Source organism: Prionailurus viverrinus, chromosome X (assembly GCF_022837055.1).
Source record: "Prionailurus viverrinus isolate Anna chromosome X, UM_Priviv_1.0, whole genome shotgun sequence".
Classification (NCBI taxonomy): Eukaryota; Metazoa; Chordata; class Mammalia; order Carnivora; family Felidae; genus Prionailurus; species Prionailurus viverrinus.
The window spans coordinates 23,037,946-23,182,124 of NC_062579.1; the positions used below are offsets into that span (position 1 = coordinate 23,037,946).

Genomic DNA, 144,179 nt, shown 5'->3' on the forward strand with positions numbered 1-144,179 from the left:
CAGTAGGCAATTGAGCTGGGATATGAACCCAGGCAGCCTGACTCCAGAGTCCTTTTTAGGACCCAATTAGTATACTCATTATCCCCTGTTAGGGTTTTACAGCTACTGTTCCTTCAATTCATATGCAATTCATATAATTCAGACCAGAGAGGCGATTCAGATCAATCCATTGCTCAAGGTCACCCAGGAAATAAGTTATGGCCTTCAAACTAAGTTTTCAGACTTCCTCACCTAATTATTTTCCCCACCCCCGCCCCGTTGGTTTTCTAGAACTACCTCTTGATTTCCAAAGAACATTTAATAACTTCATTAAATATTGTCCAACAAAGACAAAATACAACAAAAAAAAAATCTAGTCCTGTGTTAAGTTAGGGGTCTCTGCAAGTTAGAGCATGGACTGAATTCTGATGGTTTCTATAAAATAGGATAAGAACAAGACAGAATTTGCATGTCCTCATAGCTTTGGAGTATCATTACTAAATAAATGGCTTTCATTAAAAGAAGTGACTGAAAGTAATAATCTTTGACTTGGAACAAATATTTAACTTTTATGATAGGAATGTAAACGGAACATGGATTTGTGATTTCTCAGTATTCTTTCTTGCTGGAAGGACATTTAACTAGTTTTGACCTGTAATCAGGATAAACAGAGGGCAACAAAAAGGACACACAGACAGAAAAGATAAGCCGCAACATAAACCTCACTTGGGTGGTGCCCGGGTGGCTCAATAGGTTAAGCATGTGACTTCAGCTCAGGTCACGATCTCACAGTTTGTGGGTTCAAGCTCCACGTTGGGCTCTGTGCTGACCGCTCGGAGCCTGGAGCCTGCTTCGGATTCTGTGTCTCCCTCTCTCTCTCTCTCTCTCTCTCTCTCTCTCTGCCCCTCCCCCGCTCGCACTCGTCTTTCTCTTGAAAATAAATAAACATTAAAAAAGTAATAAATCTTATTTGGAAAAGAGAAAATAAAGCAGGGCACCATTAAATTTCTAATGCTAAAGCGGTTTTTCTGTTAATTCAGGAAATAAAGCTTTATAGAAGTCACTAGGGTTGACCTTCTTTTATTCTTTAACAGAATAAAACTCTTCTCTCGTTTAGTTGATGTGCCCCTTCTGGACTCCAAAGCTGATGAACTGGGCGAGTTGATATACAGTCGCTCTGGGTGCCGGGCAAACAATAGGTGTGCAATTTACACACAATTGCTAATTAAGATATAACCTTTCTTTGTTGTGCGTTTCACAAGCAGGTTACATAACCTTTCAGGGATAGGTCATCAGCAACAACGTTTGTTTTTTTATTTACGTTTTTATTTTGTTTTATTTTATTTTTTATTTTAAGTAGGCTCCACGCCCAACTCATGACCCTGAGATCGAGAGCCTGATGCTCTACCGACTGAGCCAGCCAGGCACCTCTTAAGTTTTTATTTTCATTCCGTTTAGTTAACATAGAAAAATCTGGAACGCTGCACAGACTTGCGTGTCATCTTGCTCCGGGGCCGAGCTAATCCCTCTGTATTGTACTTCAATCACACAGGCTAACCACATGGGGATACTTGGCTTTTCACTAGGTGTAGTTTGACGTGAGCTTTGCTGCTTGCCTTCTTTCCGCGTGGTGGATAGAGAGGGACGAAATGGAAGAGAGAGGCAAGGATGACAGGAACGTTCCAGTAGGCCTGTTTGGAGAAAGGCAGGCATGGGTTCCCTATTCGTGTCCCCAACCCAACACACACACCCAAATTACACAAAGCGCCCCATGCAGACGAAAGGAGCTCTCTATGTTGCCTTGAAAATGACATGGTAATTGTGTCTTTCTCTCTTGCCTTTCCCTGGATTTAAATGCCCAAAGCCACGCAAAATTTCCACTCCTTATCCCACCCCAGTCCGTCTCCAGCCTGTGCTCTCCCGACATCATTTCCTTGTGAACCAACCACCGTGGAGCTGTCACCTGGTTTCTGATTCTTTTCACCTTTAAACCCAATTAAAAAGAACATTACACCGGAGGAAAAAACCCACATCATCAGCAAGTGAATATTTGCTAAGAGACTGTGACGGGTCCACACCTTTACCTGATATCAAGTACATCAAACCGGGAAGTGCCCTCCCAACAGGAGTCTCTAACCTTGTTCTTTGCAGACCAGAGGAACTCTCCTGTTTGGGACAGCCACCCCGACCTTGAGGCTTGGCCCATCCCTCTGAAATGCCAACAGATCAGCATTTCGTCTCCACCTTGAAGGGTAAACCTTCTGGAACTAGGAGTCCAAAGACATGCACTTAAGTTCTGGCTTAGTTCCCTCAAAACCCTTACCACTTCTCTAAGTAGATCACTCTTGTTCGTGATTAATCTCTCCCATCTTGGTTCACATTAGCTCTATTTCAGATGGTGATTTTTTTTTTTCTGACCTCGTCAAATTCGGAGTTGGATACTACTAATGCCACAAAATTAGAAGGGATGATTACATTTAGGGGGAAAATTATATATTTGTTCACAAAAATGTACACCTAAGACCTTAGAAAAGAACTGATGTTCCTAAATGGTATGATTTTGTTTAATTATAGAGGTAATTTCTCTTATTATCCTCAAATTAACTTTTAATTACTTAATTTTGCATGGGATTTCTACTTCAAGTCAAATTGTGTTGTTCGTGTCTTTCCTTAAATCTTCAGAGTAGATCGTGTGTGTGTGTGTGTGTGTGTGACACATACATATACATCAAAAAAGTGTTGCTAACTCACACCATTTGTCGGTGAAGAGTGATGATAAATGTTTCCACAGATGTTCTGGTGAGTGATAGAACTTTCTCAGGAGGTATGCTGAGGATGGTGTATTCTGGGTATTTTCACCCTAGGGATGTGGTTGTGTTGGTGGATGAAGGGCTCCACAAAAGAGCAAAAGCCCCGATGCAGACATGGGGCCAGCAAATACATCTTACAGCTTAAAACGGGGGAGGGGAAGTAAAGGGATGAAGCAATTGGGAGTCCTCTTGGCTTCCAGGTTCAACGCAGGGATTAAACTAGCCTAACAGGTTTTCCATCAGGCTACGCTAGACTGAGATACTGTCAGCCTGACATTATAAAGTCACATTCATCCTCTCTAGATAAATGACTAGCAACCCAGCCCCTCTGGCTCACGTTGGGACCATCCTTGTGTCGTCCCAGAAGTCATCATTGTCCCGATATCCTATTACCTGGCAAAGGGGAATTGAGGTTGGGGGTTGAATTAAGATTGTTAGGGGCGCCTGGGTGGCTCAGTCAGTTGACCGTCTGACTTCGGCTCAGGTCATAATCTCGTGGTTCGTGGGTTTGAGCCCCGCGTCGGGCTCTGTGCTGACCGCTCGGAGCCTGGAGCCTGCTTCGGATTCTGTGTCTCCTTTTCTCTCTGCCCCTCCCCTGCTTGCATTCTGCCTCTCTCTCTCTCCCCCTCAAAATAAATGAACATTAAAAAAAAGATTGCTGGGGCACCTGGGTGGCGCAGTCGGTTGAGCGTCCGACTTCAGCCAGGTCACGATCTCGCGGTCCGTGAGTTCGAGCCCCGCGTCAGGCTCTGGGCTGATGGCTCAGAGCCTGGAGCCTGTTTCCGATTCTGTGTCTCCCTCTCTCTCTGCCCCTCCCCCGTTCATGCTCTGTCTCTCTCTGTCCCAAAAATAAATAAAAAACGTTGGAAAAAAAATTAAAAAAAAAAAAAAAAGATTGCTAATCCCTTGACATTTTGTTAAGGAACTTTTCCTGGATTATTCAGTAGGCCCAGTGTAATCGCAAGAGTCATTAAAAATGGAAAACAGGGGCGCCTGGGTGGCGCAGTCGGTTAAGCGTCCGACTTCAGCCAGGTCACGATCTCGCGGTCCGTGAGTTCGAGCCCCGCGTCAGGCTCTGGGCTGATGGCTCGGAGCCTGGAGCCTGTTTCTGATTCTGTGTCTCCCTCTCTCTCTGCCCCTCCCCCGTTCATGCTCTGTCTCTGTCCCAAAAATAAATAAAAACGTTGAAAAAAAAAATTAAAAAAAAAAAAAAAAAAAAAAAAAAAAAAAATGGAAAACAGAGGGGCGCTTCGGTGGCTCAGTCCGATCCGTGTCTGACTCTTGATTTTGGCTCAGGTCATGATCTCACAGTTTGTGAGGCTCTGCAATGATCGTGGAGACTGCTTGGGATTCGGTCTCTCCCTCTCTCTCTGCCCCTCCCCTGCTCACTCATGTGTTCTCTCTCTCTCTCTCTCTCTCTCTCTCTCTCTCTCTCTCTGTGTGTCTCAAAATAGATAAACTTTTTTTAAAAATGGAAAAAAGAGTATCAGATTGATGCAATATGAGAACGATTGGACTCACTTTGAAAATGGCCCGGGTCAAGGAACGCAGGCAGCCTCCAGACGCTAGACAGGGCAAGAGAACATTCTCCCCTGGAGCCCCCAGGAGTACAGCCTGGACAGTGCCTTGATTTAAACTCAGTGGGATCCACTTTGTACTTCTGGCCTCAAAACTCAACGGTAGCAAATGTGTGTTGCCTGAAGCCCCTCAGTTTGTGATCATTTGTTACGGCAGCAGTAGGAAACGAAAGCAGGCCCCGTATGGCTGGTTGATGGTATTTTTTCATTTAATGTTTTTACTTTATTGGATTTTTTATTTAAAAAAGAGATTTTCTGTCCTTCCTCACCAGTCCTGCCCATCTAAGGTTATAATGTACTATTTATTCTTCCCCGGCTTTTTTAAATGAAAAATTTCACTCTGCAACTTGTCTCTGTCACTTAAAATTCTCTGGACATTTTTTTAGGTAAGTTCAGCCGTAACTCAATATACAAGTTAAATATTTATTCTTTTTATCAGAGCAATATTAATAAGATATACGGAAAAGTATAAAGCTGAAACAAGAAACAAAGAAAAAAATATTAACCCATGACTCTACGACCTACGTAAAGTCGGCTGGTAATTTTAAAATATCAGTAGTAGATGTAAATGGGTAGAAAATCCATATTGTACAAATTAGTACAAGATATTAAGTAAAAGCTTTCTTCTTTTCCTTCCTCCATAGTCCTCTCTCCAAAGACAGCTACAATTCAGGGTTTCTCGTGTGTTCTTTTGGAACGTATTTGTACGTGCGCACATCCCAGAGACCATTCGTGATTATGTACCTTGCTTTTTTCCTCTTACTTAGTATTATAAATCTTTCCCACTTTGACATACACAACCTCATTTTTAACAGTCGTAGAGGATGCCATCTGAAGGCTATTCCCAGTTTCTTTGGCCGGGTTCCGATTCATGAATGCATTCGTGATTTCTTTTTTTCCTATACAATAATGTTGCAGCGAACATCCTTTTGAACACACTTCGGGGAACTTTGGCAAGTATACATCTAGGGTACATTCTTAGCAGTGGGATTTCTGGACGAAAAGTGCATTTAAATAGAGTCCTACGTAGCCTCTTATTATTTTGATTTTCTTTTTTTAAGTTGCATTTATTTTGAGGGAGAGAGGGAGAGAAAATGAGCAGGGGGAGGGGCAGAGCTAGAGGGAGAGAGAGAATCCCAAGCAGGCTTCACGCTGTTGGCACAGAGCCCGATGCAGGGCTGGAACCCACAAGCTGGGAGAGCATGACCTGGACTGAAACCGAGAGTCGGAGGCTTAACCAAAGGAGCCCCCCAGGTGCCTCTGTTTTGATTTTTGTTTCTTTAATTATGAGCAAGGTTGAGGTAATAATACTTGGAATCATGACAAATCTGTTTATGAGAAAACGAGTGACGTTTGTATATGATCTAAAAATTCGTCTGCAGCTGACGAGCTCTGTGACTTTGAACAGATCGCCCTGGGTCTCAGTGTCCTCACTCTCACAGTTAGGTTGGGCTAGAGAAGCTCTAAGAACATATCTAGTCCCAGATCTACCGATCGAGTGGATAAAAGAAAAAAGGATCAGGGGCCCCTGGCTGGCTCAGTCAGTACAGTGTGTGACTCTTGACCTCAGGGTTGTGAGTTTGAGCCCCATTTTGGGCATAGAGATTACTTTACAAATAGTAATAATGATTTTTTTTTATTTTAAAAAGGATCAAGGCCGCTCACAATTACAAAGAGTAAATGTGTTAGTCCATTTGGGCTGCGTGGGCTGCCTTAATGAGACACCATAGATGAGGTAGTTTATAGAAAACGGAAAGTTATTTCTCACAGTTCTGGAGGCTGAGCAGTCCAAGATCAAAGCACCAGGATTCAGTGTCTGATAAGAGCCCGCATCCGGGTTTATGTGTCCTTTCACTGAAACCTCACATGGTAAGAGGGACAAGGGAGCTCTCCGGGAACTTTTATAAGGGCCCCAGTCCCATTGATGAGGGCTCTGCTCTCATGAGCTAATCACTTCCCAAAGGCCCTATCTCCCAACGCCATCACATTGGGGATTAGGTTTCAGTATACGAATCTGGGGAGACAGAAACATTCAGTCTATAGCGGTAAATAAGCCACCAGGTATAGATGTAAAAAGAAAAAAAACTAAGGAGAATAACACTGCACCGCCCTGGGGGAGAATCTTATTGATGCCTGCTTTTTAAGAGAATTTTCACACTTTTAGTTATATAAAGTCAAACCAAAATATTCACATGAAGGAGTAAACCCTCGTTTCAAAATTCTTTCTTATTTTGGGGTGACTGGGTGGCTCAGTCAGTTAAGTGTCCGACTCTTCATCTTGGCTCAGGTCACGATCTCATGGTTCGTCTGCCCCTTTCCCACTTGCTCGCTCGCTCTCTCTCTCTCTCAAAATAAATAAATAAATAAACTTAAAAAATTATTTCTTATTTAGCAACAGGATTCTTTCCAATCCTGTGGCTTATACTGGTTTATAAAGAATTTTATAAGGCTGGCACCAACTTTGTCCAATTGTATCCATTGTTTATTTGTTTCACTTTATAGTGTTTTAGGTATTTACTTCCACATATTTATATGGTCCTAGCATTTGTCATTTCTAGTGGGAATATTAATTCATTGCCTAAACGTATCACAGTTTACCTAGCAACTGCTGCAGGGTGGTTTTTCACATACTTTCCAATTTTGACTGGAATTCCATTAGCCAAGTATAAAACATAGCTTTCTTTCCCCCAACTCTGTCAACAAAGACCTATTTAAATTGATTTATTTTTACTAATTAAGTATAGCTAAGATGACACCTCACAGTTGCTCTAATTCACAAAATTTGAAATTCTTCTGGAAGCTTAACTTTTGAATAACATTTGATAGATTTCTTCTTACATAACCATACATTCGTATTCTTTAACCACGCTTCCAGTAGAAAGTAGCTGTTGCCTTTATTAACCCATATCTCTCTTGCGTACATATTTTTGGGCTGAAATTTCTGTTCGTACACGTCAGTTACCAGTATCTTTCTCATCCAGTTGTTTCCATTTTAGCACTCACTGTTGTGGGAAAACATTGCCTTTCTTATTATATCTGTACATTGTAAATTATTAAATCTGTAAACGAGCTTGTGAAATACGTTCCTTATTATATCGCCTTCCCAAACAAGAGCATGTGTATTTCTTGTGGTCAGGATTCTCATTTCTGCTCTTAAAGGTATCCAATCCTATTTTATAGGTTACGGATGACCCTCGTCAGATGAGTACCTAAACAGTTAACGTTTTTATTATCCCCTACATTTCTGAAGCATGGATCATGCAGGCTTTGTTTTCACCACACCGTCACTTAACATTTTGTTGTTTACGCAGCACTTTCCTATCCGTTATCTCATTTGAGCCTCACACCAACCCCTGTCGGGCAGGTCAAGTTCCAGACTTGTGACTCCAGAGATGAACACATGGAAGAAGTTAGCCCAAGGTCACTGAGCCAATAACTGCTGAAAATAAGTCTCAAGCTTCAACCTAGACCCGTCTCAACTTCGGTTTTGGATCGCCTAAGAAAACAGTGAAATACCAAGTGTTTTCTTTGTTACTATTACTCCTTCCTGAAAGTTCCTTTAGATCAACAAAAACTCATGAATTCTCACATGGTACAGGAAAAAGCACAAAAATCCTGGCACTGTCATTTGTTACGGCTGTAACTGTACCGTTTGTGCTGATAAGCAAGGCTTCAGCTCTTGGAGCTTTGTTTTCTTATCTGTGAAACCAGAACCCCCCCCCCTCACGTCCACTCTGCAAGGTTTCAAAGGTAAAATGGCATCATATATATGAAAATCCCAGTGAAAGGTTACCAGGCAAAATCACGAATTTTCTCTGTATCACAATGTTTAATGCAGACAGTGAGTGATCTCCAAGATTTCTTCCAACACAAACATTCCGTCGTCCCAGGCTGTTCATTAGGGGAGCAATTTACATGTAATTTAAGTTACAGTATTCTTACTTGCCAATTGCACTTTCCATCTTTTACTGAGGGTGGCAGTGCTTGTCTCTGTAGACACCAGAATCTTTGGAGTTACAACGATCCTGTTAGATTTCACAAAACCCTTATTACGTCTGCTACGTGTTGTATTTGGCAAGTGTATATGTTTAAGTGGAAACACAGTGAATATGTTAGAATACAGTAATATCCTCTTTTCCTTTTTTTTTTTTTTAAGGTGCGTCATGGGGGTGTCACGTGCCCTGAGGTTAGGATTCCTGTCAGGTGATTTCTGCCACTCCAAGCCAATTCTTTACACTTGAATGTTACGACATCTTTGTTGGCTGTCATCGCTTCATCCATGTCAGTTCCCTTTTTTGTCGCCCATGTGAATGGCAGCGTGAACCTTTAAAAGTAAAACTATGGGAAGGGATTAAGGCACTGAGCTACCCAGTGGACACTGAATCTTGTATGCTTTTGTAAGTAGCGTTAGTCTTGGGCAAAAATTGTGAAGGTTTATGTCATTTACCCTCCGGCTCCTATCTTTTCTCCTAGATCCTCTCCTTGACCTTTTCCCCAGATCTCTCCTACCAGGAGGAGCCAGATCTGAGAGGCAAAATTTAGAGGAAAGAGCACAGCTTTGGCATAAAAAAAAAAAAAAAAAAACTCTGTCATCATCCTTACTCTGATACTTTGAGTTTGATTGACCCCAGATTACCTGGTTTCCTCACTTATAAACAGGGATGAATGATAACTTATTGAAGGTTGCCAGAAGATAAAACAAATAGGAAAGTATTTCTGTAATTATACATTTAGGTTGTTCCTAGACCAAGATCTCCACATGAGTATTTAATGTATTGCTCCGTACAGCAGTTTGTGAATCACCCCAGGACCTTTGCACATACTGCTGGCTGTGCCAGAATGACTTCTGCCTTTTACCTTGAGGATTCTGATCCTAGAAGGCTGGTTAAAATAACCCTCTTAGAGGCTCCAATAGCACTTATGCTTACTTCCCTTTAGTCTTTACCACACGTTGCAATTCCCATTTACCTGTCTGCGTTTCCCTAGACCAACTAGAGTCTTTTGGGAGCAGAGACTTTGAGGCCATGCATTTTTATAGGTGCAGATAAAATATAAGACATCCAATAGTTAACTAATACACAGGGAAGAGGAGGGAAAGAATGGATGAAACAAGTATAGGGGAAATGATAATACCAGACAGACTATGAGATGTACTGTGCGAGGTGAAGTAGGAACAGGTCGTATTTGCTTAAGGAATCCACTTCATGGAAGAAGAGAAACTGGAGAAGGACTTTGGGGGATGAGAATAATTTGATAGGCAAATACAGAAGAGCCAGCCTCCTAGAGGGTGGGAACAGCACAAAGGCACAGAATAGGGGAAAGAGCAGGGTGCGTTTGGGGAACAAAAAGCACGCTCATTGGGGAAAAAAAAAAGCACACTCATTGGCAAGGGGTAGGGTGCAGATGCGGAAGTTGCGGGGGTGCAGCTGGAAAGGTAAATAGGAGCTTACTCTGAAGTCAGAGATGAGGAAGTTTAACGAGTTCCCACTGCTGCTTGGCCCTCGTCCATTTCTTCCCCTAAGTGCTCAGAGCAAGCTCCTCCTCCATTTCTCCTACCACTTACAGTCAGGCCACAGCCCCCTCTCCGCCATCAGGAGCGAGCTTGCTTCCGGAGCCTCTTCTGGGGCTCTATCAGAGTAAAGCCCTGCCAGTGAGTTCCTTTCATTGCCTCTTCCTCCTACCTTCACCTTACACCTGCTGGCTCTTTTGACTCGGTCCCCCTGATTTAAACAATCAGAATCTACGCTGTGGACATCAGTCTGCCCTGAATTTTATTTTTCGAAATGGTTACGTGATATTTACATGAACCGTACATGAGAAATAAACACATAAAGTCAAGCGTGATGAATTGCCAACGGAGTTTAGACAAGCGGGATGGTTGTGTTGGCTGCAGAAAGCAGTGGGTTCATTAACAACATAAAAGACGTCGTCGGGTGTTGGCCGGGTTGCAGAGAAAGGGGGACCCTCTTGCCCTGTTGCTGGGAATGCAAACTGGTGCAGCCGCTCTGGAAAACAGTATGGAGTTTCCGCAAAAAACAAAACAAAAAAACAAAAAAACAAAAAAAGCCACCTAGACATAGAACTACCCTACGATTCTGCAGTTGCACTATTAGGTATTTACCCAAAGGATGCAAAAATACAGATTCAAGGGGGTACATGCATCCCAATGTTTATAGCAGCAGCATCAACAAACTATGAAGAGAGCCCAAATGTCCATGACTGGTGAATGGATGAAGAATTTTTATGGAATATGTTTACAATGGAATCTATATACAATGGAATACACACACACACACACACACACACACACACACACACATTCATCCATCAAAAAGAATAAAATCTTGCCATTTGCAACGACATGGATGGAACTAGAATGTATTATGCTAAGTGAATTCAGTCAGTCAGAGAAAGACAAATACCAAATGATTTCACCCATATGTGGAATTTAAGAAACACAACAGGCGAACATGGGAAAGAGGAGAGAAGGAAACAAACCACAAGAGACTCTTAAGGATAAAGAACAAACTGAGGGCTGGTGGAGGGAGGTGGGGTGGGGGGATGAGCTAGATGGCTGATGGGGACTGAAGAGGGCACCTGTTGTGATGAGCACCGAGTGCTGTATGTAAGTGATGAAGCACTGAATTCTACTTCTGAGACCAACATTACGCTGTATGTTGGCTAACTAAAATTAAAAAATAAAATAAAATAAAATAAAATAAAATAAATAAAAAGGAAGCAGTGGGTTTACAAGACAAAAAAGCAGTGTGAGCTAACACGATCGGGCCATGGTTTTTTTTTTTTTTTTTCTTGCCCTGCCCTGAGGACCTTAAGTAACCTTGCATCTCTGACCCCTGCCAAGCCTGACCCAAGCAGACCTTCTGGGGCCTAAAGTAGTCTTGTCCAATTAGCCTCAGGCCAGTGCTTACTGTCATGCTAACAAACCTTGCCTCTGACCCCTTCGACATTGGCCAGACATATGGCTGTGTATCTCTATTGCTTTCTTTGATGTGCACAGCAGCTTGTTCATTCCAGGGAGTCCAGCTCCTCCCTGAACAACCTGGCTGGCCCCCGCCACTATACGGCCATGTCATAGCCTAGAGATTGCACCTGTGGCAGCAGATTGGGTCTTCTGGAATAACAGTTTTGATCCAGAGCAAGCCAATACCCACCATCTCTCTTTAAACTGCCATTTTGACTGCTGACAGTCTTAGAGGCCATTCTTAGAGACAAGTTAGCTCCTCTCGCCCTTGGACGCCTCTCTTCCAGCTCTTCACCGTATACTAGGTTTCATTGCTGGTCCCCGTTTCCACCCCTATCGGCAAGCAGACACCTGTCATCGTCTCATCATGGGTGGAGTGGATTTCCCTGCCACTTGACTTTGGGCTCGGCCGTGTAACTTGTTTCGGTGAAATGATATCTGGATGGAAGCGCCACTGTGACCATTTTGAGCCTGGGCCTTAATGGGCCTTGCACGTTTCCATTTGTTCTCTTGCATGTATAACATCACCACAAGATGAACATGCCTAAGAATGAGCCACACGGACCGAGAAAAAGGAGGACACGCACGGAGCCGCACCACCCTATCCAACACAAAACCTGAAGTGAGAAAAAGGGCCACCCTAAGTGCCCCAGTCTGCAGCAGTGACATCCAGCTGAGCCCGGCCTCAATCAGTAGACCTTCAGCCAAACAGCAGACGCGCAAAGTCTTCTTGCCTCCCCTGTCACTTGTCACCACCGCTGATCAGATCTGGGTGACCGCTTGAGGGATTGCACGTGGAAACAAATTGTAATCGGTAAGGGTCGGAGTCAGGAAGACTTGGAAACTGAGGTGCCATTTGGAACCCCATATAACTTGACAAAGCGACAGAGAAAGCCAGTCTTGAGAGCGAAGTAGGAAAGCGGAGCCCATGTTCAAAGAGCTTCAGAGAAGAGTCCCAGGAAGAGAAAATAACGGAAGGGTGATTAGAGTGGGCTCAGTTCCCACAGGCTCTCAGCACCCCTGGACTTGAGGCCTGGTTGGGTTGCAGGTCTTGTGTCTGAGGCATTGTCAATTGCGTCATCAATTGCATCTTACTTCCCACTCAGCGTGTGCACGTGTGCACACGCCCGCACATGTATGCACACCGAGAGTTTTATTTTTAGCTAGCTTAAATGGATCTTGCTCCTCGCAAGTAAAGAACTGGATATGCCCTCCCATGATAGAAAACCAAACTGACTGCCTGTGGGACTTTGTATCGTGTAGCTTTTGCCGTATAAGAAAGCATCTTGCATGCGCTCTCTCTCTCTCTCTCTCTCTCTCTCTCTCTAAAAGAAAAAAAAAGTGTAGAACAGCAAAATATTGCCCTCAATTTTGTGGATTGTGATGGCTGGGATATCTGGGACATTTGTGATGGTACTTCTGGTCTTATCCGGCTGGGCTGAGGCTGGGTGTTCTCGGATGGTCTCACAGGTCTAGAAGAAGCAAAAGAGCAGTAACCCAAATGAGGAAGCTCATTTTAAGTCTCTGCTCATGTCATCGTTACTAGTGGCCCTTAGCCAAAACAAATCACTTGGTAGAGTGTAGACTCGGGGTGATGGAGACTGAGCAAGGGCTTAGATACAGGGAGGAGTGAACACTTCGGAAGTCTTTATCGCAACAACATAGCAAAAGTACAATGGACAGGGATGCAGAAAGTAATACTGCCAAGAACGGCCTGTGTGCGAGGGCCAAAGGCCAGGAGGGTGGTATTTTCAAGGGAATGAGTCTAAGAAAACCTCCAGTTTGCTATAGCTTGACCTGTGTACCTTTGGAAGAGTACAAGATTTTATTTATTTTTTTAACGTGTATTTTTTTTTAAATTTTTTTTAACGTTTATTTATTTTTTGAGACAGAGAGAGACAGAGCATGAACAGGGGAGGGGCAGAGAGAGAGGGAGACACAGAATGGGAAACAGGCTCCAGGCTCTGAGCCGTCAGCACAGAGCCCGACGCGGGGCTCGAACTCACGGACCGCGAGATCGTGACCTGGCTGAAGTCGGACGCTTAACCGACTGCGCCACCCAGGCGCCCCTTTAACGTGTATTTTTGAGAGGCAACAAGCGAGCATGAGCAGGGGAGGTGCGGTGAGAGAAGGGGACAGAAGAGCTGAAGCAGTCTCGGAGCTGACAGCAGCAAGCCCGACACAGAGGCTTGAACTCGTGACCGTGAGAGCATGACCTGAGCTGAAGTCAGATGCACAACTGACCGAGCCACCCAGGAGCCCCAAGAGTCCAAGATTTTAACTCAGTGATTTGTTATTCTACCGTCATGGAAACACTCGTCTAAATAGTTAAAATATACAATAAGCATCTGTAGTATTTCACTCTTGCTGGAATGCCTAACCTTCCTTCCCTCCTTGAGAAAAGAAGCATTTCGGTAGAATTAACAGGGGGCAAATATCAGAAGCTTGAAAATAAAGTGTTTGTCCTGAATATAATTTACATAACAAGCTCCCTTGTACTTGACGGCAGAGAAGGCTCCCGAATAATGAACATATTTATGAGGGGGGGGGGGGACTCTTCTGTTGCAAACACTTCCCTGGGGGTACCACCGAAAGCACCAAGCCATTACTTGAAATGGAGCGCGTCCCTTTGAGTATCATAACCACATAGCTGCGAATCATAAGTTAAAAGTGATCATTCTATTCCCTATTCCTGAACACATATGCCAGCCTGGGCATCCATATCTGTGAGGTTGGCAGACCGGGGACCTGCAAAGGTCAAAGCACTATGTGCTGTCGCCTGTGGAATATGCAGCCATCCCAAAGTGTCTAGACATAGGGACTAGATCACAGCAAGTTCTCTTGAATAGGCAGAGCTGATGGGGTTGATATACCCCATCAGGAAGAGGGAGCCATCAAAGGAGAGCCAGAGAAATTTACACTTTCCTCATTATGCAAATGCTAATTTACAAACATAAGATCATTCTCCTTTACCCTTGTTCCTCTTGCCGTGTTGCCTAACTGCAAACCAACAATTGTGACATCGCCATCATTTCCAGGCAGCAGACGCAAACTACAAAGAGAAAATTTCCATTTGTAGACTGCAGTGTTATTAACCAACGATCAGGGAAAAAGCTATGAAGGGACGTGGAGAAGTTAAGGCATCCTGTCTTTGAAAATCTAAGTACAGAGTATATGACAATTTCCTGAAGAGCGGGAATTCGGGGCCCAACTGTTTTCATTTTATCTTTTTAAAGATTTTATTTCTTTTTTTTTTTTAATTTTTTTTTCAACGTTTATTCATTTTTGGGACAGAGAGAGACAGAGCATGAACGGGGAGGGGCAGAGAGAGAGGGAGACACAGAATCGGAAACAGGCTCCAGGCTCCGAGCCATCAGCCCAGAGCCTGACGCGGGGCTCGAACTCACGGACCGCGAGATCGTGACCTGGCTGAAGTCGGACGCTTAACCGACTGCGCCACCCAGGCGCCCCTTTACTTTTTTTTTAATGTTTGTTTATTTTGAGGGAGGGAGGCACAGAATCCGAAGCAGGCTCCAGGCTCTGAGCTGTCAGCACAGAGCCCGATGCGGGGCTCGAACTCACAGACTGTGAGATCATGACCTGAGCCGAAGTCGGACGCTCACTGAGCCAGCCAGGCAGCCCCTTTTGAAGAAGGAAAAAACCTTCTGGTCTCCATAAGTTAGTCATTTCATGTGTGCCAATATTTCACACAATTTTAAAATAACCTTTTAAAAATCTGTAAGCTTATTTCAATACGAATACAAAGAACTGTAATGAGGTATATGTTATCAGAAGCAAGGAAATAGGCCAACACAAGCAATGTGGTCAAAAGTAAAGAAGGGCAAGATCGAAATGGCAATGGGAGGGAAACAGGTGATTTCTCAACCAAGGTAAAGAATGCCCAGTAATGTGGAGTCAGCCAAGGGAGAGGAATAGAGGACAGAACCATTCAAACACGCTGAAACTATCTCCCCAGGCTTTAAAAATAGACTTAATTCTTTAGAGCAGTTTTAGGTTCACAGGAAAGCTGAGCAGAAAGAACAGAGATTTCCTGTATCCCCGCCCCCCCCCCCCGTCAGCCCCCATATCCCCAGCCTCCCCCATTATTAACATCCCCACCGGAGTAGTACATTTGTTACAACAGATGAACCTACATTGACACATCATCACCCCGAGGCCATAGTTCACATTAGGGTTCACTCTTAGTGTTTACCTTCTATGGGTTGAGGCGAATGCATAATGACATGTATCCACCATTACAGTATCATACAGAGTAGTTTCATTGCACGAAAAGTCCTCTATTCACCTGTTCATCCCTAACACTCCCCCCGCCCCCTGCACACACCCCCAGCAACCCCTGGCAAGGGCTGATCTTCTTGCTGTCTCCAAAGTTTTGCCTTTGCCAAAATGTCCTTTAGTTGGAATCATGCTACATGTAGCCTTTTCAAATTAGCTTCTTTCACTCAGTACTATGCCCTTAAGTTTCCTCCAGGTCTTTCCGTGGTTTGATAGCTCATTTCCTTTTAGCACCGAATAATAGTCCATTGTCTGGATGTACTACAGTTTATTTACCCATTCACCTACTGAAAGACCTCTTGTTTGCTTCCAAGTTTGGCAATTATGAATAGAGCTGCTATAAGCATCTGCTGCAGGTTTTATGTGGACACAAGTTCTCAGCTCCTTCGGATAAATACCAAGGAGCACGACCGCTGGATCATAGGGTAAGAGTGTGTTTAGTTTTGTAGGAAACTTCCAAACTGTTGCACGAAGTGCCTGTTGCATTCTGCGTGCCCAGCAGCAGTGGATGAGAGCTCCCGTGACTCCGCATCCTTGCCAGCATTTGGCGTTTCTCTCTAGTTTTTAATTCCTCATTCTCTAACACACATGGATGATAGAGATAGAGACCTAGGTCTCCACGATTGACTTACCACCTCACATCTGTCACAGTGGGGAACAACACACGTTGGCAAGGGTGCAGCGAAAGGGGAACCCTCTTGCCTTGTTGGTGCGAATGCCAACTGGTGTAGCCACTCTGGAAAACAGTATGGAGGTTCCTCGAAGAGTTACAAATAGAATGATCCAGGGGCACCTGGGTGGCTCAGTCGGTTGAGCATCCGACTTCGGCTTGGGTCATGATCTCACAGCTTGTGAGTTCGAGCTCCGCGTCAGGCTCTGTGCTGACAGCCTGCTTCGGATTCGGTGTCTCCCCCTCTCTCTGCCCCTCCCCCCACTCGCACCCTGTCTCTCTGTCTCTCTCTCAAAAATAAGTCAACACTAAAAATTTTTTTTAAAAAATAGAACGGTCCAGCAGTTGCACTACTAGGTATTTACCCAAACCATATAAAAATACAGATTCGAAGGGATAGATGTCCCCCGCTGTTTATAGCCACATTATCAACAATAGGTAAACTATGGATAGAGCCCAAATGTCTGTCAACTGATGAATGGATAAAGAAGATGTCGTGTATACACAATGGAATATTACTCAGCCATCAAGAAAAATGAAATCTTGTCATTTGCAATGACGGTGAATGAAGCCAAAGTGTATTATGCTAAGTGAAATAAGTCAGTGAGAGAAAGACAACTACCGTATGATTTCACTCAGATGTGGAATTTAAGAAACAAAACAGATGAACATATGGGAAGGGGGGAAAAAAGAAAGAGGGAAGCAAACCCTCTCTTAACGATAGAGAACAAACTGAGGGTTGATGGAGGGAGGTAGGTGGGGAGGGAACGGGCTAAATGGGTGATGGGTACTAAGGAGGGCACTTGTTATGATGAGCCCTGGGTGTTATATGTAAGTGATGAATCACTAAATTCTACTCCTGAAACCAATATTACACTATATGTTAACTAGCTACAATTTAAAAATTGGGGGAGGGGGAATTGAAATTAAAACAAGATCTAGATTTTTTTAAAAATTTTTTTTTCAACGTTTATTTATTTTTGGGACAGAGAGAGACAGAGCATGAACAGGGGAGGGGCAGAGAGAGAGAGGGAGACACAGAATCGGAAACAGGCTCCAGGCTCTGAGCCATCAGCCCAGAGCCTGACGCGGGGCTCGAACTCACGGACCGCGAGATCGTGACCTGGCTGAAGTCGGACGCTTAACCGACTGCGCCACCCAGGCGCCCCGTGAGTTTATATTTTGAAGTGGTGTTTACAGCTGAGACTTTGTGTGCAGTGCCCTCCTTGTGACGGCTGTATGCCTTTTTGTATCTGGCGGCAAGGCCTGCAGTAAAACTTTAAAACAATAAAAGAAATGCCCGGTTGACATTATTACCAGAAGGTAGGATTCCGTTGATTGATTAATTCATTCCTTCACTTGCTCAGCAGTTGCTTATAGAACACCCAGCCCCTAGTGCTAAAATAATGATCAGGACGAAACCGAGGCATCAAGGAGCCTCGCTTGTTGCATTCCGAGGGGGTGGGGAGGGAGAAAGTAGCAGGAACCTGCATCTCGAACAAGTGCCCTAGGCGACAGACTGATAACTGAGAATGTCTGCCTAAAGCCTTTCTCCACCAGTATTCTTTTTTAATGTTTATTTATTTATTTATTTTAAGAGAGAGAGAGAGAGAGAGAGCGGAGGAGGGTCACAGAGAGAGGAAGAGAGAGAATCCCAAGCAGGTTCCACGTTGCCAGCGAGAGCCTGATATGGGGTTTGAAATCATGACCGGAGCCAAAATCAAGAGCCGGATGCTCAACCGGCTGAGCCACCCAGGCGCCCCTACCGGTATGCTAAGCGGATTATTCGTTAACAAAGAACTAACATTTGGGAGAAAAAGTCACTAACACAAGTCAAAAGATTCTCTTACCACAGTTTCGCCAAGTTCTAGAAAAATAGACATTCCAGCATATTCATGGTCCATTGGCCAGCATCACCTGGGAGGGTGTTAGAAATGCAAATTATCAGACCTCACCTACTAAACCAGAAACTCTGGGATTGGGGCCCAGCATCCTGGGTTTTAACAAGTCCTGTAGGTGGTTCTGATATAGGTAGAGTTTGAGAATCGTCGCCATATCCTAATTGTATTACACTTGCAACACTGCAGAGAGTGATGCATAATTTTGAGGTCGCTACACCTGGATTATTCACATGCACGTGAGTGGATTCTCCAGTTTGCATGGGGGGGGTGAGGAAGCGTCCTAATTTGGCTTTTTTAAATCAACTGTATTGAAGTTCTTAATCTGTCTTTAACTCCCTCTGCTATCTTGGGCAAATCACTTCTTACATCTGCCTAAATCATCCCAGTCCCATAAAATAAAGGAATGCCTGACCTATTTGCCGTAATCCTTTCCTTCGGTAACTTTCCATGTTATCCTTTCCATGTCCATGTCGGTCCCTACCCCAGTCATCGTTCGAATAGCAAGAAGAGATTAAGGAGCTAGCTTTCCGAGTACACTAGAAAAAATAAGGCGGGGCGCCTGGGTGGCGCAGTCAGTTAAGCGTCCGATTTCAGCCAGGTCACGATCTCGCGGTCCGTGAGTTTGAGCCCCGCGTCAGGCTCTGGGCTGATGGCTTGGAGCCTGTTTCCGATGCTGTGTCTCCCTCTTTCTCTGCCCCTCCCCCGTTCATGCTCTGTCTCTCTCTGTCCCAAAAAAAAAAAAAAAAAAGAAAAAATAAGGCAATTATGAGAAGGCCAAGAAACATGACAGGATCCTCCTCCCCCCCCCCCCCCCCCCCCGCAAAAGAATCTCTACGGCAATGTAGTCTTTCTGTGTAAATTAACAGGAAACACCAGAGGGGGAATAATTGAAACCCCAAGACTCTCTCCAAATGGGAGTTGACGTTGATTTCTTGCCCTACCAGCCCGAAATCATCATGATGAACTTGAGATAACTCAAGCTACTTAAATCATTCGCTTGTAGAGTGGTTTCACACATCATGCCATCCAGGTCAATGACATTGTCCCTGTTTGACCGATGAGCAAGAGGAAGCCAGGGGAGAAAATTAGTTATTCCAGGTCAGGAAGATCCAGTGTTGAATGGCGAGGCCAAGATCAAGGCCAAGAGCTCCTTAGCTGTCCAATCCAGTGTTTCTCCCACTGCTTTACCTTCAGGTCTGGAATGGGTCGCGGGGAGCTCGAGGTGGACCAGCATCCTACCTTCTTCGTTTTTATTTATTTTCCTGGCTGCCCTTCCCTCAGACGGCTACAAAAGGGCAGTGGGCTTGATGTCAGGAGACGGAAATTCTAGTTCCGGTTCTGCCACAGAAGGCGGGCGAGTCTCAGACGCGTCACTTCACGCTCTCCGGACCACACGTGCCCCGTTGTTATTTCCAACTCTGCCTCAGGGATAGTATGGAAAATGAAAGCAGAATATCTCTTGGTTAGTTTGTACCTTTGAATAAATTTGAGTTTTCAGACTGCAGCCAGGGCTTGAAGGGATGAGAAAGAGCAGAGAAATGGGGGTCATTCCAGTTGGATACGACGAAACAGGACTCGGAGGCTCAGAGTAAATATTTAGGGTGTGGAGATTAGATACACTGAGCTAGAGTCTTCTGTTTAAGACTCTTCCCTTTGACCTTCCCTGAACTCCAAGAGGGAGCTTAGAAGTGTGTGACCCTGTCCTGTGAGAATCTGAGGGTCAAAACTGTGAAAGTTAGAACGATGTCAGTCACTTTTTTTTTTAATGTTTATTTCTTTTTGAGAGGGAGAAAGAGAATGTGTGAGCGGGAGAGGGGCAGAGAGAAAAGGGGACAGATGACCTGAAATGGGTTTCGTACTGACAGCAGAGAGCCCGATGTGCGGCTCGGAACTCACCAACCATGGGACCGCGTGACCTGAGCCAGAGTTGGCCACTTAACCAACTGAGCCACCCAGGTGCCCCGGTCACTTTTTTGTTTTTTTTTTTTTTAATGCATTGATATGGTAGGTTTGGTGGCTTCCTTTTTACTGCCTTCCAGAATCAAGGAAATCCTTATCTATATCATTTAATTAATGCCTTTCATGGTATTCAGAGGCCAGTTAGCCTACTTCCTTTACATCTGCCTGAATGCCTCTCTGTGTCTTCTTCCAGGAAATTCAGAAATACTGATTCATCTGCCCTCCTCTCCTAAGCAGGCCAGTTTACCAGTAGTTATTAAGTCCAGCATTTCTATACGCAGGCATCACATAGAACACCAGAGTGATGTCTACACAGAGTACAGGACAATTTCCTTCCAGAGCAAACATGGTTAAACTATACACACAGAGATGGATAAGAGAGTATGTTGTAGAGTAAGGGCCAGAGGGGGGAAAAAAATAGAAATGATGTTCCGGAACACGGAGAGATTAGGGAAAAGGGTGGAAAGAAATGAGAGGGTGACAATAGAGTGCCTTTGAAATTGATAGCCTAGTGGTTTGCATAATTACTCTGGTGATTTTCAATCAGCATCTTTTAAAAAGTGTAGAATTGGGGGCGCCTGGGTGGCGCAGTCGGTTAAGCGTCCGACTTCAGCCAGGTCATGATCTCGCGGTCCGTGAGTTCGAGCCCCGCGTCAGGCTCTGGGCTGATGGCTCGGAGCCTGGAGCCTGCTTCCGATTCTGTGTCTCCCTCTCTCTCTGCCCCTCCCCCGTTCATGCTCTGTCTCTCTCTGTCCCAAAAATAAATAAAACGTTAAAAAAAAAATTAAAAAAAATAAATAAATAAAAAGTGTAGAATTGTATAAAGTTTCTGGACGGAAGGGACTCAGTTTTGAAGCTCCATTTTGCTTTCCAGCTAAGGAACTGTCCAACGGGACAAGAGGTGACAATTCTTTTACAAGCAATTGCTCATAAAATTTCAACAGAGTAAGTGGCATTCGGATTATATGAGGGCAGTAAAGTTAACTACTTTTTTGTAGTTTTGTTTCATCGCACTAATAATCAAAACAATAGTAATCAGAAGCGACTCCACGGGTCAGCACTCGAATGGCAGGGTTTTGTTTTTTTTTTTTTTTTGTCTTCTTTATCTAAATCATGTAATGACCGCTTGCTTCTTTCCTATAAGAGCCTCTTGCTTTCCCCACATGAGCAAGACCCTCTTCTCAGGCCTCTGGAATCTGTGTGCCCGAATTGCAATTCTGAGATCACAAACGAAGGCCTTTCTTCTTTTTCAGTTTTGCCTCCTTTTCTCAGTCAACATAAATGGTATCGGAACAGCAGGGGATCTGAAGCGATGTACCATTCTGATTCTGGGACTGCCGTTGGATTTGAACATGGTACCTGCCTAAGCAGGCGGTTCGGGGTTCTGCCGGTGAGTCCTCTCAGTTCTGAACCTCACGATTATCATGATTTTTTTTTTAAGTAATCTCTCCACCCAACATGGGGCTCTAACTTGACTGAGCGAGCCACGAATGCCCCAACCTCCCTCTTTTCAGTTGACGCTTAGGCCCAGGTTTTGGGTGTCTGTCTTTCCTATGTGGGCTTTTGTCTGTCTGTCTGTCTGAACTACAGAGTTACTCTCGTCTGTCCGGTGCATACTCAGCGGGGCCTTTGGTTTGGAAAATTGTTGCTGGAGAGCAGCCCCTGACTGGAACCCCAGCTGGGTTGTCTGTTATAGGTCCATTTTTTGTAAGTTTCTGTCTTGTGGGATCACTGTGACTTGTCATTACAGTGGCCACTCGGGGATCTTTGGAGATTCCAAAATTAGTTTATTTGCGGGCACAACTGGAAAAAGAAAAAAACCAAGCAGCTTGAGTAGAAGCATAGTTCCCTTCGTATTTGGAGGCCTCTGACCAATCAAATGATTCTAAACCTGCTTCCTCAGGAACGAAATTACCTAAACTTTCTAAAGCTGACTCTGACCTCTCTCAGCGAGGATCTAAGCTCAAGGAGCTTCTGAGAAACGCTACACCCATTGCTTGTCTTCCACCTTCTCCCTCCTGCTCTCCCCCTGGCGATCTTAGTTGCACAGAACTTCCATTCTCTAATATCAACCCGGAGGTTCCTCTAGACCCTCCAGCGACCTGAGCTCCTTCTAAACTTAAACCCAATGAAGGACGCTCTAAGACTTTATCAGTCATTTATACTCCGTGGACCAAGGCACGACCATGAACTACTTACTGCCAAGGACTTTCCCCATGCCCTTGAAGACCCTCTAGGATTTGCTAGGGGATTCGCTTTAGTGATTCAGACCCATAAACCTGGTAATTCTGACCTTTATCAACTTCTACGCATGCTTGTAAATGAAGGTCACGTAAGGGAATGAATGGGAAAAGTAGGCCGGACAGAGCCTGTTGATTTTTCTAAGTGAAAAGCTGTAGGTAAAACAGAAACTTTTAAGCTAGCTGAAGGCTTACATAAAACTGTCCCTCAGGGTTTCCAAAAGACTATAGATTGGAGAAACAAAGCAACGATGTAATCAGTGGCCAATCGAATCTGGTTTTTGATTATTATGATAGATTAGAGAAAAACTTGTAAACAATACTTTGGTATTGACAAAATTAATCGTGAAAACCCATTTTTTTTTACTTTTTTTTTTTTTTAATTTAACTCCAACTTTGTTACCTGTGAGACAGCATTGGCTCCAACAGCCTACGAGCAGAAAGGCACAAACAGCAGGGGAACTAATGCTCATATGACCAGGACAAAAGGGGATCTTCCCGTTAATTCTACCCAACACTTCAGGGGAAGTAGATGTTACTGGGAATGAGGTGTGATGAACGCTCTCTCTCTCTGTTTTTTTTTTTTTTAGTATTGCTGACACACAATGTTACATGAGTTTACATGAGTAAACCAGTGATTCAACAGGTTTATACGTTATGCTGTGCTCATCACAAGGGCAGCTACCCTGTGTCACAAGACAACACTCTTAACAACACCACGGACTGTATTCCCTGTGCTGTGCCTTTTATTCCCATGACTTATTCATTCCGTAACTGGAAGCCTGTGTCTCCCACTCCCTTTCCCCCTCTAGACGTGGGAACACTGTCAGTTTTAAACCCCACCCACCTGCCTCCCCGCCTTCCCCAGAGTACCGAACACTACAAGCTGTGGGAGTGTCTAATATCCCATGACAGTTTTAAAATTTTTACCCGTTTCTTTTCAGCTGGGGCCCTTACAGCACTCATCAATTCCTTCTGGTCCCTGCAGACCCCATTCACCTGTTAGACCTCAATTTTGGGGGGAGGTATCGGCACACATCTCTTTCCCTCAAAAGAGGGAAATATTTTTGGAAATAGTGGAACAGCACATAGAAGATGTAACTTAGCTTCTGGGTAGTCAAACTTCTTTAAGACTGAAGGAGCCTGAAAGGGTTCAGAGCAAGTCTCCCCGGAGTGTGCCACTTTGGCATTTGGAGCTGAAGGCCATTGAGACCCTGTCGCTCAGGAGAAATGGCCATTATCTTCCCGCCTGACTCGTTTTGTCTGCCTTGCTGTGGCATGCAGGTTGTCATTTCTTTCTTTCGGCTACCTTTGGGAGTGACTCTAGATCTTGGGAAGGTAGTATCTTTGCACCTTCTTTGGGGACTGTCTTACATCCAAAGCATAGTTATTCAGTACTGTCACAAATACTTGCTCTTTGTCCCAGCTCAAAACTGGCAAGAATTTATTTTACAGTGGCTCTGTAGGCCAAAGTTGGCCAGATTGGAAGCTGATATTCAGCACCTGATAAGAATTTGTTTTAAGGCCTCTCCCCTAAGTTAAAATTAGAACTATGTACCCAGAGGGAAAGAAGCAAACTGAGGATAATGTAGTCAGATGGGTGGATCAACCTAGAATGTCATTTAAATTGCAACCCAGTTCCTTGAAGGATTGAAAGCAACTGCCCTTATCTTAGAAATCTTTGCGAAACCAGAAATAAAGGCCCAGAAACCACTGAAAATCCTTCACCCTCCCCTTTTCACCAATCCCAAACATCCACTATTTATCTCAAAAGTCTCATAACCGGCTCTGGGAACTCATGTGTAGATCATCCTCTATTCCTAAAACTTGGGGTTGGGGAGAAGTTTTTTAAAGTTACAAATGGCTATAGAAGCACCCTTGCCCCAAATCTAGCCCACAGCTTCCATAAGGTTACTGGGCAAGGATAAATACCAAAATGGTAATTGTCTTCCCCACACATATCAGTGGCAAAAGTTTTAGCTATCTGAGCACATAACCTTAACTAATTCCATCTCCCAGAAAAACAGTTTGCATCCAAATGCTCTTTTCTAAACTAGTCAATTCTGAATTATCCTTTCAGCTTCACGGCTAAAAAAATTATTACTTTTTTTTTTAAAAAATTATATTTTCAAGCAATCTCTCCGCTCAGTGTGGGCTCAAACTCTTGACCCCAAGATAAGAGTCGTACGGTCTTCCTACTGGGCCAGCCAGGTGCCCCTCATGGCTAAAAACTTTACAACAATAACTATAAGGTTTCCGTTTGTGTCCGTCTTTATGTTCAAATGTGTTATAGATGTGTAGTATTTTCTACCTCTGAATGGTACTGCCGAAATTAATTTATAAAAGAGCTCTGTTTAATTGGCTTAAAGAAAATGAGTGCTCGTATAAATTAAATTCTCAGACAATAGAAATGAACCCAAATATATTTCAAGTTCATGTGATCTAAGATTAATCTTTAATATATAAAAGCTAATTGAAGTTGGTTGGTTTAATTAAAACAGGCATGTTTTTAGAGCTGTCAGCAGTAAATATAAAACTATTATTCTCCCTAGGTTTGCTAAAAGTCAAATTAGTTCATGTTATCTCTGTTACAGACTTGGTCAGCAAGAAACGTAACTTAAACGTGATGGTTAGCTGTTTAGTGTGTTGTGAAATTTTCCTGACTCATCTAAACATATTTATTAAGAACAAGTGAATTAAATTGATGTAAGTAAAATACAAGTTTGTAAATGAACTTTTCAGCAATATTTATGTCTACTTAAATAGTTTCCCCAAATCCTTTTTGGATTTGTCAAATTAAGTTACATAATGGGTAGTCTTGAAATATCCAGATCATTTCCACATAAGATGAAATCCTGAAACATTAACTACTAAACATAAGCTTATTTACTTTTGACTTCCTATTACAGAGAAACTAAAGATATTTGGGTCAATTGCTAAATATGTTTTGTACCATGCTGAGAAGTTTACTATAAGAAGGCATTTGTTTCTAAAAATTATGAAATGTGTTCATAAAGTTGCGAGTCTAAAGAATGCTGATATAGGGGCGCCTGGCTGGCTCAGTCAGTGGAGTTGCAACTCTGGATCTTGGGGTTGTGCATCTGAGAGCCCCATGTTGGGGTTAGAGATTGCTTAAAAATAAAATCTAAAAAAAAAAAAAAAGAATGCTAGTATAACAGTTCACAACTGCTTACTTCTTAGTTTTCATTAGAAATAGGTAAACTGGGCACCTGGCTGGATCATTTGGTGGAGTATATGACTCGTGATCTCAGGGTCGTGAGTTTGAGCCCCATGTCGGGTGTAGAGATTACTTAAAAAAAAAAAAAGGTCTCTAAAAGTTAAGAATTTTGCTAAATATAATTTAAGCTACTAGAAATAATAAGAAAACATCTCCACATGCCAGTAAAATAGGATGTCATGTGTTTTAGTAGGAAAGGATATTAGAAATGGAGATGTGGTTTTTTTGAGGGAAAAGGAAGAACTTTTGACCTAAGGCAAGGCCGGTTATTTAAAGAGGGAAATCAGGCAAAATCTGAATGTAGGAATGAACGTCATAGAAAGTTTGTGAAAAAAAGGAATCTTTGAAAAAAAGTCTATGCAGGGTCAGAACTATGATTGGAATGGGTGAGTTTTAATGTCAGAGGTACAAGATTAGAACTGGTTTTGTCTCAGGGCGCCTGGGTGGTGCAGTCGGTTAAGCGTCCAACTTCAGCCAGGTCACGATCTTGCGGTCCGGGAGTTCGAGCCCCGCGTCAGACTCTGGGCTGATGGCTCGGAGCCTGTTTCCGATTCTGTGTCCCCCTCTCTCTCTGCCCCTCCCCCGTTCATGCTCTGTCTCTCTCTGTCCCAAAAATAAATAAAAACGTTGGAAAAAAAAAAAGAACTGGTTTTGTCTCACTGTTAAAACACCCAAGTTTTCTTAAATTATTGGTCTACTCTTAATATAAAATTATAAACAAAGGTTTTTCTTTGTCTTTAATGTAATCCAGGTAAGAAAATCAAAGTTTCTGTTTTGTTTTTATCAGGTCTTTAATTACTTAAGGACACTGAACGTTCCCAGTATTAAAAGAGTTAACTTTCGCTAACGACTTTGTAATCCTCTATATTTGCCTTTAGGATCTTATCGTCGCCTGGGATGACAGGTAAGTATTAAATTTTATAATGATCTGGGATCCTCTTTAGTCATGTGCTTTAAATTTAAAACCTTCTGATATTTTTCACAAACTTCCCCAAACTCAAATTCTAAATGAAGTCTCTTTGACTAATTAGGCTTATTTATCTGGTATATTATATTACCAAAGGAATTGTCAAATTACCAAAGCATTGTCAGGTAAGTGAGGATAAACCATCTTACGTTACATTGTATGGGTGAATTGCTATTCATGTAACTGTTCTAGAAAGAATATGAAATTCCTCAAGTTTTAATATGTCCTGGTACAGTGTTATTGCTTGTAATTCTAATTATTAACGTGTTGTGTGTCACAGAAATAACCAAACTTCCTTTTCAATTGTATCATAATGAGCTCCCAACAGATCTTTAACTGTGGCCATTTTGAGTCTCCTTGTCATTTACAGTTATTGTTTTATTCTTGATGGTCTTGCACATGTGTTTCAGCTTCAAGGAGATTCATGGAAAGGACTTTTGACAAATACAGGTTTCTGATAACCTTAAGATCACAAAACTGAACTGGATAAGAATTTCTGCAGCTATTGGGAAATCTGGATTCAAAAAAAAAAAAACAAGAATTAATAACACGGGCCTGAATAAACTGAGAAGAATGTTTTCTCTTCCAGATTTAAAGAAATGTTCTGTCTTAGGCTATCTATGACTTACAGAAATTTGGTAAACTATTCCTTTGTAAACAGATCTGAAACATTTATCTTTTTCTCCCTACCTGATCCTTCCAGAATTTAGAAACTCTCAGTGAGTATTCCTATTTTCATGGCAATTACAGCTATTTGTATAAATTCAATAAGAATCCGTTCTCCTTGTAACAGGACAGCATTGGACACACTGGTTATATTACCAACGCTTTGACTGGAATGTCGTATTTCAGAGACATGCATAGACTCAGATATGACCAGACAGCCTGAAGGATGTAAGGCTGACTTTATGGAGCCAATGAAGCCCCTTGGAAAAATCATCCTGACACTTTGCTTACAGGGTTCCCAGCAGCCTTACCAGATAAGGATGGAAGGTCGCTTCCTGGCAGGCACAGGAACCTCAGGCTATTTGGGGGGACTTCAAAAAGGGAGGAATTCACCCAAATCCTTAGTGATTAATTACACAGAAGTCTGATGGTAAGTATTTGGCTTGGTTCCTTAGCTTGGAGAGACTGTTGAAAGTTCAATCTAAAATGTCTTACGAAAAGTTCCAGCAAAGCAGATTTAAATGAACCTATATAGGGGCCCCTGGGTGGCTCAGTCGGTTAAGCGTCCGGCTTCGGCTCAGGTCACGATCTCGTGGTCCGCGAGTTCGAGCCCCGCGTCAGGCTCTGGGCTGATGGCTCAGAGCCTGGAGCCTGCTTCCGACTGTGTGTCTCCCTCTCTCTCTCTATCCCTCCCCCGTTCATGCTGTGTCTCTCTCTGTCTCAAAAATAAATAAACGTTAAAAAAAATTTTTTAAAAATAAAATAAATGAACCTATATAATCAATCACTATTCTTGCTACACTTTTGAAAATAATCAGGCCAACGTGTTGAAATTGGACTTAGTTTACAAATTAGTATTCCTTTGGCTATCTTTGGTGGAAATGAGGGTGATTTTAGAGAGTGTTAAAAAATAAAATCCAACTGAAATAATCTGAAGGTTTAATGGACTTTATTAAATGCGTCCTGAGTCAGGCAGTATCCCATCTAGCAAGTAGAGGGAAACTTTGAGAAACTGTACAAAATGGAAAGTGTTTATAGGAAGGAGGGTGGGGCCAGAAAGTTATTAGTAAATGAAAAGGATTGTTCCCCAAAGGTCACTTTCCCTTAGTGGGGGAGAAGAAGAGGGGTCTTATATCATGTAGATTATTCATCTTCCTTTGGGGGATAGAGAGGCCCCATAGGACAGACTCAGTGGGCTGATCTGGAAAATTCCTGACTGACCAGTTAAGATTACATTTCTGGGAGAGGTTGAAACTGCAATTAAATTAGGTAGTAAGCCCCAGTTTGGGAACTCGGCCTAAGCAACACCATTGGGGGCCTGTGGTTTTCTTTTTAAAAAGAGAAAAAAAATTGTATTCCCATAACACACATGTGTGGATGTTAGATTCTAGTTCTCATTGTCTGACAGTTTGTTGTTTCCCTACAAAACTGGGCTGTATCCTGAATTCTGGTTTTCTCAAATATCTGGCTGTGACTCTCCAAACCAAGGTTTCCAATGTTCTTTCATTCTTTTGACTTGGAATGGCTGAGAACTAAAACTGCCATTTTTCCCGAAGCTGTGCAAACTGAAGCTAGACAACTTGAGATAAACTTCAGAGGAACTGCCACGACAGCCCATGTTCAGACGGTCTTCGTGCCTGTTGCTTTATATGGGCCTCTCAGGAAGATCACCAGAGGTACTCAGACTGCAAACCAGGAAAATCTGTCAGATCGCCACTGCCTGCTTTCACTCCCTCTGAGCATGTTTTGAGCCTGACATCTAGAAATCTTCTCACTGGCCACACTCAGGACGCAGACACTGGGTTTATAATATGCTCCAACCATTAACCTTTGTTTTTCTTTTGTTTCCGTAGAGATGCCTCTTATTAATTACCTGACTGCTTGCACAATATGGGCCTAATTTGGGGAACCCCCTCGAAGCCCACTTCCTGAAACGAGACACAAGTGTTTAACTGAAGTGACTTATTTTCTTTTCTTAATAGTTATTTATTTATTTATTTATTGAGAGGGAGCATGAGTGGGGGAGGGACAGAGACAGAGGGAGAGAGGGAGAGAATCCCAAGAAGGCTCCTCACTGTTAACGCTGAGCCATAGGTGGGGCTCAGACTCACAAACCGTGATATCATGACCTGAGCCGAGAATGAGAGTGGACGCTTAACCCACTGAGCCACCCAGGCGCCCCTGAACTGACAGTTTCAAGAGTAGGGCCGGTTCATGAGATTTGCACGTTTTTATTTATTTTTGGGACAGAGAGAGACAGAGCATGAACGGGGGAGGGGCAGAGAGAGAGGGAGACACAGAATCGGAAACAGGCTCCAGGCTCCGAGCCATCAGCCCAGAGCCTGACGCGGGGCTCGAACTCACGGACCGCGAGATCGTGACCTGGCCGATGTCGGACGCTTAACCGACTGCGCCACCCAGGCGCCCCGGTTCATGAGATTTGGACCGGACCTCTTACTTAAGGTCCAGAACAGAACATTTAAACTGGCTACCAGGGAATAGTATTGATCTGTGACATTTTTCCTAAAAAAAAAAAAAAAATCTTGGATCAAAAGGGAACTGTGGAATTGTGTAAAATTTCTGGCCATACGGTTCTCCATTTTGCAGCTGCATTTTTCTTCCCAATGAACTCTTGAAGTAGGCCAGAAGCAGCAACTGTTTTACAAGCAGTTGATCGTAAAGTTTAGAGAGAGCAACTGACAGATCACAGGAGGACAGCAAAGTGAATTCATACATACCAGGGACAGTTTTATTTGACAGCAACAATAAAATAATCAATAAGATAGTAATGAGAAGTGGCTCCACCAGTCAGCACCGAAGTAGGTTTTTTTTTCTTTTACTTAAGTCATGTAATCACCCCTTCTTTCCCGTAAAAACCCCTTGCTTTCCCCACATGAACAAGACCCTTTTCTGAGTCCTCCAGAACCTGCACCGAAACTGCAATTCTGAGACCCCCCCCCCCAAAAAAAGGCCTTTGTTCTTTCAGTTTTGCCTCCTTTACTCAATTGATAAAATGATCAGCAATAGAATAAAGCAATACAGAATGCGTAGCACGGAAGGATAAATTGTTTCGGAAACATTTTTCAATGATGTAAATATACAGAAAATATATTTATGTGTATCTATATGTATTACATAGAAAATAAATTTATGCACATGCGCACGCACACACCTGGAGTCGTAAACTATTTCTCACGGTGGGTCTTCATTCAAAGTTTGAAAAGCTCCAGAAACGCGCGGGACTCAAAAGGATCCTGGCAAGGTAAATTCAAGGTCAAATCAAAGAACCCCTTTGCTCTCCCTTTGCAATGTAGAGCAGTTAATGGAGGGAGAGGAAATGGCGTGAGAGGGAGGGGACACCAGAGTGAGGTCAAGCGAGGAGCAAGGGCGGTTCGGGACAGGGAGTTGCCGGATGCCAGATTGTCAATTGAGGGACCCGAGGTTGATTCTGCGCTCTTGCCTTACATGCTAAACCGAAAGAACTTCCGCGTTCCTTGTCCCCGAAAAGCGGACGAAGATGAGGGATCAGCCATGCTCCCGGGGGCCACACTACGTGGGGCCGGTTCCCTGCAGGGAATTCTTATCCAGGGCAAGGAGAGGGGAGGTGGGCGGGGCGTGGGAAGCGCGGGAAGGCCCGGCCGGGTCGGCCTGAACAGCGACTCACGCCGCGCTCTGCACAGCCCACCAGGGGAACAAGCAGTCCTGTCCTCTGGGACGTTTCGCGGGAGGGAGCCCCTGAGCGCGGCGTGGGGGTTGTGCCCTTTCCACGGGCCGGTGGCGCTCCCCGCCAAAGGGCAGCACCGGCCTCCGCCCCGGGCCCTGCGGCAGGCTGGCTCGGCCGCCGGGCCGCAGGAGCCCACGTGACCCGCGGCGCGGGCCACCGCCTCCGCCGCGCCCAGGCGCCGCCTCCCTGACGTCTCACCGCCCTCTGACTGTCGGAACGTTCCGCCTCTTTCCACGTTCGCTAATTGGCTGGCCCGGCGGGCCGCGCCCCCTCCCCGCCACGCCCCCGGAGTCATGGGGAACGCGGTTGGAGGCGGGGCCTGGGCCGAAGGGGCGGGGTGAGAAGGTTCCGCGCGGGTAAAGGGGCTGCCTGGAGCGCGATCCCAGCGTTCTGCTGTTGCACGCCGCCTCGCCTGCCCGGCTCACGACCTGCCCCTCCCCCGCCCGCCGCCGTCTCCCGGGAAACGGGCCGCGATAGCCCGCTGACCCGAAGCTGGTTTCATGGCAGCCGCGAAGAAAGCAGTTTTGGGGCCATTGGTGGGGGCAGTGGACCAGGGCACCAGCTCCACGCGCTTTTTGGTGAGCCCAGGGTGACATTTGAGGAGGCGCTGAGCCGGGGCGGGCGCCCGTGGACCTCGGGGCTGGCTGTCGCGTCCCCATCCCGCGCCTCCCCCGACCCCGGGCCCCAGTCGCTAGGCAGGGGGTGGAGGCCAAGGCCCCCGGAGCGGGACCCGCCACGCTGGAGCTGCCCTCCGTGGGCCCGGGAGACCTCGGCCTCTCGCGACCCCCGTGGCCGAGTTGAGCAGCCCCGGCCTCTGTGGTGGAGCCGAATCACCTACTCATAGGGGGACTCCACCCCCAAAGGGAGCTGGGACTCGCCGAGCATCCGTAAGAGCGGCCCGCCTGTAGCCAGGGACAGGTGGCCACATTGACCGCTACTGCGGTCTTCCCCAGGAGCATTTGGCCTGCGGGGCGCAGGACGTCCTTGGATGGGGCAAAAGCTGTGTCACGGCTTTGGTAGCCTAACACGGCGTCCTTTGGAGCCGTAGAACGAATATAGTATTAGCGTGATGATGCGCTGTCATCCTCTCCCACACAAATTGCAGAAGGTGGAAGGCCGGCATGGTGGGGTGGGGGGCGGTGCTGAACACGTTAGGAAAAAGTCACGCTACTGTGTTTTTACCGGCATCTTTATTCGATTCCGAAGACTCGCAAATTTCAGTTCGGATGCTTTGCCCGTCACAAACAGATGATTGTTTTCTCCGTGCTTCACAACTTAAAGTGACAGGAAAATGCTGTTCCTCTTTTTATTTACCGTGTCTGAGAGCAGTTTTATCACAACGGAGTGCTATTTAAGGGACTCTGCTTATTAATGTCGTGTGCAATTAAGAAACTTGCTCTTAAAGTGATCTAGCACCGAGTTTGGTAAGATGATTTAAAAGTAATTTAAATAAACGCTTGTTGGTCAAGAACTTATGCTTTCGGTGGACATTTGGCTCACTTAGCAGGTTGATGTAAATACTGAATGATTACTTAGCTCTTCACTGACTTCAAATCGTTTTTTCGTGCATTATTCTGTATGTATATGTATGTGGGCGTATACTACATGTATTCTTTGTCTATACAGTAAGTACATGTCTTCCAAGTTCTGCTTAACTGGCCACTTGACTAAAACCTGCATTGGTGCCTGCATTTTGATACTTGTCCCTCTTGTCTGAACTGAAAAGCTTTCTGTCCACTTGTAGTTTGAATCCTATTTCATGACTTAGCCAGGTTTGAGCTGCCAAGCTCAAACCACCGTCTCTTACATTGCTTATCTTTAGATCACCCCGGGCAGGTTTCACTTTGTCCTATTCTCATATAAATGTTTGTAAAGGAATCCTGAATCATAAGTAAGATAGTCTGCCTAACTGGATTTGATTAATCTATAAAACACACAATCATCATTGCCATCTTCCCAAATTAAGAAAGGCCATTGAAGACCTGTGTCCTGACTAACTGTGGGTTGATTTTGGAAATCCTGTTCAAGAATTGCCCACACAAGTGCCTGCAGGAGCCAGCCAGGTAGAAGGTGGAGAGCCGACTCAGGCCAAGGGGACAGCCTAGAGCCAAGCGGCACCACAAGCCCAGTGTTGCCAGATCTTCAAATTCTTTAAGAAATGCTGATCGTCTTGAGTTTGCAGTGAAATCTCGCTATTCTTTAACGTTGGCCAACTACTTCTTTAAGCATTTGTGGGGGCCACACTGAACGGGGCGACTGTTCTCAAGTTGATACAGCTTCTTCCCGCTGTGAACATGGGTAAAGTATTTGATGTTTCATTTCACTGTTATTACTCATGTCCTTACATTATTCAGTTCGGTATGCCTTCCCTTTTAGGAACCAGCCTCACTGTGCTTCTCTTTCTTTTGTCTCTTCACCGTTGCCGTCCCTGTAGCCCGGCAGGCTTCTTTACCTACTGCGGGCTGTTCCTGGTCCCTCGGAGTCTGTTGCCCAAGGGGCATCTTTCTGCATTGGTGGGGGAAGAATTAATCGACTTCATGTTATCGCAATCATTTGTGTGCGTGACATGAATCATTCAGCGTGTGACATGAGCGTCACAAGCCTGCTGACCCTGGGTTGTGTTTTCTGAGCTCTGGTGTAGTATGGTCTCATTGAGTAAGCTGAGGTGCAAATTCAGAAGATTCCCATCCTGCTCATAGAGTGATATGTAAAAGTTGATCGGCCAAGTTTGCCGCTTCTTGAGAAACAACTATGAAAGATGCTTCGCGGGTCGACAAAAGACTTCCAGATCGTGCGTGAAGTCGAACAAAACTTAGGAATGGTTTAACAGTCAACTTCTCCTTCAGATACAAGGAAAGAGGTTGCTAAACCACTCCCTGCAAAATGCAGATAATAGATTTGCTGAATAAGTGCTTCGATCACAAGGCAATTCCCAAGGGTTCTAGTCATTTTGTTCCACGTTGTAATTATGACTCACAAATAATTGCTTACCTTCTCAGGGAAGAATACAATAAGAGCTGTCATAAGGAACCTTATCAAGTTAAAGGTATTTGAGCAATTTCCTGATCAGTGTTCATTAGATTTGCATATCTCATTCAACTTTCACGAGACCAATAACCTCTCCAAGCTTTCTTCTTCCTTTTTCTGTACTAACCATTGTTAACTTTCTCCCCTAATGGACACAACATTTCCAGATGCATGTTCTTTCCTCTGAGGGAATTGTCTCCTCCCCCGTCCCTAGATCTGCTTCTTGAAATTCAACTCTGCCTCCAAATAGTGCCTCAGATGCCATCTCTTAGCAGGTCTTCCTCAAACCCTTAGAATTTCTACCTCTTCCTATAGTGCTTTTCTTATACATCTATTAATAGCTCTGATCACCTGATTTGTATTATAATTGTATACCTGCTGTACTTCAGAGCCGGGACCTCCTTTGAGGTCCTGTTGGTCTCTGTGTTCCTTAAAACATCTTGGTCCGGGGATACCTAGGTGTCTCAGTCGGTTAAGCGTCCAACTCTTGACTTTGGCTCAGGTCTCACGGTGAGATCAGCATGGAGTCTGCTTGGGATTCTGACTCCCTCTCTCTCTGCCCCTCCCCTGCTTGCTCTTTGTCTCTCTCTCTCTCTCTTTCTCTCTCAAAATAAATAAAAATAAACTTAAAAAAAATCTTGGTCCATGCAACAAATGAACATGTGTTTGTTTGTTTTTTGAACATGTGTTTTGTCTACAGGGAGCACTTTATACATATTGATTCCATAGATTTTTATTTCCCTTTAGTAGGTCAACTGAATTTTGATTATGGTTAGCTCTTTTGCCTTGTCCCAAAAATACCTTAAAACTTCCTGACTTGGGTGTGTTTCATTACTTAATTTCTTATATTTTATTTTATTTTATTTTATTTATTTATTTTAACGTTTATTTATTTTTGAGACAGAGGGAGACAGAGCATGAACAGGGGAGGGGCAGAGAGAGAGGGAGACACAGAATCGGAAACAGGCTCCAGGCTCTGAGCTGTCAGCACAGAGCCCGATGCGGGGCTCGAACTCATGGACCCTGAGATCATGACCTGAGCCGAAGTCAGACGCTTAACCGACTGAGCCACCCAGGCGCCCCAGTTTCTTATATTTTAGTAGACAGTTTGAGAACATGTTCATTTCTTCGTCTAGTTGCCAAAGAGTTCACCCTGGGACCCTAGGCATATGCTTTGTATTAAAGGGAAACGTTCATACTTGTCTGATAGGAAAGTGAACTGGGGTTGGCACATGATTACTCAGATTACAGAATAGGAACTTCTTGGAAAGAGAATCAGTGTAACAGGTTTTAAGGAGGGGCCATTTCTTTATAAGACCAAAGTTTCAGCTTAAACAGTCAACTTCCCTCTTTATTTGGTGACTTTGTTTTTCCCCATTAAGTTGAAAGTTACGAAAAGCAAAGGCTTGGAACGTGTTACGACTTGAAATGTGTCCGATGCTGCAGGGGAGGATTTTTCCAGCTTTATCTCATTTAACCCACACAGCAACCTCAGTGTAGGTGGCATTGGTAAGCTCCTTTCCACAGGTCGTGCTGAGGACCGTGCCCAAGGTCACAGTAACTGGTGGAACTAGGATTCAAGGCCGGGTCTGTCGCGTGCGCCCAGAAGCCTGCCCTAAATCGTGCCCTAGGCTCCCCGGCTGCCTGAAGCCCTGCGAAGGGAAGAGGAGAGGCTGGGGAAAGGCCGCTTACCCACTTCTCAGGTGTCAGTTCTGATTATAATCACAGATAAATCTTCACCAAGGAAAACATATGCACACACTGGTTTCGCAATATGGAAAAAAAACAAACAGAAAACGTTGCCTTTGAATAAGTCCTGGTTTTGATTGCCCTGTGACTCAGATCCAGCGGGTCCTGGGCTGGACCCAGGTGTAGTCACGGTGGATGACGGTTTCGCAACCGCCGTGTTCCAACAGCCAGCATCTCCAAAGAATGACTAGAATTGTAGTTCGGTGCTTGTTTTGGTAGGAAGCACTGCCTTGGCCCCAGCGGCCTCATCCTTAGAAATCTCATAAGGCTTAGGAACGGATTTCCGCTTTCTTCCCTTCATGTATTTATTCAACGCCTATTTATTAAGCGCCCATCAGGGGCCAGGGACTAATGCACCGTAAACGCAGTAAAACTGATGCGGCTCTTAGGCAGAATGAGGCCACCATTGTGATAACTACGGTTGTGTTATTTTTGTGCTTTCTTCTTTTCCACCAAGTTGGCTCATTTTCTCGCCCGTCACCTTGCACAGATGGCAAGAAGACGGTCCCCTCACGGAGCTGCCGCCCTGTCTTGTCTCTCACAAACATCATGTGTGAAGAGCTCTCCCTCCCCCCAAGCCCAACACAGCGTCTGGCATGTGTTAGGCGCTCACTGCATGACTGCGCACCCGAGCCCTTCAGAGGCGTTGACTAGAACTTTGCGATCGGAAGACTAGGGAGGTTAATTCGCGGAGTCTTGGAAAAAGTCCTCGGGGGGCACCTAGCGCCGTATCAGATATACGCATGTGCCATTTCATGTGGCCTCATTTTTTAAGGAAAATATAATGCCCTTTGCCATGTTTTCCTTCTCTGGCTTGTTGGAACATGCCACTGTGCCTTTTGTGGTCAGGTTCGCCATATATTTGGTAGCCGGAGCTTTTGTTTTAGGTCACCCAAACCTATATAGCATCACAGAGTTCTAGAGAGGGAGTTCTCATTCCTGAAAACTGTTTTATTCAAGCTGAGTGCGGTGTAGAAGCGCAGGCTAGCGGGGGGGGGGGGGGGGGGGGGAGGGGGGGGGGAAGTCACGTGGGAGGGAAGTGAATGCGCATGTTTCTCGTGGGCTGCCCGAATTACAGGGTGAGTGAGCAGAGGTAAGTGAATTCCGCTTAGGACGCTAAGGGACAGTTTCTTAGTGACGACGGCGTGTGGTCCGTCTCCCGTTCTCCTTCTTCTAAGACAGGGAAGGCAGGCACTGTTTTAGAAAGGCCTTACATATTAAAAAAACAAAGTCATTTCCCATGTTTCTTCAGTTTTTAAACTATCCCTCTCCTCCAGAGCGGGAATTGAGTTATGAATTAGGCTTCGTGAGGTCGCGACCTGAGCTGAAATTGGACGCTTAACCGACTGAGCCACCCAGGCACCCCTGTCTTTTTTATTTATTTATTTATTTATTTATTTATTTATTTATTTATTTATTTATTTTTTGAGAGATAGAAAGCCAGCAGGGAAGAGGGGCAGAAGGAAAGAGAGAAAGAATCTTAAGCAGGCTCCACAGTCAGCACAGAGCCCCACTGCGGGGCTCGATCCCACAACCCTGGGATCATGACCTGAGCTGAAATCAAGAGTCGGACGCTCAACCGACGGAGCCCCCCGGGCACCCCACTAATCTCGTACGTTCCCTCCCTTTTTCAGTTTGTAACTGGCCTCCCTGCAAAACAGAATCTGGAACAGATGCATGATTTGGGCTTAGAGATGAATATAGCGCTGGGAGCTCTGAATCCTAACTATCACTGGCCAGTTGTGCCGGTGGCTGCCGGTGGTAGTAATGGTAATAAAAATAGCAGTCATGGCAGGGACAGCAGTGGTCACATGTCTGGGACGCCTACGGTGCGCCTGCCCTGTGTGAAATACTTCCTATAAATTCTTTTATTTAATCCTTTTACAGATGGAAAAGTTGAGGTTCAGAAAAGTTCAAGTCCCGCAACTGACTTGGGCAGGACTGGAGCTTGACCCCCACCCCCAGCTCTGTGCTCCCCAGGCCTGTGCTGTTTGACTCCATGATACACGAAGTGTGACCTCCTCATCTGCCTTTCTGGCCAACACAGGATTCTGAGAACAGATCTCTTCCTCTTTTTTTTTTTTAAGAGTTTTTTTTTTTTTTTAAGTTTACTTATTTATTTTTTAGACAGAGAGACACAAGCAGGGGAGGGACAGACACAGAATCCGAAGCAGGCTCCAGGCTCCGAGCTGTCAGCACGGAGCCCGACGTGGGGCTCGAGCCCACGAACGGTGAGATCATGACCTGAGCTGAAGTTGGACGGTCAACTGACTGAGCCCCCCAGGCGCCCCTCTTTTTTTCTTTTTCATTAGAATATAACTGACATGTAACAGAGTGTAAGTTTAAGATGTACAGGGTGTTGCTTGATACATTTATGTATTATAATACGATTACCCCTGGTAGCATTAATACCTCGTTTACGTCACATAATTGTCATTTCTTTTTTGTGGTGGGAACAATTAAGATCTAGCCTCTTGGCTGTTTATAGTACAGTATTGTTGGCTAGAATCACTGCTGTGCAGTAGGTCCCCAGAACTTCTGTATTAGTTCCAAGTTTCTAACCTGAACAGATCTCTTTCTTTAAGTTTCCGACCTCAAATATAAGCAACGGCCCGCTGGGCATCTTTACGCATGTGCCCCAGTAACACCCCAACAACACATGATTGAAGATGAACTCTGCCATCTCCTTAACCCCCTTCTGTGCCACCATTGCTTCCCACCCTATCCTTTGTCTGGTAAACACTGTCTTGGCTGGCCTGTCACCTGTCATCTGTGAGCATTCCTCCTTTTTCTTTACTCCTCTCCATCCAAGCCCTTGTCGCATCTAATTGCTTATATCCTAATTAGATCTCTCTCAGCAGCGCCCTTCATTTCTTTCAGTCCCCCCTGCTGGTGGCTCTCTGACTGGAGCCCTCAGTTGTCTCCCCTGGAGACCACTGGATCCCCTTGGATTCCCCGGGTCCCCACAGACACCTGGCGGCTGCTCTCCTTCAGCCTGGCCTCCCCTCCACTCCCTGCCGCTCACACACTCCCTTCTAGGCAACCTGAAGTCCCAGTCGAGAAGTTCCCTCTTCTGATAGCCCCTCTCAGACCCCCAATAGTCCGAGTTTGATGGCCTTTCTCCTTTTATGTCCTAAAACTTTGTATTTCCTGCCACTTAATGAAGGATGAAAAAAAAATCCTAAGTGGTATTAGCATGATTTTGTATTGAAAAGCACTGAATCAGCATTTAGAAAACCTAGAGTTTAGCCCTGTTTGTCAGTATTATCCAACTTCTTGGAGCTCCCTTTGTGAATACTAGAGTATTATATTATATATTTCAGTTTGTGTTGTGTTGTCCTGCGTTTTTTGCCTTGGAGCTCCATTGGTAAGCTCTTTTCCGGATAGGTCCAAATCTGGAAGCTGGAGGCGATAAAATGTGAAATCTAAGGTCAGCGTGGCCCAGGGGCTCAGCTGGAACCCCTTCCCAGCTGCCTGAAGCTGCCTCCTTCCCAGCTTCTGAAGGGCCCCGGAGATGCAAGGAGGACATTCTGGAAAGGCTAGCCCATGGGATCTCGAGGATCTCTTCCAGGAACCAGGGACTCTTTGTGCCTTCAAATACTACTTTTAATTAATTTTCTTAAGGAGAGCCTTCGATTCTGTGCTGTTGTGCACCTGGAGGGTTTTTTTAAATGTTTATTTTTGAGAGAGAGAGGACACGAGCAGGGGAAGGGCAGAGAGAGAGAGAGAGAGAGAGAGAGAGAGAAGGAGGAGGAGACAGAGAATCCCAAGCAGGCTCCGAGCTGTCAGCGAAGAGCCCAACGTGGGGCTCGAACCTATGAACCGTGAGATCATGACTTGAGCTGAAGACGCTTAACTGACTGAGCCACCCAGGCACCCCTGTGCATCTGAAGTTTTAACTGACTTTTAAATTTGGTGAATTTCAAATTTGAAAGGGGAGAAAAAGAGGTGAGGAGCATCTGTAATTCTGGGGTCTTTCTTCTTTGCCATCTAATGAGTTTTAAACAAATGACCATGCTTGACCTTTTGTAAAACAAACTATATAGCCACTGCCATCTTCAGTTGACCATGGCTTTTGAAATCTACTGGAAAAGATCCGACGAGCATTCTGGCTACTGGGCCTTGTGTTCTCTTATAGTGTTAGTAACCCTCCGGGCAGAAAGTATTGTGGAAACATCATTAGCCTTCTTTGTACATTTGTCCATCTGCAGACAAACGGACAGTCTTAATTAAAACTGGGGGGCACCTGGGTGGCTCAGTCGGTTAAGTGTCAGATTTCAGCTCAGGTCATGATCTCACGGTCCGTGAGTTCGAGCCCCGCATCGGGCTCTGTGCTGACAGCTCAGAGCCTGGAGCCATCTTCAGATTCTGTGTCTCCCCCCTCTCTGCCCCTCCCTCGCTCATGCTCTGTCTCTTTCTCTCTCTCTCTCTCTCTCTCTCTCAAAAATGAATAAACGTTGAAAAAATTTTTTAAAAACTCTTCACATGAACCTAGATGTATGAGAAAAACAGTAGTCCAGAACTTCACTCCCCTGTCCAGTAGCCACTAGCAACACGTGGCAATTGACCACTTTCAGTGTGGTCACTTTCAGTCCAAATTGAGATGGACCATAAGCATAAGATATATACCAGATTTCAGAGACTTCTAAAAATAACAGATCTCCTTAATAGTTTCTGTATTGATCACATGTCAGAATGCTAATTTTTTAGACACAGTGGCTTAAATACAATGTTATTCAAACTAATCTCACTTGCCTCTTTTTACTGTTTTTTTTTTTTCAAAGAAATTAAATTTCATGGGGCGCCTGGGTGGCTCAGTCGGTTAAGCGTCCGACTTCGGCTCAGGTCATGATCTCACAGCCCGTGGGTTCGAGCCCCGTGTCGGGCTCCATGCTGACAGTTCAGTGCCTGGAGCCTGCTTCGGATTCCAGGTCTCCCTCTCTCTCTCTGCCCCTCCCCTGCTCATGCTCTGACATTCTCTCTCCCTCAAAAATAAATAAACATTAAAAAAAATTTTTTTTTGATTTAAATTTCCACAAGTGGTTTGTATCGTATTTCGGTTGGACAGTACAACCCTCAGAAAGTTGAAGATTCTACAAATACTAAACCTAGAAAGTGTCCCACAGATGTGGAAGTGTTGCCCAGGGTCAGATCGTAAACATCTAAAGGTGGTCTCCATATTCTGCACAGGTTCAGGGCTCGGAAGACGTAGGGAAGGCCGAGCTCCATCCTGTTAGGTCCAAATGCTGTGTGATCACCAGCATCACGGTCTAGTAAGTCAGATGGAATTTACCAACATTCTCCCCTTTTCTGTGCCTTTTCCAAAGGTCTACAAATCCGTTATTAGTGTGGGGGCCCCGAAGTCAGCCTAGTTAAAACTAGTAGGTGTTGGAACCTATTCTAGGCCCTAGAGATATTCCAACAAATAACACCCGACAAATGGATGGAACATCCTCAAAGTATACCCTAAGGCTAAGTTGTAAATCAGAGGGGGTATCCTTTAGGATTCTGTGACATGCCTTTTATTTATGACGTGCCGAGTTAACCTTTGACTAAAAAGATATTTTATCTCTTCACAGGACTTGAGAATATATAGCTTTTTGCTTTCATTATATTTATCATTTCCTCCCAAAAGGGGAGGTAGTGTGCTCGGGAGAGAGGGCAGCAGCAACTCGTCGTGTGTTTTCTCTTCCTTTCCCTTTCTTAGACTGCAGTGAGCAGGTAATTTTCTCCCACAGGAAACCCAGGCATGGAAACGCTTACCTAATTGGATGTAACTCTACTGCTGTAATTACAGTGATTCCGGAAGTTGAGTTTAATTAAAATAGGAATCCTTACTCTGAAAGACTAAGTGCTTTGGTACTCAAGTGGAGGTGCACGCAGGTGAAAATATAGAGGAGAAAGGATTGCCAGGTTTTTTTTTAAGTATTGTTTTAGTAGTATTAAAATTGTGGAGGATCGTATGGCACTCCTTTGGTAGCTTTGGTCCGTTGGTCTTCACGGTTTGCACCAAGGGTCACCAGTTCACGGCAGGTATGTCACAGAGAGCACTCAGCCGGATGGGTGTGGGGATGCACTTCTCCCCTGTTGATTGATACACAGCTCTGTTTACCTTGATAAGAGCTAGATTCATGGGGGCACCTCCCTTCAAAGGAACTGACGCAGTGCCCTTCCCTGCCTGGCTCTCTATGACTCTTTGTGTCTCCACATCCAAGATGGAAGCAGAACGGAAGCTTGTACCATCACCATCAGCATTTTGCCAGCTCTCTTTTCTTTTTGGTTTTCCCATTCTCTCTCTTTTTAATTTTATTGTTTATTTTTTAAAATTTATATCCAAGTTAGCATACAGTGCAACAATGATTTCAGGAGTAGATTCCTTCGTGCCCCTGACCCATTTAGCCCATCTCCCCACATATACGTATATGTACTGCATCTTCTTTATCCATTCATCCATCGATGGACGTTTGGGCTCTTTCCATACTTTGGCTACTGTTGATAGTGCTGCTATAAACACGGGGGTGCATGTGTCCCTTTGAAGCAGCACACCTGTATCCCTTGGATAAATACCTAGTAGTGCGATTGCTGGGTCGTAGGGTAGTTCTAATTTTAGTTTTTTGAGGAACCTCCATACTGTTTTCCAGAGTGGTTGCACCAGCTTGCATTCCCATCCCATTCTCTTTTGAGATCCATACTATTAACTGGTTGCTGTGTGAAATTTTTTTCAAGACGAAGGAGTTGCCTCTTTAGCTTCACCTTCACTAGATTTCTCTTTATCTTGATTCTATCTGAAGAGAAGGTAGCACATCTTCTGCGGCATTTCACGCGATTAGACTTTTCCTGTCAGCGACTAGGCACTTTGGCGGCTGAATAGCTTGAAACATCTTTGCTCTCTACCTGCCTTTTCACCCTAACATTGCGATATGTTTTTCAGGTCTTCAATTCAAAAACAGCTGAACTACTTAGTCATCATCAAGTGGAAATAAAACAAGAGTTTCCAAGAGAAGGGTATGTTTCCCGATTTAATATGTAAAGATACCTCCTGTTTATTAGTCTATCTCACCTTCCCTGCCCTGTGGCTTTGGAAAGTTAACTTGACCAAGTCCCTCCTGAGAAGACTGGAGGGATAGATTTCAGTCAAGGAAGGAGACAATACCTTGGTGGCTCGGCAAAAACGTGTGGGAGATTGATGGCTTAGGAATCCCGTGACGGAAAAGGAAGGGATAATCAGGTAGTGAGGCAAAGGAGTATTAAATATCAGAAAGTCCACATTGACCTTGAAGTCCTTTAGTTCTGTGTCTCCATTGCTGCCAAACCGCTGCTTGGCTGATTTGAGTGGAAGGGCTTTTTCCTTAAGTAAAGACACCTGTTGCTTAAAAAAGCATTCACATATCTTGTCATGAGAGTCATCCTTCTTGGGAAGAACTTGCATATGTGGTAGTGGTGATTAAATAGAATGTTAAGTATATTATTGGAAATTTAATGATGTTTACGATACAACCAGTGGGAAAAACTGCATGGCAGTTTCTTACAAAGTCAGCCCTGTATCTGTAGCATTGCACTCTTAGGAATCTGTCCAAGAGAATTGAAAGCATATGGCCATAGAAAGACATACGTGAGTGTTTATAGCAGCTTTATTCATAATAGCCTAAACTGGAAACAACCCAAATGTCTGTCATCAGTAGAATGAGTAACAGTGAAATACCATTCAGCAATTTTGAAAAAGTGAACTGATGCATGCAACAACATGGTTGAGTCTTACTAATCTCATGGAAAGCGCAAGAAGCTGGACACCAAGGAGCACACGTACAGGGCTGTGTCTGAAATTTAAGCAGAGGCTAAAGTAATCTAAGATGATAGAAATCAAAAACTGGTTGCCTGTGGAGTTTGTGATTGACTTGAAACAGGCATGAGAGACGTCTCAGGAGTGATAGAAATATTTTATATCTTGACTGGGGTGTCGGTTAGATGGGTACATATATTTGTTAAAACTCAACAAATTGTGCGCTTTTGATCTGTTTATTTTACTTTAAAGTTTACTTTCAATTTAAGAAAGACAACAACTGATGTCTTACGAAATGTTAGTGTTTTCTTTCCATGAAAAGATGTTCTCCTCCATTTTAGAGAATTTCTTTACCAATAAAAGATATTGATATAGGACCAGCATTAGAATGACTGTCCGCAGGCCTACTCCCAGTGCAATTTGGAGAGAGAGCGCCCGGGTCATGGAGGGACAGAAGTTAGAAATATGTGGAAGGAACTTAGGTTTTAGAAAAAATTTAGAAACAGAACTCAAAGCTCAGGAAAGCCAGGCAGGCTGCCGGAAGGCAAAGAAGGCTTCCAGATTGTGGGCTAGGATTTTGTAAGCTTGGGGCCTTTCTACTCGTGGTTTTCCTCAACTGCCATTTGTGTTTTCCACATTTCTCTCCCTTGTCATTTATTATGTCCCTTTCATCTTTCTGAGGTCCTCATACTTTACCATAATGGCACAGGGATTGGGTCTGAAAACTGGAATCAGTCACTTGCCTACATGAAATAATTACTGGAAGAAATTGAAATTTTTTCCCCTAAATTTTAACAAGGTATTTTGGGAGAAAATGGCAAAAGACATTAGTTTACTTATTTGGCTTTTCAGAATTCCTTTTGCTTCGTAAATAAATAAGTACATAGACAAATAAATAAGTAGATAAATCCATCCATCCATCCATCGCAAGAGTAATACATACATATATACATATATATATATATATGTGTGTGTGTGTGTGTATTTCTCAGTCTACTTAGAAATAGCTAGTGACGAGTGAAACATGCAGAGAGTTTGTCAAAACTCATCAAAGCCACAGGATATAACAAATTGGGAAACTAATTTCTTACTGGATTTGAAAAAAATATGTAAACGCAGGTAGAATATGTGCCATTTGTGGACTGTGATTACTTGCCTTCTTCCAAATGGTTAATTACTATACGAAGAATAATAAAAATGTAAGGGAACTAGGCTTTTGTTGAAATCATTTCTTTAGAATATTGGCCGTGCTTTGCTTTGCTCATCTAATTTTTTTTTTGATTCATGCACCAGCCACACCCTCATAAGTGCACATTTCTAGACAAATAAATTATACTCGTGTTGCTTTGTTGTGGACTAACCAAATACATTCTTTTGTTCAAAGATGGGTGGAACAAGACCCAAAGGAAATTCTGCAGTCTGTCTATGAGTGTATAGAGAAAACATGTGAGAAGCTTGGACAGCTCAATATTGACATTTCCAACATAAAAGGTATTTTTAATAGACTATTTTTCCTCCGTGCATGATTATCTCCATCAAGTTCATTCGTTCATTCAGTGCATGATCGAGTGCCTGTGCCGTAGCAAGTATTTCTGTGAGAACTGAGGATGGGACCGTAAATGGGAAGATTAGGTCCCCGTTCGCAGGAAGCTTTTATTTCGGCGGGTGTGAGACCAACAGTAAGAACACACCGATACAAGCTGATTTCAGATACTGATCAGTCGGATGCAGAAACTAAAACTGCGTGGTATGGTGGGGCGTGCCTAGACAAGCTTACCTTAGGTTGGATGGCTAGAGAAGGGCTCTCTGAGGAGGTGACAGTTTGGCTGAGGTCTCAAAAGCCAAAAGGGGGCAATCATGCAAATATCTGGGAGAAGAGAGTTTCAGGAAAAGGAAACCGCGTGTGCAAAGGTCCTGGGGTGGGAATAAGTTTGGCATATTCCTGGATCACGAAAACACCAGCATGTCTAAAGGGGAGGAAAAGAAGGATGAGGGCGGGGGTGGATAAGGGGTTTCAGTAGGAGCCGAAATCAGGGAAGTGGCTAGGGCCACCAGCTGCAGGAAGGTTTTAAGCAAGGCGACGGGATTATGACAGGGTCTGACTTGAAGTTTAAAGACAACTTCCTGACTGCGGTGTGGAGCTGTGTGTGGGGTGGACGGTAAAGGTATGAGTGTACACACGGGGAGACCAATGCTGCTGTGGAAGTCTTGAGACAGAGGATGGTGACCGGACAGTGGCAGCAGTGGAGGCGAAGTGAAGGGGCAGAACTTGCTGATAGATTGGTTGTCAGGGTAGAAGGGACAGTAGCGCTGTCCGGGGAAGTGATGGGCCAGAGACGATGCTTGGATTTTTTGCTGGAGCTCCTAGATCTGTCGGGGAACAGCTTGGGGGAGCAGTATTGGAAATCAAAACATTTCACTTCCAGAATCTCCCTGAAATCAGTGACAGAGGTAGATTATTATAGATCTCTATTAATTCCAGGCAGTGTTCATAGACCATCTATCTCCGTTTGTGTTTGCGTCATTCATTCCAGGAGAAAACAATCACCCGCTTATCAATGATTGACAATGCTAGCCTGAAGGGTGGAAACATCACGCGGTGATGGTCGTCTCTTTATAGTTTAAAAATTTCAGGTTCATCATTCAAGGGCCATGTTTTTCTGTTTTAGGTAATTTGACTCTAGATAAGGGTAACCATCAATTGGTAGTGGTGGTTTCTTGATTCACATCCTGTCGACTCTGAGATTTACCAACACCCAATCAGTCAATTTACTTATTGGTTTAGGTGGAGATACTGGGGAGAAAGTTGCATTTTTTTTCCAACCTTTCCTCCATGTGTATCCATAAAACTTACCCTAACAAGACTAAACCTAGGGGTGCCCGCGTGGCTCAGTTGGTTGAACGTCTGACTCTTGATTTCTGCTCAGGTCATGATCTCACGGTTGGTCATGAGATCGAGCCCCTAGTCAGGCTCTGCGCTGGGTATAGAGCCTGCTTCAGATTCTCTCTCTGTCCCTCTGCCCCTCACCTACTCATGCATCTGTGTTCTGTATCTTTAAAAAAAAAGGGGGGGGGGGACGAGAGACTAAACATAATCAAAACCATTCGATCAGCAGACTCACGTGCGAGGAATGCCAGGGCAACAGTGGAGTACAAATAGGGTCGTGCGGCTAACAGCCAAGTGAGGGAAACAGGTGTCAATGCCATCACACCTTACTGGAGTATCGTACCCTCATTTCGTCCCTGCGTCTCTGTGGACGTGCCTCAGACTTCTTTTTTTCTTTTTTAATGGTTATTTTTATTTTCGAGAGAGAGAATGAGTGACAGCACGAGCAGAGAGGGAGACAGTATCGCTGTCAGTGCAGAGCCCAAATGCAGGGCTCGAACCCATGAACCGTGAGATCATGACCTGAGCCCAAGTCGGATGCTTAACCGACTGAGCCACCCGGGCGCCCCTCAAACTTCTTTTAGAGCTGCATTCACCAGGTTTTAGATGAGTTGTGTATCAAAGTGACAGCCTCCTTGAACTGTCCTCGCAGCTTTTGCAGTGTGAACAACCTACACGTGTAAGAGGCATTCGGTAGTGCACCCATTACTAAGATATCCATTACCGAAGATGCGAAAGATCTAGGTGGCTTATAAAGCCATGTTCAGGATGTGGATTCCAGGGTGGTCAGCCTTGGTGTTGACCTCATTCTATCTCCCTTATCGGTCAGGTAGGCTGCAGTGTGTTGGCCTTCTGGACCGTGAGACTCAGGAGAGCGTTCCTTCCCCTCTGGCTTTTGTGATATCTGTGAAAGTGACACACAACTCCAGTCGAAGTGTCTTGTCTCCCCCTGGCCCTAATGCGGCTCTCTGTTCTACACTCCTCCGTGGCTCACCACTGGTAAACCCATACCTGAGCCAAAGTGACCCAGCACTTCCTTCTCAACAAACACCGGCGGGTGAGCTAGGTAGATGATGTTCCACAACCCCCTCCATACCAGGCCACTTGTGCTAATGTTTTTTCCCCAGGTAGTTTGTTGAACTATGTAGAACTCTAGATCTCAGAACGCTCGTGCTCCAAAGGATTTTCCGTCACCTAAAGCTAGCTACAAGTGAGGGGAAAGGACTTACTGGAAATCCCGTAGCTACATAGCAGCAGATCACATTAAAATAAAGCACAGCTCCCCTGTCTTCTGGGCCAGTGCTCTTTTTCGTGAGCCACGCTGAGAACCTCACACACCGCTTCACCGTTTGGTTCCGGTGTGGCCAATAAATCAGTTTTTGCAGCTGCAGGGCGATTTATTTGTAGTCTTCACCCGGTAGTCGTTAAGGCTGGTTGTATTTCTTTTGCAAACTCCAGTTTGATCGGTGTTATCTGTCATCTGCCAGAAAGTTCATTGATTTCAGGTCCGTATGAGCAATGTCTCCAAGATGAACCTTCACTCTGTAGCTGGACAGCACGCGTGGCCCAACGCAGGTACATAGGCTGCTTCGTTCCTTCTTAGGGAGTCTTAGCTCTGTTTGCCTGTTACTGGACTGAAGGAGCGACGAAGCATAAAAACTCAAAGTACTGGTTACGCTCATCCTCGTGTGATAGAAGCAAAGTATGACATACGCCACTTTCAAAGCCGAGAGCATAGGGCTGCCTGGCTAGGATCATGAGTTTGAGCCTCCTACTGAGTATAGAGATTACTTAATCTTTTTTTTTTTTAATTTTTTTTTCAACGTTTATTTATTTTTGGGACAGAGAGAGACAGAGCATGAACGGGCGAGGGGCAGAGAGAGAGGGAGACACAGAATCGGAAACAGGCTCCAGGCTCTGAGCCATCAGCCCAGAGCCCGACGCGGGGCTCGAACTCACAGACCGCGAGATCGTGACCTGGCTGAAGTCGGACGCTTAACCGACTGTGCCACCCAGGCGCCCCATTCTTTTAAAAAAAAATCTGAGAGCATAAAATTTTCAGCATTTAAATTCTCTTGTATCAAAAGTAATTGCCACACTGTCAGGGAAGGGGACCCCCCCCCCCATACCCACTGCCTCACCCTGCCAAACATATCCACACACATTTCTGTCTTCCGTCAGACTCCTACTCTCAGGGGTCTCTCGGGGGGCTCAGCAAGGCACCTCGTTGTCCCAAATAGATACCCAGCTGCTGCTGCCTCTCATTTCCCGTTGTTACGACATCCCTGAACCACACATCTTCCAGAGACTGTTTTTCTTTGAAGCTTTGTCCCTCCTCCCACCTGGCAAATTTAGTAGCCTTCCTCCGGGACTCTTATTTTTCGCTACGTATAGTGTCAGGGTTTGTTTGTTTTTTTCTTGAACATGTTCCAATTATAAATTATGATGTTATTTTTATTAATTTTTATAACCGGGCTCTAGGCCAGTGGGGCTTGAACTCACGACCCCAAGACTAAGAGTCGCAGACTCTACCGACCGAGCCAGTCATGCACCCCTGACTTTATTTTTAAATAAGGATGCATGCCATCCATAATTCCACCAACAACAATTACAACATCCGGTAGTATTTCCAAAGGCTTTTTCTAAGTATATTTTCCTAACAGCGATTATAACTTTCCACAGGCAGTGTTAAGCAAAATTGAACCAGAGATTTTGAAGTTAGCAGTTAACTCGTTCATTTTACTAGCAATACTCACTGTTGAGAAAAATCCCTCCTGAGAAGGAACATACAGGTGAAGCAGGAACCTGCTAGATACAATGTACTACATTGGGCTGCATATATGCTGCTGCTGCTGCTAATATCTGTAACTAAATGACTGAGGGGCCAGGAAATTACATATGCTTCATGCCTGTGACTTTCATCTGCTCCTAAATGGGTGATAAACCAGGGTGGACAATTACAGAACCTGAATGTGTTATTCTGAGGAAGAGGGAATTAAGATTAAGAGAGGCACAGGTGCTGGGATTAGCAGTCAGAAAAGTTTGCTTTAAAAACAACACAGGGGCACCTGGCTGGCTCAGTCAATAGATCATATGACTCTTTTAAAAAAATGTTTATTATTTTTGAGACAGAGAGAGAACGAGGAGCAGAGGAGGGTGGGGACAGAGGATCTGGAGCAGGCTCCTTGCCGACAGCCGAGAGCCCCATGTGGGGCTCGAACTCAGGAACCGTGAGACGATGACCTGAGCCGAAGTCGGACACTTAACTGACTTAGCCACCCATGTGCCCCGGATCATGTGACTCTTGATCTCAGGGTCATCAGTTTAAACCTGGCATTGGGGGTAGAGATTACATTAAAAAAAAAAAAAAAAACTTAAAAAGAAAAAGCCCAGGAATTTAGGGTAAACAGGACAAGAAGCTGGAACGCTGAGAAAGTTCAGAGGTGCTGCCCAAGACCTATGTGCCCTGGGGCCGTAATGGAGATGTTTTTATGGCTGCAAGAGAATCCTGAGAACCTATTTCACCAGACTTGGGTTGTCTGCAAGAAAAGCAATTTTACTTGGCACAAAGGAATCAAAGTAAGATAGAAGGGAAAGAGGGAGTGGGGAGGGAGGAACCTGTGACCCATGAATCAGAGAGAGATAGCTCTAGATTTCATCCTGAGCACAAGTTAGAATGAGCCAATAAAGAGAGATAGCCTCAAGGGCATAGGACAGTGACTCAGAGACTGCAGCTCAACGAGCAGCCAGTCTGTTGACGGAAAATTAATGTAGTGGGGGGAGAAGAAGGGATTTTCCTCAACCATGAATTCATCGTGATCCCACATTGGAAAGTTGCCGCTCAAAGTATCGTGTTGACAGTATTCCGCTTGAGCAATCCATTGCTGAGGTCCCGCTGAGTTCTCTGGCCTCTGCCGTATCCACAGTGCTGCTGGGCACTTCCTTTATGTGTCCTAATTAGCTCCGTCCCGCTCTGCAATTTTTCCACGACTCTCTCCTCAGGGATATTGATCACAATGAGTGGAAGCAGTAAGTAACAGGTATCGAGTGGTTCCCGTGTGCCAGGCACCGTTACAATGTGCACTAACTCTGGGATTCCTCACTGTAACCCTGGAAGGGGGGGCGAAACTATGATTGTTTCTATTTTACAGAAGATAAAAGTGAGACTGAGGTCGAGGGTCATGTTGCTAGGAAAACAGGAATTCGAATTTGAACCCCAGCGGTCTAGCTTCAGAGCCTGAGCTGTATTAAACGGTACCCAAAGCTCCTGCTTCTACTTGTGCTCGGCTCCCCTGGAGCAGATAACCTTGTGTGCTACCTCACAGGGAAAGCTGAGGCTCTGGGGCCTTAATTCCTCATTTCCTGTTTCCGTACTTAAAATCTAGAACTCTCATCCATTTCCCTCCATCACAAGGAAAGCGATACCCTTCTGTCTTACTTGAGGCTCCTCCCTCCACCAGTGCATTAATCTCCTCGCCTCCTGTCACTGTAAGAATCAGGACCATGTTGCGGCACCTGGGTGGCTCAGTCGGTTAAGCAGCCCACTTGGGCTCAGGTCATGATCTCACAGTTCGTGAGTTTGAGCCCCACGTCGGGCTCTGTGCAGACAGCTCAGAGCCTGGAGCCTGCTTCCGATTCTGTGTCTCCCTCTCTCACTGCTCCTCCCCTGTGCATGGTCTGTTTCTCTTTCTCTCTCTCTCCCTCTCTCTCTCTCTCTCTCTCTCTCAAAAATAAATAGACGTTAAAAAAAGTTAAAGAAAAAAAGAATCAGGACCACGTGTCATTGTTTCCCAGCACCCCTGTCTGCCACATTGTCCTTTGCCTTCCATCTTGATTCCTGCAAACACTAGTGTCTTCTATTAAAAACAAAACAAAACAAAACAAAAAAACAAAAAGCAAATCTCTTCCTTTTACCCTATGCCTCCAAGTTTCTTAGAAGTAGACTGTTAGTCATCTTTGTACCCTTAGAAAGGGTGTTTTAGTAAGTAAATTTGCATTGGATAAAGATTATTGCGATAAACATTTAGTAGGCTCTCCAAGGAAAAAAGAAAGGGCTCAAATAAATAAACGAAAGTGGACGTTAAAACGGATAGCAAAGAAATACAAAGGATCCTAAGAGTGCCACTAACAATGGTAGCTCAACAAATTGGACAACCGTAGAAAAAATTGATACATTCCTGGAAACAGTCTAGACAGAATCATCAAGAAATAGAAAATCTGAATAGACCGACCATTAGTAAGGAATTTGAATCAGTAGTAATAAAAGTAAAAATAAACAAGCGGGACTGCATCAAACTAAAAAGCTTCTGCCTGGCAAAGGAAACCATCAACAAAATAGGCAACCTATTAAATGGGAAAATGTATTTGCAAATCATGTAGCTGATATGGAGTTAATGTCCAAAATTACAAAGAACTCCTATAATTCAATAGCAAACAGTCTAAGTAAAAAAAAAAAATGAACAGAGGGCCTGAATGTTGTTTTCCAAAGAAGACCTCCAGATGGCCAACAGGCACATGAAAAGATGCTCAACATCATTCATCATCAGGGAAATGCCAATCAAAACCACAATGACATATCACATCACACCTGTCCGAATGGCTACTTCAAAACAGCTGTTGGTGAGGATGTAGAGGAAAGGGACCCCTTGTGCACTGTTGGTGGGAATGTAACTGGGTGGGACCACTGTGGAAAACCGTAGAGAGGTGGCTCAAAAATCCAAAAATAGAACTAACATATGACCTAGCAAGTCCGCTCTGGTCTTTATCCAAAGAAAGTGAAAACAAATTCAAAAAGATACATGCACCCCTATGTACATAGCAGTTCTTAACAATAGCCAAGACATGGAAACAACCCAAGTGTTGGTTGACGGATGAATGGAAAAAGTGTATATACAGACAATGGGATGTTATTCAGCGACAAAAAAGGAAACCTTGCCACTTGTGACAACGTGGATGGACCTTGAGGGTATGCCAAAGTCAGACAGAGGAAGACAGACGCTGTATGATTTTATTTGTATGTGGAATTCAAAAAGCAACACAAATGAAACAAAACTCGTAAATGCAGAGAATAGACTGGTGGTTCCTGGTTGGAGGGGGGACAAAACTGGAGTTGAGGTACAAACTCCAGTCATAAAATAGATAAGGCATAGGGCTATAATGTCCAGCCTGGTGACTACGGTCAACAATGTTGCGTTGCATATTATGTAACTTTGTATGGTGCCAGGATGATACTAGATTTACTATGGTGATCACTTTGTAGCCTATACGTGTATCCAATCATTAGGCGATATACCTGAAACTAGTATAATATTGTCAGTTACACCTCAGTGAAAAATATACATATTCATTTTCCATAGGCCAGTTTTCATTGCTCTCTATTACACATAAAATCTCCTTACAGTAAAATCTAAGTAATTGCTTTTTTAAATTTAGATTTTAGTGTATTGTTTTAAAAATAAACTGTTGTTTTGAGCTTAAAAAAAAAGATTACTTAGAACAAAGGAACTGTTGGGCCCCCTCCGCTCTGTGCCGGTCAGAGCATTCCTGTAGCGTTTTATTCTGGGCGTGCAGCTTGAACAGAAAGTTGCGTGTTGCTTGGAGAGTTGGTGAAGGCACTTTAAATCGTGCCATGTGGAAAGGTGCCTGGATGGCTCAGTCGGCAGAGCAGCTGACTCTTGATTTTGGGGGTTGTGAGTTCAAGCCCCGTGCTGGGCAAAGGGAGTACTTAAAGCTACAAGGAAAAGGATTTTTTTTGTTTTTAAAACACCGAAGTTGTGAATAGAGATTGATCTGTTTTGAGAGAGGTAGAGAGGATTTTGTCAATGGAAGTGCTAGCTGAATGGTCAGGTGACAAGTGGTTCTTGGGAAGATTTAAGCAAAACATGTGTTGTTGATTATATAGCCTTTAAAGTCGGTCCTCACCGTACATTCCGGAAGAGCTCGATCCTTTAGGTCAGTGCGTTCATCCTAGGCTGCATCGTAGAAATCGCTTGGCGGGGGAGAGTTTAAGGAAAAACACTAACGTTCAGCTCCTATCCCAGTCTGTGAAATTGGAATGTTTGGACCATGAAGTGGACATTGATATTTTTTCAGAAGCTCTCCAGTTGATGCTAATGTGCAGCCAAGTCTGAGAACCTCTGATTTGGCTGAATAAGCTGAATTGAATAAAATGGTATGCATTAGTATTTTACTTATAATAACTGTAACTTTAGCATTTGAGTTCTGTAGAGGTCAGTATAATGTAAATACCATCACGTATTGTATTTATGCCCAATTTAAATTTGCATGTCTTACATTATTAAAATACAGGACCGAAACAATTTGTCAAGAACCACAATATGAGGTTGCCTGGCATGAAGAATTTTATCTGTAGCTATTTTCTCAAAACACAGGCATGCGCACGTGCACACACACAGAGAAATGGCTCATGGCAGTTAGTAAACAAATGAGTGAGGTGATTGCGGGTCGCTATAGAATAATGAATTGGCTATTATAAATTTCGAATTATTGTATTCCCTTTTTATAAGGTTACCTGGGAGCCTTTCATTTGGATATTGATCTGAGTCTGGGTCCATGTTGTCATGTGCCAGTAGTGAAGTGGGAAGCAGTCTGTGGAAATAAAAAGAAGCACTTGTTGACCTTGGCTGTTCACTTTTCCTGGAGCCGCTCAAAGTGCATTCAACACCACTACAAAAGTGCCAAATGTTTTTTCAAACTGTTAAGTTTAGTTACGCATGTAAAAAAAAAAAAAAACCTTTTTTTTTTTTTTAAAGAACTGTTCTCCTGAAGTAGTTTTTTACTTGTTTAATTGTCTACTCCCTTCTGTGTAACTTTCTCTTTAAAGCTATTGGTGTCAGTAACCAGAGGGAAACCACTGTAGTCTGGGACAAGCTAACTGGAGAGCCTCTCTACAACGCTGTGGGTAAGCTGCTGTTCATTGATGTCATATGCAACGCCTTTCTCCACTGGCAAACATTGTCACACTGAACTGTCTGGCTAAAAGAGCATGCAGTCATGTTTCTTCTACTCTGATGGGATGGGCAGAAGAGTCCTCTAAGAGATTAGTTGTTATTTATTTACAGATATTTATTCGCATCTTGAATTATCTGTTTACCTTGCTTTCCTCTTTTCCCGATTATTTGTATTATACAAGTGGTTCAGTGTAGCCAGAACTGTTTCATAGTCCCTGCTGTTTCTGACACCTAAAAGAAATCTCACCTCCTCCCCTTCAAAACTCCAAATTATACATTATACGTGTTCGCAGTCATCTCGTTCTTCCCGTTTGTAATTTTAATGGACTCATCTGAGGTCAGGACAATAAAATCTCAAAACGTGAGCTCCTCCTGCTACGCATTTGGCTCGTTCAGCAGGGGTTCAAACCCTCAACATCTCAAATACACCAACGTTAGGTATCCCGTCTTATTCAAATGACACTGTCACTTGCCGAAAGTAAAATTTTGTTGTAAATATGGTCACTAAAAGGCATCGTTGTATTTACAAATAGCGAAACACAAGTTTTTGTCCATAAAATACCACGTTTGTGGGGTGGCGTTGGAGGCAGAAATTGTCAGAGATGGGATGATCGATAGAGTGAGCTTTTTTTCCTTTAGAGTTACTTTAGTGGTATAGTTCCTTTAGTATTGATTGGAAGAAAGTGATATTCAAGCAGAAAATATACTAAAAACGTGCCTTGTAAGAGTGGCATGAATCCTTTGCAAATAATCTTTATAAAACGTTAAGGTATTTCATGTTATCGTGTTATCAGGAAGCATGTAGGATGTCGTGTGTACTTGTGATAAAAAATTAAAGACTTCAAAAAATGTCAACGAATTGCAACCACAGGTCCTTTTTCACAAAAGTGCATGTTTTAAATCTTTATTTTGTTCTCATTCTCCTGAGCAAGTAATTTTGAGTATCAGTAAAGCAGGATATTACGGTGTTCGTGACTGATGCCTAGGGAGTATTCTTTCCTGCATCACTGTTAGCCAACTTCTTGAACTAGTTAGGGTTTTATTTTATTTTTCCCCTAGGGAAGTGGAGGGACCATCTAAAAGGAACCAGAAAGTTCCCATTAAACTCTAAACTTTGAATCATAAAAATGCAACTTTGGACTTTGAGTTGTCATTTTAAAATAATGCAACTAGGTTACTTGAAGTTATAGTTAAAGACTTAAGTAAATATTTTACCGGAAGTAGTTTCTTTTTCTGATGTGCTGATCTACTCATTTTCTTTTCTTCTACCTGTGTCCTTCTGTGCCCCATTCTTTGGGCTTTTCAATATTAATTTATACGGCACCTATGAGATATGAAGAACTTTTGTCAATCCCTGAAGCATGCACATGTTTGAGAACCTCCTGGTTTGGTGCTATCCCGGATGTGTTATAGAGGATAGGAATTACTGGCCGGTTTTGTAAGCACTTTGTAATCTGGTTTTAGGAAGACGCTAACACAGAATTAGGGAATAGTTGATGAACTATGCTGCCAAATTGAATGGGAATTAGAGCAAGTATACGTTAGTATGGATGTTGAATTCAGGGCATACCTTTTGAAGAGGTTGAACTCCATTTTAGGTCTTGAAGAAGGTACCGGATTACTTTAGGAAAAGGGGACATTGAAGGCTAGTGTGAACGAGCTCTGAATGTGAAAATGTGTACACGTATTTCACCAAGAGTAAAGACACTGATGAGTTTCGAGGATAGGAGGATTTATTTATGAGTTTTTTTTTTAATTTTTTTTAACATTTATTTATTTTTGAGACAGAGAGAGACACAGCATGAACGGGGGAGGGGCAGAGAGAGAGGGAAACACAGAATCGGAAGCAGGCTCCAGGCTCTGAGCCATCAGCCCAGAGCCCGACGTGGGGCTCGAACTCGTGGACCGCGAGATCGTGACCTGAGCTGAAGTCGGACGCTTAACCGACTGAGCCACCCAGGCGCCCCAATTTATGAGTTATTATTAATAAAACTAATAGTGATGATAATGCTCACTCAGTAAGTGCTAACCTTACTATGTACTAGGGATTGTGCTGAACTATTTACCTGTATTATTTAATCTCAGTGACCCCGAAGCAGGTTTTACTTGCCTTATTTTACAAGTGAATTCTGGAAAAGCTCGATATTTTGTCCAACGCTACCTAGCTAAAAGTAGAGGTAAAGCCACAGTTTGGACGTTTATAAACCCCTCCAACCCCAAAGCCTGTGTTCTCGTTTGGATAAAGAGGGCTTGGTGAGGATACAGAGGGCTCTGAAAGCCATTCACTGCGTGACCTGGGATGACAAAATGAATAATAAAGGAGAGTTTAGCTTCCCATATGGTGCAATGGGTTGTTTCACATGTCTACTGAGCACAGCTCAAGAAGTTGTACAAAACAAAGCAAAACTCTGTCTGAGGGACTGGAAGCCTATCAAGGCAGTGAGGAATTGTGAGGCCACGTTACAGGAGAGAAGGAAAGCCCAGAGAGTTAAGCCTGGCGTTTGGTGTTGCTTATTCTGTAGAGATACCTGTAGCTTCTAAAAGAAGTAGCTGAAGTTGAGCAGCATTTTCACAGGTCGATGGACATAGGGGGTCAAAGGTAGTCAGGCTGCCAGGGCTGGAGATGAATGTTGGTCAGATCCTCGACTTGTGATTGCAAGTGCAAAGGGCCGACCCTGGAAGTGAGGAAAACTGGAAATACACGAACCCTCACAGGAACTACAGCCTGGATTGAAGTCATTTAAAGCACTGGGTGGATTCTGGTGATCAAACATTGCTAATGCTTCTAGCCTAACTTCCTTTCAGAAACAAAAATGAACCCTTTCTGGGGAAAAATTCTCTCTAGAGGCTTTCATGTATGATTTCTAGTTTTCTATAAAAAGAATCAAGCATACAGAACAAGATATGACTAAAGACCAACAGAAACAAATGACCTTAGAAATAAACCCCTAGGAAATCGTGATATTAGAATTTTCAAACTTCATTTTTTTTCAAGTTTATTTACTTTGAGAAGGGGTGGGGGGAGAGAATCCGAAACAAGCTCCACAATGTCAGTGCAGAGCCCTACGCAGGGCTCGATCCCACGACCCTGAGATCATGACCTGAGCCATAATCCGGAGTCAGACGCTTAACCAACTGAGCCACCCAGGCAGCCCAAGAGTTATCAGACTTTCAAGTGATCATGATTAACATGTTCAAGGAATTCCTTGACAAGAATGATCACCTTAGTAAAGAGTTGGAAGTTTCAAAATAGAAATTCTAGAACCGTACTAAAAACTCAGTTGATGAGTTTTATATCAGATTAGACACAGCTGAAGATGAATTAGTGAACTGGAAGAGAGTGAAGCACAGAGAGACAAAGGTTTGGAAAATATAGAAAAGACTCCAGGAGAAAGATGGAGTAAGGTGAGGAGGTCTAACATATTTGTAACTGGAGTCCCAGGAGAAAAAAGAAATGATAAGGTTTTTCAGATTCAGGAAGCACTGTGATTCCCAGCCACGATAAATAACGCAGAAAGCCATATGTAAACATATGCGGAGACCTGAAGATAAAAAGTAAAAAAAATTTTTTTTTTTAATTTTTTTAGCGTTTTATTTATTTTTGAGACAGAGAGAGACAGAGCATGAACGGGGGAGGGTCAGAGAGAGAGGGAGACACAGAATCTGAAACAGGCCCCAGGCTCTGAGCTGTCAGCACAGAGCCCGACGCGGGGCTCGAACCCACAGACTGTGAGATCATGACCCGAGCTGAAGTCGGACGCTCAACCGACTGAGCCACCCAGGCGCCCCAAAAAGTAAAAATTTTTAAGTAGCCGAAAGCTTTGACCTTCAAGAGGGCCACCCTGACTTGCAGGGGCTCCTGGCTGGCTCGGTCAGTGGAGCATGCGACCCTTGATCTTGGGGTGGTGAGTTTGAGCCCCACGTAGGGCATAGAGATTACTTAAAATGAATCTTTAACAAAGAGAGAGCGTCACATTGACTTTCAGTTAATTTCTCGATGGAAACAAAGTAAGTCAGAATACAAAAGAATGAAGTCTCTAAAGTGCTCAAATAAAACCGGAACTTCCACCGACGATTCTTTTTTTTTTTTTTTTTTTAATTTTTTTTTTCAACGTTTATTTATTTTTGGGGGGACAGAGAGAGACAGAGCATGAATGGGGGAGGGGCAGAGAGAGAGGGAGACACAGAATCGGAAACAGGCTCCAGGCTCTGAGCCATCAGCCCAGAGCCCGACGCGGGGCTCGAACTCACGGACCGCGAGATCGTGACCTGGCTGAAGTCGGACGCTTAACCGACTGCGCCACCCAGGCGCCCCTCCACCGACGATTCTATACCCAGTGAAAATCGTCTTAAGTAATTAAAGTGAAACATAACAGCAAAGACAAGCAAACACTGATAGAAATCATTACAAGCAAACCCCCACTGAAAGAAAAAGTGAGCGCTGTTTTTCACACAGAAGGAAAATGTTCTCACGCAGAAAGTTGGCAATGCAAAGTCCTAGAAAGGGTAAATATGTAGGTCAGTCTGAATGAATTTTGACTGCATAAAACAATAACATTATGATGTTCAAAATGTATTAAGAATTAAAATACATGGCAACAGTTGTACATGAAAGGAATTGGGGGTAGATGAGTTTCAACTGTTTTGAGGTCCTTGTATTGTCAAGGATACATGTTTTAATAATCTCTAGGGTAAGCAATGAGAGTAAAATGATGTATAATTAACCAGTTTATAAAGGGGGAAAATGAAATGATTTTTTTTTGAAAAAGGCAAGAAAGGAAAGAAAAAGGAATGTGAAATGGGAAGGAAGGACAAATAGAAAGCATTTAAATCCAAATATGTAAGTAAGTATATTCCAAAGAACAAGATTCAGGGCACCTGGATGGCTCAGTCAGTTGAGTGTCTTTTTGACTTCTGCCCGGGTCATGATCTCACGGTTCGTGAGTTCAAGCCCCCCATCGGGGTCTGTGTTGACAGTGCGGAGCCTGCTTGAGATTCTCTCTCTCTCTCCCTCTCTCTCTGCCCCTCCTCCGCTCGTGTGGTCTCTGTCTCGAAATAAATAAACTTAAAAAAAATATATTAGAAAGGACAAGATTTCATTTCTCCACAGTAAAATCTAGCAAAGGGGTTGAGACTGCTCATCAGTTAATGGGAATAGTGGAGAGAAGGCAAACCCGAGAGACCTTTTCGAGGAAAGACACAACCTGTAGGTTTGTAAATCAGATAGAGCATAAAGATGAGGCGGGGTGGTGGGGGGTGCGGGACAGGGCTACAAGATTTTTAGCCTGAGAGAACAGAAGAAAACTAGTATTTAAGGGGTGCGAGCCTGGGAGAAAAATGGCTCGCTTCTTTGAGCAACGTGAGTCCCGGACTTGGAATCAAAGCTCATCCCTCGGCAAGTAGGTCTGTGGCTCTTTTATAAAGAGATTGTCCAGATGTTAGATGGAGATTGAAAGTTGGTACCAGAAAGGTGCTAGTCTCAGTTTATTATGGATGACTTCACTAGAGGAATGAATGTACATCCTTCAACAAGAGTTTAAGTGCCTTTCTGTGTGTAGGTTCTGTGGTGACCCCTACGCAGACAGTGACAAGCCAGGCAGGAGGCAGACACCACGCTTGCCTTTGTGAGTCAGGCGCCTAGGGATCGATACCCGGAAGTGAGAAGAAGGAAGGGGAATAGAGACAGAGGAGAGAGAAGGAGTCATGAGCTGGGAAGAGAAGCCACTCGGTCATAACAAGGATATAGGTTCTGCCTCCAGTTTTATGTCACCCAGGGAAACGCCAAGGTGTCCTGTCTCCATGCAAATCTGAGCTGAGAATATTTACATGGTATTAAGCCTTCGGCAGCTTTCTCTGAAAACAACACAAGGTGGGATTGGTGGAAACAGAATCAGATTTTCACAGATCTTTGTCCTTGAGCTTCGTCTTTGTGGATATCACAGTCTGTGGGTTTTAGTCTCTCTCACCCTCTCTTTGTCCCTTTCTTGTAACTCTGTCGCTCTAGGCCTGTCTTTCTCTTCATCTCTCGCTTTACTTACATAACTCGGTTATGTAACTGATGAGCAATATTTGTTATAGACTAGCAAATGGGAGAAGCAGTCTACACTTCTCTTTTTTAAAATTGCTTTTTATGTGGCCTCCTGTTTTACGGTTCGAGGTCTCCTGATACGCAGTCAGCTCAGTCGCCCCCGGAACGGCGACCGGTAGGAGGATTTCAGGGTCAATCAGTGGACCCGAAGCACATTCGATGAAGAAACTTAACACTGAGCGAGGCTTTTTTTAAACGTGTCTTTGTTTACTGACATATTTTATAACAGATACAAGCACGGAAAGAAAGTTTAAATCAGTCCATTGAGGCACAGGTGGCCTGTTTCAGAAGTTGCAAATAGTGTGAGAGTTGATGAGTTAATTGTGTGATGAGCGAGGTAAACGTTGCAGTTGATGTGTCCCTGACCCTGGGCGGTGCTTTTCTCTCCCCCCCCCACTTTAGCGTCCTCTTCATCGGTATTCTTCTCCGAAGACTTCCCTTCACCCCAAGCCTCGCCCTTTTTCTAAACCTTTCCCGTCCCAAACCCGCTTTTACTAGGGGTGCACACACCTTGGTGTCTCCCGAGTATTACTGACGAGAAAGGTTGGGGGTTACAAACACACCATAGATGAAGCCCAGCACAACTACAACTACGCACCCAAACCCCACAGCACCGAAGCGGTGTGCGTGTCACGTGGGGAAAGCCTTGAATCCGGGGTGTTTCATATCTTCGTGTGCACATTTCACGATCGCTGCCTGCTGCGATACCACCCGGGCTCCAGTAGCTTTCTGTGGTTCATGGTTTCATATCAAAATACCACTCATATTAAAGACGAATATCCAGGGAGGCAAGAGTCAGTGATTTAAGATCTTTATATGTTAGAGAAAACCACCGACAAACATTATTGGTCTCCGATCCATTTTTTCCTTATTTAAATGTTATTGCAAACATCTTTTTCTAAGTTGTTGCATTTAAAATTCCCTATGGGGCAAAAAAAAAAAAAAATTAAAAAAGGGGCCCCTGGGTGGCTCAGTCGGTTAAGCGTCCGACTTCAAGTCAGGTCATGATCTCTCTGTCCATGAGTTCGAGCCCCGCATCGGGCTCTGTGCTGACAGCTCAGAGCCTGGAGACTGTTTCAGATTCTGTGTCTCCCTCTCTCTGTGACCCTTCCCCATTCATGCTCTGTCTCTCTCTGTCTCAAAAATAAATAAACGTTAAAAAATATTTTAAAAAAAATTAAAATTCCCTATGGGGCACCTGGCTGGCTCAGTCGGTGGAGCATGTGACTCTGGATCTTGGGGTTGTGAGTTTGAGGGGTGCTTGAGGCCCATTTTGGCTATAGAGATTACTTCAAGTGAGATCTTTTAAAAAAAAAAGTTCCCTGTGACGTATAAACTCTTTTCTGCAGAGAGTTGCACTTTTAAACACTGGTCATCCTCTTTGCCTTTTTTAATGTTTATGTACTGGTTAACCCTGGGCCAATGATTAAACTTGTGTAATTATCTGTTGAGATCTGAAGGAACCTTGAGCTTGCTTTTTTTTTTTTTTTTTTTTTTAAACCTCGTCTGGACCTGGATTCGGTTTCAGAGTATCAGCATGAAAGAAAACCATAAATGGCCAACTATCTAAAACGTGGAAACATACTTTTTTCATTTCGTTTCATTTTTATTGTTTTGCTTTGGAAGGGAGAAGTTTTTTTTTTTTTACTTTTGTCAAATCTAGAATATTCGGCTTTATCAAGATCTACTTCCATTTCTCCTTATGTCCAGTCCTTTATTACAGGGTTTTTTGAATGCCTTCCATTTCCTCCATTTGGGGTAAAAAAAATATACGGCTGTTTTTGTAATTATTCAAGTCTTCAACTCCAGGCCAGTTTAAAAAGAAACTGAATTTGATTTCACCTTTGAGGTTTCTGATCTTTACTGTTTATATGCCACTGATGACTTTAAATTCATCCTGGCTTACCTGTGTCATAGGGGTTTCATGCTGCATTCAGACTCTGGGTTCTGATCCTGGCTTTTCCACTTCTCTCCATTCTGTGTCTTCCCTTGACAGTTAGACTGGAGAAATTCACAGTGTGGACTTCCTAGGCACGAGGCAAAGATCAACGAGCTAATACACGTAGAGTACTTACAATAGTGCCTTGGCAGAGTAGAAGTCTTCAGTGTTAGCCACGGCCACTGTTCGGAATTGACTGATAGTCTTTTTCACCCAGGAATGCCAGATGGAATGACTGATTTCTACATGACAGGTGTTCTTAGGGGACATGCAGAGCTACGTGGATCACACACGCTTGTGTCAGTCCTTGGCGTCCCGGCATTTATACACCTAAGACCCGAAGTAGGTTCAGCCCCCCACATTGTGGCATATACACGTTTTAAATCACCGCCCCCCCCCCCCCGCCCCCGCAACTCTGCATTTTTCTTTTGGCCCCAGTGACTTCTGAAAATGTGATCAGGGGAAGGACAGTCATCGATTACGGTCTCTTCTCCTTTGCAAGTGACCTCTTGCCCCACTTAATTGATAACTTTTGGCCAGCGGTAACGCATAGCAGTTCCATCTGGTTTACTGTTATTATATTTCTTGTTGGGGAGACAACCCCAGAACACTTTGCGGAACTGCCCGGAGCCCCGCCTTCACCTCCCTCCTCGGCCCGCCTGCAGCTCCTCGCATGCTCGTAGCAAACCCGCTCAGAGACGTGTTGTGTGCCTCGGCTTCTGGTCAACTGAAAATAATTAAGATTGTTTCTAGTTAATTTTGAAGTTTTTTCTTAGGTCCTTTTCCCGTCTATCATTATGACAAACCCAAACTGATGCACCTTTCTAAATATTCTAAATGTCGTCTCTTCCTCTGGACTGTTACTGCGTCGCCTAACTAACCCCGGTCCGTGGGCAGTGAGGCAACCGCATCTCTCTTCACTGTGCAAACTATGTTGTTCAGACCTGACTAAGTCTAACAGACAGCTAGTGGATGCGACTCTGTTTAGTACAAATGAAAGATTATCACGTCATCCAAACTGGATTTTTTTTACTTGTTTATTTGATGATGTGAACCATCTGAATCAGATTTCCTTGGTCTAAATAAGGGTCATACCTTATAGAAGCAGGCTATCTAGTGTTTGGGACTCCCGAGCGTCTGTTTTCCTTCTTATTTTTTTGCAAATCACTTTGGAACTTAGCCATTCCCTGTGCCCTCCAGACACGCTTCTCCCGTTTGTGGTGGTGGGCTTCCCCTCCTGCCAGCCTCCCGGGGAAGTGCTTTCTTGGGGCCATGACTTCCCAAAGCAGCCTTTTCATGTCTTCCCGTGGATCGCCCCAACAGTGACTGTGGCTCACTCCTTAGCCTTCCTTTGTAAGGGATGCTCACTCACTACATCGCACAGCCTTTCAATTTACTGGTTGGGCGAACAGTCAGTAACCAGCCTGGGCCACTTTTCTAACTAGGACGCAGATAGGTGGCCAGGTGGGGAAGAGTCACCCTGAACAAGAAGCACCTATTTACCTGGTCTTTGTCCACACGGACGGGGTCCACCGAGCCAGAGACTCTGACCAGACTGCCTTTGTTTCCCTTCTACTCCATGTCTCTTCCTTCTCCTTTTCTACGCTCAAATGTGTAGAAAGTGTTCGTTCTGATGAACTTGCCCAAGTGATCTACCGTTTCCTAAGCGGTCAGCAAGAGAACACAGACCTTGAAGCTGGCCACCTCTAGCATGAACTGCCATTATTTCTCCTAATGCTCCAGCCGCTCCAGTTTCTCCTGGCCCTTCCGATCCGGTTGCCGTTGTCCCCTCTGGCTCTTCAGTTCCAGCTGCTGGCGCTTCCTCAGGTATTGCTGTTCTGGCTCCTGCTCCCTTCCCAGCCTTCCGACTCAGACGTGACGGGGGAAATTGACCACTGAAATTGACCACCGCTGCCGGATATGGATCTGGCATCTTTGATCTCAGGAATTACCTCCACAAGGGGCTTAGTCCTCCAGCTTGGGGCCTTCTCTTTGGCTTTTGGTCTCTTATTCTGCCAATCTAATTCTGCCATCTTAGCTTCTTTAATGAGTTTTCTAATTTTTTTTTGTTCTTAATTCAATTAATTTTCAGCATTTGTGAATTGTTTGGTAGTGTATCAACCACTGACATTTTTCTCTTTGGCAGTTGTACTAATTCATCCCATGTATTCTAATTACCTTAAACTCTTGGGCTATGAAAACAAAGTGAACCTGCCAGCCTTCTGTGATCATGGAATAATGGCAGCAGAGAGACTGCAGACACCATCTAGTCTGACTGCCTCGTTTTATACTCAGGAAATCAAGGCCACAAAGGGTAAAATGACTTGCTTGAGTCACGTAGCTTATTGGTGGCAAAGTCAGAAGACAAACAACTTTGGTCTCCTGATTTGACATCCGGTGTTTTGACTCTTTTTGGTGAGAGTTTGATTCTGTGCATTCCATTCTGGATACTCGCAAGGTCTCAAGTGAGGAGTAAAGTGCCCCAGTTACTTAAGTGGTCGTTGTCAAGGAGCAATAGAGTCACAGAGCCACTGGGACTCAGAGAAGACACCGGGGCATGAGTTTACCCGTCGTTGTGTTTTTGGTTTTGTTTCTTTAATTTTTTTTTTTTACATTTATTTTTTAAGAGACAGAGACAGCACAAGTGGGGGAGGAGCAGAGAGAGAATGAGGCACAGAACCTGAAGCAGGATCCAGGCTCTGAGCTGTCAGCACAGAGCCCAATGCGGGGCTCGAACTCACAAACCACGAAACCATGACCTGAGCCGAAGTCGGACGCTTAACCGACTGAGCCACCCAGGCGCCCCTCTGTCGTTTTGTTTTTAAAGAAATAATTGGGACAAGTTCCATATCCTAAAGACCAGGCCCTAAACAAGAGGCTCTCAAGTTCTAGTATAATACTGAATAACTTGGGATGTTTATAACAAAAGTACAAAGAGTCAGGCCTTCCTTGCATACACCTGCAACCAGAATCCTGCAAGGTAGGGCTTGGAATGTGTAATTTCAGATTTTTCCAGGTGGTTCTCATGTGCTTTCTGGGTAAGAACCACTGCTGTGGAGTCTAGCAGTGTTTCTTAAAGGAGCGGGGGTTGGAAGGGGGCACCTATGTAAAAGGCACATTTCTGGGATCCCTCCCTGGATCTACTATCCTAGAATTTCTGGGAATGGGGTCCATCTTTAACTTCCTTAATGATTATTTGCATTAAAACACAGAAAAGCACTCATCTAGGAGGCTCTGAGTCATTCAACAACAGCCTAGAACAATGACTTTCATGTCCTTTGTTCATGTCCCTTGATAAGAAATACATTTTACACCGTGACTCATCAAACTCCCATAACTAAAACAGAAGTTTCACAATACTTACCTTACTGAGTTCCGTGAACTCTGTTAGTTTCCATTCTAATCCACCCTGTTTCATTTTTTAAAAGTAGGTAGTTGAAACACACTCAAGTGATTGAAAACCCCCGGCCTACTGGAGCTTGAAAACACTGAAAATCGAGATGTGTTTGTTAATTCACAGACTCAAAACCCCTCTCTTGCATTCCTCTCCTTTTCCCCGTTACTCCTGTTAATACCTTCTGGGGTTGCTTGCCTGTGAGGAAGGTCCGCTTTTGTCAGAGCCCTGCAACACTGCCCCTCGGAAAAGTGGACTGCCTCGGTTCCCCGGGCATGGCAGTTCTCGCCAAGTCCACGCGGCTGCTGCTAATGGCTTACATCAATCACAGTGCAAGTAACGGAAGACTCAACCTGAACTAAATCAAGTTTAAAAAAAAAACAACAACCAAGAATGTTTTTGTTCATGGAACCAGCAGCGCAAGAGTCGCTTAGTTCAGGTGCTGTTTGATTCTAGACTCGGACATTATGACCTGGATGCCCCACGAGTCTGTCTTTTCTTGGGATGGCTCCAGATGCGGCCGATGCGGCTCTCTCTTCTTGGGGGCCGCAGGCCCGGCCACACTGCCGAGGAGAGCTGCGGAGAAGCGAGTCCGGCAGACTGAGCACGGATCTCCGTTGGGCTGATGAGACCACACTCGCTCCGCTGAGCCAGTCCCTGGGATGCGGACGCGATGCTGGAGCTGGGAGGAGGGTCGCATCGCAGGCCGACCGCTCGGCTCAGGATGAGGGAGGGACGAGTTGCTTCACAGAGCTTGAGATCCTGCGCTCGGGAGCGAGAGGGATGCGTGGTGGGCAGAGGTGCAACACGTGCCCTCTAGGCCTCGGAACCCCCGGTCTTCCTCTCTGCCTCCTGTTTCCTCGGTAGTGACCAGCCTGTGCTTGCTGCTTTTCACACCCGTAGAAACCAGTCTGCTGTCCCGAGATAGCCACCGGTCAAAATCAAGCGCAGATGGCCCTCCACGAGGGAAGTGACCATTTAAGGGATCCGGAAGAACGGATTAAAATTCACTACAGAAAAGAACGGGTTTTTTTATTTTTTTAGTTTTATTTTTTATGAAAAAACAAAACAACAGCTGGTTTTTAAACAGAGACAGAGGAATCGGCTAGTTCAGGGTGCACCAGACTGTGCGTTGAGTGGCCAACATCCACGTGTGTGGTGGGCAAGCCTGTGTGCCCTTTAAATAAACCACAGGCCTGAGCCTTTTCAGGAGGCACCTGAGCATAGTCGGTGCCTAAAAATACCACGTGACCACTAACAGATTAAAAGTGCGAGAAGTTTAAGTACAAAACTTAAATCTGACAAACAAAACTCTGCGGTCCTGTTGGTTCCCCTTCATCGTGGCTTTATGCACTACCCGATACCTTCTCTTTCTCAGGCCTTCTGTCGTGAAGCAGAACAGAAATGTCTTCTCCTAGACGGTCAGAAAGGGGACGATAGTTGCTTACCATACATGATGTTGCGCTCTTAAAATAGATTTTTTTTACAGTCTAGCACGGAGCAAGAATGGTGACCTTTATTTTTTTTTCAACATTTATTTATTTTTGGGACAGAGAGAGACAGAGCATGAACGGGGGAGGGGCAGAGAGAGAGGGAGACACAGAATCTGAAACAGGCTCCAGGCTCTGAGCTGTCAGCCCAGAGCCCGACGCGGGGCTCGAACTCCCGGACCGCGAGATCGTGACCTGGCTGAAGTCGGACGCTTAACCGACTGCGCCACCCAGGCGCCCCAAGAATGGTGACCTTTAAACAGTTCTTGTAATGATTCTGGCCTGTAGCCTGCTTTTGAAATGGAAGAGTTTGATGTAAATAAGCAATTCATACGTGAGAGACTGAATCTTACTTCTTCCTCCAGTAAGTGGTACCGGGTGCTCTGCTCTGTCACAGATCGCTCCCAGGTTTTCTAAGATACCCGTTTTGTACACAGCACGGTGATCCTGAGCTGTGAATTCTGCCCTGGCAACTAGCCTGACGAGCATTTAGATTTTCTCCGTACTCCTGCATTCTTAGAAAATGCCTATCCAAAACATTTTTTCATTGTGGTTTTTTTTTTTTTTCCTATAAAAAGGATACAAAATAAGGGCCCTAAGGTTTGTATTTTTCTAACTTGGTCTGTAATTTTGCATAAAACCTTTCAGTTCTTCCTCATAAATTTATTCTTTTTTCTAACAGTATGCCCATTCATTTCTAATTTTCTAATTTCTTTTGAAAGCTCTAGCATTTTAATTGCTTATGGAAACTAATCGATCTCCTATCCTTGACAGTGATTTCATTAAGATCTGATTTTTTTAAATGAAGTTTTTCATATATATTATTATATTTTGGTCTATAGTGTGGCTTGATCTAAGAACCCAGTCTACCGTTGAGAATCTTAGTAAAAGAATTCCAGGAAATAATAACTTTGTCAAGGTAAGAGATGTCTTCAAAAGTATACTATAAGTAATGCTTGTTTAAAAAAAGGGTTTAGAGATTTCACCTGAAAGACTATTCGGGCCCTATATCCTATCGCACAGTAATTATTGGATACATTTTACAGGCTATCCGCAGATAATTGAGGGTAACTGAAGTATTTACCTTTCTGTCTTCTTGCCCTGTGGTGGATTTGAGGATTCATATTCCAAGGTCGATAGGCTGAAGGGGATGATAAAGTGTCCCAGTGGCTTAAGCCATGCTTCCCAGGGCATGCTTCCTGTAATTCAACCATGCTTTCAAAATCTGTCCTTCTTGGTTTCTACTATCTGTCAAAGAAAGTTCCGGATGCTTTGGAGTTTTTAGGCATCTGGATTCAGAGGGACAAAGTAAAAGTCACTCCAACTCCTCCCGAACTCCTCTTCCACTTTATTCATATGAAGGAAGCTTATAAAAATTGCCTATATTTCAGTCCATATGTAGAGCTCTCTTCAGATAAATGAAGGGAGAGAGAATTTTTTTGAAACTGGCAAGGTATTTTTCTTAGCAAGGTCAAGGCCAACTTCTCCTAGCATCCAAAGGAAGTTCTGGGGTGTTTGTTTGTTTATCCCCTTGATATTTATTTGTCAGCAGGACCCTTACGGCAGTGGTTCTTGGTTGTGAAACTAGCGTTCAGATCCCATTAACTGTAGCAATTGAACAGACCATTCCCTACCCTCACCCGCCCGAATAACTTCAGGCTAGTCCTGAATATACCCTCACCCACTTCCTATTCTGTTCCTCTTTGTCACCCTGCCCAACCCTCATCCCCACCTCCAGTTACTTTGCTTCAAGGGATGCATGTTTTTCTCTTCGGTGCCATCGTAGGCCGCTTTTACACTCTCTACCCAAGTCATAACAATGAAATATTACGGACTACCTCACTGTTGGCTCTGTGGGATGATCCTTGGTCCTTCAAAGAGAAACGATCCCATAAATTATTTCCTTTCATTATTTTTGAGCATTGATTTATTTTTTCTAGGAAAGCTAGAAAACCATGAGTTGAGAGTCTTAACTTACAGGGTGCATTAAAGTATTAAATGGCTTGGTTTGAATTTTCTGTAGTTAGGTAATCAATGAGGAGACCAAAGATTGGGGGAGGGGAAAGATAGTTGCATTATTTTGATGTATGTATCTTCTTTACCACTTTCATTTAGCCTTTATAAATAAATCTAGCATTTAATATACTAACAAAAATAGGAGTTGGACTGATCCATTCTAAGGGAATACTGGCCCTTTACCCTTTAGTCGGTCCACCGTCTCTTTGCTCCATGTCCTTGCTGAGTTGAGGCAACTCTTTTCTTCTATAGAACAACTCAATGTTGCTTTCCTCTGGCATGTCCTTGAGCTCGACTTTAATCTCCACTTACTTTATGTTATGGTATTTGAATATGTATGTGTGTAAATATATATACTTGTTTATGACATAGTTTTTACACACATAAGTCTATTGCTGTTAAGTCGTCCACGTTTTGAAACAAAATTCTCTGGTGTGGTCGTTAGTCTATGATTTGATGTACTCCCTGATTTTTAATAGTTTAAACTATCACTTTTAGGAAATACAAAATGAAAAGCAGAGTTTTGGACTAGGTTCTGCATGTACTAGTCATCACAAAAGCTAACATCTACGTGTTCACGCTCTAGATCCCAGGGTACTGTGTCATTTAATTTTCTCTTTACCTTGCAACGTGGATGCTCTTTGAACTGCAAACACATCACACTGATCTTTGTTCGTGAACACGCCTTCCTGTGCCACAAGATAGGAAAAGTATTTTTATCCATAATACCAGGGGGCTTGGCTTTAGCGCCATTGAATGTTTTGGGATTTGTTGCGTTTGGGGGGGTTGGTGCTTTATTTTAAACTGTTAGGAATTCACTTTGCTGGCTGAACTTCATAACTGTTTTTAGTCCAAGACAGGCCTTCCACTTAGCACTTACTTCAGTGCCGTGAAACTTCGTTGGCTCCTTGACAATGTGAGAAAAGTTCAAAAGGCTGTTGAAGAGGATAGAGCTCTTTTTGGGACCATTGATTCGTGGCTTATCTGGGTATGTTTAAATATAACGTATGCATGGAGAAAGCTTTTCAGAAATTTTTTATACCACCTGTTTTCTATTAAGAGTTCAAACATTTTAGTTGGCAAAATTAACATTTCAGCCTCCATTTAAGAGGCATTTTTCCTTACTTCCTCCTTAGTTTTTCTTGCTTTATTTCCGTAAAAATGGAGGATGATCGCCAAAACCATGTGTCATGTCTATTCTCTTACGAATAAGTAATTTAGGTAATTAGTAATTAGTAATTAAGGTAGTCTTTTTCTCTTGCCTATCATGTATTCTTTTCCACTGGTCATTTCTTTTTTTTATTTTAGAGAGAGAGAGAGGGTGTACACGTTTGCACTCACATGAGTGAGGGAGGGACAGAGGGAGAGAGAGGGAGAATCTCAAGCAGGCCTCATGCTCGGCACGGAGCCCGACACAGGGCTCGATGCCCCAACCGTGAGATCACGACCTGAGCAGAGTATCGAGAGTCAGATACTCAACCCGCTGAGCCACCCAGGTGCCCCTCCACCGGTCATTCTTAAATGCAACAACTATTTAACATGATAAACATCTATGTGACTTTTATCATTTGCTTTCAGTATTACACAGCTGTCTCTTATTTAAGCCAGAATATAAAAAATCATGGTGGAAATTTCACTGTCTAATCTTTTGGCCTAAGCCGAACACGGATGAGTAGAAACTAACATTTTAGACATTTCCCAGATTTATCTTAAAAGTACCTGTTCTCTCTCCCTTTCTCTCTTTCGTTCTCTGTCCTTTTTATCGTGGGCGTTTTCAAATATACCCCAAGGTTGAGGGAAATAGCGTGATGAACCTCTACATCAGTGGGCCAGCTACAGCAGTCAACGCTGGCCAATCTTGTTTCAACTATACTCACATACTCTAGCTCCCCACGGATCATTTTAAAGCAAATCCCCCCCACACACTTTCATCTGTAATTACTTCAGTAAGTGTATGGTTATCTTTTTCAACGTTCAAGAGAGCGTGACGAGAATATTGTCCCTGTTCTCATTTACCGCACCCACTGAGCAGATGTTCCAGACCCAGTACCAGGAAGCAGCGCCTTCTCTGCTTGGCCAGGGCCGGCCGTGGGTGGCGCTCTCATGGCCCACCGTTTTCACGCCTGTCACAGTTGACATAGTTCTGACGATCAGTTGCCTGGAACCAGAGTGAGGCAGGCTGCGGCAACTGTGAGCTGCAGGAGACAAGGGAGCGCGTCTTGCTGTGGGTCGAGGGGGACCTGCTCACGGGATGCCGAGATGCCTTTTCTCCGCTTCAGTTCCCGCCTCCCCTCTTAACCGCTCGCACACGAAAGAAAGCGGCAATCCTTTCAGCTCCGCTCTGAGGATATTAACACTAGAGAATTTAAACCTCTGCTTTTGGGATATATGCTTGGGTCGGCGCAGCCCAATGAGAATTGTTATTCTCAAAAAACAAAAACAAAGAAAGAGCAACACAGAGTTCTGGAAGATCCTGAAGAGGCAGACGTGTCAATACAGTTCACTTTGCCAAATCTGAGAAGACTGCATTTTGCAAAGATAACATGAAAACAAAACTGATTTTTCTGTGTAACCACCAATGGACTAGAAGCTGTACTAACGTGGTGGCCACTTAGCCATGTGTGGCCACTGACAGCTTCAGATGTGGCAGGTCTGAATCAACATGTGCTGTGACTGTAACATATATACTGCATTTAAGTAGGTAAAATGTTGGGGCACCTGGCTGGCTCAGTCACTAGAGTGTGTGACTCTTGATCTGGGGCTTGCAAGTGTAAGCCCCACATTGGGCATAGAGACTACTTAAAAATAAAAGAATTTATTAATCAATAGGTAAAATGTCTCCGAAAGAATTTTTTATATTAAAAGGATATTTTGGAGATATTGGGTTCAATAAAAGATATGCTCTCATTAAAATTAATTTCACTTGCTTCTCTATGCTTTTTTAAAAATTTTTTCAAATATAATTTATTGTCCAATTGGCACCGTGTACAATTGGATGACCGTACAGCACCCAGTGCTCGTTACTTCGCTCTAGTTTTTAAATGTAGCTAGTAGACAGTGTAAAATTACGTATGTAGCTCGCATTATATTTCTGTGAGACACTGCCAGAAACGTCAACATTCAACAATTGGCACGTTCCATTCTCCTGCTTTCTGCACTCTGCTCCTGATTACAGCCCTTGATGACATGTAATTTAAGTTGCAAATTAGTGCAAATTTAACATGTCCTGTCCTGTTTATTCTATCTAGAGTTTGACGGGAGGGGCCAACGGAGGTGTCCATTGCACGGATGTAACCAATGCAAGTAGGACGATGCTTTTCAACATTCATTCTCTGGAGTGGGATAAAGAGCTCTGCGAGTGAGTTGGGTTTTGCCCTACAAAGCAATTGCCAGATACGTTACCTATTTATAACCCAAATCTTACTCTTCTCCGATGTCGGCAGAGCACCAGACTTTAATTGTTGGTATTTTAACTACAGTGTATATACTGCGTATTCAAACAAGAGACTATTGTTGCGTATATAACAGACAGGCCAAATTAAGTGTCTCGATTAGGAAGGTTAGGTTTATTTAGAAACGTACTTTGTGTGTTGTGTGCTTTTTGTTTTTTATCGATTTGTGTCAAATGAGAATGTTAAGTATCCATACCCACAACCATGGTCTGCTGGCTTATTATTTAACTCTGCACTCCAATACATTCATTTTCTAATAGTTATTTACCTTTTCGCTTCTAAATACATATAAATGCGTCCAGATATTTATTTAAAATAGTGTTAAATACGCAGTTTTTAATTGTTTTTCAGATTTTTTGAAATTCCAATGAAAGTTCTTCCAAATGTTCGGAGTTCTTCTGAGATCTATGGCTTAATGGTAAAAAAAAAAAAAAGTGTTTTAAATTTCATTTTTAAAAAAGCTTTACTATTCAAAATTCCAAAGGCAGTTGTGTTAGCTTTCCTTGTTTGATAGTTGTGACTTTTCTGTAAGTGTTGGTAGTATGTAAGACGAGAATTTAGTGCTGTTTGTATAGTTTAATAACTTAAAAATTTTAGAATCCTCCTTACCAGTTGATTTTGCATTTTATAAACTTTAATTGGCTTTTCTTGGAATATTCTGCTTTTAAAGTATTACCTCAATAATCTAACTACAGAGGGTGGCCTGCGAATGTTTGAGCTGGTTTATTATTTTAATTGAAAAAACTTTAGTAGTTGTGGTGTCGGCTTCTATTTTATGGGAGGGTGTCTTCACATTTTAGTGTTCTTTTTCCTGTTGAATTTCTTTGAATAGCCAAACCATGTTTTTTATATTAGATTCTTTGTCAGCCCCAAAAAAAACTTTAGCAAAGAAACTGAAAGCAAACAGTCTCTTTCCGATTTGTGATTGCTAATTAAACAGGTTTCCATAATGCACATTTTTCTGTCGATTTCACTGAAACCGAGAGAAAAAGTCATTTTAGCAAAAAGCGTGCTTATTATCACTGAGTATCTCTGAGTACGCATCAGGGATGAAAAACCTCCAGGAGGATTTGAACTGGTATTTGAACACAAAAATCTAGAATTCACGATAAAAGTTAAAAATATGTCTAAGATAAATTGTAAAAAAAAAAAATATTGTTTAGACATTTCATGACAAATATTAGAAACTCTCCTTACAGAGTTAATAAAAATTGAGTTAAATACTGAGTGCTCTGGCTAAAGCTTGAGCAGGCTTCTTAAATATTTCACTTACAATAAAGCTTTCTCAGGTACCGTGAATTTTTTTTAAGGGGAAGCACTGCTCATCTATACTAAAAGTGCTTCGATGACTTCATAGCTGTCTATACACTGACTTGGGTCAGAAAAAAGAACTTATTCTTGAGAAACAGTTTTAGAGAACGGTTGAAAAAGCATTTACTGGCCTAGTTTTTTCTCTTGCATTTAAAATATTATGCTTCTGTCCCCCTTTTTCCCCCTTGCTGACTATAGAAAATCTCTCATAGTCTGGTGAGTAGGTTGCCCACCAATTATGCTACCCATTCATTTGGAAAAGATACAGTGCATTTCCATTTAGTTTTAGACAAACAGAAGTCCATTTACTAAACAGATTCTTCTAGAATCTCGTGACCTTCCAAATTACTGTAAGCTCTAGGCAAGCTTTAGGTTTTCTTTAAAGTCATTCGTATCTGTTTGTTTTTAAGTTTGCCCTAAGACTGAAAGTGGTGTTTGAAAACAGAAGACCAAGGTGATTTTCCAGAGTGAGAAATTCTGACGTTCCCCGTGACAAAGTACAGTTGTGATGTGCTTTGGACTTTAGCATAACAGGGAAATGAGATGTAGTTTTTAAATGTCCTAAATGCCTGTCTTAAAGGAAACTTGACCAGCCTTTCAGACTAGTTAGTTGGAAATGCACTGTCCCTTTTTCTGCATGCTTCACCAGAGGACATTCCCAGGAATCCTCCGGAGATCCCTCCCTAAGAAGAAAAAAAGAGCGCTTTATGTGCCTGAATGCACATTAGCAGATCCTGCTGGTAGTCTGATAATAACTTCCAATAGTATAAGCAATGGCTTCTTTTAGTTTCTTAGTATATTAAGATATATAGCCTCTAGGTTTCCTACAGATTCACTGTGTGTTCTTCGCGAAATTTAGCCTTCACTTATTATCCAGGTCCAGATTTTCTAAGAATGTATACAGTACATAAAAACGGCAGGTCTTGAATTAAGCAGAAAGCATGAAAGAAATAAAATAATATCCACCATCTAGAAGATGTTTTCTATTTTGTGAAGCCTAAAAATATACGCTGTTGTTTCCTTATCACTGTAGCCCTGTGAGGTGGCTTCCGTTCTTACCCTCATTCGAGCAGATAGGGAACCTCACGCTCCCGGAGGCTGGGGGACTGGCTCCCAAAGGGCAGACTAAGGGGTCAGTCAGTCCAAAGCTTTTGTTTGGCGCTCTTCCTAGTTGAATATGTTTTTGTTTTTTTTAAATAAGTTCTGTAACATACACAGCCACTTATATCTCATTTTTGTTCTAGAATGCTGGCCATATTTGATCAAAATAAAAACCGCTCTTCGTGACCTAAATTGAACTCTTGCTTAGCTAAACTTGAAGAATGATGTTGGCTCTACAAACAAATAATACCCAATACCCAGACGCGCTTGTGTTTCTTAGCTCGAGTAGTTTGGGTAGGAAGGATAGTCGGTAAAATCCAGCCTTCCAAAATGAGAATGTTCCATGCTGGTTTGATAGCTATGTGTATGTTCATTTTAAAGGATGCATTCGTTTTCCTTATTAACGGCAATAATAGAAAGAACTATCAGACCCAGGCTTTCTTGTTACCTAGATTCCATTTTGTAGATCAAGAAATTGAGGCAAGGAGAAGTTTCAGCGGCCTGCTCAGTGGCTTAACGCTGACTAACCAAGAGTAGACCCCACGTCTCCTGAGTCCGAGTCCAGTGTTTGACGTCCATTCTCCAATGCCGTGTCTCTTCTTGTCATTCTAGAAATGTCTAGTGTCTGTCTCTGAACCACATATGTAGTTGAATCACTTGCTTTGTCTTGTCTGCCCACATGCTCTGGCATGTTGCTATTCGTGTTCATTCCTGTTGCAGTTTTGTTAGAGACAATAGTTTGTGATTATTCATAATCCTTTTTTCCCAAATTTTATTAGAAAGCTGGGGCCTTGGAAGGTGTGCCAATATCGGGGGTAAGTTTCACCTTCCTGCTACCTCCCCAACCTTAGTCCCCTTCCATGTCATGGGTTTCTTCCTATATCTGAATCAGCCTCCCCCATCCTAAACTATGGAAAACAAATAAAAGCCGCACAATTGGCTGATTCTTGTTCTTATGTGGCACAGTATGGGCCACTGAGAATCTTTTGATTAAATTCTAGCTCTTCCTTCCCATACGTACTATCTTATAGGGGCTTTCAGAAATGGGAAAATGGGGGCTCCTGGGTGGCTCAGTCGGTTAAGCGTCCGACTTCGGCTCACGTCATGATCTCGCAGTTTGTGGGTTTGAGCCCCGCGTGGGGCTCTGTGCTGACAACGTGGAGCCTGGAGCCTGCTTCAAATTCTGTGTCTCCCTCTCTCTCTGCCCCTCCCCTGTTCATGCTGTGTCTCTCTCTGTCTCAAAAATAAATAAACGTTAAAAAAAAATTAAAAAAAAATTCCTTGATAAATAAAAAAAGGAAAAATAAATCCTATGGCTGTTCTAAAAGGAAAATTAATAATATTGTCTTAGTGTTCTTTATTGTCATTTATACTTTCAGTGTTTGGGGGACCAGTCTGCTGCATTGGTGGGACAAATGTGCTTCCAGGATGGACAAGCCAAAAATACGTGAGTTTAAGAAATAAATTAAAAAACCAATGGTGTTTTGTTTGTTTGTTTCTCCCTTTGGTGCTTTGAGGAAAATCTGTTGAAGTTCATCCAGGCTGAGAATCAATAACTTAAGAGTTCCATTAAGATTTTGCCATTTGGTTTTCTTTATCTCCTTCAAATAAAATACATTATGCTGTATGTATACACACTGCTAAGGCTTGTAAAGACCTTAATTTATAAAATTCGATACATATTCCATCCAGAAACTAAGTTTTGGTTTAAAGTATTCATGGTGGGGAGTGGAGGAGGGCAGAGCAGAGGGGAGGCAGAGCCATGATTTAAGCTACATTTCTCCGGGGCACCTGGCCGTCTCCGTTGGTGGAGCATGTGACTCTTGATCTCGGGGTCATGAATTCAAGCCCCACGTTGGGTATAGAGATTACTTTAAATGTTTTTTAATTAAAAGAATTAAATAAATTTAATTAAATAGACTATATTTTTCAACCTACCGTCCCTATCTTAGACTTTCTCACTATAACTATAAAGTTATATTTTTGTGGGATCTTCCGTGCTGTTTTCCTGCCATTGTGTTTCCCCCCACCCCCTTCACTCCTTGGGAGTTTCTCCTTCGACAAGAAGCAGAAGCAATGATGGAAGTAGAGATTGGGTGCATGTTTTTCCTTACTACTCATACGTGGGGAGTCTGTAACCAGCGCCATATCTCAGAGCGATAAGGTTTCTCACATTTTCAGATGAAAAAACAGATGCTCAGGAGTGGTTAAGCTACTAAGTGAAAGACATCACCTCTGACCCCAGGTGGATCGGATTCGACTTAGCCGGGGCTCTTAACCTCTCTGTGTTACTGTACCCCATGCAGAGAAGATTCCCGTAGACCCAGCAGGAGACTGTCTACAGTGAATTCTTCTTTTGTAGGGAATTTCCTAATTCTCTCATCAATGTTAACCGCAGTGGTTATGTTCTTCTTTTGTGAATAATGGAATGTCTCACATTTGTAATTAAATATTTTGTAGCCTAGCAGGGTCAGCCGTCCCCATGTGAGAGTGTGACATTATTTGTGTGAGTTTTTCTTGGAGGAGAGAGAAGAGATATGAGAAATCTTTGCAGGGCATGGTGTCCTGTGGGTATGATCAAGAGAGCCTGACTGAGCATGGGTCTGGAAACACGCTCTGCATTCGGGGTTCCAGGCAGCTGCATCAGGAACCAAGAGAAATGATAGACAACTAGGCTGTTTCTCCCCCACCTTCCCCGCTCTGCCAGGCACACTTAACGCTGGTCAATACTTGACTCTACTTGTCAAGTCCCTAACCGAGTGTAGAGCACGTGGGAGGTGCCCGATAAAATCGTCTGCTTTTCCTCCTCTCTACTCCCTTCCCGAGTAAGCCTTGACCAGCCAAGTCCTAAAATGATGACTTTAAGCGCGGGAGGGCTTAGCGAGTACCTCTCCAGCCACTGCCGGTTGGAGACGGGAAATAGCAAATGGTAAGATCTCTGGGCCCGTATTTCTCTTCCTGAGGGGGAAAGAACAGAAGTGCACAGTTCATCATGTTACAGATCAGAACTTCGGCGCCGTTAAGAAACTTTGAAAGCCTGTTGTTGGGTTCCAAAGGAAGGGGAGGAAAATCACAGAAGATTATGTTAATAATGAGATGTTTTGAAGAATGAGCTATATCGGCAAGTGCACAGAACACTGAACTAGTAGCAAAGAGGGAAATGGAAGACTGTGTTTAGAGGATGTAGTGAACATTCGGGTAGGGCAGTGGTAGAAAATAAGGCTAGGATCATGTCGTGACGCCCTTAGTTTCAGACTGAGGAGTTCTTTCCTGATTAGGCAGTGGGACACCTCTGAAGGTTTATGAACTGGTTTTCAGAGTGACTAGAGTCATTCGTTAACAGCACTGAAGTCCTTGCCCAAAGCGAGGAGAGACTAAACGCAAAGAGGCCACGTAGGCATCCCGATGACGAAGATAAGGACGAAAAAGAGTGGGGACGGAGCAGGAGGCTGTAGGTGGATATCCGGGGCACTGGAGAAGGACGAGAGACAGGAAATAGGTATTGAGTCTAGTCACCTGGGCCCAGTGGGTAGGCTGAGCCGAAGTAAGAAACAGGTCTGAATAGTATGCATTCTGTTTGGGACCTGTCTGTGGTCCTGGTAGGCTGTGCATTGCACACACCTGTGAATATGGAATGAGTTCAGTATCAAAATAGAGCTTTTAAACTTCCCTTATTTAGAGGTGATTTTTAAAGCAGTGGAAATAGATATACCAAGAAAAAGTATGCAGGTGCAGGAGATACTTAGGACAAGTAACAGACCCAGGGATGGGCCATTCACTCATTCACGTGGAAACCCAGGGTAGAGATATTTAAGAGGGAGGCTCGGTCAGCAGTACAAAATACTACAAAAAGGTCACGGAGGCCGAGGATGAGAAGCAACCATCCTACGTAGAAGGTAGGTCCTCAGTGGTGACTTCTAGGCATGAAGCTTCGGTAGAACGCTCAGGACGAAAGCCAGGTGGCACAGGGCCAAAAGAGACGTGGGCAGGTGGAAAACAGAGACAGCCAGACTGAATGTACTTTGCAAAAATGACCATCCAGAAGTGGTGGGCAAAGTAGGCGGTTTGTTACTTAACAAGATCATGGCAAGTTCGGGGCGTTTGTGTTTGTAAGTTCGAGCAAGACCAGAGAATGTTTCTTTGGAGTCTGAGTAGAGGGCAGTTGGGACTTGAAAATGACTGAGAGAGAAGTGATGGGCAGAATGAAGTCCTGAGAGGTTGGAGATAGTGGGATCAAGTGAGTCCGTCCCTTCAAACCTCAGCAGGGAGCAAATGACCGCCATCTCCGAATTCAGTGGAAAGCCCATCTCTGTTTTGATGTGGAGGAACTGATTATGGGTGGTAGTAATTTTTCTTTCAGCTTTTCCAAATTTTCTACTTTTTCTTGAATGAACAGGGATTATTTGAACTTTAAATTTTGCTCTTCAGGGCGAGAACCTAAGATAGATGCCCTCTCTCCCCGGAGGCATTAAGTAGTGTAAAGGAGGCCTTTCACCTCCTTTACAGCTTCCGCCAGGGCCCCTCTCCTCCTCCTGGGCGCCATCTTTGAGGGGGCGCCCTCCCCTGTGAGGGACGGCAGGCAGCCTTTACCATCACAGAGGTTAGAAAAGCCAGACATCTTTCTGGGATGCTCAAACGCAGCACAATCTTGAGAAAGGATAGGTATACCATATAAATGCTGAAAGCTCCATATATGTTTAATGACTGGGGAGAAGAAATAATAACATTTAAGAGAAAAATAATTGCCTGTGTCCTGTTTTGAAAGCTGTGGCCTCTATGTAGCAAGAGTCTCTCCATACACTGATAAGGTTCGTTAATTATCTACTAAGCATACTAACTGAAGAATTCACTTTTATTAAATGCCTCGAGCCTTTGCATCATTCTGGTACTTTAAGATTTGTACACTACTGTTTGGTATACAGAGTGCGTATATGGGGGCCAAATTGGTACAGATTTCTCCTTTAAAAAGCATGAAACCGGTCATTAACTTCCATTTTTAAGAGTAATTATTAAAGGAGATTCATTTAAAATATATAGCCTTTTCAGCATTGTGTTAGTAAAAGGGTGTGGTGATTTATGTGTTTTAATTCGTAAGTTTATTATTGCCTGTACCTGGTTATTTGACTGGTGTCTTTAAAAATGTAGATATTCGCGGGTGGCTCAGTCGGTTAAGCGGCCGACTTCAGCTCAGGTCATGATCTCGCGGTCCGTGAGTTCGAGCCCCGCGTCGGGCTCTGGGCTGACGGCTCAGAGCCTGGAGCCTGTTTCCGATTCTGTGTCTCCCTCTCTCTGACCCCCCCCCCCGCCCCCGTTCATGCTCTGTCTCTCCCTGTCTCAAAAATAAATAAAACGTTAAAAAAAAATTAAAAAAAAATGTAGATATTCGCTGGGGCGCCTGGCTGCCTCAGTTGGTAGAACATGTGACTCTTGATCTTGGGGTTGTGAGTTCGAGCTCCGTGTTGAATGTAGAGATTACTTAACAGTAAAATCTTTTTGAAAATTTTACTTTAAAGAATTGTTTTAATGTTTATTCATTTTTGAGAGAGAGACAGAGTGTGGGTGGGGGAGGAGCAGAGAGCGGGAGACACAGAATCCAAATCAGGCTCCAGGCTCTGAGCTGTCGGCACGGAGCCCGACGCGGGGCTCGTGAGATCATGACCTGAGCCAAAGTCAGATGCTTAACTGACTGAGCCACCCAGGAGCCCCTAAAATTTTTTTTTTATTTTAGAAAGAGAGAATGCACGGGTGGGGTAGAGGGACAGAGGGAAAGAGAGAGAGAATCATAAGCAGGCTCCACATTCAGTGTGGATCCCAATCCCGGGCTCGATTCCACAACCCTGGGATCCTGACCTGAGCTGAAATCAAGAGTCAGATGCTCAAATGCCTGAGCCACCCCAGGTGCTCCAATAAAATCTTTTGGAAAAATGTAGATAATTCACTTATCACATGCTCCTTGAATGTGTTAAACTGTTCACGTGCAGTCAGAGAATATATTCGAGTGAGAAGGGATAGAAGGTCTCGGGTTCATTCTTCTTCACGACAGCGGTGCGTGGAAAAATGTTTTTTGGAAAAAATTGCCCTCGGTTTCTATTTTCTCCGCACGACAAACGCAGCCGATAAGGTCTGCTGACTTAGTGCTAACTGGTAGTAGCTTCCGCTGGGATCCCTCTGGCCGCCCCGGGACCGCATGCTCCCCCTTCTCCCACCTGCTGGAATGTCAGAGAACACAGCAGCAGGGCCCTGCTGCCCGTGGGGAGGGAATCCCAAGCTTGGGCAGGCCTGTTCGTAGAGAGCCAGGGTTGATAGTCGCAGCCAACTGTTTCCCTGTGACCCCTGCTGGTATCAGTTTGGATAATTTCTCTCCCTGGCCCAAGTCATAACCACTCACTCACGTCCAATGCCACACTTGTCACCGAGTCCAAGGCTTATGCTAATAAGGCTGCCATAAAATAAATGCACTTTTTCACGTCAGCGGTGTCCCATTCTGGCTCCGTCTCTGCCACCTGTTTAGCATGCCCTATCCTGCAGAGAGGATATATGTGCCTCCATGCCACTCCTGTCACCGAGGTCCAGCTGCACTTCCCTGCACTCTGGACCTAGCCTCCCCTCCATGCCCCAAGATAGCCCTGGGTCTCATTTCCCGACTGTGCTAATGATGGACCTAAGCAGCCCGCTTAGGGAAATGCCTCATTCCATGTGGGTTAGTAGCAATGTAACTGTGACTGGACATAGAATTTGTTGGGATTGGCTGATATTTTAGAAACACAGTCCTGGGCTATGACTAAGTACTAAATACCATGCTTGCATTTTTCCATTAGGATCTCACTAAGTACATTTTCTTCTAGACTTATCTTTAAAACGTTATTCCAAAAGGAGTATGTAATGCTTCTTAACTTTGGGAACTTTTCTAAAACTTGAAGATGACGACTTTGATCGTGCTGAGTTAAACGTCGTTTTGAATGATTTGTATTATTCTTTCATGATGTATTTTTAATAAAATTGTCACGCTGTTCGTTCTTCTCCTAACTACAGGTATGGAACAGGCTGCTTCTTACTGTGTAATACAGGCCGTAAGGTTGGTGTTTTCCGATTAAAAGATTGCTGAAAGTCTTCTTTAACTTCCTATCAAGAGTGCTTGAGCATAATTTGCTATTAAGTTACTTAGGATTCTGCAGATTTTCTTTAATGTTTGCTTTTTAAAAAAACTTATGTATCGTTTAATTTACATCCAAGTTAGCATATGGTGCAACAATGACTTCAGGAGTAGATTCCTTCGTGCCCCTGACCCATTTAGCCCATTCCCCCCCCACACCCCCTCCACGAACCCTCTCTTTGTTCTCCATATTGAGGAGTCTCTTCTGTTTTGTCCCCCTCCCTGTTTTTATATTATTTTTGCTTCCCTGCCCTTATGTTCATCTGTTTTGTCTCTTAACTCCTCATATGAGTGAAGTCATATGATACTTGTCTCTCTCTGAATGACTGATTTCGCTTAGCGTCATACCCTCTAGTTCATCCACGTAGTTGCAAATGGCAAGATGGCATTCTTTTTGATTGCCGAGTAATACTCCATTGTGTGTGTGTGTGTGTGTGTGTGTGTGTGTGTGTGTACACATATACATTTATCCATTCATCCATCGATGGACGTTTGGGCTTTTTCCATACTTTGGCTATTGTCAATAGTGCTGCTATAAACATTGGGGTGCGTGTGCCCCTTCGAAACAGCATACCTGTATCCCTTGGATAAATGCCTAGTAGTGCAATTGCTGGGTTATTAACTCTTCATTGGGGTTTAATTTAGAGCTCAATAAAAATGATGACAATCACTAAATTTCAGTGGCTCTAGTAAGAATCATTTTAGGTTCTTTGAATGTTCTATGTGTATCTTTAATTGTGGTGGGATAGCTACGCTCGGACCTGACCCTGTCAGACTCTTAATGCAAATCTAATCTGGAGCAAGGGATAAGCTTTTTATACTGTTTTAAGTGTACTGTCCTTAATACTAGTAATTTTAGCTGTTTAGATTTATTTTTTTAATTGTTACATATTTATTGAATTGTTTTCTACCTTGTTCCTGTTAGCTTTTCCAAATAGTCTTCTGCCAACCTGTTAATTTCTTGGCAGCTGAAGTATTTTTCTGTGTCCCGCAGTGTGTGTTTTCTGAACACGGCCTTCTGACCACAGTGGCTTACAAGCTCGGCAGAGACAAGCCGGTGTATTATGCGTTGGAAGTAAGTACCTCTCAATCAATGTGGATAATATGACAAACAGTCACGGCCAGGGAGAGTCACAGTGCTTCCTAACACCTTTTCTGGTAGATTTTCATAGATGATAAGACTGGAAAAAAAAAAAAAACAAACAACCTCAATTTTTTTTTTTCTTGGCATTTGGTTAAGTGGAAGGAACCTGGCAGTGAGCTGGGGTCAGCACTCCCAGGGGATCTGGAGGACGTCGGCTCCTGGATCTTTTGCCGGTCACTTGAGGCACCTTGCAGCCGCTTGGCACGGTGTAAGATTTTCTGTCCGTGAAGTTTAGTGCAGGTGTTGACTTGCTCGCCAGTATTCCCCGTCAGCTGGAAAATGCTGTGTTTTTTGTAACTGCAGCGCCCCGGTGTTCCAAAGAGCACCACCGGGGGCAAACGCAGATGAATTCCCTCCATGTGTCTCCCCATAAAAATAAATTTTGTCTCACATTTTGACGTGGGAAAGAAAGTGAGGAGACTGATGCCAGTTTTCAGTGGAAGCGTTTCTTCCGAATACATTTGTCAATTCTAGTAGGAATATATCAGCCTAAGCCTGTAGGGCGTGGTGAATTTGTATTAGGAACATTAGTAACTTTTCTAGATAAGGTCGAAGAAGCAGTACTCTTTTTATAAAATCAGGTACGTTCCTTTTTTTCCTAAAGATTTTATTTATTTATTTATTTATTTATTTAGGGGAGAGTGTGAGCAAGGGAGAGGTAGAGAGAGGGGGACAGAGGATCTGAAGCGGGCTCTGCGCTGACAGGCTGACCGCAGTCAACCCGACATGGGGCTCGGACTCACGAACTGTGAGATCATGACCTGAAGCCGAATCCGGACACTTAACCGACTGAGCCACCCAGGCGCCCCTACAGTTCATTTTAAATGGCTCCCTTGTAATGTATAAATATACAATTGATCTGAAGATTTACTGAGGCTTCTTTCCTAAAGGATCTGATAATAATTTGGTCACAAGCGTTAGACTTCTGTTTAGAGTTCAAACATTGTATTAGTTGCTATGCCTAGAGCACAAAGAATTTTCGGGTTTTGTCTTGCCCCCTCCCTGCATAAGCACTGTGCTCTCTCCCCCAACCCCTTTTCTATGGATAATAGAAACGTTTAGGAATAATAACAGTATCCTATCATTTCTCAGAAGTTAAATTCCTACAAGCCCTGTTCTGCTCTGTTTCCTGCTGTGCAAAGTGCTTATTAGTACAGCGCTGGGCACATCAGATATGTACTATCTGATAAATGTCACCCTATAGCAATTAAGTAAGCCGAACAACTTAAAGAGTCTTTTCCCCTTATACTGGAGACAGTCGTTTAGAATTATAGATGCCTTAGACCTGGAAAGGGACGCTGCGATAGGGCTTACCTGGTTTCAACTTCCCTCCCAATATGAAGAATCTTATCTTCTTTCCCTCACCGATAGCCTTCCGACTTCTGTTTGAAGATGGCACCCAAAAAGCCTCCTTAGACGTAGATCAGCTGTCAAAAGCATTCAAATACTAACAGGCACCTGTCGGTTTTTCTGGGTCTTCTTGCTCTAGGATAAACTCCTCCAGTGTCCTGATGTCATACAGTTTCTGGATCCTTTCTAGTTCTGGACTCCCTTCATGAGACGCATTCCAATTTGTCGGCATCTTCCAGAATGGAATAGAATATTCCGCATGTAGTCAGACCTGTACTCACTAGTGTGATTTGTTCCTCTCTGACCATAAACACTGCTTTTGCCACTCTAACCTGAGAGTTCATTAATTTAGTCTAATAACCCCACCATATCATCGCCTCCGGGAGCAGATGTTAGAATATCTGGCGCTTTCTCAAATGACTCCTTATCAAGCCAAGTCCTCTCCCTCTCCATTCCGTATTTGGGCAGATCTTGTTTTTTTCCTTAAGTCATCTCTACACCCAACATGAGGCTTGAACTCAGACCCCAAGATCAAGAGTCACATGCTCTCATGACTGAGCCAGCCGGGCATCCCTGCAGATCTTTTGTTAATCTGAATTCAGGTCTTTGTTTCTTCCTGTTAAATTTCGTGATAGTGATTTCAGCCTATTGTGACATTGTGGGTTCCTTTTCACTCTTTGTTATTTTTCCAGTTTTGCCTCATCTGGAGACTTAACAGGCACATGCTTTATGATTTTGTTTCAATCCGTGTAATTTTTTAAAAGATTCAGAGAATTTGAAAGCTGACACGGCCAGTAGTAGATCAGATGACAACAGGCTTCCCTACCCCCTCACAAGGAATTTGAGAGTCGGAAGTGAAATTGGAGTCACTTGGCCAAAGTAACTTTTGAAAGCTAGTAAGTAGCAGGTCCAGGATGCAAATTCAGGTTATTAGACATCAAAATCTAGACCCCCTGGGCCACCCACTGTGCCATCGCCGTTCTCCTGAGTCCGGTGTTCTTTTCACTACATCTCAGGTCACTCCTTTCATCTCCTAACCTAGCAGCCTGAGCCACAACATGTACACTTACACACACACACACACACACACACACACACACACACGTTCACAGTAGTAGATAGGATTTTGTTTTCTGTGTCTTCTTTCTTTTCAGTTAACAGACATGTAAAAACATTGAAGCAGACCAAATGAGAGGGCAAAGGAGAAAGCTACCTTGGGAAAACTTTTTCTCGCTAATTCCACTGGGTCACACCACTTCCATGTTTCGTAAGTGCTTACAGAGTATATAGTTGATGATCATTGCTTTAATTTGACAGATTGTTGTTAGGCTTGGCGACCTGAGGTATTAAAATTTCACTTTGTGGGGCACCTGGATGGCTCAGTCGGTTAAGTGTCTGACTTCGGCTCAGGTCACGATCTCGCGGTTCGTGAGTTGGAGCCTCGCGCCGGGCTCTGGGCTGACGGCTCGGAGCCTGGAGCCTGCTTCGGATTCTGGGTCTCCCTCTTTCTCTGCCCCTCCCCTGCTAGACTCTGTCTCTCTCTCCTTCAAAATAAATAAACATTAAAAAAAATTATTTTAGGGGCGCCTGGGTGGCGCAGTCGGTTAAGCGTCCGACTTCAGCCAGGTCACGATCTCGCGGTCCGGGAGTTCGAGCCCCGCGTCGGGCTCTGGGCTGATGGCTCAGAGCCTGGAGCCTGTTTCCGATTCTGTGTCTCCCTCTCACTCTGCCCCTCCCCCGTTCATGTTCTGTCTCTCTCTGTCCCAAAAATAAATAAAAAACGTTGAAAAAAAATTTTTTTAAAAAATTATTTTAAAAAATCTATAAAAAAATTTCACTTTGCATTTTTTAAAAACTGAAGCAATAGCTGTGTACCTCACATCGTTTAGTCTTCCACTGTCCCTCTGCTGATTTGGAAGGAACATAATGCATTTCTCTGTGCTTTTGTTGTTTTGGGTTTCATTTCTTTTGTGGGCACCTTTAAACTTTTTTAAAAAAATTTTTTAGTGTTTATTTTTTTAGAGAGAGGCAGAGCACGAGCAGGGGAGGGACAGAGAGAGAGAGAGAGAGAGAGACAGAGGATCTGAAGTTCGAACTGGACCTGAGCCGAAGTCAGACACTCAACTGACTGAGCCATCCAGGCGTCCCAGCACCTTTTCATTTTTAAGATGTTACTTAACTATATATTTTCCTAACCGTGTTTATAGTTGTTTAGTATTTATTTTTAACGTCCCACCCATGATGATGACCTCGAATGCTTTTCCTCTGTCACCTCCAACAGCAATCATGTCATTGAGCTTAGTAAAGGTTTCATTTCCCCTTTTTCTTAAACATGCAGGAATAAGTTCTGTTTTCTTTCTAGTCCATTGTATATCATACTTATTGGCTTATTTTATCATTTTCTGTGTCCACTGTCATTTCTTTGGGGTGAAACTTTTCGTGGCCCTACCGCCATTTTTTCCTTGCAGAGGGCCATCCTTTTGTAGTTCTCTTACTCAGAATCTGAGGTCTGGTCCTTTTAGGTTTGTCTGTATTTTTTTTTTAACGTTTATCTATTTTGAGTGAGAGAGAAAAGGTGTGAGTGGGGGACGGGCGGAGAGAGAGAATCTGAAACAGGCTCCATGCTCCGCACTGGAGCCCGACCTGGGTCTCAATCTTCGGACTGTGAGATGGACCTGAGGTGAAATCAAGAGTTGGATGCTTGGGGCGCCTGGGTGGCTCAGTCAGTTAAGTGTCCCACTGCTCAGGTCATGATCTCGCGTTTCATGGGTTCGAGCCCCTCCTTGGGCTCTGTGCTGACAGCTCGGAGCTTGGAGCCTGCTTCAGATTCTGCATCTCCCTCTTTCTCTCCCCCTTCCCCATTCCCACTGTCACTCTCGCTCCCTCGAAAATAAATAAACGTTAAAAAATTTAAAAAAAAAAGAGTTGGATGACTTAACCGACTGAGCCCCCCAAGCACCCCAAGTTTATCTTTATTTTGCCCTCTCTCTGGGGTGTTGTTTCTCCAACATCTCTCTAACATCATTGAACACCGTTGAACGTGTAACATCATCGAAGTTATCTGGTTTTCCTATGATGTGCCTGGGTTTGGATTTGATTTCACTCATCCTGTTAGATAAACTGGATACAAGTCTGTCTCGAGGTCTGAGAAATCTTCAGCAGGTGTCTCTTTTAAATACTGCTACTCTACCATTGCCACTGCCCTCTTCTGTGACTGCTAGCGTATGGGTGTTGGAACCCTTCAAACCAGCCTTGATGTCCCTGAACCGCTCTTTTACGTATTTTTCATCCCTTGGCTTCTCTGCGCTGCATCTCCAGGGAGCTACTCACTACCTACCTTACATTCCAAACCCTCTCTTTAAAACAAAACAAAAACTGTTTTTATTGTGAAATATGAAACACGTACAGAAGAATGCATAACAGACCAAAGTACAGCTTGACAAATGATTATAAGGAGAAGGCCCAGGTCGGGAAACAGAACACCGCCCCCAGCCAGGAACCCCTGTGCGCCCCTCCCACCCCCAGCCTCTCCCTGTCCCCTAGGGAAACCAGTGTCCTGCCTTTTATTACAATCACTTCCTTACTTTTCTTTAGAGTTCCGACACATGCTATGCACAACCTTGAACCCCAAAGTTGAGTTTTGCGTGTTTTCAATACTTTATATATTAAAAAATATAAAAGAGAAAGTGAGAGAGATCAAGTCATACAGTATGTATCCTTTGATGTGGCTTCTTGCGCTCAGTATCACATCTGTGAGGGTCGTCCGCATTGTTACACAGAGCTGTGATAGCACCCCTTCTTGTTACCAAACGAAAATGCCACGGTTTAGTATTTATCCAACTGTCGACGACCTTTCAGTTGTTTTCTGTTTTCGTCCATGATGAAAAATGCTACCGTGAACAATTTTGTATACATCTCCTGTGTACGTATTTCTGTAGGAGTAGAATTTGTAGGCAGTAGATTATGAGTATCTTCCCTCTGAGTAGATAAACGCAAACCAGTTTTCACACCAAAGGCATCAAGTTACACTGTCATGGGCAGTGTATGGGAACACTGCCTCCTCTCTTCCGTCTATTCTAGAGTTGATCCCACCTATTACATTCTTTTTTTTTTAATACTTATTTTTGAGAGAGACAGAGACTGAGAGAGAGAGAGAGAGAGAGAGAGAGAGACTGGGGGAGGGGTAGAGAGAGCAGGAGGCATGGAATCCGGAGCAGACTCCAGCCTCTGAGCTGTCAGCACAGAGCCCTACTCCGGGCTCGAACCCACAAACTGTGAGATCACAACCTGAGCCAAAACCAAGAGCCAGATGCTTAACCACCCAAGCCACCCAGGTGCTCTGCCAGGTTTTTTTTTTTTTTTAATGTTTATTCTTGAGAGAGACAGAGCGTGAGTGGGTGAGGGGCAGAGAGAGAGAGAGAGAGAGAGAGAGAGAGAGAGATGGAGACACAGAATCCAAAGCAAGCTTCAGGCTCTGAGCTGTCAGCACAGAGCCTGTCGTGGGGCTCGAACCCACAAACCGTGAGATCATGGCCTGAGCCGAAGTCGGACGCTTAAACAACAGAGCCACCCAGGCACCCCAAGCCCCTCCAGGATTTTTAACTGGTTATTTGTTCATATCCACCTGATTTTATTTTGCTTGTCTTTTCTTTTGATTCATAATTTAATGGCTGTTTTTTAACATAGAAATCGTGCCTTAATTTATCTCTTTGAATACTTTCAGCACTTACTCTAAAGTCTTTGTCAGAGTGGAGTGAATTTTTTTAATTTTTTTTTAATTTTTTTAATGTTTATTTATTTTTGAGAGAGACAGAGACAGAATGCGAGTGGTTTAGGGGCAGAGAGAGAGGGAGACACAGAATCCGAAGCAGCCTCCGTGCTCCGAGCTGTCAGCACAGAGCCCGACGCGGGGCTCGAACTCCCGAGCTGTGAGATCATGGCCTGAGCTGAAGTCGGACACTCAACCGACTGAGCCACCCAGGCGCCCCAGAGTGGGGTGAATTCTTTTCCAGCTGTTAAGTTTAGTTTACTGGTTTCCTGATAATAGATTTCTTCGTGTGTCTTGAAATTTTTACTTCTAGTGTCATGTATTAAAGCCACAGCCTCTGTCGGCCCGTAGTTCTCCCCACACAAGCGGGAGAGCGCCACCTAGCCCTTGGCGTCAGGCACTGAAGCCGATGCTATTCCTTGTGTCACACAAGACATTTGGGACCCTTTTCCTCTGGAGGAGCCGGGTCCCGGCCACCACTCCTGCCTCCTGACACATACAGAAAACCTAAGCAGAACCTTGCGGTCTGAAGCCCTGTGTGTGCGGTTGGTGCATTTCTCTTTCTGTCCACATCCACCGCCGCTCTGCACCTGAGTCAGCACATGCTGTTTTGGTGTTCCCTTTTGACATTTTGCCCTGTTATCCTCTGTGTCGAGAACAGAGAGAGGGGATTTTTAAAGTGCAAACTCACCATTTCTGATGTGGACATCACCAAGAGAATTCTTTTTCTTTCTCCCTGCTCCCTGGCATGTGATGCCTCCAGGCCCGACGTGTTACCATCTCTAAGCTCCAATTTTCATTATTGGTGCAAAGGAATTGGGGCACGTGATCCTTGAGTTGTTCTAAAACTTTCAACTCCTACTAAACCGCTTTAATTTGTCCCACTCTTTCACTAGAAAATTTCCCTTTGCTTTAAAGATTTTTTATTTTCAAGCAGTCTCTACACCCGATGTGGGGCTCAAACTCTACAGCCCCGAGGTCAAGAGTCCCACGCTGCACCCACTGAGCCAGCCAGGCGCCCCCACTAGAACATTTTTCTTGGTGGCGGGAGAGGTTGAAGCAAACCGGAGCAGTTACGTGGTTCCGCCCTTTCTCTGCCACCTGCTCATAGGACCCACCTGCCTTAAGCCATGCTTCTCCCTTTCCTCGTTTATCTTCTTCCAAGTATTATTTCCCACACACACAAAAAAATCCCTTTGGGGGCCTTTAGTATTTCTGAGGTTGATCTCGCTTAGGATCTGAGACCTCCCTGTTCTGTACTCTGTCACCGGGATGCCAGTTCCCCGGGGCCGCGATGCCTGTCTGGTTCCCCATCTCTTGGAGTGGACTGCCACGTAGGAGATACTTAATCAATATTGTCGACATACCAAACCTTAGGCCATTTTTTCTCCGTTTAAATATGAGCTTCGGGGGCACCGGGGTGGCTTCGTCAGTTGTGTGTTCGGCTCTCGATTTGGGCTCGGGTCATGACGTCACGGTCGTGGGATCGAGCCCCATATCGGGCACCGTGCTGAACATGGAAACTTTAGACGTGGAGAGTCTCCAAAATAAATAATTAAATCTTAAAATAAGTATGAGCTTCGAAAAGGGCTTCCCTGTACGCCCCCTTGGTTTCTTTAAATGTCCCCTGTCCCATCTCTTTCGTATGACTTATGATGATAGTGTGGAGACTTCTGTTTTAGAGTCTTTCAGCCTTCTTAACGCCAGATAATCATTTGTGTTATAAGCCTGTGTTCTTCTCTATTGCTGTATAACAATTTAATCACAAATATAAGCGGCTTGCAACCATACCCGTTTGTCTCGCAAGGCTACAGTCAAGGTGTCGGCTGAGGCTATGGTCTCGTCCAACACTCTCTCTCCTTCCAGGCCCGCTCACTCGGATTATCAGCTGAATTCGGGTCCTCGTGGTTGTAGGGCTGAGGGCTTCCGTTTCTTGGTAGTTGGGAGCCAAAGGCTGCCCTCGGCTCTTAGAGGCCGCCTGCAGTTTCTTCTCATGTGAAGACCCACCAGAGGACCCCTGATAATCTTATTTGGCTTCCTTCCGTACACTTCCCTCATACGCATCCAATCGCCTCTGACGCGCACTACTGGTTGGAAGCATGTCCTAAGTCCCACCGTGCTCAGGGAGAGAGGATCGCACGCCAGCACGAGCACCGGGGGGGGACGGGACGGTGGAGGAGGCCGCCTTCATTAAGAATCTGCCTGCCACGGCCTGGAAACGTTGTTTCCGGACCTGAGTAACATACTTTCTTGGGAAGTATACTTTCTGAACCGTAAACGCTGTTTATCTTAACTCCCTAACTTGTTACTGAAGTATTTTTTTTTTTTTTATTTTTTAAATTTTTTTTTTCAACGTTTATTTATTTTGGGGACAGAGAGAGACAGAGCATGAACGGGGGAGGGGCAGAGAGAGAGGGAGACACAGAATCGGAAACAGGCTCCAGGCTCCGAGCCGTCAGCCCAGAGCCCGACGCGGGGCTCGAACTCCCGGACCGCGAGATCGTGACCTGGCTGAAGTCGGACGCTTAACCGACCGCGCCACCCAGGCGCCCCTAAAGGAGATTCTTTAAGAGAAAAACCCCAAGCACCCGTTACTGAAGTATTAATAGTATCGATTACATTTTAAAAATGATGTTGTTCCCCCCCTTTACCTCTAGGTTCCCGTTCTCTCTTCTACGCAATTAAAAATGCTGTGGACTTAGATTTTGCATTTGTGATCTTACACAAATTAGTACATTATAAATTATGTACGTAGCGATACGTGTTACTGTCGCATACAGAAAGCTTTGTTTCCTGTGCCTAACGCATGATTTTAAGCGATTTATGGATAATCTTAATTTCACGTAATTTTTCTTCATACCCCCTGATTTTAGCCATAACTGCCTCACATCCTGAAATGTGTCCTTTACACAGATACTATTCGTGGCTATGGCATGCATGGCGAGGAGCTCTTGAGAAGTATATTTGTCTGCTATGACACTATATTAGATCTGCCTCATTACTTTTTTTAAAGTTTAATTCTTCATTTTAGAGAGAGTAAGAGCACATGTGAGCTGGGGAGAGGGGCAAAGGGAGGGAGGGAGAGAGAGAGAGAGAATGAATCTAAAGCAGGCCCCACCCTCAGTACAGAGCCTGATGCGGGTCTTGATCCCATGACCCTGGGATCATGACCTGAGCCAAAAATCAGGAGTCAGACGCTCAACTGACTGAGCCACCCAGGCGCCCCTACATCATTGTTCTTAATTCACTCTTCCCGTAGCCTGTTTCTTAAGCTTCCACTTTCCAGGCTATGTATCTAGTTTTTAAGCGATTTATTCCTCTTGTCCTGTTCATCATTTCATTTATTTTTCTTTCTACCCTCTCATCTCTGTTAATGTCTTTCTTAGGGTACGACTGGCTTGCGTGCACCTTTCCCATAGGTCTTATCTTAGAGTGCATTCCTATCTGTGGATGATGCTCTGAAGTACTGAATCTTTATATTTAGGACATGACTGAGCGTAACTTAATTGATAGCAAGCAGACAGTCACCTTCTATCTGTCGTGTTAGCTTTCTGTTCCTGTGCTCCTCTTCCCGCCCATCTTGAAAGCATTACGGCACCTTCCGCTTTATCCCCTGCCTCTGAATGCGAAAGACTACATCTTTGCTCAGTGTGGAGGTTTCTCTCATTTTTAATTAATTCTTTAGAAGGCTAGCGAATACCATGTAGTCTATCCTGGCACCAAAACGATATTCTTCTTTCAGATAAGTGTTTTCAACCTACCTCTTATTTTCTTATATTACATTTATTTTTCACTTACAACTAAACAGCCCTGTACATTCCTGATGACCAGATTTAAAATAATGTTCTTCTGGAGCTTTGATAGTAACTTTGTATTTTTTTTTTCCTTTGGTTTCAATCTAAGCAATGCCCTCTGGTCCACAACCAGTTTTTTTTGTTAAAACCTTGACAGTCCTTTTCCTAAAACCGTATTGCTTCCTCTCAAAAAAAAAAAAACCAAAAAATATTCAAGCCTATAACATCCTGCCTTTTCCATGGAAATGAGGTACATCGGCATTTGGATTCCCAACGTATGAACCTCCGCTAGCTAACGGCCCCAAAACCCCTCCGCTAGACTTCTAAGCACAGTAGTTGTTTAAAGTTCATCGTTTACTCCCTGAAACTATTGAAAATGTATGCATTTCTTGGTCAGATATGATGTGCGGCCAGTGTCTTTTGAGAGTATCAGGAGGACACCTGTTTTTCCAATCAGATGTACAACAGTGTGGTCCACTGGGAACGGGTGGCTATTGAGCCCTTGAAACGTGGCTAGTCCACATTGAGATGTGGTGTAAGTGTAAAATACATACCTGATTTGCAAGACTTCGTGAACAAATATCAAATACCTCAGTAATGTTTACATTGAGTCCACGTTGCAGTCATAATATTTTAATATATTCGCTTAAATGTATTAGAATTAATTTAACCTGTTCATTTTACTTTTTCAATATGGTAACTGCAAACTTAAATTACATACGTGGCTCACATTGTATTTCTTCCGAACCTCGTTGGTCCGGAAAATCTTACGCATTTACTTGTCTTTAGCAACTACTATCTCTGAATTTTTTTGCTCCTGAAGGAAATTCGAGAGTAAATTCTGAAGTCTCTCTGAGCAAAAAAAAAAATCACTTAGTTTTCCTTGATGGTTCCACTGAGGACCTAAATATATAACATATCAAAGTTAGGAAGTGTATCGAAAACTTTGCCAGAGGGAGACGGTGGGTTAGAGCCTTACATACCTCACCTACCTTGGTATGTGTTGAATTTTTCCCCATCTTCAAAACCTGATTCAATTTGCACATCAATGTCAACTCTCCTCAGCAATTTTTTATAGCCAAAAAGCCAGTGTATAAAGAGGACAGTAGCAGTGTTCTGCAGTTTTGCAGTAACACGTAGTGACTTACTCTCATAGAAGCTCTGAATGACAGAATGAATCAACATACTCTACATCTCGTTTGTTTACAGCCTGGAAATTGACAGCAAGAGGGGGTGACCATTTGTAATTCACTTAACTAAACTGGAGGCAGGGACGTAGGCAACAGATAAAAACATTCTGCTTCCTGCACTTAATATCACCTGATACTTGGGTTTGGGGTAACTCTGTGGAAAAAATTTACATTAATAGTCTGTATGAAATGAAAAGTCAGAACCAAAGAACTTTTTTTGGAATTCCTAACGGTTTGTGCTGGTCATTTTTTCGCCCCTCAAGATCTTTTTACAAGAGCTTTATTGAGATATAATTCGCCTATCACACGATTCATCCTTTTAAAGTAGACGGTTTGTTGGTTTTCAGTATATTCGGTCACGCACCCATCGCCACAATCCAACATTAAAACATTTTCATCACCCCAAAGAATAACCCCACCACCCCAACCCTCAGCAACCCCTAATCTACTCTTCGTCTCTGTGGATTTGCTTATTCTGGACATTTCACATCAATGGAATCATACACTTTATGGTCTTTTGTGACCGTCTCCTTTCACTTAGCGTAGTAGTTTCAAGCTTAATGTTATAGTAGAACCTCATTCCTTCTTGTGTGAGCAAATAATATTCCATTGTATGGATATACTATATTTGTCCATTCATCAATCAGTGGAATTTGGATTATACTTTTTCAACACAGAAACAAATGATGAAGGTAATATTTACATTCGGTACTAACCTTCCCCTGCGTTCTCCTATCGAGGCTCATCGTAGTTTAAGCAGGTGTTAGTATAGTCACCATGATTTTCCAGGTGACGGAGCGGAGGCTCACTAAGCCTAATTTGCCTAAGATCGCACCGCAGTTAAGAGCTCGAACTTGGACCCAAAGCCTGTTCGTCCGGCTCCAAAGCACATGTTTTCTTCCTTGTTGCCACAGCCCCCTCTCCCTCCCCTGGCTGGCTCCGTCCCTTAGTGGTTTTGTTGAGTTATTACTTTGTAGTTTCTTGGCTAACTTTGCTATTGTTGCTTGATTTAATATACTGTTAGATACAGCAAATGGGCTTGAAAAATCCTGTTAATGTGGCCTCTCCTGATAACTCAGTGGATAAGGCGGGAATGTTTTCCGGGTGATAATATACCTCATAGTTTAGCAACGGTACATAGAACAACAGATTGTAGAGGCCCAAGGGTGTACTGGGGGGCTCACTTCTTTTCCCGAGCTCATGAAAAATGTCGGTAATGACCTGTATGAAACCATGTTTGCATTAATAGACCTAGTTTATGATATTTGTAAAAGCCCCAACGCCGAAACTTTTAAATTGTATCCATCTTGTCATACATAGAGAAATGCTTAATAAAATCTTTTTATAGTGAAAATATAAATTCTCTCTCGGATTCCTTTTCTTTCGTAGGGTTCTGTAGCCATAGCTGGTGCTGTTATTCGCTGGCTAAGGGATAATCTTGGAATTATAAAGAGCTCAGAGGAAATCGGTGAGTATGTTCCAACAAAGGATTAGGATCTAAATAATGGAAATTTTTACCTTTGCTTTGTGTGAATACTTGTGATTTGAGCCATATGTGACATTAAATGAAATGAATTCCTATTATGAGTTTGATTTATACACAAAAGACTATTTTGTGAAGATTTATAAAACAACAAATTGACATAAATAGTGATGGTTATTCATAAACTGGCAAGGTAGGGCATAAAAACTACCCAAGTGTAAAATCCAACAGCAAAGATTGCCAGAATCTGCAGGTAAAGTGGTCCATTTAAATTTATCTGATGAGAAGGAGCTTTACCTCTGCGATTAGACTGAGCGTTAAAACCCCAGTGCCTATCATTTAAGTAGTCATATGGCAATTTCCCATCTACGGATAATTATGTGATCTCATTACCCTCTCTTTCATCTACTTGTTTACTTCAGCCCGAAGGGGGGGACAATCAGAAACACATTGTGGACTGGGGAGGCCCTGGAGGCCGCTTTTTTATCTCCTAGTCAACAACCTTAAAAAGAGTGGAAATGAGTTACGATACCTTAATGAAAGCAATCCAGCTCCTTTACTTCTCGGTGCGGGCAAATTGGTTCTCGCCCCTCCTCGCTTAGTGCCAGAATTAGGAACATTGTGCCGCACTGGTGAATAAGAAATCAAAAGCCGTAGCCTAATTTTTTATACAGCTGTGTTCATTGACTAAAATAATAGAATATATGAGAGTAATTTTTGTTTTTCTCCCCCCTTTTTTTTTTAATGTTAGAAAAACTTGCTAAAGAAGTAGGTACTTCTTACGGCTGCTATTTCGTCCCTGCGTTTTCAGGGCTGTATGCGCCTTACTGGGAGCCCAGTGCCAGAGGGTAAGAACTGCACGCGAGGTATGCTTTTGTGGGTCTTGATTTATTTACTAACGTCACTAATGACTTAGTTCCTAGTTTCCTATCTATTTTCAAATGATTTTAAAGTGTCGAGGAAACCTCTTCTGTTTGGAGAGCGTAACTTCAGAACCTTTAAATTCCGAGAGGTTACAAATCATCTGACAATAAGGCCCTGCCTGCCACGTCCATGTTCATGTCAGTGTTGTGATCATTTATCTTCAAGGCATCTGCAAGCTACGCACAAGGGACATCGTCCAAATGAATTCTGATTTGGTGTTATGTTATTGTCATCTGTTCATCTGGATCCTGGACTTTTTCCTATGTGGATACAGGATTGCGGACTATATGACTTTTCCAAGCCGCTTCGTGTTTATGTCCGTTTTTTTTTTTTATGTGCTTTTTTTCCCCCCTGAACATCTGTATCTACCGAGGTCAACCTTTCCATACTCAGGACATTTCAGATTGGTGACTCGTTTACTCCACTCTAATCTTACAAGTCTTTTTTTTTAATCTTACAACTCTTTGTGTGTGTTTTTAGGATCATCTGTGGACTCACTCAGTTCACCAATAAATGCCATATTGCTTTTGCTGCATTAGAAGCTGTTTGTTTCCAAACCCGGGAGGTAATAATATGGGCTTTTTTCTTGTGCTTAATGTGCTTTTGTCACTCTTAAACAAATTATATATATTAATGCTGAACGTTTATTAAATAACGTAAATGTATTAAATTATCAGAGGTGCCTGGGTGGCTCATTCGGTTAAGCATCTGACTCTTGATTTCTGCCCAGGTCGTGATCTCACTGTTTGGTGAGTTTGAGCCCCACGTCGGTCTCTGCACTGACCCTGAAGAGTCTGCTTGAGATTCTCTCTCTCTCTCTGCTCCTCCCCTGCTCGCAAATTTTTTCCTCTTTTTCTTAGCTGTCATTACCTTTTTTAAAATGTTTATTATTTTTGAGAGAGAGAGAGTGCGTGTAAGCAGGGGAGGGGCAGAGAGAAAGAGAGATAGACCATCCAAAGCAGGCTCTCCAATGACAGCAGACACCCTGATGCAGTGCTTGAACGACTGAGCCACCTAGGTGCCCTGCTGCCATAACCTTTGGAATTCCTATTATCCGCCAGGTGCTGGGTGTTTGACCCTTGCGGGGGGTGGGGGGCGGATGCTGAGTGGTACATGTTAGGCAAAGGAAATGAATAGGTCAAACATAGGCATCGAGGCAGGAAACCAGGGTGCAAAATTGAGGTGTTTGGCATGGCTGGCTCTAAGGGTGAGGGCAGAGGTGTAGTGAGGGAAAAGATCGGTGTGTCTAGATCAAGGAAGGCTTGGAAGACCAAAATAAGAAATCTACATTTTCTTTATATATATGATTTATTGTCAAGTTGGCTAACATACAGCGTATATACCGTGTGCTCTTGGTTTGGGGGTAGATTCCCCTGGTTCATCGCTTACACACAACACCCGGTGCTCATGCCAGCAAGTACCCTCCTCAATGCCCATCACCCATTTCCCCCTCCCCCCCACCCCTCCATCGTCCCTCAGTTTGTTCTCTGTTTTTAAGAGTCTCTTACGGTTTGTCTCCCTCCGTCTCTGAAACTATTTTTTTCCCCTTCCCTTCCCCCATGGTCTTCTGTTTTGTTTCTCAAGTTCCGCATACGAGTGGAAACATACGATATCTGTCTTTCTCTGACAGGAAATCTAAATTTTATTCTGTAGACTTTGGGAAGCTCTTGATCAGAAGACTGCCATTTTCAGAGATGTTACTACGAAGTAGCAGTTTAATTATGCTCATTATGTTCCTTGCGTTGGTTTCTTTAAGATTTTGGATGCCATGAACCGCGACTGTGGAATACCACTCAGCCACCTGCAGGTAGACGGAGGGATGACCAACAACAAAATCCTTATGCAGCTACAAGCAGACATTCTGTACATCCCAGTAGGTCAGTAAGCGTTGGGTCCTTTACATGCCAAAAGTAGTATTTCTTTTGCAAGAACGGGTTTTTTAGGCGTAGGGAGCTGCGAAGATGCTGATGAAAGCTGTTGCTGTTGCCCTCTTCCCTCAGTGAAGCCCTCGATGCCCGAAACAACCGCCCTGGGAGCTGCCATGGCAGCGGGGGCTGCGGAAGGAGTTGGTGTTTGGAGCCTCGAGCCCGAGGATTTGTCAGCGGTTACGATGGAGCGGTTTGAACCCCAGATCAATGCTGAGGGTATGTGTAAAAGATGGAGATTTAGGGGTCTTGATCTTGCAGTCGTGAGTTCGAGCTCCCACGCTGGGTGTAGAGATTACTTAAAAATCAAGTGTTTTTAAAAATGAAAATGTAATGGTATCCTGTGGAGGGGACCTTAGTGAGAGAGAGTTTGCCTTTGTGTTTGTTGTGGGTTAAGACACTAAGTAAAATAGCAAATACCACTGTGTTAGATTGGCTACGCTGGGTATGGCTGAGAGAAAAGGCTCCTTATGGTTTTAAAATCTTGATTTATCTATTTTGACATGGGGGGGGGGACACAAGGGGGGAGAGAGAATCCCAAGCAGGTTCCATGCTCAGTGCAGGACCCGTCACAGGGATCAATCTCACAAACCGAGATCATGACCTGAGCCCAAATCAAGAGTCGGACGTTCAACCGACTGAGCCACCCCAGCACCCCAGAAGTTCCTTATATTAAAAAAACCTTCCAGAATCCCTTCTTTTGCCATTCACTTCTATTTGCAATATATTCATGCAGAAGGATAACACAGCCAAACTATCAGTTCTAACTTGTTAACAGCCTTTTTTAAAAGTAAGAAGGGAGATAACTGACCATCTTTTGGTGCCAGGGGCCTAGTTTTAGGACATGATTAGCTAGGCTAAGGGCCATTCTGGTAACTCTTAAGCACAGCAGGCCTAGCCCGACAAAAGTAGCAACAATGTAAATAAGTGAGCCTTAAATACCTAAATACCTGACTCACTCTTATAACAAACCAAGCTCTGACCGACAGCTTTATTAAAATATAGTGGTGCATCTCTCAGGTTGAAATAAACGTGAGTATAAAGGTAAGGTTTTATATATATTGTGGCAGGATCCCCTTCCCTAAGGAAAGAAAGAAAACAAAAAAGCCTCAAAGCAACCTGGTTATATGCGTACGTGACAACATCCCTCGCGACCTTGTAACACGAAACCATTTCATCCGACTGCATGTTTGTGTGTTACCATATATGGGAGACAAAGAAGTGAATATATAAAAAACTACGCCACGTGGCGTTCGGGGCTCAGTTCTTCGTGTACGAACCCAACTGAGCGGTGCCGGCACGAGTCAAGTTGCTTCCTGGGAAGAAAAGCCTCGGTGTCACGACTCTCTGCGCGAGAATCCTGCTGCACTATTGAATTTGGTTTTATAACTTTTTGTAAAAACTTAGTGTAATAGAGCGTCCAAGTGGCTTTTACACTACTGGGAAATAAGCTTCCAAATGTACCTGTGTTTAATTTTCTGGAAGCCTAAGCCAGCGCTGCTGAATTTTATTCCTTTCCACAGATGAGAAAATGGATTGTAACACTAGTAATTTTATAGTCAGACGGTATACCGTATAACTCCGTGTAGAAATGTGTTTCGAAATCTGATGTTCTATATGTAGGTAATTTTTAACTTTTCCCATTGCGTGAAATGTGGAGTTCAAAACATTTTTCTACTTCTGAACAAAATCATTTTTTGAGTAAACAATCGTCAGAGTGAGTATAAGGCCTCGAGATGCTAATCCCACTGTTTAGCAAGGAAGTTTTGACCAGAGAGTCTCTTGTTTTCTGAGGAGAGCCTTCTTTGCTATTTTTTTTGGCCTTGGCCCAGAGGGGGTCAGTTAGGTCAGCTGTCCTTCCCTTCGCCAGCCCTACTCCTCTCCCCACAGCAAACAACGCACGTGCGCACGCGCACACACACACGTGCGTGATGGGCATCTACGTATAAACAGTTCATTCTCCGGGAAACTTTTTTTTAGAGCTGAGTACAGGCCAGAAATTGCGCTGAACAAGAGCAAGTCTTCGCCCTTCAGGAGACTCCTGGATCTTGGGAGAGGCAGACAAAGCCATGACAGTTGACTGTGGTCAGCTGACGGCCTGAAGTGTGAACTGCTGTGGGAAGACAGAGGAGGGGCATAGTGGGGCCCTGGAAAGCTTTCTACAGCAAGTGATATTTGAGCAGCGTCGCCCAGGTGTCACAGGCTTCAGGTGCTACAGAAAGGCTGGGAGGCCTGACAGGGACGCACCGTTGGCCATTTTTGTTTAGTTCTCTTATCGTGGATTTCCTTCTTACAGAAATCCTGCCTCACAGGAATGTAATTTGAATCTTGTGAGAAATCCATACTTGTTCAGTCCTTCGGCTAGACCAAAAGTAATTCTCCTTCTAGTCTTAACATATTCCAGTATACCCTGTATCCCACATCCCCCCCCCCCACCGTACCCCCTGAAAAAAGATAAAAGACGTCAAATGGGATTTCCCTTTCTAATTCGTCACTACTTGTTTGTGAGTGGCCTGGTCCTCCCAGGTAGCCTGTGTCCCAGCCTCCCTCCACCTGCACACCATGCTGAATTTGAATTGCCCCTTCACCTTCCAAGCGTGCGTCTCTCCCAGTCCCTGGCGGTCGCCAGCACCCGTACTCTCCTGAGTCTGAGTTCTGGTAAAGCCCCCCATGCGAGGGGCTTTACTTTAATACGTGTCACAATTTGTTCAAAATGCTGAGTGAACGTGAGTATGGTGTGTAGAATATCTCAGGAAACTACTTTCAGACTTACGTGTTTCCCACCTTCTATTTCTAGAAAGTGAAATTCGGTACTCTACGTGGAAGAAAGCTGTGATGAAGTCAGTGGGTTGGGTCACAACTCAGTCTTCAGAAAGTGGTAAAAATGTTTTTATTATTCTTGCCGCTTTGTCTTAGTGCGTTAAATAACTTATTTAAGTGTCTAACCGTTTACACTTTGCAAGGCTGCTATGAAGAAAATCAGTGGCTTCTGTGCAGAGTTTCTAACATTTTCAGAACACTTTAGAGATGTAGCTTATCAGGTTGATATATACATACTTAATTGTGTCCTGCCTGTTTTTTCCTTATTAAGTTTATTCCTGGGACTTCAGTGGATAACTTAGTTTTCTAAAAGTAAAATGATTTCTTTCTCCTCAATGAAAAAGAAAATCAACTAGATTCTTCTTTTTATTTCCTTTTTTTAATTAGTGTCTTCTTTTATCTTTTTGGGGGGCTGTCTTCATGACCTGAACCAACCAAAACTTACGTTAATTGCTCAATCTATGTCACTATTTCCTAGGCTGATTCCAAGTTCTTAGCGAATGTACATTGGGCTAGAGAGGAGGAAATGTACCAAACTGTAAATTAGAAGTGTCATAACAGATTGGGAAATGCTTTTGGCAGAAAATACAGGACCATTTTTTTCATTCCCTTAAGCAGGCAGGTATTGGGCTTAAGTAAACCATTTAGTTGTAAACAGACTTAAGCTGCTGTTACTATGCGCTTGATCATTTAACAGGCTTGAACACATCTTTAACGTGCTATAATATTTTAATTCTTTGCTAAATGCAAGATTTAGAACTTCATGAATAGAATGATGTCCAGTAATATATTGAAGCACATACTTTAAGAGAGAAGAGTTTATAAATGAAATATTACCTGCCTTCTAACCCAAAAAGTGAGCGTAGATCCACTTTCAATGTATCTGGCTTTTAGGAAATGCTTCCTGAAACCATGTGTTGCCACAGACCACTGATCTGTATTTTCAGTCCTGGGTGTTCCTACCTGAAGCTTTTTTTTTTTCTCCTAAATAAGCTTAATATCCTTTTTCTTTAAGTCTTTTGTTCTTAGACACACTTCGTTTTATAAGGTGGTGGCAAAGCTTTTGCAATTTTGAGACCCTTTGTAATTAAACCTCTCAATCATAAGTATTTTCCTAGCACAGTGCTAGTTGCTGGGCAAGATATACATGCACCCTGATTTCTTTTATTTTCTAGTTGTCCTTAATCAATGGCTAATGAGAAGTTGAGTCATATGATTTCTCTGACTCGTATTTTATTTTATTTCATTTTTTAATGTTTATTTATTTTTGAGAGAGAGAGAGAGACAGAGACAGAGTGTGAGCAGGGGAGGGGCAGAGAGAGAGGAAGACACAGAATCCGAAGCAGGCTCCAGGCTCCGAGCTGTCAGCACAGAGTTCGACACGGGGCTCACACCCATAAACTGCGAGATCATGACCTGAGCTGAAGTCAGACACTTAATTGACTGAGCCACCCAGGTGCCCCTGGATTTTTTTTTTAAATAGCACAATCATCCCTGTGTCCCTCCCTGCACCACAGTGCGGCACACACACACACACACACACACACACACACATACACACACACACACACACACATACTCACTTCTTAGTAGCAGTTGAAGATAAAATTTTAATTGCAAAATTACCACAAGACCAGTTGATCCTTTCACTTTGTTTGCATACCTTACTGTCAATAAACTTCAAATGAAAGAAAAAGTTGATGAAAGAAAATTACATGATTTCTTTAGTTCTGCTGTCAGCATTGATGATAAAAGTAATTTGATTTTTTTGAGAGTTGTAGATTTTTTACATTGTTTTTTTTTGTTACAATTAGACCGCAGTGCGTTTAAGCCGGTTTGTAAATGTTGTGAAGTCGATTTATGAAAATCACTCTAATGTATATAATATGTTGAGTCTCTAAGCGGTACATTAAATCAGAATAATAATATTCAGCCAATGACATGCTAATTGTATTTCTTTAAGCAGTGTAAGCCATATAACCATATATCAATAAGCTGTTATTCTGGAAAAAATAGTATGTTCTCTTAATTTCTGATGCAGTTTGCCACTTTCGAAGAAGTCATATTTCTTATTTCTAACTATATTTGAATATACCGTAAACAATTTTTAAAAGACATTTGTGTGTCTTTAAAATGTAGAAGTGATTGGAGATTTGATACTTTTTGGAGAGAGCTTATCATAAATGATGAGCTTGGCTTTGCACTCCGCATTTGCACTCCAGACACGCCAAAACAACATTTTGGAAACAGTTCACATTGGTTTAAATGTGTTTAAATGCACACAGCTATTAAATAACCAGCGTGTGTGTGGAGATACCGGTCAGTCACCAAAAAGGATATATTTCCATTAAATCCATGCCACCTAAATTAGTACGGACTTGTGAATGCAGGCCCTGCTCACGATCTTCTTCGCAAACTAGAACTCACTGTAGCCATGTCAGGAAAGCAGTTCTCAGAACTTGGCGTAACTAAAAAAACAACAAACAAACAAACAAGAAAAACCACCTAGCATAACTGATGGCTTGCTCTAAAAGAACTAGAATATATGTTCCCTTTCCTAACATCAGGTTAAAATGTGGCCTCCACAAATGTGGAAACAAAAAGAAACCTTGTTTTTATCTGGAAAATAACATAAGCAATGGTCAAATGAAGAAAAATGGTTTATATCCCTCTTTAATCTGCCTTCTAAGGAGAGAGAAATACAAGGCAAGGGGAAAAAATCCTCTCCCAAAAAGGCAAGGAAATGACAATCCAGTGGTTGTATATCCTTAACATTTGGAGGTTAATTTTGAATAGGCTTCTTTTATAAAGAGCATTAAATATTACAGAAACATAAGTTTTAAATTCAAGAAAAGCATATGTGTATAAAGAATATTCTTTAGGGGCGCCTGGGTGGCGCAGTCGGTTAAGCGTCCGACTTCAGCCAGGTCACGATCTCGCGGTCCGGGAGTTCGAGCCCCGCGTCAGGCTCTGGGCTGATGGCTCAGAGCCTGGAGCCTGTTTCCGATTCTGTGTCTCCCTCTCTCTCTGCCCCTCCCCCGTTCATGCTCTGTCTCTCTCTGTCCCAAAAATAAATAAACGTTGAAAAAAAAATTAAAAAAAAAAAAGAATATTCTTTAACGGAAGGGATTTTGACAGAATTCAGGTTAGGAAATATCAAAACAACCATATTCTCAGGCAATTTTTTTTATTATTTTTTTAAGTTTCTTTATTTGAGAGAGCATGCATGAATGTAAGGGAAGGGCAGAGGGAGGGAGAGAGAGAGACAGAGACAGAGACAGAGACGGAGGGAGGGAGAATCCCAAGCAGTCTGTGTGCTGTCAGTGCAAAGCCAGACACAGCTGGATCCCATGAACCAGGAGACCATGACCTGATCCAAAATCAAGAGTCAGATCCTTAACCTACTGAGCCACCCAGGCATCCACAGGGAGTTTTTTTAATTTATTTATTTTTTATATATTTTTTTTAATTTTTTAATTTTATTCATTTATTTATTTTGGGAGACACAGAAACAGCGTGAGTAGGGGAGGGGCAGAAAGAGGGAGGGAGGGGCGCCTGGGTGGCTCAGCCGGGTTAAGCGTCCGACTTCGGCTCAGGTCACGATCTCACGGTTCCTGTGTTCGAGCCCCGCGTCGGGCTCTGTGCTGACAACTCAGAGCCTGGAGCCTGCTTCGGATTCTGTGTCTCATTCTCTCTCTGCCCCTTCCCCACTCGTGTTCTATCTCCGTCTCTCAAAAATAAATAAACGTCAAAAAAAATTTTTTTAATCAAAAAAAAAAAAAACAAAAGAGTGGGAGGGAGAGAGAGAATCCCAAGCAGGCTCCGCACCATCAGCACACAGCCCGGTGTGGGGCTCCAACTCACGAAACTGTAAGATCATGACTCGAACCAAAACCCAGAGCTGGACGCTTAACCGACTGAGCCCCCCAGGCGCCCCGGCAGTTTTTTTTTTTTAAATGTAAAATCACAGGGCACCCAGCTGGTTCAGCCGGTGGAGCTTGTGACTCTTGATCTTGGGATCATGAGTTTGTGCCCCATGTTGGGTGTAGAGTTTTTACTATGAATAAACAGAGAGATTGAGCCCCGTGTTGGGTGTAGAGTTTATTATAAAAAGCTAGATCGATACATTGATTGATTGGCTCATACAATTTAGTGTATAATTACAGTACTATTGTCGGGTATATGTCCTTACAGAGAGTTCCATGTATAAAAGAAAACAAAACCACTAAGTCCTACTCCTGAAATCATTACTACACCGTATGTTACCTAACTTGGATTTAAATGAAAAATACATTAAATTAAGAGAAAAAAGAAAACAAAACGAATATTTTAGCATAAAGTAGGGTTCGAAGTTCATTTTCAGCAGAGCACTGTGACTCTTTTCTGATAGCTAAAGGATCTGTAATTTGAACCTTGGGGGAATTGGATTGCGCATTTAGTATCTCCGGGGGGAAGAGTCCAGAAAGCCAAAATCAACAGCCTCCCAAAAAGCTCTCTCTCCATCACCTCTCTTTTGCTTTGCCAGTAGAAGGCTTATGCGGGTCTATATGTATTATGTTCTTGGTTATTGCGGCATGCTATCTGTATTGTTTGTTAACTATCATAAGCCTTCGATATTGATCATATTTTTGATTTAAAGTAATAACTCTTGGCTAGCTTTTACGAATATACTATTTTTACAACTTATTTTGTTTTGCTGTCATGTGATTCTTAACACAAATATTGTAATTATGTGTCTCTCTTTTGGTTTGCTTGACTGGAATCCCCTTCTACTTGGATGACCACAGGTGACCCTAGTATCTTCTGTAGTCTACCCTTGGGCTTTTTTATAGTGAGTAGCATGGTAATGTTAATCGGAGCAAGGTACATCTCAGGTCAGTTACTCTTTAAATTAGACAATTTTATGAGTTAGCGCTAATGTATTTGTGTGTAACTCAGCAGAAAATGTTCAGTGTTTTTCATTCTCCCTATGCTGAAATGGAAGGACTTTGCAGAGTGACAGATGACCGTTTAAGTATACTTCTGACGTTGCATGACATTGGCTTTCAAACGTCCAGAAGTTGGTCACGCTTCGAAAAGTTTGCTCTGCGAGTCTTAATATTTCAGTTCTGGTAAGAGTTTCATCCAGAGTATGTCTGAGCAGAGTCTCCGGAAAACTCTAGAACTGGGGAAACCTGATAGTGACTTTTATTTTAGTTGCAAGACTGTGTTTTGTGAACTGCAGTTTTAAAAATTATTGCTAAAAGAAATTGGAGTTGAAATTAAAGCCGAATTATTTTTTGCACATTAACTTCTGAATATTCTTAGAAATGTACAATTGCTCAGCATGTTGTAAAATACATTGCATAACCTGTGTTAAGTTGAATTTAATACTCCTTTTTGGAAGGGCTTAGATGGCAATGACTTCTTCCATATGTTACCAAGAAAGTGAAATGTTTCTTGAAGTTTCATAATTAGGGAAAGACTTGAATGATTTCTCCGAATTAGATGGTGGCCCGGGTTTCACGTACAAAATGTAAAGTTAACTGATATGGAGGGAATGTCCAGATTGTAGAAATCTGACAAGCCTTAACTCCACTGGGCATCCTCAGTTTAGAGCTGTATATAAATATGGGATGAAAATTAACTGACATCAGCAGAACATGAGGTTACCTGTTAGTGATAAAAATACGGGTTACTTGCATGAGAACTTAAAACTAGATTACCTTTTTTCCATATTTTTCCTACTCAGGATAAATGTGTTCAAAGCTTTTGCTTTCATAAAAACAATGCCTCGTACTGGTATTAATTAGTGCTTCTTGTGAATGTTTGGTGGAAAACTCTACCTATTCCCTGGAACTATAATTTAGATTTATAAAGAAACTGAGGTGCTATTTTAGGAAAGGCTCTATTATTGTTTCATTATCCTCAGTTTTTCTGGATGGTTTGGAAAAGGGAGAAAAATATTGCAACCGAATGTTCTCACTGATTTTTTGTTTGTTTATTTGTTTCTCCTGTTTGCCTCTTGGTACCGTGACAGGACAAAAATGCCTGCTCTCGCTGAAAATGGAGACATATAGCCCATCTCTAAGTTAGGGAGTACGTTACTTGCGGAATTCTTAGGCTTCCAAAGAGATAAGGTTACCACCTTTAGGTTCTTTCTTGGTAACATATGCTGAGATTTGAGAACACTGGGGATTGTTTGCCTTGGTAAACAGTTAGCAATAGTGTTAATATTTGCTGATTTTGGAATTGGCCTAGTTTATATTTGTTACCTTTTAACTCTGAGGCAGTAGTTAGAAATCATGTGGAATTGGCAGCTCCAGAAATGATTAAATAGTCTTCATTGCCTTAATTCTTGAACTGCATGTATGTTGTTATTGATATATGTGGTTTTTGTCCCCCGTTTTAGGTATCCCATAAATAATACCAACTCATGGATTCCAAAGATGCGAGCTCTTTGCCTAATGAGAGAATCCAACAATTGTCTCTTAATGTGATGACACTATTCATAGACTCTGATTTTATTTATAAGCCACTTGCTGCATGACCCTCCAAGTAGACCTGTGGCTTGAAATAAAGAAAATGCAGCAGAAAGAATGCTATAGAAACATTTGGTGTGTTTTTTAACTTCAAGAGTTAAGATTGGACCAGCCACCTTTGGGGTGGATTGGGGATGGCCATCACGTCCTGCCCCATTCCCTCTGAGATCTGGGAAGAATTCAGACCCTTCATTGGAATCTTTCATCAAACATATTCAGACGCTGATGGTCTGGGAGTTGATTCTCTGCACTACACACACTTGATTCAGAGGTGATAACTAACCAGCTACAAATGAGTGGCTTTTTGTTTGTTTCTGTTTGACAGACCCTCAAAGGCCTCTTTTCTGCACATTAAGGAGACCACAGCATCTTCACTGAATGTTTAACTGGAAACCTCTGCTAAATTCTTGAAATGGAAACTTAGTGCTCTCATAGCTTAGATATTTTTCGGAAAGGTATTGGCCAAAACTGAAACTCTTCAGACATTTTACGTGGTCTTGCTAATTCACTGAATTGCTGTCTGGATCTTACAGGGAAGGACCCTTTTTTCTTTCTTTTTTCATCTCTCCTTTTTATATTTCTTACTTTATATGTATAACATACATGCCTGTCTATTTTATATACTGAGAGTAGCCCATTTATAAATTAAGAGTACATTTTACACGATCTCACTAATTACACTGAATTTCTGTCTGGATCTTATAGGGAAGAACACTTTTTTTTCTTTCCATCTCCTTTTTATATTTCTTACTTTGTATGTATAACATACATGCCTTTATATTTTATATACAGAGGGTAGCCCATTTATAAATTAAGAGCACATTGTATCCAGTACGGTATAATGGGACTGGTCTTAAGTGGACCACTATATGTATAAATATTTTGGGGAAAACACTGTGTACATTTTTGGGCGACAGTTACGCATATTTACCAGGAGAAACTTTTTCTTAAAGAGCCAGCATTTAAAGTTTAAGTATATGTTCTATGTCAATAAAAGAAAATGTACTTTATTATGACTTCACCCATATTTCTTCTACCTTACCTTTTTTATTTCATTGTTTTGGCTGGATATGTTCCTTAAAAAGGAAAAAAGAGAAAAGCTCTAGTCCATATAAAGTTACTTTCCTTTGACATAGTTTTAGACATATTTGGGATTCTTTTGAGGGGATATGAAAAAAGGCTAAACACGTAAGTAGAAAAAAACTTTAGGAATAAAGCCAAGGATCTCTTTCTATCCAAATATGTTATTCATTGCTGGTAAGCAATCATAATTTCTATTTGAGATCCCGGGGAGATATCTCCACTTCCTGTCCCATCACAACTGAAGTAAGGTTTGCAATTAGAAACGGCTGCCAACGAAACCAAGAACTTCTTAAAATATGTAGTGTCACATGCTATAAAAACCAACATAATCTAGCCTCTTGATGTCAATTTTTTAAATCGTGAAAGTAATTTCTGCTTACCACCAGTAAGAAAATGGCTGCCTCCCAATTATTTCCCTCACCCAGTGCCGAAAGTGGGCAAATATGTATATGTTAGCATAGCAGGTGTTGTTTGGAATGAATGGTCGCTTGCATTTGCGGTCCTGATTGTGCCGTTGCTACATTAGGGAGTCCACTTGGATTCCATTAATGCAGCCGCCGCTCTCGTGACAAAGTGTTCTGGAAAGGTACTGTGAAATCATTCCTGGGTGGTGAGGGCACTTTTACACATAATTCTGTTTCTACAAAAGTAGGTTAATTGTACATAATTGTTAAATCGCTGTTCAAATAATTTTAAGATGACGTTAATTTTCTAGAAATGGCAATATTTATAAATGTTTGAAGGTGTGCACATTGATATTGAATGATAAATTGACTTAAAATAAATTGACCCCTCATTCTTACTTGCATCTCTCATTTATAGACTAGAACTTAGCTCAGAGTTAAATCGAGAAAGATGTCTCAGGAAACCCGCAACTCCACTCTTAGCCCTTGAAAAGGCACACTCTGAAGAATGAACCAAGGGCCTACAAAGTAGTTTCTGGAATGAAGGGCACCTTAATCACCGTATGGGAAAAGACCTCCCTGTTCCACGTCAGCATCCAGAAAATACCCGGTGAGGTCAGCAGTCATCAGTAGGGTCTCACGCGGCTCACCATGCCTTTCTGCCAGCTTCATTCATTCTCTTCTCTCTACCTGGGTTGGCCGTTAGCGTCCAGTATGTCATTGTTCTCTCAGCCTGACAGCCAGTGCCCCAGTCTTCTGTTCTCTGGTGAATCAGGAGGACAAGTAATACACCTGTGCTTCTATAACGACATCTTAGAAGTCTTAGTGTCTCTTTTGCGGTGCCCAAGCTCGGTTCTTGGGTTTCTGAGTGTTTTCTCTCGTGTGGGAATGAGGAGTGATAGCTACCTGTGAGAAACCGACAAGCCAGAGGTGTCACAGCACCGAAACCAGCAGCATTGACAGTGGGGTAGGTAGTATTTAACTCACGGTGTCTACCCAATAGTAAATGGAAGTACAGAAAATTTGTTGCCGGCTCTAAAGAGGTGTAATTGACACACAGAAAACCGCACATCTCTAATGTATACAGTTGGACGGGTTTGGATGCGTGCAAACACCCCCGATACCATCACCACAATCGTGGGAATAAACATATCCACCTCCTCCAGAAGTTTCCTTGTTTCCCTCTGCTTTGTGTGTGTGTGGTAAGAATGCTTAACAGGAGATCTACCCTCTTAACAACGTATTAAGTGCACGGTACTGTGTTGTTAACTGTATAGACGTCATACAGCAGATCCCTTGAACTTACTCTTCCTGCAAAAAAAAAAAAAAAAAATTTTTTAAGTTTATCCATTTATTTATTTATTTATTTTGAGAGAGAGCACGAGCGGGGGAGGGAGAGAGAGGGACTCCCACGCAGGCTCCACACTATCAGCGTGGAGCCGGATGCGGGGCTTGAACTCACGAACCACAAGATAGTGACCTGAGCAGAAGCCAAGAATCGGACGCTTAACCAACAGAGCCACCCAGGCGCCCCCGAGCTTATTCTTCTTGTGTAACTGTAACTTCTTACCTACTGAACAGCAGCTCCCCCTTTCCTCATCCCCTGGTAACCACCAGCTCCTTCTCTGTTACTACGAGTTCGATGTTTTTCTTTCCTTTTTAGATTCCACATGTAAGTGAGATCACATAGTCTGTGTCGCTCTGCTTCTGGCGTTATTTCACTTCGCACAGTGTCTTCCAGGTCCAATGATGTTGCAGATGGTAGGATTTCCTTCTTTTTTGAGGCTACATAATATTTCATTGTATGTATGTACCACATTTTTCTCTGTCCCGACGCGGGGCTCGAACTCACGGACCGTGAGATCATGACCTGAGCCGAAGTCAGTCGCTCAACCGACTGAGCCACCCGGGCGCCCCTCCCTACTGTTTTTTGTTTTTTTTTTTTTAGCGGAGGCACCATTTTACATTGCTACCACCCATGTGCAAGGGTTCCAAAAATTATTTTTAGCTGAAGTTTTATAGCTTATTTTATATAAAAATATTTAAATAACGAAGTCTACTTGATCCATTGTTTTTTGCAACCGAACGACTTTCATAAGGTCATATAATAGAAACCTGAGTGACTTTTGGGGCACCTGGCTGCGTCTGTCAGTGGACCACGTGACTCTTGATCTTAGGGTTGTGAGTTCGAGCCCCATGTTAGGTATAGCCGACAGCATGAAGATATTTTTATTCTTTCTCTCTCTAAATTGTTTAAGGAACCTCTACGTGCCACATGGGTTTCAAACTCACAACCCCAACATCAAGAGTCTCACACTGTACCGACTGAGCCAGCCAGGCACCCCCCAAATACTTCGTATTTAAAAAGTAGCCTCAGGCCTTTTTCCTTTCTTGTTCAGTATGACCCTTAAGTAGCTAGTTTAAACGTCTATCTGTTGATGAGTGGTATATCCACTCAAAAGTGGTATATCCACTCAACAAAAGGTGGTATATCCAGCAAGTGGAATATTAGTCAGCCATAAACATGAATAAAGCACTGATACATTCATGTTGTAACACGGAAGAACCTTGAAAACTATGCAAAGGGAAAGAAACTTTAAAAGCCACGTGTGGGGGCACCTCGGTGGCTCAGTTGGTTGAGCGTCCGACCGGCTCAGATCACGATCGTGCAGTTTGCGATGTTGAGCCCCACGTCCGGGCTCAGTGCTGTCAGCACAGGGCCTGCTTTAGATTCTCTGTCCCTCCCCAGCTTGCGTGCGCTCTCTGTGTCAAAAGTAAACATTAAATGGGGCGCCTGGGTGGCTCGGTCAGCTAAGCGTCCGACTTCGGCTCAGGTCATGATCTCACGGTCTGTGGGTTCGAGCCCCGCGTCGGGCTCTGTGCTGACAGCTCGGAACCTGGAGCCTGTTTCAGGTTCTGTGTCTCCCTCTCTCTCTGCCCCTCCCCTGTTTCATGCTCTGTGTCTCTCGGTCTGAAAAATAAATAAACGTTAAAAAAAGTAAACTTTAAAAAAAGCCACATATTGTATGATTCCATTTATATGAAATGTCCAGAATAGACCATTCCGTAGAGAGAAAGTGGGTTAGTAGTTGCCAGAGTCTGGAAGGAGGGAAAATGTGAATCAACTGCTAATGGGAACGGGTTTTTTTGGGGCGGGTGATGAAAATGTTCTGGAATTAGACCGTGGTGATGATTGCACAATTTTGTGAATATACTAAAAATCACTGAAGTTACACTTTAAAGGGGGTGTATTTATGGCATAAGTTAGTGACCCACAGGCCAAATTCAGCCCGCAGGCTTGTTTAAAACAGCAGAATTGTTTTTCATTTGCATTTATGTTAAATCAGCGTACGACCAGTCCCTGATGGCACGTGAGTTTATAATCTCTAAAAGGAGCCCTCGGAAGGAAGGCTCCTTGAAAAAATGGAGGTTAATAAATTTAATTCCTTTTCGTTCCACTTTCATTTACTTTCTCAGGCATCTAATACTGGAAATAAGGAAAATTCTTTAGTTACTAATACATGAAAGATTACAATGAAACAAAAGATCTGGCCTTCCATTCACCTTCCCAGGGGTCCCATGGTTTTACCACCACATTTTTCTTTACTCGAGACATTATAGGAAGAAATAGTAGGTCTGTTTGTAATCTACCTATTCAATTAAATATAAATCTAATTCAAAGGACAGTGAATATTTGCCAGGTTACAGTCTAAATGGTTTCTCTGCCTAGAGAGCTCTTTTTTTTTTTTTTTAAATAAACTCTACGACCCCGAGATCAAAAGTCGTGTGCTGCACTAAGCCAGCCAGGCACCCCCCCAGGGAGCTCCTTGTAAAACCATTCCTTGGGGCACCCGGCTGATTCAGTCAGTAGAGTGCGTGACTTGATTCCGGGGTCCCAAGTTCAAGCTCCAAGTTGAGCCTACTGCTTGCTTTAAAAAAAAAAAAAGAGAGAGAGAGAGAGAGAGAAGAAACAGATGCCTGGGTGGCTCAGTTGGTCAAGCATGTGACTCTGGCTTAGGCTGAGATCCTAGGGCTGTGGGATCGAGCCCCAGGTTGTGCTCAGTGCTGAGTGTGGAGTCTGCTTGGGATTCTCTCCCGCTGGTCCTCTCCCTGTGCTTGCTCACTCTCTCTCTTTGTCTCTCTCTCTCTAGAAAAAAAAAACAAAACAAAACAAAACAAAAAAAACACTTAAAACCAAAACCAAACAAAAAAACTCTGAGCATTCCTGTGCTTTTTTTTTTTTTTTTTGGATCAACTAGGTTTTTGGAAATAATACTGCTCTTAGAAAAATTGGAAAATACATTAGAAAGAAGAGTAGAAAATAATCCGCAATCCTGAAATGATGCCTCTGGTTATTTTTATTTTTTTTCCCAAACTTTCAGGGAATGTGTTCATAGATCTTGAATGTTCATAAACTTTACGTAAAAATGTTGACACACGGAACAACAGGTGTCGTGTGTATGGACACATACAGGTGAACCAGAGAAATCTAAAACTTGCATAGGGATGGTAAATACTTCTGGAAGGGAGACCGTGGAATCGGGGAACCTGCAATGTTGTGTTTCCTTGAAAACCTAAGAGAGCTAAAGCTGATATAGCAAAATCTTAAGCTCTGCCACTTCGGACACACGTATTTACTCTCGACTCTTCTGTGTGCTTGAAATATTTTAAGGCGTATTGCCCTCCTAATTGTATGTGTCTAAGCCCATCCCTCCGTGTCCATTAGTGCAAGCTGGCTAATTGAACTGCCCTCCCTGGCAACTGCACGGGGGGGCCCAGGAAGAAGGTTGCCTTTCTTTTTTTTTTTATTTTTTTTATTTTTGGGACAGAGAGAGACAGAGCATGAACGGCGGAGGGGCAGAGAGAGAGGGAGACACAGAATCGGAAACAGGCTCCAGGCTCTGAGCCATCAGCCCAGAGCCCGACGCGGGGCTCGAACCCACGGACCGCGAGATCGCGACCTGGCTGAAGTCGGACGCTCAACCGACTGCGCCACCCAGGCGCCCCGAAAGGTCCATTTTTTCAATCAGGTGTTTACTTCAGGAGCAAAGATACTGGATATTCAAATTAGGGTTACTTTTCAATATCAAGTTAATAACTTGCAGAAATAAATCAAACTTTAGCAAAACGACAATCTAGCATTCAACAAAATCTGTTCACACATCCCAAGCCATAGTTTATGTCCTCATCATCATCAGTCCTAAGGAATTCACAACAAAATTATCAAATCAGGTGGACAAACTAGAAAACACACTCTTAAATACAGAGGACATAGTGAGGGCTGCCAGAGGCAGGGGAGTAGAGGCATCAGTGAAGAAGATGAAGGGGATTAGAAGGTACAAACTTCTGCTTATAATATAAACAGATCACAAAAGTGAAAAGTGCGGCATAGGCAATATAGTCAATAATCTTGTAATCACATTGTATGGTGATAGATGGTGGCTACACTTAAACGTGGTGAGCAACAAAGTAGTATGTAGAATTGGCAAATTACTATGTTGTATTCCTGAAATGAATATAATATTGTGTGTAAACTGCTCATCAATTTAAAAATGTTGATTACTCATCAGGGTATTTTACTCTCCTTGAGAGAAATTAGGGGTGCAGAAGCGTTCGACTTCGGCTCAGGTCATGATCTCATGATTTGGGAGTTCGAGCCCCGGCCTTGGGCTCTGTGCTGTCAGCGCGCAGCCCGCTTCAGACCCTCTGTCCCTTCTCTCTGCTCCTCCCCCCACTCTCTCTCTCTCAAAAATAACGAAACATTTAGAAAAAAGAAAAAAAAAATAAAAATAATTTACATAAAGCAGCCCTTTTGGCTAAGATTTTTCTAGCTCAGTGTTTGCCATAAATTATTGATCTTTACTTTCAAATTAGAAGATGAATTAAGGGCGCCTGGGTGGCTCCGTGGGTTAAGCATCTGACTCTTGGTTTCAGCTCAGGTCACGATCTCACGGTCTGTGGGTTCAAGCCCGGCTTCGGGCTCTGTGCTAACAGCACGGAGCCTCCTTGGGATTCTCTCTCTCTCTCTCTCTCTCTCTCCCTCTGCCCCTCCCCCACTCAAGCTGTCTCTCTCAAAATAAATAAATAAACTCAAGAAAAAGTTGAAAAACATAAAATGCCTCGATCAAAACCACTTTGCATTCCTGAGAACAGGGTTAAAAATTACTTCCCTTCTCCCATCCAAATACATTTGGAATGATAATAGCTGCCATTCTCTGCTGACATGCCAAGCACTGTTAATTGTATATATGTGTGTGTGTGTATACACACACACACACACACATATGAATAGACTTTTTTTTTTTAATTTTTTTTTCAACGTTTATTTATTTTTGGGACAGAGAGAGACAGAGCATGAACGGGGGAGGGGCAGAGAGAGAGGGAGACACAGAATCGGAAACAGGCTCCAGGCTCCGAGCCACCAGCCCAGAGCCCGACGCAGGGCTCGAACTCACGGACCGCGAGATCGTGACCTGGCTGAAGTCGGACGCTCAACCGACTGCGCCACCCAGGCGCCCCGAAGGTTGCCTTTCAAAACCAAGGAAAGAAAATCCTCTCTTCACATGCAGGTTCTTTGGTTGAGCCAAACGAAAGATTTGTTTCCCACAACTGGAAGAAGAACTGGTGAAGCTACAAGTGTCCACATAGATTTCTTTCACCTGATCACAGAAGACAGGATGTCAAACATAATGGTTTTTTTACTGAGTTCTATTTTAGACACCCTAATGCCAACATGAAAGGATTATAACATGGACATCTCTCCTGAAACGTCTCATACATCCGGTCACTGTTTATGAAGCCACGTGTAGCATACAAGCTTTCCCTGTCTTTTCCAAGTGCATGACTTGTAGTCTCACCCTCTAATCAGGTTGCTAAAAGCCATGCGGAACCGGATCCGGTGGCCTGGTCATCTATGGGAAAGCTGGGGCTGTTTCTTGTTAGGAACAAATTTAACCCCTAGGCGGCGCTGCTCTCCACAGTCAGGCTTTTGTCTTCTCCGGCCTCTTTCCCATCAGCTGTAATGTGTACTGCACAAGTTGGCTGGGGTACTACTGACGGCTCAGAATCCTAGTTAAATGACAGCACTGGGACCACGGGAGATGTCCGTGATGCTTTCGTGCGGGCATCACAGAAACCAAAGGCTTAAACGAGGTCAATTCATGTATACTTCCTGCAGCTTTGATTTTCCTTAGTCTTTTCAGGTCACCGTAAAGTTGGATTTATAATTCCCTTCGCAATCTATGGTTTAACATGCATCAATTATTTAAAAACTGGAGTATCTCTGGTAATTACACGTTACATGCTTTTGCTAAATTTATTCAAAAAGATCTTACAACCCGTTATCTTTTTTTTTTTTTTAATTTTTTTTTTCAACGTTTATTTATTTTTGGGACAGAGAGAGACAGAGCATGAACGGGGGAGGGGCAGAGAGAGAGGGAGACACAGAATCGGAAACAGGCTCCAGGCTCTGAGCCATCAGCCCAGAGCCCGACGCTCACGGACCGCGAGATCGTGACCTGGCTGAAGTCGGACGCTTAACCGACTGCGCCACCCAGGCGCCCCTACAACCCGTTATCTTAAAAGCCGTTTTTTTCATCGTGCCCCCATTTTCCCAACACCAAGCCAACTGCTTTTCATTTTTCTTCTACTCTGTTTGTTTTATACCTATTTGGTTCCAGAAAATTATAACGAAACAATCTCATAACAGTCCACAAACATGATCAAATCAAGACCAAAGGTTGCTAATTGTACCGTATGTTGATATGATTATTGCCTCAATGCCAAACAAATCTCTTTTAACTCTTGTGGATGTCGTTAGCTTTTAACATAGTAAGCTTTACAACGTTATTAAGAAAATATTCTTTATCACTGCAACCCATCCGCATTTAGATCATTTGTTCTAAGCACCGTAAGCACTTTAGCATCCAACTAAAATAAAACTTGACTAATTTAGAAAATGGTGAAAAATCTATTTTGTAGCAAAAAAAAACCCCAAAAAACAAAAAAACCTTTCCACAGTTGCATGAGACTGAAGGGTTTACTTTGAAAAACCAATCACGCTCTAGATTCGTATCAATGTTAATCAGCTGCAAATAGGATTAAAGTCCTTTAATCACAAAACAGTTATTGAGCCAACAATTTTAACATCCTAATTCTTTGGCATCTTTTGAATGAAGTGTATTTGTTTTTGTTTTAAATTTTATTTATTTATTTAAGTCCTGTCTGCGCTCAATGTGAGGCTCAAACTCACAACCCTGAGATCAAGAGTCACGTGTTCCACCAACTGAGCTAGCCAGGCGCACCGAAGAAAGTATATATTTTAAATTGAATTCTTTTTATATAAAATAAGATATTTTTGAAAGAAATTTCTTCGAATATACTACTCTCGGAAGGATCCTACACAACTTTGCAATTGCGCGTTTCAAATTATTTTTTAGCCGAGGGAAGTAATGTATTTTGCTTTGCGTTGTACTATTAACAATCCAGTTGTGGGTATATAGACGCTAAAAATATATAAGCAGGAAAACCTAGTGAAAGACCATCTTGCTCCCAGCACTCTTTTTGGAGCTGTGCCGTAGAAAGACATTGAAAAGGTTTTTATCCAAAACAGGTGAGAAGCATGTTAACTTGAAATAAAGTGAATGGCCTTAGAGCTACACTATTCCTTTCTCTGCCCTCAGGTTTCTAGGTTAGGGAATAATGAGTGTTGTTTCTAAAATTGCTTTTGGCGGAGCTCGTCTTAGTCCACTCAGGGAAAAGGTTTGGAGGAAGGCAGGTTTGGCTCTTCCTGCCATGCTTTAGTGATCTATTGACTTTAGAATATCCAAATGAACTTGGCCATTCTAACCATGTATGCTTAAAGATTTTTCTGAAATGGAAGGGAAAAAAAATTTAAATCCAATTCTGCCATTAAATGTTTGATTACTAAAGTGAAATATACTTTGATTATTACCGAACTGTACATGAATATCTTCTCAAAATAATGAATGTCAAAAAAATGAAGTTAGTGACGGTTTCACTTATGTCCACAACATGGACGTTTCAGTTACGGTAGTTACGGTTTTTGGGAGTGAGCTGGGTGTATCAGTTATCGATTGCTGCATGAGAGACTGTCAAAGAGGAAATCCAAAAGGCTGTACTCTTTTTTTAGAGAAGCGTATATAGGTGGTAAAACTTAAAAATGCAAGGGAGCGATTAACATAGAAGTCGGAACAGTGGTTACTTTGGGACGTGTGTGGAGGGGCTTGTGGTTGGGCAGTGTCTTAGTTGATTCAGGCTACTGTAACAAAAAATACCCTAGACTGGTGACTTCAAGAACAAACATTCACTTCTCACAGTTCTGGAGGCCGGAGAGTTCGAGATCAAGGCACCCACCAGTAGAATGAGGTTCTGGAGAGGGCCTGCTTCTTGGTTCGTAGACACTTCTGTGTCCTCACAGGGCAGAGGGGGGCAAGGAAGCCCAGGGATCTCTTTTATGAGGGCGCTGATCCTACTCACCAAGCCTTCACCCTCATGACCCAAAGCCCCACCTCCAAACACCATCGCACTGGGGATTAGGCTCTCACATACGAATTTAGGAGGGACACAAACCTTCAGTGGGCAGCAGTCAGTGGCTTCCACGATGATGGCCATGCCTCCTCGTGGCTGGAGTGCTCGGTACATGGGTATTCACTTCATGGTGATACTTAATCAGTTCAGCTACGTATTATGTTTTATGTACTGTTCTGTATGTACGTTATTTCTCACGATAAAAAAGGCTAAAAATATAAAATATCTAACCGACCGCGGAAGAAAACATCTTCAGTGAAAAGCAAAGCACAAGGGGAAAATCACACCCTTTCCTGTCTCCCCTGGTATTTTTCCTTCATAGCACTTATCACCATCCGACATGTGATGTATTTGGTAGATGACGTCATCACCCATTTCCCTTACCTTCATCTGGAATGCATTTTTCCCGAACGCTGGGATTTTTTTTTTGGATTTATTTTTTAATCCCTCCATGCTAGGTGCTGAATATATATGTGTTGAATCAGTGAATAAATGAGCGGCGTTCTAAGAATTAACCTTTAGCTACAGGAGAGACTATTGTTCTGCTGGGTTGGGAATGGCCATTTTCAAATGCCACTTTATGAATGATGGGCCTCCCGGTGGCTTAGATAATGATTTTTCATCACGTACCTGGTGATCAGTCACTGGAGTGTTGGGCTTCCCACGGAGTTTGGTGTGAAGGAAGGCCCATGGGCCATTCTGTCTCCTAGGAGTAGCGTCTGTTGTCATTTTTCTGCTTATGCATTTTCCTTAAGGGTTGAGGTAAATAAAGTGAGAAAGGTTAACAGAAATGATCAGAACTCAGAGCAGGTCCGAACACAGTTCCTGCATATTACACGCATCCTATTATAAACTCTGTGAGACTGATTTTCTCTTGCTTTGGCCACGTGATGTCAGAGAATACCACTGGACTTCATAAGAAAGGCCTACAGTAAACTCTTAACAGGGCTTTCCTAGGGGACCGTGGGGAAGGGGACTTTTCACTTCTACTGTATATACCTGTGTAGTATTTGAGTTTTTAAAAGGTTTAGTAAAGAATTACAACCACAGGGGCGCCTGGGTGGCTCAGTCAGTTAAGCATCCGACTTCAGCTCAGGTCACGATCTCGCGGCCCGTGAGTTCGAGCCCCGCGTCGGGCTCTGGGCTGATGGCTCAGAGCCTGGAGCCTGCTTCCGATTCTGTGTCTCCCTCTCTCTCTGCCCCTCCCCCGTTCATGCTCTCTCTCTGTCTCAAAAATAAATAAACTTAAAAAAAAAAAAAAGAATTACAACCACAGAGGAGATATTGAAAGCAAATCGCAACTTGCAAGAATCTTTAAGGAAAAGAATGCATTCTGAAAACATCAGAGGAAGGCAATGGGGGAAGGGGCATGCTGGTTAAGTACTTGGGCTCTCTGCCTGGGTTTGACCCACAGTCAGTAGTCGGGTGGCCTTCGACTAATTGTTCAACTTGTTTGCATCAGTCCCTCATGTAGAAAAGAAAGATAGCAGTCCTCGCTTCTTGGAGTTAGGAGGCTTCAATTAAATAATACACATTGCTTAGAACAAGGGGGTCACGGAAGAAATGCTCACTAAATGGTAACTCTTATTATCATTTAAGAGGTAGGGAAAATAGTAAAGGTAGGGTATGATAAAAAGGAAGAGAGCCTACAAAGGAAGCCGGTCCCTTCGTGCCCTGTGCCCATGGCAAAATGGCAAATGCCCGGAGACGCCAGACAAAAACCGTAGAGAAGGAAGAAGGAAAGCAAGCAGGGAGAGACCGGGCTCTGTAGAAACAGAGACCACAGGGGCGCCTGGGTGGCGCAGTCGGTTGAGCGTCCGACTTCAGCCAGGTCACGATCTCGCAGCCCGTGAGTTCGAGCCCCGCGTCGGGCTCTGGGCTGACGGCTCAGAGCCTGGAGCCTGCTTCCGATTCTGTGTCTCCCTCTCTCTCTGCCCCTCCCCCGTTCATGCTCTGTCTCTCTCTGTCCCAAAAATAAATAAATGTTGAAAAAAAAATTTTTTTTTTAAATAAAAAAAAAGAAACAGAGACCACATATGCTGCCTGTGTGGGGATTGTTGCCATGGGGGTGGGGGGTTGTTGGCCCCTGTTGCAAAATCTTAATTAGCACCACCCTACTCATATAAAGTAGACACTTGGGACCTAAGAATAGACTACATTAAATTCAGAAGCTCTTGGGACGTAGGTGACTAAAGCCTGAAAAATATTGAATGCCTAAGAGGTTTCACATAAAGCATTGACGCTCTGGTTAATAAAATGTTCACGTGAGATGATGATGATAGGTAAGCAATGATAATCATAATAATTATTACGGAATTGTTCCCATATAGCTAAGTGCTTCACGTACTTTGTCACATGTAATTCTCATAAATACCCTTTAAATTAGTTAATACTAGTTCCGTTCTATGAGATAGTTTATTCAGCTATTAGAGTGTGCTTGCTCCTTGCTCTATGCTTCTTTCCTTTAAAAAAAATTTTTTTTAAGTTTATTTTGAGAGAGAGAGAGAGAGTGCAAGCAGGGGAGGGACAGAGAGAGAGGGAGAGAGAGAATCCCCAGCAGGCTCCGCACTGTCAGTGCAGAGCCTGACACGGGACTCGATCTCATGAACCGTGAGAACATGACCTGAGCCAAAATCAAGAGTCGGACGCTCAACCGACTTAGCCACCCGGGCGCCCCTCTAATGCTTTTTTCCTTTTAATGATTGGAGGACTTTGTGCTTGAGAGAAGGAAAAAAATATAAATGCTTCTAAGGCCAGGGAGGCAAGAAAGGAAATCAAAGGGGCCGAGCCCCGAGTCTCCACAAGAGGGAAGACTCAGGTTTTTCTCCCTACCAAGACCTGGGGTAGGTGAGGAGCGGGTAGCGGGGTGGTGCTCAGGGAGGCTGATGGTGGAATCTTCCGTAGGAAGAGACAAGCACCTGGAATCCTTAGAGGCAGCCAGAGAAGGTGAATGATTTGCTCAAGGTCAAAGAGCAAACAAGTAACAGAACTAAGATTCAAGCTCAAGTGTGGCAGAGTCTAAAGGTAAACCTCTTCACCACTCTACTGAACTTTTTAGCCTCATTGACTCTTCTGATCATGATTAACTGTTGTCCTGCCACATGCACTTCTGGGCCCCAAATGTATATATTGAGAAATGTTACCAAGAAATGGTAGCGGGACAGGTGATGGGTATGTGCGATTCAGCTGTCTGCTCTGAAATCCTACTGGGTTCACTTTGATGCCGTATTCCTGTCTATGACACAGGCTTGCTTCCTGGAAATGCAGCCCGCTTTCACTCCATAAAGTTGCCATGATGAATATTTGCAAGTATATTTACTTGCAAGCCTTTATTTTCTACTTCAGTAACCTCTGCCATTAATATTTATTATTAATCCATAAAGCATACATAATTGTACCTAAGTAGGTGATCCTAAATTAGCAAATTCCTATTCCATCAACTGAAGAAGACTTATGGGTTCCAGGAGTTAATTCACTTTTTTATCACTGATTCTCTGGGGGGATTTCAGAGCTTCTTTTCATGGCCATTGCTTCTCAGATCACTGGCAAAATAGCCTGAGCAGCCTTTGAAAGTGCTGGATATTTGATAAATGTCTAGAACTTTCATTTAAAGTTAAGGACAGAAGGTGATCATTCTTCTGTGAATAATAATGCCCGAAAAGGAGAGAATGTCTCGATATACTTGGGATAAAAAGGGCACAGCGAGTGATACACTTGATAACTTAGTTTAGTGAACAGATTTCTTACCCACCGGTTATTACATACCAATAGCTGACTGTTGTGATCATGGTGTCTGTTAGAAAGGACATTTTTATTTCATTATATTTTTCTGTTTCTAGCACTCCTGATTTTTCTAGAATTTCAAACCTTCGGAAAAGCCTATTAATTGTTTATATTTGCCTCATTTGCCTTATCGTTTCTCTCCAAATACGGTATGGATATAAAATGTTAGTTTTCTGAACTGTTTGGAAGTGAGTTGGAAATACTAGGCCCTTTTGCTCCTAAGAAAGGACATTTTTAAATGCAAAGCTTACATAAGCAAATGGATAGTGATCCGTGAAACAGCTTCAGTCAAATACAAGATAATGGAGACCCAAAAAACCATTCCAAGCGTCCACATTAGAAGCGTAATGCCTGCAAGAAGCGATCGTGCAGAGGCTGGAGAGCTTGCTAAGGAATCGATGCATCAAAGCCATGGTGATCCAGGAGAAGAGCTCTCCATAATAATGTATTGACTCTATACAAATGTCAATAAATCCCTGAGATCATAGTAAATCCTCCCACAAGTTCTGAAGTCACTCCGAGTTAAAACAATAAAATTGTAGAGCCAAGGGCATGCCATCATCCCAAGGTGGGCCACTTCGGCATATTGATGATCCGAAATAAATATTTACTTAAGGTGGGGTCCCCGGGTGGCTCAGGGGGTTGAGCACCTGACGCACGATTTCGTCTGAGACCATGATCCTCAGGGTTGTGGGATCGAGTTCCACGCCAGGCTCTGTGCTGAGTGTGGAGCCTGCGTAAATTCTCTCTCTCTCTCTCTCTCTCTCTCTCTCTCTCTCTCGGAGCCTGAGTGACTCAGGCAGTGGAGCATCTGACTTTGGTTCAGGTCATGATTTCACAGTTCATGAGTTCAAGCCCCGCCTCAGGCTCTATGCTGGCAGCTTAGAGCCTGAAGCAGGAGCTGGTTAGCATTCTGTGTCTCCTTCGTTCTGGGCTCCTCCCCCACTCGCTCTCGCTCTGTCTCTCTCAAAAATAAATAAACATTTAAAAATTAAAAAAAAAATAGATATTGTATACAGGATTGTATTGTATACAATCCTGATCCCTGTTTGGAATTCCTTGGTAACTGAAAATTCCCAAAGCTAAGTTTTCTCTGTCCTGTCAATCCTTGACAAATTTATCGTGTCTTTCTCTAAAAAAGGATAAACACTGCCCGCCTTGGTCATTTCTTTAGGTCTCAATTTCAGCATTGGGCCTCTGTGCGCAGAGTAAAGCTTTGGGTTTTTTCTCCTGGTAATGCGTGTCACATACATTTAATTCTCAGTCCGGCCGGAAGACTTGGAGGGTAGAGAACGAATTTCTCATTCCCTTCAAAATCATGTGCGGTTGGCTGTTTCTGTAATTGTTGCCAACTCGGTCACAGCTCCCTCTCCCTCTGTCCAAGGCCCTGAGTGGTGATCCTCTTGGACGGTGACGCTGGGCTTGACGATGTGACTGCTCTTGTCCGTGGGACAACAGTAAAAGGGGTGTGAGCAAAAGCTGGGCAAAGCGATGGCGCTTCGGGATATCTTCTCTCGTTATTGCTCGGAACCTCGAGATTCGCATGTCAGCCAGCCAGGCTCGCCTGCCCCAGAGGAGATCACGTGGTACAGTCAGTAAGTCTCCTCGGCCAAGGGCACTTAGCTAAGGGAACTGCCAGCCGACTGCATTCACAAGCGACAGCCCAGAGGCCAGCGGTAGCGGACCGCCTATTTGCGGTGTAGCCCAGAAGGGTCAGTGCAGAAGTGATGGTGGTTTCAAGCCACTACATTTGAGGGGAGCGGTTGCTGACACAGTAAAAGCTAACCGACGCACCAAGGGAGGAACCTCATGGATGGCCCGTGCGAGTCTTATCCAAGAGGAAATGTGTCTTGTTTCCATGGCCAACAAGTCTGTAGTGCGGTATTAGGATTTGTAATAAGACAAATATATGCGGTTCCTGGCACACAGCTCCTAAAAGCCTTGGAATTTCCTGCGAGGAGACTGGGAAAGGTGTCTTTTATTATGTTAACGAGGTGATGTTGGGGGGGGAACACTTAAAGACGGGGTTGCCGGTGGAACCGATCATGCGCTTACAGGGGGGGAACCTCCAGGCCCACCCCCGGACCTCCGGGGAGGGGAGAGGGACTGGAGATGGAGCTCAGTCATCGATGGTTAGTGATTGAATCAATCACACCTGGATCTCGAAGCCTCCATAAAAACCCGAAAGGAAGGCGTTCCGAGAACTTCCGAAGTGGCGAGGGCCCAGAGGTGCAGCGTGAGAGGCGCGCTCCAGGAGCTCAGGCGCTCTCTGCCTTTTCCCACGTGGCTTGTCCTGCACGTTTCTTCCATGTGGCTGTTCCTCAGTCACATCCTCTTGTAATTCACCAGCGATCCGGTGAGTAAGTTGTTTCTGGGTGTCTTGTGGGCCCGCTCTCGCAAATTAATTGAACCTGAGGAGGGGATTCCAGAAATTTCTCATCCGTAGCTGGTCGCTGAGAAGCTCGGTGACCACTTGGATTTGTGATTGGCGTCTGAAGGCGGGGTAGGGGGTGGCGGTCTGGTGGGATTGACCCTTCACCTGGGAGATGTTATGACCTCTGTCGGTAGATACTCGTCAGAACCGAGTTGAACTGTAGGACGCCCAGCCGGTATCGCGGAACCGCTTGGTAGCGTGAGGGAGGGGGGCGAACCCACACGCGGGAATTGGGTGCAGAGTCATAGATAGAATCCTTATTAGAGGTATTATGGAACCACTTGGGGATCTGTGCGTCTGCTGCGGTGACTTCCTGTCCCTCAGCCTGCCCATATCCATGGCCAAAGTCTCTTGTTTTTACTTGCTAGAAATCTGAAATGCATCCCCTGTTCTGGTTCTGCTTTGCAAAGGCCGCCCCCTCGTCCAGGCTCGCCCTGAGCAGACACAGGGATTCCTCCTCTTCCTCTCCCTGCCCCTGGCCGCACTCAGATCTGCTGTCCCGTGTGACAGAACAATCATTTTCAAGCAAATGGGACAATGCTCCGCCCCCCCCCCCCACTCTTAAACTCCTTCAGTCGCGCTCATTTACATTAACATAAAAGGCCATGTTTTTTCCTTGACCTACAGCCTTTCTCAGCATGAGCGGGCCACACACACACACACACACACACACACACATCCCGCCTCTGGCGTCCCCTCCACAGAGCCTTTGGTTGTATGCTGTCTTTTTAGCGTGTGTACCACTCTTTTTGCCCCCACTGACTTTTCCCATCCTGCTCCTCTCCCCTCCCCTCGAGCATCGCTTGCTTAGGGAAGGCTCTTCGGGTGCCCTAAAGCAGGTGATCCTCTTTCTCTTTGATGGGGCTGACCTCCTCTCTCAGTTGGTGGTTGAGCGGACTCAGGTTTGTGCCGTGTCTAAAGTGACTGTCTCTCTTCCCAGCTGCACTAGAAACTCCAGAAAGTCAGGAAGGCTGAACTGTGCTCCCCCTTGGCGCCTTAATGTCTTAGCCCAGTCCCTGCCATGTAGCAGACGCTTCGAATGTATTTGTTGATTGGGTGAGTTTGATAGGCAGAGTTAGCACTGCACTTGGCGGATGACCTCTACTCAGTAGTACTTGGATGAAGGGCTGCTGAGTGAGTAAGCCTGGATAGGGAGGGGATAGCAAATGGGAAAATGCTATCTTTGATGCCTTGCAGGGTTTTGCACGTAATAAGCTGAACAACTCTTCTTAGAATGAATGAGTAACCTAATTAGAGGATTGGGAAGGGATAAATACGAATACGGACAGAAAGAACAAGAATGGTTCCTTTATCCTTGAAATAATCAATTACGTGGTTTCCTTTGTGTAGCTGGGGAACTAATTCGTAAACAACAAATTCAAATGCGTATTTCTGTGGATGTGGATCTGTAAACAGTGGTGAAGTTCTCTGGGCTAATACCTGGTGATGATAATTCCTGAATGTCTCTCTGAATTCTCTTGGTATGTATAACACTAAACTCTGACCAGTAGAAAGAGGAGCATAAATTGAAGTCCCCTTTTCTTAAATACAAGTCGAAATCAAAACCGAAGGTAAATACTGTTTTGTCCCTGATCGTCCTCCTTATTGACCTTGTCGAAAGTGTCCTCTCTCAAATGTATAGGAGCGTTTAAAAAAAAAACGGGGGGGGGGGGGGTCGCGGGAGGGGGCGTCTGGGTGGCTCAGTCAGGTACACATCTGACTTCTCAGGTCATGATCTCAGGGTTTGTGACTTTCAGCTCTGCATCGGGCTCTCCGGTGTCCGCACAGAGCCTGCTTCGGATCCCCTGTCTCTCTCTCCCTCTGTCCCTCCCCTGCTCGCGGTCTCTCTCTCTCTCTCTCTCTCTCTCTCTCTCTCTCAAATAAAATGAAACGTTTTTAAAAAGGGGGGGATAACAAGTGTTAGGAAAAAATCACAGGGGTCACAGAAGGTCCACAAGGTGTGAAGTCCTTCACAGAGGAAAGCAACCTTCTGCCGTATGGAGCTGCAGGAATGGCCCCTGATGGTCCCCAGTGTCCTCAGACCTTCCCGTATCCATACCTTTGGTCCCCATGTGCACTGAGTGCATGGCCATGTGACGTGTCTTGTGTACAGAATCATGAGCATAAAACAATGGCTGATTCAAATCTGTGTTGGGGGGTTGTGTACACAGTCAAAGCTAATGGGCCCAATCTTGCTGCCCTTACCGTTCTCTAAACATGATCCTGTTAGGTGAGTCTGTTACTTACAGGCCTTCAAGTTTCAGTAGTGGCCTTGACAAAGGAGTTCTCAACTCTGAGGGGTCAGGCACTGGATGAGGAGGCTTCTCAGAAGAAAACTCAAGATTCATCCATGAAATCGGGTGTGAGTGTGTGTGTGTCTCTGTCTTTGAGCGGGTCCGCGAAAGGCCGGGTGTCCATGAAATGACATATACTTGGGAATAGTCTAATACAGGAACAACTTTTCAGCGTGTTTTTTAAATGTCAAAAACTCTCAAATGAGGAATCCGGGATGGGGGATTTCTTTTTTCTTTTCTTTTCTTTCTTTTTTTTTTTTTTTTTCCACACACGGCACTCCCAGGGAGGGAGAAGTCCTAGGGAAGCAGACCTTTCGAGTTGAATTTCCTCCCACCGCGCACTCGGCGTCTCGGTGCAGCACTGGGGGACGCAGCCCGGTTCCCATTGTTAAACAGTGATGAATAGGTCCAGATGCTTTACTTTAAAAGGACGTTTTAGTTAATGTTCCTTGAGCAGAGGCAGTAGTAACCAATGTTGCCATTTGTCTGGTCATTCTGGGCTCCAGACGGCCTCATCAGTGCTTGAGGAAATAGGAATGTTTTATTGAGCCGGAAGATGAAATAATACGCGCTGAGCCACTTGGACCGCTTTGGGAAGGGTTTTACATCGAGGCCGCAGGCATTTCTGGGGAAAGGCACACCAAGTGTAACAAAGTAATCAAAACGTCTCTCTCTTGCCACAGGGTGAGGGAGCTGTTAGTATCTTTGCCACGAACAGCAATCGATGGAACTGTCCCTCCTTGCCTGCTAGCCGCAAAGCGCTTGGGAGTATTACTGCCTAAACCGACATCGTCCTCAAACTGTTTTTGTATCCCCAGGTCGCCAAGATGATTAAATGTCTTAACTAAAGATTTTGGAAATGGGATTGCCCGGATAAAATGCCAGCCGGGGGTGGCTTTGAAGTCACTGTGGGCTTCTCTCTTTGAAACGCGCTTGGAAAGTTTGCCGGATTAGTGAGGTGGTAGTTACGTTAAGGAGGTAAGAGTGTAAACGTTATCCCACAGTAACACTTGGTAAAAATTAGCGTTTAGGGGGTAGTTGATCACAAGCGATGGATAGGAACCCGATTAGGATGCTGGAAACAGTCTGAAGTGCTAGGATAGATGGCCAACACCTTTTCCTTCCTTCACGATGTGTAATGTATCCATCCCTTGGAGCGGGGTTGGCCATATGACTTGCTTTGGACAATGGGACACGATCAGTGTGATGCAGCCACCGGTTGGCACAATTTAGGCTTGCACTCTCTTGGACTTCACCTGTCAATGCCATGTGAGGAAGCCCAGGCTGGCGGTGGGGGGAGGACCAGGAACCACGTGGCCCGGTCACTAACCTAGCACCCCAGCCAACAGCCATCCACCTGCCGGACCTAAGCGGGGATCCTCTTCTAGATCATTCAGCTGACCGCATGAGTGAAAGCAAGTGAAACCAACAAAGGGAGCCTAGCCCAGAATCATCCAGCTACCCCACAGTCCCAGGAGCTAAATAAATGCTGGCTTGCAGCTGCTGACTTGTGCCGTAGTTAAGCAGTAAAAACTAACTGCTGCGTAGCTTCAGCCAAAAAAGATGCATTGGATGACTCCTGTGTGTTTTGAGGCTGAAGGAAGTGGAGGGAACAACAAGATAAACGTGAGCCTTAGGAACAACCAGTACCAAGGGCTTGAATGTCAACATGAAATAAAATTGTCATTTAGCATGAAGATCACTTTGAAAGGTGCAGGTAGCCAGTAAGCAATAATAATATAAAGCCCTCCAGTGTTCACCCAAATAGTCCAAATCCGCTTTTAAAAATAGTCCCTGCCTGGTGCATCTGGGTGGCTCAGTCGGTTAAAAGTCCTACTCCGAACTTGGGCACCAGTCATGCTCCCAGCGTTGTGGGATCGAGCCCCACTTCCTCGGGCTCCATGCTGAGTGTGGAGCCTAACCTAAGTTTCTCACTCCTTGCTTCCTTCTGCCCCCTTTCCCCACCATGCACATCCTCAAGCACGCACTTGCAACCTTGACCACCTTGGGGTCCTGAGGCTGGTTTGAGTTTTCAGCAAAGGCAAATAGATGATAGCTGCAGAAGCTGTTGGGCCTATCCGACTGTTTCCTTTGGATTTTCTTTAATACATACGAGTCACTACGTGGGCCACATGGGCTTAAAAAAAAAAAAAAAAAGGACAATGCTTTCAGGCACTGCCTCAGAAGGTGAAAAGAAAACTTGTATTGGTAATGCGCACTAATGAGTAAAAGTGACTGTTTTGATGAGCGGGGGCTTCGGTAATTTCTTTAATCTATTTTTACTGAGATAGGAGTGACCTATAACGAGGTCAGTTTAAGGTCTACAACGTGTTGATTTCATACATCTATATATCGCAATCTGATGAATGTATATCGCGATCTGATGAACGTAAAGGGACACAACTTGTTGATTTCATATATGTGTATGTTGCACTATGACTAACAACAGGTATAACATCGTGATCCTATCGCCTAATTCTTTTTTGTGATGGGAACACGGAAGAGCTAGTGTCGTAGCAGTTGAGAGGTTTATAATAGGATACGACTGGCTATAATCACTATGCTGTGCACGGGACTGACCTATCAGTGGCATCTGTCCCCTGAAACCCCATCTCCCCCATTTCTCTCCCCCTCCACCCCTGGTGAACACCATTCTACTCTGATTTTACAAGTTTGGCTCTTTTAGAGTTCTTTCATCCTTTGTCTTTACCTGACTTCCCTCTGTATAATGTCCTCAAGATCCATCCGTGTTGTCTTAAATGGTCGGATTTCTTGATTTGTCATGGCTGAGTAATCTGTGTATATATACGTCCCATGACCATTATCCGTTCATCCCTTTCTAGAAAGGTAAGGCGTTTTCATATGTTATTTTGAATAGTGGTGCAATGAACATGGGACTGCAGATAGCTTTTACTCTCTCTGCTTTCTTTGGTTTTTTTTTTTTTTTTTTTTTTTTAAGGGGCGCCTGGGTGGCGCAGTCGGTTAAGCATCCGACTTCATCCAGGTCACGATCTTGCGGTCCGTGAGTTCGAGCCCCGCGTCGGGCTCTGGGCTGATGGCTCAGAGCCTGGAGCCTGTTTCCGATTCTGTGTCTCCCTCTCTCTCTGCCCCTCCCCCGTTCATGCTCTGTCTCTCTATGTCCCCAAAATAAATAAACGTTGAAAAAAAAATTTTTTTTAAAAAAAGAAAAAGTGCGTTTACTTCCGTTGTGAATGCTTTTTGTTGTTGCTGTTGTTTAGTAAGCTCTGTGCCCAAGATGGACCTTTGAACTCAAGACTCTGAGATCAAGAGTTGCATTCCTTACTGGCCGAGGCAGCCAAGCACTGCTCCAATGAGTTTCCTTTTTTTTTAAATTTTGGGGTTTTTTAAATTTAAATTTTAGTTAACTTACAGTGCAATATTGGTTTCAGGAGTAGAGTGCTGTGATTCATCACTTCCATCCAACACCCAGTGCTTGTCACAACAAGTGCTCTCCTTAGTACCCATTACCCATCTAGCCCATTCCCCCCCCCCCCGCCCCGTCCAACAACTCTCTTTGCTCTCTAAGAGCCTCTTGTGGTTTCTTTCCCTCTCTCTTCTTTTCCTTTGCCTTCCCATATGTTCATGAGTTTTGTTGGTTAAATTTCACATAGGAATGAAATCCTATGGTGTTTGTCTTTTTCTGATTGACTTATTTCCCTTGGCAAATACATTCTAGCTCCATCCATGTCTTTGCAAATGGCAAGATTTCCTTCTTATGGATGGCTGAGTAGTACTGCATTGTGTGTGTGTATGACATCTTTTTTTAACGTTTTTTTTTAATTTACATCCAAATTAGTTAGCATATAGTGCAACAGTGATTTCAGGTGCCCCTTACCCATTTAGCCCATCCGCCCTCCCACAACCTCTCCCGTAGCCCTCTGTTTGTTCTCCATATTTAGGAGTCTCTTAAACTTTGTCCCCCTCCCTGTTTTTATATTATTTTTGTTTCCCTTCCCTTATGTTCATCTGTTTTGTCTCTTAAAGTCCTCATATGAGTGAAGTCATATGATAATTGTCTTTAATTTCGCTTAGCATAATATCCTCCATTTCCATCCATGTGGTTACAAATGGCAAGATTTCATTCTTGTTGATTGCTGAGTAATACTCCGTTGTGTATATATACCACATCGTCTTCATCCATTCATCCATCGATGGACATTTGGGCTCTTTCCATACTTTTGCTCTTGTGGATAGTGCTGCTATAAACATGGGGGTGCATGTGCCCCTTTGAAACAGCACCCCTGTATCCCGTGGATAAACGCCTAGTAGTGACATTGCTGGGTCGTAGGGTAGTTCTATTTTTAGTTTTTTGAGGAACCTCCATATGGTTTTCTGCAGTGGTTACACCAATTTACATTTCTAGGAACTGGGTGGAAGGTTTCCCTTCTCTCCAAATGTTTGCCAGCATTTATTTCTTCGTGATGATCCCTGTTCTATCAGATGTGAGGTGATAGCTCATTATGGTTCTGATTTGCATTTCCTTGATGATGAATGATAGCATCTTCTCATGTATCTGTTAGCTGTCTGTATATCTTTGGAAAATGTCTATTTAGGTCCTCTACCCATTTTTAAATAAAATTATTATTATTATTATTATTATTATTATTATTATGGTGAGTTGTAGGAGTATATACTTTAGATATGAAATCCTAATTTAATAGTTAGCAAATATTTTCTCCCATTCAAGAGGTTGCCTTGTTTTGTTAATCAAATAAAATTAAAGGGTTGTATTGGCTTCAGGTGTACAATATCAGAATTCAACAATTCTATACATTTCTCGGGGCTCATCAAGAGAGGTACTTTTTTTTTTTTATTTTTTTTTCAATGTTTATTTATTTTTGGGACAGAGAGAGACAGAGCATGAACGGGGGAGGGGCAGAGAGAGAGGGAGACACAGAATCGGAAACAGGCTCCAGGCTCTGAGCCATCAGCCCAGAGCCTGACGCGGGGCTCGAACTCACGGACCGCGAGATCGTGACCTGGCTGAAGCCGGACGCTTAACCGACTGCGCCACCCAGGCGCCCCAAGAGAGGTACTCTTAATCTCCTTTATTTACCTCACCCATCACTCCATTCACCTCCCCTCTGGCAACCACCAGTTTTCTGTATTTAAGAGTCTCTTATTGGGTTTGTCTCTTTTTTCTCTGTTTCTTCAATTCAAATAAGACTGAAATCACATGATGTTATTCTTTCTCTGACTTAGTTACAACAGCCAAAGTATGGAAGCAACCCAAGTGTCCATCAGTAGATGAATGGATAAAGATACAATGTATGTGGGTAGAGACAGACATATGCACCATGAAATATTACTTACCCATAGAGAAATTAAATTTTGACATCTGCTGGAACGTGGGTGAACCTAGAGGCTATGATGCTAAGTATAGGTTGCCTTTTAATTTTTGTTGGTTTCTTTTTTGCTGTCATGAAGTGGGTTTTTTTTTTTTAATGCTTATTTATTTTTGAGAGAGAGACAGAGACAGAGGGAGACGCAGAATTCGAAGCAGGTTCCAGACTCTGAAGCATCGGCACGGAGTCCCATGCGGGCCTTGAGCTCATGAACCGTGAGACTGTGACTTGAGCCGAAGTTGGACACTCAACCTACTGAGCCCGCCAGGTGCCCCTGTACTGAAGTTTTTTAACTTGATAAAGTACCACTTTGTAGTTGGAATGCTTGTGCTTACGTTGTCTTACCCTAAAAAAGATCGATGCCAAAACCACTGTCAGGGAGTTCTTCCTTATGTTTTCTTCTAGTTTTACAGTATCTGGTCCTAGTTATAACTGGTGTAATACAGGGAGGGGTACAACTTAAATTTTCAACACGGAGTTACCTAGTTTTCCTAACACCATTTGTTGAAGAAACTGTACTTGGCCCTTTGAGTGTTCCCTTGTCAAATAGTAGTTGGCTGATCAAGAGTACCCAGACATAACCCCTCCCATTGATCATATGTCTGTTTCTGCCAGACCCATACTGTGGAAATGGCTATAGCTTTGCAATACAGTTAGCAATCAGGACGGGTTCTTCAAGTGGGTTCTTTTGCATGATTACTTTGACTCCTCGGGGTCTTTGGTGGATCTCTCCAGATTTTAACATGGTTTATGCCATTTTTGTGAATAATGCCCCTGGAGTTTTAACAGAGATGACACTGAATTGACAGGTGGTCTGGGGTCTATGGACCTCGTGACCACATTCTTAAAATCCATGAGCTTGGGGTATTTTGCTATTTGCGTTTAATTTCTTTCATCAAAGTCTTACGGTTTTCTTTGTTGCTTTCTATATCTTCAGAGTGTTAGCAAGTGTAAGCTGGGGAGGGGCAGAGGGAAAGAAACGTAAGCTGGCTCCGTCCTTAGCACGGAGCTGGATGTGGAGGCTCAATCTCGTGACCGTGAGATCATGACCTGAGCGGAAATCAAAGAGTTGGACGCGTAACTGACTGAGTCACTCAGGCATCCCCGCCCCCCCAAGCCCTGTTCTCGATGCTAGTATAAATGGGTTAGTTTTCATATCAGACGTTTGATCATTAACGTGTAGAAACAAAACTGATGTTCTATTGTACTTCCATATGTAAATAATATAGATCATGTGATATTATACGTGTCTTCGGCAGCTTTTCTGAAATCCTTGATTCGTTCCGAACGTCTTCTCTTGGGTCTCGAGGGTGTTCTCGTCTTTCCTCTGCAAATAATAACGATCTCACTTTGCTATTTGAATGCTTTTTATTTCTTCTTATAATGGAAGTATAGTTGACATGTAATTAAGGTATACTTCTGTACTGCCTTCCATTTTGGCTGGGGATGTCAAGTGGGCCTTTGATAGTCGCCATTCTGACTGCCATACGGTGACAGGTCATGGTCATTTGGATTTACGTTTTTCCCGTAAGTAATGTTGAGCATTGTTTCATGTGCCTGTTCTGGCCCTCTGTAGGTCTTTGGGGTGGGAAAAAAAAAGTATATTCAGTTCCTCGGCTCAATTACTTTTTTTTTTTTTTTCTTGAGTGAAATATAATCAACATACAGGATTCTAGTAGTTTTGGGTGTACAACCTGATGATCCAACACCTGCTGGGTGTGGTAGGGAGGTAGTCACCGGAGGGACGGCGGGGAGACACTGGTCCTGACAGAGACTGGGTGTGGTGGGACGGAAGCTGCTTGGGAGGGTGGGTGGATTGGGTGGGGCGGGTCCACACGGGCATGCGGGGGTTGGGCAAGCAGTGTGAGCAAGGTGGACAGGTGCCAACTGGTAGGCTAAAGTAGGGCAAGAAAAATGCCGTGCTGGGGCACCTGGGTCGCTCGGTCAGTCGAGCGTCTGACTTCGGCTCAGGTCCTGATCTCTCGGTTCGTGAGTTCGAGCCCTGCCCAGGGCTCTGTGCTGACGGCTCACTGCCTGGAGCCTGCTTCGGATCCTGTGTGTCTCCCTTTCTCTCTGTGCCCCTCCCCTGCTCATGTTCTGTCTCTCTGTGTCTCAAAAATGAATAAACGTTAAAAAGTTTAAAAAAAAAAATAGAAAAATACAAATGAAAAATGTCAGCCAGCCATCAGCACTTCCGTTCCTAGATAAAGCTCCTGCAGATCCCTGTTCCTCCGGCAAAGATCCTAAGATGAGTCCCTAAAGGTCCCTCTCATACAACCCAGGTGCTCTTCAAACTGCTCCTCCTCTGCTGGGTCGGGGACCAGGTCCTAAAGTGTCCTGGTCCTTTAAGAGTAAGCAGACACTTTCCTGTAACTCTCCAGCTCGGCCAGGGTCAGGCTGTACTGATGTTCAAGGCCAGACCTTCTAGGGGCACGTCTTCCTGGTGCAAGTCCCCTGGGGCCAAGGGTGCCTGGCTTGCAGGCCTGATCCCCTTGCGCCCCTGCATTTGGGAGATCCATGCCCCACCACCACGTCCCTGCCCTTCTTGTGGGTTGCTGAGTCAGGAGTGTGGTTTCCCGCCGCATCTATGCCCCTCCTGCCCTTGTCCCTGTGACCTTCTCTGTCTTTAGTTGTGGAAGAAGCCGATGGTCTTGAAGTCATTGGCAGAGTGAGTCGAATTACATGGGGTCGTTGCCCACCTTGGCTGGGGGAGGACGGGAGCTCATGGTCTTCCCCTGCCTCCCTTTTCCTGGATTTTCTGGACTCGCTCCTCAAGCTAAGACTTCCAGGGCTACACGCAGGAAGATGAGGGAGAGTGGGTGTCCTTGTTTTGTTCCTGGCCTTGGAGGAAAAGCTTTTAGCTCCTTACCCTGGCGCAGAATCTGAACGGTGGGTTTTGTGCTTAATGTCCTTTTATGTGTTCCTTCTGTAACCAACCCATTGAAGGCTTTTATCAGGAGGAGACCTAGCATTTTGTGAAATAGTCGTTGTGTTCCCACTGAAACGAAAGGCTTTTTACCTTTCGTTTTATTGTGCTGGGCCGCTTTGATCGATTTGTGTATGTAGAACCAGCCTTGGATCCCAGCGATAAATCCCCCTTGGTCATGGTATATAACCCTTCGGAAGTTGTTTGTTTCCTGATACCTTGAGCATTTTTGCATCTCTGTTGATGAAGGATGTTGGTCTCTATTTGTGGTGTCCTTACTTGGCTTTGGTACCGCAGTAATGGTGGCCTGGTAATGTGGGTTAGGAAGTCTTCCCTCTTGAATTGTCTGGTAGAGGTTGAGAATTCGTAGGAGTTCTTTAAATGCTGGGTAGAACTTGGCCGTGAAGGTGCATCTGGGCCTGAGGTTTTCTGTGCTGGGAGATCTCTGGCTCTTGTTTCAACCTTCTTATTCGCAACTGGTCTCTTTAGAGTTGGTTTGTTACTGATTTAGGCTTCATAGATAGTATGTTAGTAAGAATTCATCCATTTTTTCTAGTTTGTCCTGTTTCTAGGCGGATAATGGTTCATAATATGTTGATCCTTTATATTTCTGTTTTATCGATTGTGATTTTATTTGAATCTTCTTTTAGTCTAGCTAAGGGTCAGTTTTCTTTTTGAAAAACCAGGTTGATTTTTTTTTTCTATTTTTCTGATCTCTTCTCTTTCCTTCCTCCTAACTTTGGGCTTCGTTCTTCATCTAGCTCTTTGAGGTAGACAGTTAGATTGTTCGAGATCTTCCTATTTGCTTGATAAATGCATTTATCCCTGTAAACTTCCCTCTGAAAACTTTTTGCAGCATCCCGTAAGTGTTGGTGTGTTGTGTTTATCTTTGGGTTTCTTTTTGGATGCTTTGTAAACATGTATTACTTGACCGACAGTTTGTTGTAGAGTGTGGTTAATTTGCACATACTGGTAGTTTTTTTTTTTTTTCTGGCTTTCCTTTGGTGATTTCTAGTTTCCTACCATTGTGGATGGAAAAGACACCCAGTATGACTTCACTCTACTGATACTTGTAACCTTTGTTTTTGTCACCCTATGGTTTATCATGGAGAATGTTATGCATGTAGTCGAAGAATATATTTTGCTCTTGGATGTAATGTTCAATAAATGTCACGTTAACTTGGTCTCATGTATCGTTCAAGTCCAATGTTTACTTTCTTACTGTCTTGACCTATCCATCGCTGAAAATAGGGTAGCGAACTCCCTTATTATTTATTGTTATCTGTTTCTCCCTTCAGATCTGATAGTATTTGCTTAATATATTTGTGTGGTATGATGTTAGATGCCTATATATTTATGATTGTATATATATATTTGTGATGACTGATGCTTTGTTTCTCATTAGCCTTTTTGGCGGATACAAGCAGTTACTTGTGCTCACAGTGTTAGTTTCTACTTGCATAGAATATCCTTTTCCCTACCTTTCCTCTGGACCTCTGTATGTCCTTAAAGCTGAAGTGAGTTTCTGGTAGGCAGCATATAGTTGGACCTTGGTTTTCTTTATCATATATCTAGCCACTCTGCCTTTTGATTGCAGAATTCAATCATTAGTTGTACAAACTTGAATGCTCTCAGTGTTCTTCAGTTGTTGTGTATTTCTATTGTGTTTATCATTTCTGTCTACATTTGTAAATGAGTGATGTTTTCCCCCCTTTGGTGATAAGGTCTGTTAGCTCTTTCTTGAGCTTCTATGCATCTTTCTTTCTTTCTTTCTTTTTGAGAGAGAGAGAGCGTACTAGAGTGAGCTTAGAAAGGCAGACAGGGAGGGAGACACAGAAACTGAAGCAGGCTCCGAGCTGTCAGCACAGAGCCCGGTGCAGGGCTCGAACTCACGAACCGCGAGATCAGAACCTGAGCTGAAGTCGGATGCTTAACCCACTGAGCCACCCAGGCGCCCCATCTATGCATCTGCTCTTAAGTATTGCTTTGTAGCTACCTGGAGGCTTCGGGAACCCATGAATAAAATCTTCATCTTCAGCTAACAGCAACTTCCCTTTATGTACAAAAGTTTCACTCTTGTATTCCCTCCCACCTTACGTTTTTGAGGTCATTATTTACTTGTATATTGTTTATTCATTAACACATTATAGTATCTGTAAATGTTAATACTTTGGCCTTTTTAATACAGTTGAGTGGTTAATACACCGTCCTGTTGCGTAGTTTTCGAAGTCTCACTGCATATTTATTTGTCTTTACGAGTGTGTTAAATGCTTTGATATGTTCTCATGTCACTGATCAGTATCTTCATTTCAGCTTGCAGATCTCTGTTCAGAATTTCTTGCAAGGTTAGGGGTAATGAACTCCTTAAGCTTTTGCTTGTCCAGGAAACTGGTGATTTCTCTTTCATACCTAAAGAAAAACTTTGCAGGGGCGCCTGGGTGGCTGAGTGGGTTGAGGGTCCGACTTCGGCTCAGGTCATGATCTCTCCGTCTGTGAGTTCGAGCCCCACGTCGGGCTCTGTGCTGACAGCTCAGAGCCTGGAGCCTGCTTCCGATTCTGTGTCTCCCTCTCTCTCTGTCCCTCTACCCCTCATGCTCTGTCTCTCTCTCCCTCTGTCAAGAATAAGTGAACGTTGAAAAAAAAAAAAAGAATAACTTTGCAGGTTAGAGTGTTCCTGGCCAATTTTTTTTTTCTTGCAACATTTTAAAAGTATCATTCTGCTCTCTTCTGGTCTCTGCTGAGAAATCCACTGATAGCCTAATGGGACTTGCTCTGTGGATGACAGTCTGGTTTTCCCTGGATGCTTTGAGGATTGTCTCTTTTTGATGTCGGTTTCATTACAATATTGGGAGAGGTCTTCTGCATTGAGACAATAGGGTTGTCTATTACCTTCATAAACTGTCTATTACCTTCATAAGCCAGTTCATGCCCTAGGTTTGGGACGTGCTCAGTTACTATTTCTGTAAGCTTGATGCTCTCTTTTCCCCTTCTCTCTCTCTTCTAGAACTCAGATGAGTCTCACATGTTCTTTTGATGGAATCCCACAGATTAGATAAGCTTTTTTTCTCCTTTTAAAATTGTTTACTCTGTTCTCTTTATTACTTGAAACGTCCTATTTGCTCAGTTACGCTGTCTTCCATTTGCTGTACTCTATTGCGGATGGTTTCCGTCGTATCTTTCACTTAATTCATTGAGGTTTCCAGCTCTAGAATTTTGGGCTGGTTTCTCCTTAAGATTTCTGCCTGATAGATGTTTCATTTTGAGTATTGTGGTGATTTTGTTACCTTTCTGAGTTTTCTGGAGTTTCTTCAAAACAGCTGTTGTGTGTTCTTGATCACCTACGTGATAAAATGCCGTGCCTTAGAGCTTGGCTACTGAAGAATGACCTCGTGGCAATGAACTATTTCCTTAATTTCTCTATGTCCCTTGTCATTTTAGACCCCTGCTTGCTCCTTATAGCAGAATCGTTAAGGTTTTCTGTCTTGGTTCCTTAGAACTCACGGGACTAGCTACTGGTAACCTCTCTCGTTTCCCAGAAGGTGGCACTGTAGTTGAAGTTTGTGGTTTCTCCCTTGCACATTGACAGGAACCTGGTTTCTGAGCACACTCCCTCTCTGCCAGAGCTCACTCGTACTGCACGCGGGACCGTCTACACAAAACCAGTCGCAGAGCGGGAGAACGTGTGTGTTTGCCCCTCGGGGCGTGGTAGGTATCCTCTGACCTGGGAGGGAGATCCCCAAGTGTGGCAACCCCCCAGGGCTCAGGGGTGGACTCGGGATGAACGTCCTCTGCGGAAAGCGTGTCTCTCTCATGCTTTGGGGGATTCTCACCTGCCTCTTGGCTCTACTCGACCTTCTTCCCCGTCACGTGTACACCTTCCCCTCTTGTACCCTCGGTCCTGCTGGAGATAAATCGAACGGTCCATCTGCACTCCACACCCCTGGAAGAGCTGGGCCCTCCCTCCCCGCCCTCCTCCACCGTGAGAGAGCGGGGGAGAGGAAGGCTTCGCCTGATGCTTCTGTTCTGTGCAGCGTTGGCTTGGGGTGGAGGAAGGATGCTGGGAGGGACGGCGCTGGTAAAGTTCTTACTGCGTCCTCTGCATCCAAACTGGTAGTTTTTTTCCTCTCCCTGCGATGGCAGGCCGGAATCTCGCGTTGGGAAGGCTGGATTTAAACAAGTTCTCCGTTGCCTGTAGGAATCGGCCCAGATCCGCATTCTCCGGGTTTTTTTCTGAACTGCGACGAGAGGAATTGGGACACAGTGGCTGCTCTGCTTGTTCTCCAGCCAGTCCTGAGGGTGCCTTCCTTCCGCTGGATGTTGCGGTCGGGGAGGCTTCGGGGCACCTTGGTCTGTGGTGCTGGGTCCCACAACTCTCACAGTGGCGCTTGTGTTCTTGGAGACCCCTCGATTTCTTTGAAAAGGGGAACAGAAGGGAGGAATATGTTACAGAGTCACGATGCTTTGAAATCTCTTAATAAAAACCAGTCTTACCGGGGCGAACGTAGAAATGCGTCTGTCGCGCGCCTGGCTTGCTCATTCTGTAGAGCATGCGACTCTTGACCTGGGGGGTTGTGAGTTTGAGCCTCACGTTGGGTGTCAAGATTACTGAAACATAAAATCTTTGAAAAGAAAAAAAAGGGGGGGGGTGAGGGTGCCTGGGTGGCTCACTCGGTTGAGCATCCGACTCTTGATTTCAGCTCAGGTCACCATCTCACGGTTCATGGGGCTGAGCCCTGCGTCGGGCTCTGTGCTGACAGTGCAGAGCCTGCTTGGGATTCTCTCTTTCCCTCTCTATCTGCCCTTCCCCTATTCTCTCTCTCTGTCGCAAAATAAATAAACTTAAAAAAAAAATAGATGCATCTTCAGCTTTCAGACGCAGGTATCTAGGTTAGGTTGAGATTTAGAAGACCGTAATTCAAGATGACCTATGCCACCGTAGTGTGCTGGGACACTGGACTTCACCAGCTATAGTCTAACTGTAAGGCACTTAGCAAAAGGCCCGGAACAGTAAATACGCAGTACATTCAGCTACCTTTCTAATTCAGAAAGCTCTGCTCTCTGAAACTGAGGGGGAAAGTGCCTGGTCTGTAAGAAAATACACTAAGATAGTTCAGAGAAAAAAAGGTACCTGCATCTGTACGCGATTCATTTTGTTCCGAGCTGCCTACGACAGCAGCTCACGGCGTTTGGTAAGGAGATGCTTGGATTCAGGACCAGAGCCCTGGGTCGTAAGCAACAGAAACTAGCTGTAGCTAAAGGGGAACAAATGTGCTTGTTGAATAAACCTCAGGTTCTACCTCGGACCCCAAGGACAGGAAGGTCTTTGAGCCTTAGGGTTACAAGGTAGCCCAGATGGGATCACCATCCGGTATAAACGGGGACTGCCACAACGGCCCAGGTCTTAGTTATCATGTCTATCACTGGTCATTAAATGAGTCCCTCTTGGCCCCCTGCTGACGTGATTGTAGAAGCAAATTTCCTGATGAAGTCTCCCTCGGCCTTGGCCCCTGAGGTCCCTGCCGGGAGCAGAGGCCAGAAATAAACTTCAGTTGTGTTGAGCAGCTAAGATTGAGGGGTCGTCAGCACAGCATAATACCTTGGCTAATCCTGGCTAATAATACCTTGGAGGTTCACAGCCTCTGTAGACACTTGGCTTACCCTCCGACGATAGACATGCATGAGCAAGTTGGGAAGAGAGGACTCAAGCCAAAAGAATAACGTCCTTTACCTCAAAGCTTGCTTTCTTACTGATCTGGTTGCCATGAATAGCAAACCCGCAAGTAGAAAACCAGCTAAAAACTGCTAAATTACTTTTCACATTGGTTTATAGAAGATTACTTCTGGGACATGTTCCTGCCTGTTCAAAAAGCGTGGGCAAACCTCAGACACTTTGGTTGTTTCCAGACCGCTGCAATTACGCAAATACTGGAATAAAGCTAGCTGAATTTTTCGGGTTTCCCAGCGTGTGCAAGTTAAATTTATATTACATTGTCATCTCTTAAGTGTGTAATGGCATTAGGTCTAAAAGAAACCATGTGTATACTTAATTATTGCTAAAAAAATGCCGAACATCATGTGAACTTTCAGCAGGTTGTAATCACTCAACACGGATTACCTTAACAAATAGAGGAATAGCGGAAGTTGGAAAGACGGCTACAATTAGCAAAACGTAGCAGACACAGTGGAAAACGCTGTCGGAAAAAAAATGACACTGATAAAGTTGACCGACGGAGGATTCTGACAAAACATAATTGGTGTAAAACGAAATCAAGTGAAGCACAATAAAACAAGGTGTGCCTGGGGCGCCTGGCTGGCTCAGTTGGCAGAGCACGCAGCTCTTGAGCTTGGGGTTGTGAGTTCAAGCCCCATGCTGGGCAGAGAGCTTACTTTAAAAAAAAAAAAAAAGTGTGCCTGTATCAGAAAGCTGTTGCAAAAAGAAAAAAAGGAAAAGTTTCATTTCATGCATTCAAGATTTGAATAACTTAATGGAAGTATTGCTTTAAGTGGATTATAAATAACAAATGACCTAGATTTCCGTGGTTTCAGTTAACTTAAAAGGATTCTAATGGCACAAACCGAATGAAGCAATACTCCAGGCTACCTCGAGTCTGGCAATTAATTTCCTTCTCTTGATCCCTTTTCTCTGGCCTTGAGAGAAAATAGAAGCCCCCTCCCCGCCAAAAAAGGAGAGGGAGAAGGTGATGATAAGCAAGAATCATTAGAATATTAACACCGAGCTCATAAATAAATGGTCATGTACAATCACTATAGAGAAGAACCAAAAAAAGCCTGTTAACCCCACATTTACCAAGGAGTTGTCTTTATTTCCTTTAGTAAATTACTTTTGATTTGGATACTGTGTGTTAAAAAGCGAGAGCCTTTCTTGTCATGTTTGTTACTTTAGTTTTGAGAGAGAGCGCAGAGGGGAGGGGCAGAAGGAGAGGGGGACAGAAGATCCAAAGTGGGCTGAGACCCCGATGTGGAGCTCGAACTCACGAACCATGAGATCATGACCTGAACTGAAGTCGGACACTTACGCAACTGATCCACCCAGGCACCCCTTCAGTAATCTCTATACCCAACGTGGGCCTTGAACTTAGAACCCTGGAATCAAGAGTCACATGGTCCACTGCCTCAGCCAGTCAGGTGCCCCAAAGAGAAATCTGTCTATTAAAAACTGTAGGGCCGCCTGGGTGGCTCAGTCAGTTACGCATCCGACTCATGATTTCAGCACAGGTCGTGATCCCAGGGTCGTGGGATCGAGCCCCACATCAGGCTCTGCACTGAACGTGGTTCCTGCTTAAGATTCTCTTTCTTTCCCTCTCTTTCGCCCCCTTCTCTGCTCGTGTGTGCACACACGCTCCCCCCTCCCTCTCTCTCGGAAAAATTAAAATAAAAAATAAAAATAAAAAGTGTAACCCTAGGAATGTATTAACGTACTGAATATCTGTTTCACACAAAGCATTGGATTGCTTTCCATATTGATGTCAAAAAATGCCCGTATTGGCTAAGGAGTAGAGTTTGAAATTACTGATGATCCATTCACTCAATAGATGGGTCCTTGTAAAAATGGGCAGCTTGGCTTCATAGGACATTTTCCTGAGCGTTGGCATATGTTATGCTACAAGTAATTTAAACTTGGGCCTCCTGGATACATTGAGTACAGTTTATTTAGAAACTTGTTTCATATCATCTAGGCATCACTGTTTCCAGAGTCTGGTTTTTTTTCCCCCCCTGTGGCTATTATGTAGGTGGTAAAGTAATGATGTCATTTATAAACTCATAAAAATATTTTTTAAATTAGCTTATAACGGTCTCTTGGGATAAATGTATTTTTTTTTTTCAAGTCTTTGTCCGGTCTATTTCAAGTACAAATTACCTGCACTGCTACATCCAGGTGTATTAAATATTTCAAAGATTTTTATCACTGAATTCCCATAAGCATGAATACTTTTTGTTGTTAAACAGAAAAGCATTCTTTCCAAGTAATGTTTTAGAAGAATGAATATCCCGAGGACAGCTATTGGTTGGTACTCCGTGCTCGTTGGCCGGAAT

General features: G+C 43.6%; 1 protein-coding gene across 3 annotated transcripts; it reads left to right on the forward strand.

Annotated features, from left to right (window-relative positions):
• The first annotated feature begins 31,349 nt into the window (after positions 1-31,349).
• GK (glycerol kinase) lies at positions 31,350-108,930 on the forward strand. Of its 3 annotated transcripts, XM_047843469.1 has the most exons (21): positions 31,350-31,587; positions 42,717-42,790; positions 44,950-45,056; positions 54,296-54,373; positions 64,193-64,276; positions 68,176-68,252; positions 70,200-70,337; positions 72,598-72,707; positions 73,153-73,219; positions 75,993-76,028; positions 76,593-76,660; positions 82,246-82,288; positions 83,361-83,441; positions 96,002-96,080; positions 96,847-96,943; positions 97,500-97,584; positions 98,776-98,896; positions 99,020-99,163; positions 101,742-101,822; positions 106,552-106,638; positions 108,156-108,930. In XM_047843469.1, exons 1-21 carry the CDS (start codon positions 31,510-31,512, stop codon positions 108,164-108,166), a joined length of 1,746 nt encoding a protein of 581 aa, XP_047699425.1. In that variant the 5' UTR covers positions 31,350-31,509; the 3' UTR covers positions 108,167-108,930. The 3 variants fall into 3 exon arrangements, with proteins under 3 accessions (XP_047699425.1, XP_047699422.1, XP_047699424.1); XM_047843466.1 differs by lacking the exon at positions 64,193-64,276; XM_047843468.1 differs by lacking the exons at positions 64,193-64,276; positions 106,552-106,638.
• Positions 108,931-144,179: the final 35,249 nt, after the last annotated feature.

Coding starts and splice junctions, on each gene's coding strand:
- GK (XM_047843469.1), top strand. CDS start 31,510: ATGGCAGCCGCGAAGAAAGCAGTTTTGGGGCCATTGGTGGGGGCAGTG. Junction 68,253..70,199: donor GAAATAATAACTTTGTCAAG/GTAAGAGATGTC, acceptor AACTGTTTTTAG/TCCAAGACAGGCCTTCCACT. Junction 82,289..83,360: donor TGTGTAATACAGGCCGTAAG/GTTGGTGTTTTC, acceptor TGTGTCCCGCAG/TGTGTGTTTTCTGAACACGG.